Below are 144,179 nucleotides of genomic sequence, written 5' to 3'. Positions count from 1 at the left end.
AGGTCATCAATAGTAAAATGCGGACAACTCCTTTAATAATTGTGCGTCATTGTTCACAGTTTGTTAGTAAATAGTCACTGTCTTTTCATTAGACTTTGCATAAATCAGTAGTAAAGGTGAATATAAGAGTCTGTATTAAGGGAATCATTAGTGTATATACTTTTATATTTTAGTACTTTTATTTTTTGTTAAATAACTTTTACACTTCTGTTCTTTTTGCAGAAAATCTTAACCCATGCATACTCCAGGGTGGTTCTTAAGGTCTTAGAAGAAGCTGCAGCCGCTAATAAACGCTTTAGTGTCTATGTGACAGAATCACAGCCAGACTTAGCCGGGTAAGCATGCCACTTATCCTCTGAATATCATTACAGTCCTCAAGATCTACACAGTGACAATGGTCTGACAATTTCACCCCTTAGTGACCACCAATAGCCTTTTTACGGTGGTCACTAAGAGGTCTTAGGCTTGGACGCCACCTCCCCATGCTGTGGAGAGCGGGGGCTCTGCTCTCACATGAGAGACTCGCTCCTGCTCTAACAGCCTGGACCGGTAGGAGTGCCAATCCAAGCTGTTTAATCCCTTTCATGCTGCAGGAAATGGTGCCCGCTGCATGTAAGCGGTGACAGAGCGAGCGGCATTGGGGTGCCGATGTTTGTATAGGCTGGCTGGGACCTAGTGTAGGCCCCAAGCCTGCCTTGAGTGTTCTCCAGCAGGCTGTGCCTCTAAAGTTTGAAGATGTAGTTTATGATCATTTGAATTCCATTTTGTATCTGTTCATTGAAATTTCACTTTAAGACCTGTGAATGCAGGTGCAGGGGAGTAAGGCTTTGTCTACATATTTTCTCAAGGTCGTTTTGGGATCCTGGTTAATTGCAGACCTGGGAACTGGCTGCTCCAAGGTCTGGGTGAGAGCAGATGAACAACACGTACACAGTGACAATTATGGAGCACATGCGCTGGCTACGTTCCACTAGGGAATTGAGCTTTTTGTTTAATCGGTATAAAGCTGTACCCCTTCAGGAAAGAAGTCAGAAGTTCATCCTTCGGGGGGACGCCTCGCATAGGGGCCTAATCTGTGTTTTCCCGATCGAGACTCTGACTGCTTTTGCTGAAAGGGTTTCCCAGCTGATGTCGCTGTCAGATGATGTGAACTCCATTGGTGATGTATGTACCTTCATTCTGGATGTAGTCAGGACTCCAAATGAAGTGTTGATGTAATTGTGTATTATTTTCTTTATCCTTTGTATATATCGATAAGTGCAAAAGAAGGACATTATATCTCTATATCTATATATTACTTATTATATTTAATAAAATCAGATTATAAACCTTCCTGTGAAGTGGACCTGTAGTTCAGTTAAGAGTCTCTCTTTAAAGATTATCCGAACCTGAAGTCTTGCTCTTATCAGCAAAACAGCCTCTCTGGCGCAGCCTGCTGGTTAATGTAAAGTATAGCACTTACATTAAAATGCAATGCACTATAGGGATAGTGGATTGTATTTTATAAGCAATCAAAAGAATGCCTGCCATATCAGTGCTAAATAGGTCAGGACAGGAGCTCTCGCAGACGCATGCTGTGAGTTTAACACATTGAACTAACTCGTATGAAACCAGCCTTAGTCCTCTTTCACACGGGCGTTGCGGGAAAAGGTGCGGGTGCGTTGCGGGAACATGCACAATTTTTCTGCGGGAGTGCAAAACATTGTAATGCGTTTTGCACTCGCGTGAGAAAAATTGGCATGTTTGGTACCCGAACTTCTTCACAGAAGTTCGGGTTTGGGTTAGGTGTTCTGTAGATTGTATTATTTTCTCTTATAACATGGTTATAAGGGAAAATAATAGCATTCTGAATGCATAGTACAATAGCGCTGGAGGGGTTAAAAAAAAAAATTAAATTAAACTCTCCTTAATCCACTTGCTCGCGCAGCCCGGCTTCTCTTCTGTCTTCTTTTTTGCTCTGTGCAGGAACAGGACCTGTGGTGATAGGATCTCAAAAACGGAAGAAAACGCTTCAGTTTTGTCCCCGTTCATTGTCAATGGGGACAAAACTGAACGAAACGGAATGCACCAAAATGCATTCCGTTCCATTTGGCTGCGTCCCCATCGCGGACAGAATAACGCTGCCTGCAGCGTTTTTTTTCTGTAAGCGAAGGGGTGGGGCGCAAGACAGATCCGTCCTGACACACCATGTAAGTCAATGGGGACGGATTCGTTTTCTCTAACACAATAGAAAACGGATCCGTCCCCCATTGACTTTCAATGGAGTTCATAACGGCCCCGCAAAAATCACTAGTGTCAAAGTAGCCTTGGGGTAGCATCACACAGCTGTCAGTTTCTTGAGGCACAGCCAGAAGTGGATCCAGCAGGAAGGAGAAGTAATAAGTCCTTCCTTTATGTTTTTCATTCGCTTCCAACCTATATCTGGCTTTGGCTAAAAAAAAAAGTCACAAAAAGTTTTCCTGCTTCCCACTAACTGGACCTAATACTATTTTACCACCAAATATGAGGCTCACACAGAGCCATAGTACTTCCTTATGAACACATTCTAACCATTTCAAACCTTTGCATGTAATAGGCTTAGAAATGGTGAAATCTACTCATTTTCCCCCAAAAGCATGTTGGGCTATGTAAAGAGAAAACTCTGGGCCTACTGGATGTGGTGGAGATTGAAAGCCTTTATTCTGTACCGACTACTATTTATTTCTTCCTCATAGGAGGAGTATGGCAGAAGCTCTACAGAAAATTAATATGCCGGTGACGGTGATCCTGGATGCTGCAGTAGGGTGAGTTAGGTGGTGAAGGTACAAAACTGAATGCCTGTGGCTTGTGTAATGTCCATGGTTTCTTTTTGCCAGCTATATCATGGAGAAAGTAGACCTGGTGATTGTAGGAGCTGAAGGAGTAGTGGAGAGCGGAGGAATAATCAATAAGGTAAATTACGGTTTATTTAACTACGTATTAGCTGCAGTCTCCTTCCCGGTCTTAGCCGTCGATATGGAGGGGTGCACGGTTGCTAGAATAGCACATGTGCAGATCAGTCATCTGACCAGGGACGGATCCTCTGTACTAGAAGCCCTAATGGCATAAAAATGGCATGACTTTCCACAGTCAGCCAGGTTTACAGTAGTTGCAAATGCTGTGATAAAAAAAAAACAAAAAAAAAAACTATACCTATATTGTATGTTTTGTTTTCCAGTAAGAGGAACATTTCTGGGAAAAGGTGTGTGTATATAATATATACCCTTTTTGATATTTTTTTTGTTTAGTGACGATTGTCTTATCTGCTATGATACACTGCAAAACTTCTGTATTCCAGAGTATTATACATGTCAGCACCACACTGACAGGCATCCAGTTAGACCCTGTGCTGCCATAGCAACCCACTGACACCCAGCCGGTTTTTTTCCGGGAAGGGGGAGGGGAACAGTACAAGCTTTCAGCATTTAGGTAGCAAAAAACCTGTAATAACAGCATTTTATGGATTTTACTGCAGATTGGCACAAATCAAATGGCCATATGTGCTAAAGCTCAGAATAAACCATTCTATGTGGTGGCAGAAAGTTTTAAGTTTGTGCGTCTCTTCCCACTGAATCAAAGCGATGTGCCAGACAAGTTTAAGGTGAGTAATAAAATAGTTTATGGTCCGTATATGCTTAAAGGCGTTTTCCGAGATATTTTTATTGATGACCTGTAGAGGGAAGTGCCAGGTGTTTGTATGTATGTCCGCTAAAGGAATCTGCACCGTCGCATTTACAATCACAAAATTTGTCACACAGGTATATCAGGTGTCCGACCAGGTTTCAGCTCTCTAGGACGTACCGTTCCGGAGATATTCCCCCAAAATAACCCTAATAGCACTTAGTACCTTATTTCCAGATGTGCCTTTGTCCCATCAATAGATGTTTTTATCCTCTTAAAATCCAGTTTATTTGATATGCAAATGAGCCAGTAAGGTGCCTAGGAAGTCACTCTTGCAGGAAGGAGCCCAGACACGCCCCCCTCAAAAGACAAACTTAAAATCCCGCCTCCAGGTCCCGCTAAGCCACACCCCTGATCATGTTAGGCCACGCCCCCTCCCACTCCTCAGCCGACAGGGATTGAAAAAATAAGTTAAAAATCAACTTCTGTCAGCTGCAGGGGTGGGAGGGACGGTGACTTTCTCCCTGCAGCTCACACTCAGACAGCACAGTGCTGCTGAGAGTGAGCTGTTCAAAAGGACATCCTTCTGTCCGTCCATCCAGGCACTGTGCCAGACGGAGGACAGGAGTCTGAAAGCCGGACCTCTGGCCACCCTGGGGCAGACTGCTATGGAGGTCAATGTTAAGGGGCAGATTGCTGTAAAGGCCACTGTTAAGGGGGAGGGCCCCTGTGGAGGTCACTGTCAAGGGGGTGGTGTGCTGTGAAACTCACTGTTAAAGGGGAAGGCTGCTGTAAAGGTCAAAGTTAAGGGGGTGGACGGCTGTGGAGGTCCAATTTTAAGGGACAGGGCACTGGGGGGCAGTGTTAAGGGGAGGGGGGGCTGTATATTATTCCCCAATGTGTCCAGTATTTGGATGTATAATGGATATGTGGGATCAAAGAGATCCCCTGCCTTTTGTTAAAAGACTTCCGGCAGGGCTGGAGATGTTTTGCATAACAAGGACAGGGGAACAAAGAGCTTGCCTGCCCGTATGCCATGTACCTCTGGCGCAGTCACTTCAAAGACAGGAGGATCAAAGCAATCCTCCACCTGGAAGCGCGGGCCGGTTAGGTCATATCACCATGCCAGCCCATGTGCACCTCCCTGCAGGCATGCTCACATGCCTGCAGTGCGGGCTGCTCGGGAGCGAGCGCCACCGGATTTAAATAGTTCAGCGGTGGAGCGCTCATCAGTTGATCCCAGCAGCCACCACTGAGAAGCAGGCCAAGGAGAATTAACCCCTGAGAAGCAAGCTAAGTGAGAATCAACCCCAAGACGACGAGCATTAACCCCTGGAAACGAGCATCTGGCTGAGTAACCCTTTCCCTACCCCCCTAGACCAACGAGCATTATTAACCCCTGCAGTGCCTACCCCTAATCCCTGCAATATTATTAACCCCTGCATTTTATATAATTTACCCCTACTTTGCCATACTCTATACCACCAACGCATTAACCCCTGCAATACCCGGTCCCTGTATCCCACAGCTAACCCTTCTTACCCTGTAGGGACAGTTTATAGCTAGGTGGGAGGGTGCTGCTGCGGTTACGTATGTGCTGTTATGTGTGTATGTTTAACCCCTTTCAGGACCATGAGATTTTCAATTTTTGCATTTTCGTTTTTCACTCCCCGCCTTCTCATAGTCCTAACTTTTTTATTTTTCCATTCAGATAGCCTTATGAGGGTTTATTTTTTGCGGGACAAGTTGTACTTTCTAATGGCACCATTTACGGTTGCATACCATGTACAGTCAGGTCCATAAATATTGGGACATCAACACAATTGTAAAATGTTTGGCTCTATACACCACCACAATGGATTTGAAATGAAACAAACAAGATGTGCTTTATCTGCAGACTGTCAGCTTTAATTTGAGGGTATTTACATCCAAATCAGGTGAACGGTGTAGGAATTACAACAGTTTGCCTATGTGCCTCCCACTTGTAAAGGGACCAAAAGTAATGGGACAATTGGCTTCTCAGCTGTTCCATGGCCAGGTGTGTGTTATTCCCTCATTATCCCAATTACAATGAGCAGATAAAAGGTCCAGAGTTCATTTCAAGTGTGATATTTGCATTTGGAATCTGTTGCTGTCAACTCTCAAGATGAGATCCAAAGAGCTGTCACTATCAGTGAAGCAAGCCATCATTAGGCTGAAAAAACACAACAAACCCATCAGAGAGATAGCAAAAACATTAAGCGTGGCCAAAACAACTGTTTGGAACATTCTTAAAAAGAAGGAATGCACCGGTGAGCTCAGTAATATGAAAAGACTCTGAAGACCATGGAAAACAACTGTGGTGGATGACCGAAGAATTCTTTCCCTGGTGAAGAAAACACCCTTCACAATAGTTGGCCAGATCAAGAACACTCTCCAGGAGGTAGGTGTATGTGTGTCAGTCAACCATCAAGAGAAGACTTCACCAGAGTGAATACAGAGGGTTCACCACAAGATGTAAACCATTGGTGAGCCTCAAAAACAGGAAGGCCAGATTAGAGTTTGCCAAACGACATCTAAAAAAGCCTTCACAGTTCTGGAACAACATCCTATGGACAGATGAGACCAAGATCAACTTGTACCAGAGTGATGGGAAGAGAAGAGTATGGAGAAGGAAAGGAACTGCTCATGATCCTAAGCATACCCCCTCATCAGTAAAGCATGGTGGTGGCAGTGTCATGGCATGGGCATGTATGGCTGCCAATGGAACTGGTTCTCTTGTATTTATTGATGATGTGACTGCTGACAAAAGCAGCAGGATGAATTCTGAAGTGTTCCAGGCAATATTATCTGCTCATATTCAGCCAAATGCTTCAGAACTCATTGGACGGCGCTTCACAGTGCAGATGGACAATGACCCAAAGCATACTGCAAAAGCAACCAAAGAGTCTTTTAAGGGAAAGAAGCGGAATGTTATGCAATGGCCAAGTCAATCACCTGACCTGAATCCGATTGAGCATGCATTTCACTTGCTGAAGACAAAACTGAAGGGAAAATGCCCCAAGAACAAGCAGGAACTGAAGACAGTTGCAGTAGAAGCCTGGTAGAGCATCACCAGGGATGAAACCCAGCGTCTGGTGATGTCTATGTGTTCCAGACTTCAGGCTGTAATTGAATGCAAAGGATTTGCAACAAAGTATTAAAAAGTGAGTTTGATTTATGATTAATATTCTGTCCCATTACTTTTAGTTCCTTAAAGGGTTTCTATCACTTCGTATGCCATAATTAGCTCTCAGACACTAGCGATCCGCTAGTGTCTGCTCTGGCCAACCATCCTAATATAAGAGCTTTTTGGGCAGCCGTTTTGCTAAAAAAATAACTTTTATAAATATGCTAATGAGCCTCTAGGTGCTATGTGGGCGTCATTAGCACCTAGAGGCTCCGTCTACCTTCATACACAGCCACCGCCCAGCGCGTCCCTCCAGCCCGCCCATCTCCTGATGAATGCGATCCTCCGTGTGACGCAACGGACGAATTCTCGCGCATGCGCCGTGCGCGGCTGTATTCGGCGCATGCGCAGAGAATGTCTGACCGCTTCCCTGCTCAGACATCTCCACTGCGCCTGCGCCGATGATGTCATAGTGCTCCAAGGAACAGGCGCAGTGGAGATGTCTGAGCAGGGAAGCGGTCAGACATTCTCTGCGCATGCGCCGAATACAGCCGCGCACGGCGCATGCGCGAGAATTCGTCCGTTGCGTCACACGGAGGATCGCATTCATCAGGAGATGGGCGGGCTGGAGGGACGCGCTGGGCGGTGGCTGTGTATGAAGGTAGACGGAGCCTCTAGGTGCTAATGACGCCCACATAGCACCTAGAGGCTCATTAGCATATTTATATAAGTTATTTTTTTAGCAAAACGGCTGCCCAAAAAGCTCTTATATTAGGATGGTTGGCCAGAGCAGACACTAGCGGATCGCTAGTGTCTGAGAGCTAATTATGGCATACGAAGTGATAGAAACCCTTTAACAAGTGGGAGGCACATATGCAAATTGTTGTAATTCCTACACTGTTCACCTGATTTGGATGTAAATACCCTCAAATTAAAGCTGACAGTCTGCAGTTAAAGCACATCTTGTTTGTTTCATTTCAAAACCATTGTGGTGGTGCATAGAGCCAAAATGTTACAATTGTGTCGATTTTAAAATATTTATGGACGTGACTGTAGTAGGAAGCGGGGAAAAAATTCCAAATGGGGTAGAATTGAGGAAAAAACGCAATTCTGATAAAGGTTTTTATATATATATATATATATATATATATATATATATATATATTTTTTTTTTTTTTTTTTTTTACACTGTACACTATGCGGTAAAATTGACCTGTTATTTGCATTCTCCAGGTCAGTACGGTTACAACGATACCACACTTGTCTAATTGTATAATTTTTCTGGCGTTTTAATACTGAAAAAAAATTAACCTTTGAGGAACAAAAAAAATTTTTTATAACCATATTCTGACCCCTATAACTTTTTTTGTAGTTATGTGTACGGGGCTGTGTGAGAGCTAATTTTTTTGTGGGACGATCTGTTCTTTTCAGTGATGCCAATTTGAAGTGTGTGCAACTTTTTGATCACTTTTTATAAAAAAAAAAATATTGTTGAAGTGACAAAAAATGGCAAATTGGTGATGACCATGATATTTATTTTCTTATTGGTTTAGTATTTTTATTTTAAGAAAAGGGTTTCTTTATATTTGTAGACTTTTTTTTTTTTTTTTTTTTAATAAGTCACCTTGGCTAACAATAACTGTCAATCATTAGATTGCCCATTGTGTTCATTAATGGCTATATAGCCATCATTGAAGACTTCATTTACAATGTAACAATACAATGCTGCCCCCTAGTGGCCTGTATTGGTATATTCCTGAAATAGGCTCTGAAGCCTGCTTGAAGCTTCGGGCTATTTCAGAGATGTAACAGGTTCCCCGATCTCAGTCGGGGAACGCTGTTTCCGGAGCGGAAGCATGCGACTTCCGCTTACGGATTGATCAAATGCCGTGGTCACATTTGACCACGGCATCTGAAGGGGAAAATGTATGCGATCAGCCTTATGGCTGATCACATACATGTGCCGCGGGTCTCTGCTATTTAAAATATGTTTAGGGTCGGACTTCCGCCGTACATATACGGCGGAGGTCCTTAAGGGGTTAAGTTAGATTTTGGGATGGAATTATAGTTGGGATTGTATAGTGTTAGTGTAATTAGGTTTATTATTGTGCTGCTAGTGTATTACCGTATGCGTGTATACAGTGGAGGAAATAATTATTTGACCCCTCACTGATTTTGTAAGTTTGTCCAATGACAAAGAAATGAAAAGTCTCAGAACAGTATCATTTCAATGGTAGGTTTATTGTAACAGTGGCAGATAGCACATCAAAAGGAAAATCGAAAAAATAACTTTAAATAAAAGATAGCAACTGATTTGCATTTCATTGAGTGAAATAAGTATTTGAACCCTCTAACAAAAAAAGACTTAATACTTGGTGGAAAAACCCTTGTTTGCAAGCACAGAGGTCAAACGTTTCTTGTAATTGATGACCAAGTTTGCGCACATTTTAGGAGGAATGTTGGTCCACTCCTCTTTGCAGATCATCTCTAAATCCCTAAGTTTTCGAGGCTGTCTCTGTGCAACTCTGAGCTTGAGCTCCCTCCATAGGTTTTCGATTGGATTAAGGTCCGGAGACTGACTAGGCCACTCCATGACCTTAATGTGCTTCTTCTTGAGCCACTCCTTTGTTGCCTTTGCTGTATGTTTTGGGTCATTGTCGTGCTGGAACACCCATCAACGACCCATTTTCAGTTTCCTGGCAGAGGGAAGGAGGTTGTCGCTCAGGATTTCACGATACATGGCTCCGTCCATTTTCCCGTTTATGCGAATAAGTTGTCCTGTGCCCTTAGCAGAAAAACACCCCCAAAGCAAAATGTTTCCACCCCCATGCTTGACGGTGGGGACGGTGTTTTGGGGGTCATAGGCAGCATTTTTCTTCCTCCAAACACAGCGAGTTGAGTTAATGCCAAAGAGCTCTATTTTGGTCTCATCAGACCACAGCACCTTCTCCCAGTCACTCTCTGAATCATTCAGGTGTTCATTGGCAAACTTCAGACGGGCCTGCACATGTGCCTTCCTGAGCAGGGGGACCTTGCGAGCCCTGCAGGATTTTAATCCATTGCGGTGTAATGTGTTTCCAATGGTTTTCTTGGTGACTGTGGTCCCTGCTAATTTGAGGTCATTAACTAACTCCTCCCGTGTAGTTCTAGGATGCTTTTTCACCTTTCTCAGAACCATTGACACCCCACGAGGTGAGATCTTGCGTGGAGCCCCAGAGCGAGGTCGATTGATGGTCATTTTGTGCTCCTTCCATTTTCGAACAATCGCACCAACAGTTGTCACCTTCTCTCCCAGCTTCTTGCTAATGGTTTTGTAGCCCATTCCAGCCTTGTGCAGGTCTACAATTTTGTCTCTGACATCCTTGGACAGCTCTTTGGTCTTTCCCATGTTGGAGAGTTTGGAGTCTGCTTGATTGATTGATTCTGTGGACAGGTGTCTTTTATACAGGTGACTAGTTAAGACAGGTGTCCTTAATGAGGGTGACTAATTGAGTAGAAGTGTCTAACCACTCTGTGGGAGCCAGAACTCTTAATGGTTGGTAGGGGTTCAAATACTTATTTCACTCAATGAAATGCAAATCAGTTGCTATCTTTTATTTAAAGTTATTTTTTCGATTTTCCTTTTGATGTGCTATCTGCCACTGTTACAATAAACCTACCATTGAAATGATACTGTTCTGAGACTTTTCATTTCTTTGTCATTGGACAAACTTACAAAATCAGTGAGGGGTCAAATAATTATTTCCTCCACTGTATGTATGTATATATATTTATATAACCATATATCAGAAATAATTGACTGTGGACTTGTAATTGTTTAATAAATACTTTATTGCTCAAGTACAGCATATAGTCTTTTGTCGCAGCCATATTTCAGCGCTCGCAGTTCAGAAAAAGGTAGAGCAACAGGTAGAATAAAGAATAAATAAATAGTCGGAAATCATCTATTATTGACTCTGCCTATTCATATTATTAATATTCATTCAAAATATTAATTATTTCCTTTAACATGGCCTATCCCCAGGATAGGTAATCAGTATCAGATCGGTGGGAGTCCGACACCCGGCTAGTTGAAGAGAAGGCTGTGCCAGCGCAGTCTTCCCTTGTTTGTTTACCTGCTCACCATCCACATCGCGGCGGTGAGCAGGTGTAATTACAAGAAGCTGTCCCATTCACTTCAGTGAGACAGCTCGTTCCTATACCCTTGTATAAGAATATCTTTAAAAATCTTAGAAAAGCCCTTTTAAGTGGTTATTTCCATCAGAAATGTAAGGCATATCCACAGGGTATCTGATAGGTAAGTCACTCTTACCTCTGGGGCTCGCTCCTGTCTCAAGAACATGAACGAACATGTTGTATGCTGCTAGGAATGGAGAAAAAGCCAGGCATGTGTATCGGCTATTTATTTCATTGCCATGGAACCTCTGAAAATAGGTAAATAAGTGCCCTCATCCTGTTTCAAAAATTCCGTTGCACTGAAAGGAAAGCCTCCCTTTTCATTCCCGACAGTGTGCAACAGGGCCTTGTACTTGAGAAAGGGTGGAAGTCCTGCCTATGACCTGCTCCTATTGAACATTTATGGCAGAAGTCCAGCTGGGAGGACGGAGTGGTGGTGCTGGAATGGAGGGGGTTCAGAATGGCAAATATAACTTCTTACATATTTATCTCAGATAACCTCTTTAAAGGGGTTATGCCATGATTAATGTAAAAAAAAAAGATAATCATATATCATGTATTACACGACAATCTCTTACAAAGCTAGAACCAGCCCTGTACCTCACATGGATCCAGAGCTTCTCCTAATCATTGCTCTGCTGGATTATTTTTTTCAAGGTGGCAGCTCAGGGGGTGTGTCCTTGTAACTGCCACAACCTCTAACAGAAAATAAGGCTGGTTGATGATTTTAACTGAGCATGTGCGACCACCAAAGTAAGATGGAAAATAATAAATAGCAGGTGGCACGCTATATATATATTTTATTTATTTATTTTTATTTATTTATTTTTATTTATTGAATAGCTCACTGGCTATACTCAAGTTTGAGGTTTAAGAGAAGGAAAAATATATTTTTCATTAGACCTCCTTATCCAGACATCACATCAGCCCTCAATGTTAGACCCCATCAGACCTCAGATAAACCCACATTGTCAGACCTCAGATCAGCCCTCCCGGCACCTAATTCATACTAGTGAGCGCTTCTATAATGGAAGTGCTCACTAGTATTCGCTTTATAAGACGCATGGCCATTTCCCCCCCACTTTTGTGGAAGAAAGGGCGCTTATAAAGCAAAAAATACGGTACATGTAGTTACAAAAGTATTCAGATCTAGGTGCTGGTTAGTTTTTTACATATGGGGCTTTAGTTGAAAACAATAACATTCACAGAGCAACTGTATTAAAAAAAAAAAAAATTGTCCATAAAACGAACATCTTAAATAACTAATGTATGGCTAATTTATATTCGATTTGGAAATAAGGCACGGTTAACTTAGTATAAAAATGGAACCATTAGCTTTAGGCCTCATGCACACGGCCGTGTTCCGCGGCCGAGAGCGGTTCGTGGTAACACGGCCTGGATTCCTGTTGAGAGCAGGAGCGCACGGCGTCATTGGTTGCTATGACGCCGTGCGCTTCATGCCACCGCTGCACTACAGTAATACACTATAAGAGTGTATTACTGTAGTGCAGCGGCGGCATGAAGTGCACGGCGTCATAGCAACCAATGACGCCGTGCGCTCCTGCTCTCAACAGGAATCCAGGCCGTGTTACCACGGACCGCTCTCGGCCACGGAACACGGCCGTGTGCATGAGGCCTTAGAATGTATATTCATTTTAGACTAGCCATTTGACTGTTGTGCATTTCTTTCAGTATAAGGCAGACACGCAGCAGAAGAAGGACCCCATGAAGGAGCACTCCAGGATTGACTACACATCACCCTCCCTAATCACACTGCTTTTTACAGATTTGGGAGTCTTGACTCCATCTGCTATAAGTGATGAACTAATCAAACTGTACTTATAATATATTAAAGTTAACCCCATGATACAAAAGTGTGTTGTAAATAAGATGTTAAATTAAAACATTTATATAACACATCAGTTCCAGGACTTAGCTATATAACACAACCATGATATATTTTTTTCTTTCATGTTATTTGTTATAAATTGTATATATGGAAATAGCAGTTTCCACTTGACCACAAAATCCTAAGGGCATATTTGCATGGACTTTTTCACATCATATCCAGATCTGTTTTTCATGGCAAAAATGGGAGTAAATTATATCTGGGTATGATCTGGACATTTTTGGGCTCATATTACAAAAAAAAAAAAAACACAAAAAAAATACTTTAGAATTAAAAGGTAAGCAACATGATACATTTTACAGCTTCATTCACACTTAAAATCCAACATAGAAATCAAATATTGTAAACATCTTTCTCGTGCATGGCATTGGGGGACACAGCACCATGGGTATATGCCCAGCTGACATTAGGAGGCTGACACTAGAAACAAAAAAATTGTTGGCTCCACCCAGGTGGGCTATACCCCTCTGCCAGAGCAGAGAGAGATCAGTCTAGTTCTAGTGTCCATAGGAGGCAGACATGACCTGCTATCTTTTTTCGCAGGTCATCCTGCCAATTTTATTTTTTTCTCTGCCCTCCTGCGGGCGCGTACTCGGGTACCTGGCAGCCACCCAGTCCCCACTTGAAACTGCTTCCGCAGTGGAATTCCGGTAGACCCACGGTTCCCGTGTGGAGTCCGCCGAGGGGGTGGCCATTGCTGCGCCTGAAGACGTCGGAAGGTAGGTAGGGATCCGGATCCATTGGGGAACCCTGAGTCCCCCTCCCTCCTCCTCTCCCATGGCCTCTTAGTGCCTGAGGCATTTTTACTATCTCCCCCATCCAGGGGGTAATTTTGGGGCCAGGGTACCTGCAAGGAGGCCCAACTTCTTTTCTGGGTGGGGCCGGCACTTTAAGACAGATCCCCGGAAATCAAGCTTCCCTACCTCATTTATGGGGGTCATTTTGAGAATTCCTTTCGGCGCTGTGTCCCTCCCGCCCCGCGGCTGCTTCCGGACGCCACCGCGATCACGGGCGTCCGTTTCTGGCCGCACGTTCTATTTTAGGCCCCGGCTTTTTCAGCCGACTAGGCCGCAGGTCACGTGGGGCGGAGCTTTCTCTCCGTTCACTCCTGGCTTCCCGGGCTCTCTCATTCACCCTCCCTTCCGTGGGTGGAGCTCGATCTTTCCTCCAACCCTGTCTCTGCGCGGGCTTCTGCCGGTCTCGGGGGGGCGTTCCTTCTCTCCGCAGGCTCCTTCCTCTCCTGCAGTGCCTGCACCCGTTCGCCATCTTGCTGCTCTCTCCTGCGATCGTTTTTTTCCTCCTTCTGGGACACAGCACCATTAGGTCTGGTAGGCAGCCTTTGCGGCTGACTTTTTTCCTTGCAGGCTCCATCCTAAGCCATCATGACTTCTTCTGGTCGGGACCCCACTTCACCTGCTGCGATTTCTACTCATTATGCCTGTTCCCTGTGTAATAAGAAGTTCCCATGCGGCCAGTCTAACCCTCTCTGCGCGCAGTGCCTCAACCCCAGGCCGCCCCTGTGGTCCTCTCCGTGTCGGTCCTTCCGGAATGGGCTGCTACCCTGTCCCAAGCCATAGGGAACCTTGCCAGCCTCTCCCAATCCCTGGCGCAGTCTCTGGACTGTCTGCCTGCCCAGATTGCGGCCGCCTCTAGCAGGGACTCTCTCGCTGGGGACTTCTGTTCTCGTTCTGGCACGCGATCCCGCAAGCGACCTCGTACGGTCTTGGCCGTGTCCCACTCTTCCTCAGATCATTCCCCGGATAAGTCTGAGACGGGCGAGATTTCTTCTTCAGCTGCTTCCGCCGCTCCTGGGGACTCCTCTGCTTCTGAATCGGAGCGGTGCTCGGCGATGTCTGCGGCCATACAGGATCTCATTAAAGCCATCCGGGACGCGCTCCATGTGCAGGATGATCCTTCTTCCTCCTCCCAGGAGTCGGTGTCCTTCCGCCGTTCTAGACGTTCCACTGTGGTTTTCCCGAATCACGAGGATCTTGATGTCACCCTGATCGGCGCCTTCACCTTACCAAGGCCTCGGATGTCCCTTATCCTTTTTCTGAGGAATCTGTCAACCTCTGGACGGTCCCTCCTCAGGTAGACCCTCAGGTGGCTCGCCTGGCGAAGGCCACTACCCTTTCCCTAGCTGACGCGGCTTCCTTATCAGATCCCGCTGACAAACGGGTCGACTCCCTGGCCAAGTCCGTGTTCGTGGCAGCGGGTGCCGCCATCCGTCCTGCGTTTGCCGCTTCCTCGGTGGCCAAGGCCTGCGCTATCTGGGCAAAACAGCTCATCCGAGCCTTACCTCAAGACTCGGTCCAGGGGGAACTGGCAGTGCTTGCCTCTCAGATCTACCAGGCATCCAAGTTTCTTTGCCTCTATGCAATGGGCTCACCGCTCCGACTGGACGGCCGCCTTCCTCTCGGGCGCAGTCCTTTCGCTCCTTTTGGGCCCCTCCTGCCCGATCAGACAAGAAGTCCACCAGGCCTTCCTTTAAGGCCAAGCCCTCCTGGCATGCCAAGCCAAAACCTGCTCGTCCCCAGTCCACTAAGCCACCTTCCGCATGACTCTGCTCCGGTCAAGGTGGGGGGGGCGCCTGCTCGCCTTTCAGAATATCTGGCAAGCAAGTGTGGAAGACGCTTGGGTTCTGGAGGTGGTTTCCTCCGGATACCAAATCGAATTCTCCGGTCTTCCGTCGGGACGGTTCTTCCTGACGTCGCCCCCCCAAGTCCCCTGCCAGGGCAGACGACTTTTTTCGGGCCATTCGTTCCCTTCGCTCTCTAGGGGTCATCGTTCCGGTTACGGAATCAGAACGCTTTCAGGGTTTCTACTCTAACCTGTTTACGGTTCCCAAGAAGGACGGTTCGCTCCGCCCAATCCTGGACCTGAAGGCGCTCAATCACTTCGTCCGTGTTCGTCATTTTCGCATGGAATCCCTCCGGTCGGTGATCGCCTCCTTGGAGGCGGACGAGTTCCTGTCAACCATAGACATTCAGGACGCTTATCTACACGTCCCCATTGCCCTCTCCCATCAAAAGGTCCTTCGCTTCGCGGTAGGTTCTCTTCATTTTCAGTTTGTCGCCCTGCCCTTCGGCCTGGCTTCCGTCCTGAGGGTTTTCACAGAGGTGCTAGCGCTTCTCGTGGCTCTTCTCCGTGCCAGGGGGGTCTCATTGGTGCCTTACCTGGACGACCTTCTGATCCGGGCTCCGTCATTGGAGGACAACCTGTCCAGCCTACGCATTACCCTCTCGACTCTTGCTCAATTCGGGTGGCTCGTCAACCACTCCAAGTCCTCTCTCGTCCCATGCCGGAGGATGCCTTTTCTGGGCATGATCTTCGACACTCGCCTCAGGCGGGTGTTCCTTCCCCCAGAGAAAATTGCCTCTCTTCAGGCGGGGGTGACTCGTCTCCGCGACCCGTCCCCTCTGACCTTCAGGATGTGTATGAGCGTCCTGGGCAGGATGGTGGCCCCCTTCGAGGCCATTCCCAATTCCACTCCCGGGACCTTCAGTTGTTCATCCTATCCAGGTGGGACAAGTCCCCGGCAGGCCTCGTTCGCCGGACCAGTCTCCTTCCCGAGCTTTGCCAGGATCTCTCCTGGTGGCTGAATCCTCGGACGGTGTCCCTGGGCCGGTCCTTCCTTCCCCCCTGTTGGCGGGTAATCACCACGGATGCCAGCCTCTCGGGTTGGGGGGCGGTCTTAGAGTCCCTCACTGTCCAGGGTCTTTGGTCTGTTCAGGAGTCCTCCCTGCAGATCAACGTTCTCGAACTCAGGGCAATTTTCCTGGCACTGTCTTACTGGACTCCCCGTCTCCGCGGTCTCCCGATCCGGGTTCAGACTGACAATTCCACCTCTGTGGCCTATCTGAACCACCAAGGGGGTACCAGGAGTGTGATGGCCCTACAGGAAGCCTCCCGTATCCTGCGGTGGGCAGAGAAGCACGTTCCGGTCCTCTCCGCCGTACACATTCCCGGGGTCGACAATTGGGCTGCGGAGTTCCTCAGTCGTCAGCTCGTCGACCCGGGCGAATGGTCTCTCCACCCAGAAGTGTTCCTCCAACTTTGTCACCGTTGGGGAACTCCGGACGTGGATCTCTTCGCGTCGCGCCTCAACCGCAGGCTCCTGTGCTATGTTGCGTGGTCCAGGGACCCTCAAACTCTCGCGGTTGACGCCCTAGTTCTGCCTTGGTCTCAGTTCGACCTTCTGTATCTTTTTCCCCCCATTCCTCTCCTTCCCCGAGTGCTCAAGCGTCTCAAGACAGCCTGTGTTCCGGCGATCCTGGTGGCTCCGGATTGGCCCCGCAGGGCATGGTACGCAGATCTGTAGTTTCTGCTCGCCGACGTTCCGTGGCGCCTTCCTCTGCGCCACGATCTCCTTTCCCAGGGCCCTCATTTCCACCCGAATTTACCTCAGCTTCGTTTGACGGCGTGGCTGTTGACTCGGTCATCCAGACGATGCTTCACGCTCGCAAGCCCCAGTCGGCCCGCATTTACTATCGGACCTGGAGAGCGTATTTTGCCTGGTGCGAATCCGGGCGTTTTCGCCCTCTCAGTTTCTCCATCCCTAACATTCTGGCCTTCCTTCAGGCCGGTTTTGAGAAGGGTCTTCGCCTGGCTTCTCTCAGGGGGCAGATTTCGTCCCTCTTCCAGCGGCCTGTGGCCTCGCGGGCCCAGGTTAGGACTTTTCTCCAGGGTGTTGCTCGCCGAGCCCCCCCCTTTCGCTTTCCGGTGGAGCCATGGGACCTGAATCTCGTCCTCAACGCCCTTCAGTCATCGCCCTTCGAGCCCTTGGCAGAGATCTCTCTGTCGTTTGTCTCGTTTAAGGTGGCCTTCCTCGTGGCCGTCACCTCCATCCGCCGGGTTTCCGAACTTGCAGCGTTTTCTTGCCGTTCGCCTTTCCTGGTGTCCATCAGGACAAGGTGGTTTTGTGCCCTGTTCCCTCCTTTCTCCAGAAGGTGGTCTCCTCGTTTCATATTAATGAGGAAATCGTCCTTCCTTCCTTCTGCCCTAATCCTTCTCACTCTAGGGAGAAATCCCTCCATTGCCTGCATGTGGTCCGGGCTCTTCGCCTGTATCTTAGCCTCACGGAACCCTTCCGTCGTTCGGACTCTCTTTTTGTAGTCCCGGCGGGCCCTCGTAAGGGTCTGCCTGCCTCCAAGGCCACCATTTCTCGCTGGGTCCGGTCGGCCGTCAAGGAGGCCTATGTCGCGAAGGGCCGGGCTCCCCCTTCCAGGTTGACCGCACATTCGACTAGGGCGGTTGGGGCTTCCTGGGCGGTGGGTCATCAGGCATCAGCTTCCCAGGTCTGCTGGGCCGCCACCTGGGCGTCAGTTCACACTTTTTCTAAGTTCTACCATATTCATTCCTTGGCTTCTGCTGATGCCAGTCTGGGGCGCAAGGTGGCATGGTGCTTTTTTCTTCCCTCCCTCAGGGACTGCTTTTGGACGTCCCATGGTGCTGTGTCCCCCAATGCCATGCACGAGAAAATTGGATTTTTTGTACTCACCGTAAAATCCTTTTCTCGTAGTAGGCACCCTTCTTGAGTTTCTTCTTGTTTGAGGTCCCGGCGTTTGCCTAAGTTGGTTGTCGGGTTTCCCCAGTTGAAGACTTGTTGGCTTTCAGTTTTTCTTTTTTGGTTCAGGTGTGACGTTCCTACTGCTTTTGTACCGACTGATCTCTCTCGGCTCTGGCAGAGGGGTATAGCCCACCTGGGTGGAGCCAACACTTTTTTTGTTTCTAGTGTCAGCCTCCTAGTGGCAGCTGGGGGCATATACCCATGGTGCTGTGTCCCCCAATGCCTACTACGAGAAAAGGATTTTACGGTGAGTACAAAAAAATCCAATTTTCTGCTGCAGGTTTAGTGTGGATGTGCTGTGGGCCTACACTAGATCTGCACAAGGATCAGCCCAATTGTCATTCAGTGGGGCTAAGATCAGCGAATTTAATGCAGGAAACAAGCTGTGTGTGGCTGCGTGACTTCCTTTCCTGAATTCTGCTTCTCTGACAGGACCTCATGGCATTATAATGCTGTGTGTCCCTGCCAGACCTCAGAGCTACTGCATTATTTCCGTGGAATTCAGTAGTACAGGTCTGGCAGGGACACACAGCATTATAAATTATTATAATGCCATGAGGTCCTGCCAGAGGAACATAATTTAGGATGGAAATCATGCTTCCACAAACAGGGTGTTTCCCACAGTGAGCTTGTTCTGGCCTAATCCTTAGGCCCCTTTCACACAAGTGTGATGTGAACGCATAGCACCCGCACTGAATCCTGGACCCATTCATCTCAATGGGTCTGTGTACATGAGCGTTTTTTTCACGCATCAGTTCTGTGTTGCGTGAGAATCGCAGCATGTTCTATATTCTGCGTTTTTCACGCAGCCCTGACCGCCTAGAAGTGAATAGGGCTTCAGTGAAAAACGCATTGCATTCGAAAGCAAGTCTGGATGCGATGCGTTTTTCACTGATGGTTCCTAAGAGATGTTGTTTGCAACCCTTCAGTTTATCACGCGCGTGAAAAACACATCAAAACGCATTGCAGACAAAACTGACTGAACTTGGTTGCAAAATGGTGCGAGTTTCACTGAAACTTGCAGAAAATTCCCACTAAACCTTGTTGTGAAAACTCCATTCACAGGATGCAGATTTTGCTATTGAAACCAGTTTCAATGGATGTGAGTAAATGAGGCCATGCACGTACAATCTTGTTAGACTTTTTCTATAAAAGCTTTGTTCATATATGTAATGTTATTTCTGTTATTCTGCTCTATTATAGTTTGACAACCACAAAAATTTAAGTTAAGCATTGCTCATATTGAGAAGTTTATATAAAGTCACTTTTTTTTTTAATAGCGTTTATTTAACATTTTTCAAGTTAATACAACAATCCCATAGGGAAAAAACAATTCTGCATGACAGTCACACACGTAAGCAAGACCAGACAATTCCATCAATGTCATAACGTACGACAGTAAGAGACATAAATGTATTTAGTTACAGAACATCCTTGTTGTCGCAAAAAAGGAAGGAAATAGAGGTCTGTATACACTTACTCACAGCCGCACACACAAACACACACTTGGGTGACGCAGTCCCAACCAGTAATGGGCCTCAAACTGTACCCTCCGCCTGCACCCATATACCCCAGATTTTGTCAAACCGACCAGGGGTCCCTCTCACTTCATAAGTCAATTTGTACATCTGAAGATCTTTGTTAATAAGTTGCACCCATTGGTTTACCGTGGTACACTTGGGAGGTTTCCAGTTCAAGAGTATGTTCTTCCTACCATAGAACATTAAGAGTCGTAGCAGTATTCTACAATATTTGGATGGAGTCGCATCAGCAACTAGCCCCATAACACAAACAATAGGATCACAGATCCCTGGTAGACCCAGTTTAACATTAATGAAATTGCACACCCCCTTCCAATATATTTGTAAAGACGGACACGACCAAACCATGTGGAAAAAGGATCCGCTATCACTTCCACACCTGTCGCATCCAGGATTTGGTATCTGCCGCATCTGATATAGACGCACCGGGGTCAAATATACCCTATGCATCCATTTGACCTGAATGAGTTGATCTCGAGAGCTCACGACAGACCTCCTCCACCCCAGACGCCATTCCTCCAAATGTGAGTCCTCCAACTCTGGGATATCCGCCGACCATCTAACAAATGATCGCTGGATAGGAGAGTCCTGCATCTTAATGATTTCACCATAAAAGGAAGAAATTGGTTTATATGATTGTTTCCTACTAGCTACCGATTCCAGAGGACCACACTCCAAGCTCAGGGTCAAGGAGTGGAACTGCTTATCACACGCGTGTCTCAGTTGGAGGAACCGGAAAAAACTCGTCCGAGGTAACAGGAAGTCCGACCGCAAACTCTCAAAGGAGTGAAAGACCCCATCCTGGAATAACTGCGTCAAATACTTAAGCCCCTTCCTAGGCCAAAATTCAAAATCTGGCAAGTGTAAAAGCTCAGGGAGATGCTTGTTACGCCATAGTGGGATATACGGAGACCAGATGTCCCCTGCTTGAGTATCCATATGTGTATTCACAAACCTCGCCCAAGCTTCTATGACCGTCACCATAGCTTCTGTGTATCTCCCACTGACCAGAACTCCACCTCCCCTATAAACCAAATTCGTTAGAGCTTCATATGAACCAACTAGCGCAGCCTCCAGCACCACCGCCGGATTATTGGAATCTGCTCTAATCCACCAGGAAGCATACATCAGGCGTGTCGCTATATAATAGAAATATAAGTCAGGAAGTTGCAAACCTCCCTGTAAGTAGGAGGCTTTTAACGTCTTCCTTGCTATCCTAGGGATCCGATGGCACCATAGGAATCGGGACATAACTTTATCTATGACATCAAAATGGGACTTCGGGACCCTCACTGGAGCCGCTCTATATACATATAACAGTTTCGGTAGCAACACCATTTTGAAGATGTTGATCCTGCCTATTAAGGTCAAGGGGAGATTTTCCCAGGCCTCCAACTTGCGTGTGACATATTCCATAGTGGGTCTCAGATTCAGATGGCAGAATTGCCGAGGGTCTCTATGTATGTGAATCCCCAAATAAAGAAAGCTGTCTACCACCTTCAAGGGGGATACCGGAGAGATATCCATCCCTTCCTCCATGTCCACTATACATAGACTTGATTTAGCCCAGTTCACTCGCAATCCTGAATACCTACCATATCCATTCACCACGTCCAGCAAGGTTTCTAAGGAGGGGCCAGGGTCAGCTAAGTACACCAACAGGTCGTCCGCGTACAGCGATACTTTCTCTTGTATCCCAGCTACCGTCCACCCCTCTATCAAGGAGCTATTATTAATCAATTGAGTAAGAGGTTCCATTATCAGAGCGAACAACAACGGGGACAGGGGACAACCCTGCCTTGTACCTCTGTATAACCTAAATGGCCGGGAAAGAGAGCCATTTACTCTGATGCGCGCTGTAGGCGCCTGATACAATAATTGGACCCATTGAATGAAAGAGGGAGGGAAGCCAAGGCGGGACATTGTCTCCCAAATAAAGTGCCACTCTACCGAGTCAAAGGCTTTCTCATTATCGAGAGATGCCAGGACCCTTGAACCCGCATTATCATGCCTGACCTGCAAGTTCGTAAATAATCTCCTAAGGTTGATATCAGTTGTTTTCCCAGGCATAAAGCCAGATTGGTCAGGGTCAATAATGGATAAGACTACCCTACTAAGTCTCTTGGCTAAGATTTTAGCCAAGATCTTGGCGTCAGTATTCAGTAGGGAAATGGGTCTATATGATGCACAGTGGTCCGGAGACTTCCCAGTTTTATGAATTACCACAATGGTAGCCTCTCCAAAGGATAATGGCAACCCACCGGAGTCATATGCATAATTAAAAAGATTCAGTAGACGTGTAGAATGCAACTCAACATCTAATCTGTACCATTCGACTGGGAACCCATCCGGACCAGGTGATTTCCCTACTGCCATATCTCCAATCGCAGCTTTAATTTCTTCCACATCAATAGCTGCCTCTAAAAACTTACTGTCCGCCCTTGCCAATGGTGTGAGGGGGATGTTCTGAAGGAAAGATCGGATCTCATCCGGGGACATCACAATTTTGGAGCTATAAAGGTCCGCATAAAATTGAGCAAATTGCTCACATATGTCCTCCGGTCGATATACCCTTGAGCCATCCCCGCAGGTGATGTGTGGGACCACTGTCTGAGGCGACTCAGTCCTGGCCAGGAACGCCAAAGCACTCCCATTCTTATCCCCATCAGCAAATATTACACGCCTTTGATACAATAACTTCTTCTGGGTATATTCTGTTAGGTGTAAACTAAGTTTCCTCTGAGCCTCATCCCATAATCTACGACCCTCTCCATCTGGATTTGTAATAAAAGCCTGCTCTCTCTCTACCACTTCCCCCTCTAACTTAGTCCTAGTAGCACTCATCTCCTTCCTATACGTAGCTATCGCATGAATCAGAGTACCCCTCATCACAACTTTGAAGGCTTCCCACTCTATCAACGGGTTAGTTGAGCCCTCATTGAAGTCCCAATAGTCCTTCACACCCTGCTGTACAGCCCAAACAACAGGCAGGACCTCTAGCCATTTACTATTGAGTCTCCATATTCTCTCAACCGGTGCCAGGGGTTGTTTCAGAACTACTAACAGAGGGGCATGGTCAGAAATACCTTGTGGCAGGTAGTCAGCCACCACCAGAGAGGGCAATAGATCTGTAACGGTCGCGTACACACACACACACACAGGAAGGGGGGGAAGTGACCACTGCGTTCCACCCTTACCCCTGGCCCTGCCTACTTGCCTCGCGAGTCCTAATGACAGGGGACAACTGGACGGCAATCCCTAACTTGGAGTAAGTGCAGGGATGACAGACAGACAAACAACAGGACGTGAACGGACCGAGTCAATACCAGGAAAGCTGCAAAGTACAAATGGAGCAAGCAGAGAATTGTCAGGAGAAGCCGGGGTCATAAATACCAGGAGAGCAGAGAAGTACAAGCGGAGTCCTAAGAGAGTAGTCAGGTGGGAGCCGAGGTCACAATACCAGGACGGAAGCGCAGTACAGGAGGAGAGGGCAAAAGGATGGTCAGGAACAGGATCAGGTAAGTATTCAGCAGTCCAACAAATAGCCAGGAACCTAGAAATTAACAGGCAACCTGTAGCCAGCAGGCTGCCTGTATTTATAGTGGGGAGTGAGGGTCATGTGACGTGGCCAGCGTCACATGACCGACAGACCAACCAGTCGAGCACCGAGTGATCAGCTCGGCGCTCAAGGCAGACTAGGAGCAGGGAGCCACCCAGCTAGTGAAGCCGCCCTGGGAATGAGGTCAAACACAGAACCTCACTCCAAAAGCTAAGCAACAGTTCTGCGGGCAATGGGGGACCGAGCGCACCTTCAGAACCCCGTGACAGTACCCCCCCTTTTACGAGGGGCCACCGGACCCAAGACTTCAGGCGATGGCTTTTCAGGGTGTTCTAAATGAAATTTACGAACAAGTCTAGGAGCATGAACTTCCCTGGCAGGTACCCAAGATCTCTCTTCAGGTCCATACCCCTTTCAGTGAATCAGGTACTGCAAGGAATTACGCACCTTCCTGACATCCACTATTTTAGACACCACATACTCGACAGCATCATTAACAAGAACCGGCGGAGGCGAGGCTTTTGATGGTACTACCGGTTCAAAATATTTTTTAAGCAGAGATTTATGGAACACATTATGAATGTGGAATGACTCAGGCAGCTCCAACCTTAAAGATACTGGGTTAATCACTTCCGTGATCTTATATGGTCCAATAAAACGAGGAGCAAATTTTTTAGAAGTTACATTGAGAGATAGATTCTTGGAGGACAACCATACTTTATCCCCAACCTGAAAGTTTACCCCCCTTGAACGTCTCCTATCGGCCTTGAGTTTTTGAGAACATTGAGCCTTTTCTAGGTTCGATTGAACCCGGGCCCAAACTGTGCACAGTTCGGAGGAGAGTTTATCCGCTTCAGGGTTAGAGGAGGAGACGGACGACCCAGAATGAAAACGGGGATGAAAACCATGGTTACAAAAGAAAGGGGAGACCCCAGCAGAAGAATTGACACGGTTATTCAAAGCAAATTCGGCCAACGGAAGGAATTTGACCCATAATTGCTGGTCATCAGCAACATACAACCTCAAGAATTGTTCCACAGACTGATTAAGGCGTTCAGTCTGCCCATTACTCTCAGGATGGTAGGCGGAAGAAAAAGACAATGAAATTTTACATCTTTGACAGAAGGCCCTCCAGAATTTGGACACAAACTGCACACCCCTGTCAGAAACAATATTTTCCGGGATGCCATGTAAACAAACAATTTCTCTCACAAAAATAGATGCCAGGGTTTTAGCATTCGGAAGTTTAGACAGGGGAATGAAATGAACCATCTTGCTAAACCTATCGACCACTACCCAAACCACAGTCTTACCCTCCGCCAGCGGTAGGTCAGTTATAAAGTCCATCGAGATATGGGACCAGGGTCTACTGGGAATGGGTAGGGGTCGTAGGTTACCAGCAGGGCGAGTCCTAGGTGTCTTGGACCTGGCACAAACCTCACAGGCTGACACGTAGGACTTGACATCCCTAGTTAGAGTGGGCCACCAATAAGATCTAGAAACCAGATCCTTAGTGCCCTCAACACCCGGATGTCCACAAAAGGCAGAATCGTGACACTCACCCAAAAGCTGGAGACGAAATTGTACAGGAACAAACAACTTATCTGTTGGGGTGGATACCGGTGCCAGATGTTGTTCAGACCTAATGCGAGCCGAGATATCCTGGGTAAGAGCTGCTAAGAAGATTTTTGCTGGTAGGATGGATTCAGGTGGTACCTCAGTGGGTTGAAAAGCCTGGAAGCTCCGAGATAATGCGTCCGCCTTCACATTTTTACTTCCTGGCCTGAACGTGATGGAAAAATCAAAACGAGTAAAAAACAGAGCCCATCTGGCTTGACGGGGATTCAACCTCTTAGCAGACTCGAGAAACATAAGGTTTTTATGGTCAGTGACAACAGTTACACAATGTCTTGCCCCCTCCAGGAAATGCCTCCACTCCTCAAATGCCCATTTAATGGCCAGCAGCTCCCTATTCCCTATGTCGTAGTTTCTCTCCGTGGGAGAGAATTTCCTGGAGAAGAAGGCACATGGTCTCAGATTAGTGAGGCTAGCAGGACCGTCCTCGGACGCATCCACCTCCACAATAAAAGGTTTCTCCTGATCAGGCTGGATCAGAATGGGAGCGCTACTAAATGCCTTTTTTAATTTTTCAAATGAAGAAATGGCCTCAGTAGACCAATTCTCCAAATCCGCCCCTTTCTTAGTAAGGTCGGTCAACGGTTTAGCAATTACGGAAAAATTCATAATAAATTTACGATAGTAATTGGCGAAACCTAAGAACCGTTGTAAGGCCTTTAAGGATGAAGGTCTTACCCATTCCTTAATTGCTAGTACCTTACCAGGATCCATCTTGAAGGCATGAGGAGTCAGAACATGCCCTAGAAACAGAATCTCCTGTACACCAAAGACACATTTCTCTTGTTTAGCAGATAGCTGATTCTCCCTCAACACCTCTAATACTTGTTTAACATGAGACACATGGGATTCGAAGTCAGGAGAGAATATCAAAATGTCGTCAAGATAGACAATAACAAATTTACCTAAGTACTCCCTAAGAATGTCATTCATGAAGTTTTGGAACACAGCTGGGGCATTGCTGAGTCCAAAAGGCATCACTTGATATTCAAAGTGTCCTACCGGAGTATTGAACGCCGTCTTCCATTCGTCTCCCTCCTTGATTCGGATTAGATTGTATGCCCCTTTCAGGTCAATTTTGGAAAACCAGGTTGCCCCCAGAACCTGGTTAAATAAATCCGGAATCAATGGGAGGGAGTATCTATTCTGGACAGTGATTTTATTTAATCTCCGGTAATCGATACATGGCCTAAGACCACCATCTTTTTTCTTAACAAAGAAAAACCCCGCCCCCATAGGAGAGACAGAAGGTCTAATATGTCCTTTACCAAGGCTCTCCTTAATATAATCTTCCATGGCCTTGCGTTCGGGCATAGAAAGATTATAAATTCGTCCTTTAGGAAACTTGGCCCCCTCTACTAACTCTATGGTACAATCATAAGGTCTATGGGGGGGTAGAACCTCCGGGGTTGGTGATGAGAATACATCAGAATATTCTCTAACAACAGAGGGTAAAGTATAAGACTTTACTGAGACCCCAGCCTGTACCACGGACAAGCACGAGTCACACTTAGGCCCCCATCTCACCAACTCCCCATTGGACCAATCTATAGTGGGGTTATGTAGTCGGAGCCAAGGCAACCCTAGTACCACCTCAGCAGGTAGGTTCTCCAGGACTAGAAGCGAACATCTCTCTGAGTGGCACCCACCCACGGTTAGAGAAATCTCCGAGGTACATAAGCTCACCGTACCACCAATAAGAGGAGTAGCATCAATAGCCATGACATGGATAGGAGTTGGTAAGGCAAACATAGGAATACCCAATCTTACAGCATACTCCGAGTCAATAAAGCTAGCCGCTGAGCCAGAATCAATAAAGGCCTTACCCGGCCATTTATCTACTCCCAGAGAAATCGTAATGGGTACCGAAAGCTTACATTTAGAAAATTCAGGGTGTACCTGGTCTTTAGGTTGCCTTGTCTTAGGAGACTTGACAGAGAGGACCTTCTTAGGACACTGGTTGATCCAATGGTCAGGATCTCCACAGTAAAAGCATTCTCCACGTCTGCGGCGAAGATTCCCTCGGGTCATGCCAACCTGCATGGGTTCCTCGGTGGAGACCTCAGCATTGTCTCTGGGATAGGCCTCTGGCTGGACCACCATCTGGGAAGAGAACTGTTGTTCCTGTCGTCTCTCTCTAACCCGTCGGTCAAGTCGGACAACAAGGGTCATCATCTCCTCTAAGGTCTCTGGAAGTTGATAACTGACCAGAAGATCCTTTAATTTATCAGACAGACCTGACCTGAACTGACTCTTCAGGGCTGGTTCGTTCCATCCTGAGGGGACACACCACCTTCTGAATTGGGTGCAATAATCCTCCGCTGGTAAATTGCCCTGAACCAGTGCCTTTAGAGCCGTCTCGGCTACTAGAGCCCTGTCTGGTTCATCATAGAGGGTACCCAAGGCCTGAAAGAACCCCTCCACAGAATATAAACAACTGGTGTCAGCAGGTAAAGAGAACGCCCAGTCCTGGGGATCACCCTGTAATCGGGAAATGATAATGCCCACGCGTTGACTCTCGGGGCCAGAGGACACGGGGCGCAAACGGAAGTAAAGTTTGCAACTCTCCTTAAAAGAGAGAAACTTCCTCCGGTCTCCAGAAAAGGGTTCTGGGAGCTTAATCTGGGGCTCAAAATGCGGACTGGAGGCCTGAGGAGTGGAAGAACCTTGCCCTAACTCAAAAGAACTGAGTTTTTCCCCTAACTCCTGCACCCTCTGCGTCAGATTAGAGACATGGTCAGTCAGGGTCACCAGAGGATTCATAATACAGTGGTTATTGGGCCTGTTAATCTGTAACGGTCGCGTACACACACACACAGGGGGGAGGGAAGTGACCACTGCGTTCCACCCTTACCCCTGGCCCTGCCTACTTGCCTCGCGAGTCCTAATGACAGGGGACAACTGGACGGCAATCCCTAACTTGGAGTAAGTGCAGGGATGACAGACAGACAAACAACAGGATGTGAACGGACCGAGTCAATACCAGGAAAGCTGCAAAGTACAAATGGAGCAAGCAGAGAATTGTCAGGAGAAGCCGGGGTCATAAATACCAGGAGAGCAGAGAAGTACAAGCGGAGTCCTAAGAGAGTAGTCAGGTGGGAGCCGAGGTCACAATACCAGGACGGAAGCGCAGTACAGGAGGAGAGGGCAAAAGGATGGTCAGGAAAAGGATCAGGTAAGTATTCAGCAGTCCAACAAATAGCCAGGAACCTAGAAATTAACAGGCAACCTGTAGCCAGCAGGCTGCCTGTATTTATAGTGGGGAGTGAGGGTCATGTGATGTGGCCAGCGTCACATGACCGACAGACCAACCAGTCGAGCACCGAGTGATCAGCTCGGCGCTCAAGGCAGACTAGGAGCAGGGAGCCACCCAGCTAGTGAAGCCGCCCTGGGAATGAGGTCAAACACAGAACCTCACTCCAAAAGCTAAGCAACAGTTCTGCGGGCAATGGGGGACCGAGCGCACCTTAGGAACCCCGTGACAAGATCTCTACTAAGGAATACTAAATCTATCCGTGAGAGCGTAACATGTGAAGCAGAGTAGCAGGAATATTGGCGCAATCCCGGATGCAAGTACCTCCAACCCTCCGTTAAATCGAATACATCAGCCCAGGAGCTTAACGCCTCATTATGGGTATCACTAGGGCGAAGTCGATCCAACGACTGGTCCAGAGTCGCGTTGTAATCCCCAAATGCAATCAGAGGCACCGGGGGCATAGATGCTACCATTCTCATAACCTCATCCAATATATCTCTCCGAAAAGGGGGGGGGACATAAAGACCCACCACAAGATAATCAATGCCCCTGATTGCAACGTGGAGAATCACAAAACGCCCCATCGTATCCGTATGCACAGAATACACTCGGAAGGGAAGGGACTTCGCTACCAGAACCGACACACCTCTAGCTCTAGAATTATATACAGCATGGTATGCTGAACCCACCCAGGGCCTCTTTAACGCTAAAAGCTTCCGTCCCTGCAAATGTGTCTCCTGCAATATCAGAACGTCAGGATTATGATTTCGTAGAAAATTAAAGACCAGAGATCGTTTAATTTTGTCATTGAGACCCCTGACATTCCAGGAGACAAACAGACAGACCGACATTATGGCGGTTTGTTGAGACAATAATCCCAGAAGTAACTGCACCACCCAAGCCATACACTCACACATTCATACCAACTTCCAAACTTTAGAGCAAGAGCTCCTAAATATGCCCGTAACATCAGGCAATACGCCCAACCCTGCCCAGATGACCCCAACATATCCGAGCCTAAAAACCCTCCCCCCATTTGCCTCTTTAGTAGAAAAAGGGGAACAGAGAACCCGTTCTTAACCCCACTGCTCTAGGTAAACCTAAAACTGAACCTATGCAGCAGGTTACCACAACCATCACTCATTCAGCTCCGTTAATATTACGATCATCTGAAACATATGGTGAGACACCCAAAACATTAGATATGCGTCTCTCAGCCTCTGCGGTCAAGCCAGTCCGATGCCTCTTCAGGGGTGGCAAAGAACTTCACCTGCTCTCCCTCCTGGACTCTGAGCCGTGCCGGATACATCATGGCATAGATAAGTCCCTTCTCTCTTAGCCGGGTTCTCACCGCCGTGAACTGTCTACGTTGCTTCTGCACTTCTGTAGAAAAGTCCGGGTAGAAGGAGATCCGGGTGTTATCAAAATGAATATCCTTTAGTCGGCGAGCTGCTGCCAGAATAGCATCACGGTCTCTGTAATTTAGGACCTTAAAGATGAAAGGACGAGATGGGGCTCCAGGAGGCAGGGGGCGAGTGGGAATCCTGTGAGCACGTTCAACTGCAAAAGTCCCTGATAGATTTATAGGATCAAAGAGTTGTTCTATAAGACGTTCCACAAACTCTTCAGGAGAGGGCCCTTCTGCTCTTTCAGGTAAACCCATAATGCGGATGTTGTTCCGTCTGTTACGGTTCTCGGCATCCTCTACCTTCGCCATCAGAGTCTTGACTTGATTCTGCTGCGCATTTATCGCAGAGTCATCACGCTGAACTCTGTCCTCCACATCACTCACCCTCCTTTCCACCTCAGTTGTTCTCTCTCTAATCTTATCAATATCATGTCTGAGAAGAGTAAGATCAGCCTGGACATGGTCGATTTTGACCGTAAGCGCCGTTTGGCAGTTAGTGATGGCCACCATAACTTTTGCAAGGTCCACTTCTGGGCGCTCAGAGGAGGTCCCAACCTCTCGATCCTCTGTCTGGCTCATATTGTCCAGCATTAGTTTAGGTGGATTAGCTGGCCCTGAGGTGCCCGTTTTCCGGCCCATAAGGTGATCTCCCCTTCACCAGTAATAGGAACACTGGCCCTTTAATCAGCACCCTCACTCAGGGGCAACAGAACAGCAGTGGCACCACTCTCTAGAAAGATTATTTTCCTGGAGTCAGGATGTACTTGCCCTACCACTCAGTTGAGGCGCACTCTCCACCCAGTATAGTTGCCAGATGGATGCAGACAGGAGAGCCCGCGTCAGTCCTGGGGCATGAAGATGACTGTTCACAGCGTCACAGGTAAGATGGCGCCCGCACCGCCAGACACGTGGGGGACTTCAAGCCGGCAGCCCAGCAGGGAGAGAGCCGGGGGGGGGGGCCACACCGATCAGCAGCTCCAGGTCCCACCCGACCACCACCACCGGTGAGTAAGATGTTCGTGCGTCCCCACCTCTCCCGCTCTCACCGAGGGGTCCGCAGTGCTGGACAACGCTCCGCTCACAGGCCTCGCTCAAAAGGATCCAGCAGACAGTGACCGCAGCAGTCACAGAGCAGAAACTCCGGTTACCGGTAAACCGTGAGTTGCGGATCACATAGGGGTGTTTCTATCAGGCCAAACGCTCAGACAATCAGGATACTGCAGGATAATGTCGGAGCTGAAACGACTTGTGTCCTCACACCATGACGGCTAGGCCACGCCCCCAAGTCACTATTCTAGCACACAAAAAAACTTCCTTACAAAATGTTTTATTCTGGGTGGGGAAAAAAGTTATTGATGCAATTGTAATAAATCATAGCATAAAAATGTAAAAAAAAAACTACAATATCCTTTTCGTAACCCATCCCATAAAAATGAAAAAATTTAAATAAATAAAGTGAAACCATGTCTATGTTCCCCATTTCGCACAGTCACATGACTGGCAGCACTGAAAACAATGGCAAGTGGTATAGGTGTATATACAGTGGATATAAAAAAAAGTCTACACGGAGGCGCATGCGCGAGGCTCACGAGGAAGACATGATTCTGTGAGCTCCGCACCGCACGCCGACTTACCCTCACTTTAGCGCCTGAATCAGGCTCCTATACGCCTGCAAGTATATGCATCAGGCCCCTAAGATGCCCCGCTCTAAGGGGAGGTCGAAAATACCCGGTACACCCGCTCCTTCACAGACCTTACCGGAACTTTTCCGGCAGACAAGGCACACTGCCATGGCGGACGCCGCCGCTGACCCACCGAGCCCCGTCTCCTCTTCTGAAGGTGAGCCAACTCCGGACATCAGCGACCATAATGTGGGTCAAGAAGACCTTTACAAGAACATTGCAGCATTGTTCCGGTCTGAATTGTCCCAGGCGGTCACGGAATTTTCCCGCCAGATCCACGATCTAGGGAACAGAGTCTCTGACCTAGAGACACGCACGGATGACATCTCAGACGCCATAGGCCGCAATAGGGATGATGTTAATTCACACGAGGCCCAACTGGCGGATTTGGAGCTAAAAATTGAAGACCTAGAGAATAGGTCCAGGAGAGGAAATCTACGGGTCAGGGGTCTCCCTGAATCTTATCAAGACCTTCAAGCCACCCTCTCCTCCCTGTTTTCAGCGCTCCTACCACAGGAAGAACTCAACTATTTAAAGATGGATCGGGTTCACAGAGCATTAGGGAAACCACGCAGCTCGGACTTACCTCGAGACGTTATTCTTAAATTTCACCATCCTGGGACCCGAGATAAAATATTATCTGCAGCCAGAGGCAACCCGACCCTTCCGGGTCTACCTCCATCTGTCCACCTATATGCAGACCTTGCTCCATCCACGCTCCGACGAAGGCGGGAAATGAGACCGGTCACCCAAGCTCTCCAAAAGGCCCAGATCAGGTATAGATGGGGCTTCCCTTTTAGCCTGACTTTTCAAGTGAACTCTCGCTCACATACGGTGCGTTCACCGTCTGAAGGGCTGGAAGCACTACAGCGGGCCGGAGTGCAGTGTGAGATAGCATCGCCTCCCAGCCCCGCTCCGCTACCGCAGCGACCAGCAAGAGTTTGGACCTTGGTCACTCCAACATCCTCTAGATCGGGCAGACAGAAGACCTCTTGATTTTCATATCTTCTCCTCATACCTAGCACACTGATGAGGACTCTAGATCCACTTGGATCCGTTTTCTTATTTGTCTATCGACATCTGTTAAGTTAATACAGTTTAGGCTAACCTTTTTTCTCATAGGGTATCGGCATGTGGACTTTCATGTTGACCTTAACCATGTGTTTATGTGGAGGGATGAGGCAGACCAAAGTTTGGCTGTTTCCCCTACCGCATCTACCAACCAAACAGGTTGTAAGTTATGGGCCCCAAAGCCCTTTATGTTATTTTTTGTTGTTTTATACCCATTTTTATGTTGTTCACCATTTTGAGGCATTGCATATGTACATGACTATGGCGGATGTTGTTGTTCGGACAGCTGGGGGGGCGGTGTGGCTGGAGGCGGATGAGGTATGGCGCGTTCAGGCTTCTCCTCTAACCTTTCAAGATGTATAAAATATTAACCCATAACGTTAGGGGATTTAATTCTCCTAGGAAGAGGAAAACCGCATTTTCTTCATATCTTAAACACGCGCCGGATGTCATCTGCCTTCAGGAGACCCATTTCTCACACACCTCCCACCCTAAATATCTTCATGCTCAGTACTCAAGATATTACTTGTCCACTTACCTCTCTAAAAGCAGGGGTACGGTAATACTTTTGAGAAATTCCTTCCCCATGACTGTTACCTATACCAATATTGACCTGGAGGGAAGGTTTGTTATCTTAATGGGGATATACAGAGAAGAAACTGTATGTATGGTTAATACTTACGCCCCTAATGTTAGACCCATTTCATTCCTAGAGGAAGTAAGTAAAATAGTTGAATCCCTTTCCTACCATAAAATAATTTGGTGCGGTGATTTTAATATTACCATTCACCCTACTTTAGACCGTTCAGTCCCGCAACCTATTCCACGCTCTAAAACTTTATCCGGCAGAATAAACCAACTCCTGCAATCCCTTTCTTTGGCCGACACATGGAGGGAACATAACGGCTCTCAAAGGAGCTATACATATTACTCCCCTGCTCATCAGGTATACTCCCGTATTGACTTGATCCTTGCCTCTTCATCCAGTCTCCCTAACCTATCTTATTCCAGGCATATTGTATCACCCTGGTCAGACCACGATATGGTCCTTACAGCTTTCTCAGCATCCCACCAAAACTTTACCAGAGCAGTATGGAGACTCAATGAATCCATTTTGACACAACCTACAATTCTTTCCCAATTGCAAGAGGATGTTTCCCACTTCTTTGCGGACAATGCTACCCCTGATATGGACCCCATGAATCTTTGGCTTACACATAAAGCTTTTATGAGGGGTAAGTTGATCAGTATAGCATCCAGACGTAAAAAAGAACGTACACAGACTCAAACTAATCTGGAGTTTAAACTTAATAGACTTGTATGGGCACACCAAAAGAACCCATCTTTATACCTCCTAAAAGCCATTAAAGATGTGAAACAGCAGCTAAATATGATACTTACTAATAATACTGAGAAAGCCCTCCGCTGGACAAGTTCTTTTTATTATAGGTACGCTAACAAGCCTGACAGACTACTTGCCAGTCAACTAAAAGCGAGACAAAAAACTAACCAGGTTTTTCAGATCCGTACTAGGCCTGACCATGTCACTTCCCACCCAGATATTATTTATAAAACTTTCCATAAATATTATGAGCTTCTCTATACTCCACCAGGGGGGGATACTGTTCCTCAGATAGATGAATTTATGTCATCAACTAGACTACCTATTCTATCCCCAGAGGCGCAGTCTGAATTAAGCAAGCCAATTTCGACAGACGAGGTGACATTTGCCATTAAGTCCCTTAAACTTGGAAAAGCCCCAGGCCCCGACGGGTATACTGCTCTTTATTATAAAAAATTGGCTCCACTACTTATCCCTCACATTACTAACATATGCAACCAGCTTATGCAGGGAGCCTCACCCCCGGAAGAGTTTCTTAAAGCGTCCATTACGGTCATCCCCAAGCCTAATAAGGACCCTTTGCTCACAACTAACTTCAGACCAATTTCTCTACTGAATATTGACAACAAGCTCTTTACATCAATATTAGCTAACAGACTTAACAGGTCCATTCCAGACCTCATACATAGAGACCAAGTGGGATTCATCCCTGGAAGGGAAGCCCCTGACAACATAAGAAAAATATTGAACATAATACACTCATCTCAGAAGCAAAAGATCCCGCTTGCGCTCCTGGCACTGGATATTGAAAAGGCCTTTGACACAGTTACCTGGCCATACTTGTATAAGGTCCTTACAGTAATAGGTGTTAGGGGACCCTTTCTTAGGGCTATCCAAGCTCTCTACTCCAACCCTAAAGCCAATCTCAAACTCCCGACCACTCTATCCCAACCCATTCATATAGGGAGGGGAACGCGTCAAGGTTGTCCCCTATCCCCAGCACTTTTTGCCTTGGCCATCGAACCCTTAGCGGCCCGTATCAGAGCACACAAAGACATTACAGGCTTCTCGATTGGGGCCACTGAACACAAGTTGAGTCTGTTCGCTGATGACTTAATGTTATCAATTACTAACCCTATTATTTCCTTCCCTTCACTACTAAAACTGCTTGACTCTTTTTCCAAAGCATCGGGCCTAACAATAAACCACACCAAATCTGAACTAATGCTTTGTAATACACCAGAAACAACAAAAACCTTACTTTTACAAAAATTCCCTTTTCAGTGCAGACCAAGGCACGTCTCCTACCTGGGGGTCTCGATACCGAGCTCACTAGAAGAAACATATAAAATAAATTATCTACCAATGTATCGTAAGATTCGCCAGGATCTAGCGTCATGGCAGAAACTTCCAGTATCATGGGTGGGGAGGATTAACATAATTAGGATGGTTACGCTTCCAAGGTTATTGTACTTATTTAGAGCTCTCCCAGTACCCATCCCACTATCGGACCTGAGATCCCTTCAGGGAGACGTGCTTAGGTTTATATGGGCGAATAAACGTCCTCGAATTGCCAAATCAATTATGTGTAGGCACAAGTCAGTCGGGGGGCTTTCTGTCCCAGATATGTTGAAGTTAAAGCAGCCAGACTAGCACAAATGTTCTTAACCCACCTAGATCCAAAACTACATCCCCTGTGGATTGAAATGGAGGCCTCTAGTCTCTCTCCATATTCCTGGAGAGCTTTGATCTGGAATGTTGGTAGTATCCCGCGTACTATTAAGTCTACTTCACCATTAACATACTACTCATTACTCCTGTGGAGATCGGTTAGATTCAAGAGTAATCTTCAATCCAAACCCACCCCTCTAGCTCACTTACTAGGGAACCCGCAGTTCACCCCGGGTCTCCAACATCGCAACTTTTCATGGTGGATGAGCAATCAATTATGTATACTTCATAAATTCTTATCTAGAGGTAAATTGTTAACAATTGACAGCTTCAAGGAGATGCACTCCCCTCCACCCGAAGAGAATTTGCGTTTGAACCAAGTATTCTCCTTCTTGAAGTCATTGCAAATAGCGGATAGGAATATTTCATTCTCCCCATTTGAAAGATCAGTCACATATTCCCTTTATAGGCAGGGGCTATTATCTCGTATCTATGGCTTACTCTGTCAAAAACCCGATGAGGTTAAATTACCTTACATGAAGGCCTGGGAGGAGGACATGCAACTGGAATCCTCGTTCCCCAAATGGTATCAGAGATCGCAGACCCTTACAAAAGGATCATGGCAGGTTACACTAGCTGAAACCTCAATTAAAATACTCCACAGAACCTATATGGTTCCTACTAGACTCAATCGTATGTACCCAGAGGTTTCCCCAAATTGCTTTAGAGGTTGTGAAGAAGAGGGGTCTATGATCCACATTTGGTGGACTTGCCCAATTGTTAGAAGGCTATGGGCCCAAACAACTGCACTATTGTCTACAGTTTTACAATGTAATTACCCTACATCACTTCCCTTATGCTTATTGGGCGATAAACCACATTGGCTGACATTCGCCAAGTTTAAACTTTCCCAACACATATTGATGGCCACCAGGATCCACATAGCCTTTAAGTGGCGTACTGATGTACTTTGCTTCCAGATGGTCCTTGATAGGATTAACAAAATTCTTCAAGGTGAAAAATTATCTGCCATACGTACTGATACATTCTGTTCATTTGAAAGGGTTTGGGAGCCTTGGCTGTCCTCCTCCTATGCCCCAGATATACGCTATAGTATTTCTTTATAAACCCCCGTGTCAAACATTACTCAATGTATGGACCTTTATCTGTTACATGATGCCCTCAATAGGGCCTGATAGAACTTCATCTGCGATGAATATATCGAATCTTGAACAAACATGTATATGCCTTAAACATTAATTATTGTTTCTGTACTTTATTTAAAAGATTTTGTTTTGTATGTCTTTTTTTTGTTTAAATTTCTCAAAAACCAAATAAATGATTTTTGAAACTAAAAAAAAGTCTACACACCCCTGTTGAAATGTCAGGTTTCTGTGATGTAAAAAAATGAGACAAAGATAAATAATTTCAGAACTTTTTCCACCTTTAATGTGACCTATAAACTGTACCACTCAATTGAAAAACAAACTGAAATCTTTTAGGTAGAGGGAAGAAAAAATATAAAAATAAAATATGCTTGCTTAAGTGTGCACAAATCACTGACAAGCTAATAGTGGTATGCGTTCCACCATCAAAAATTAAATCACTGTAGATAGGAACGCTATGGGGATTAGATAAAACTAATACTTTATTAAATATACAAAAATGTGTGAGGAAAAGTAACCTACTAAATATATAAAATTCCAAGTGACCAAGATCTATCCACGGACCCTGAAACAGACCGAGGTATTACGTGGAGAACCACGGTCTGCGGTACCGCTCAGGTGTGGATACAGTCACTGGGAAATCCACTTAAGGTGCACTACAGAGGTTGCAGAACCACGACAACCAGGCTATAGTTATCTGTTCACAACCAGGTGTGTGCACCGAGGCACGGACAAGGTGCTCAGCTCAATCACCCAGTCTAGATGGCCCTGGACTAAATTAACAGACTAATCCATTGATAAACATCTACTCACTAGGGCAAGCCGCATAAACATAGAACACCTGTTCAGGTGTATGAACCAGATGCCTGATGCTGGCCCTGTGAGCACGAATCAAGGGACACTGACTAACTGGGTGTAAGCGAAAAGCTTGAGTGCACCTGTTCACATACTACAGGGGACTGGATTGACACAGACCATTTCTGTTGTGTGAACGCAAGTCAAGCATAATTTAAATACATTGGTTTGCCCCCACTGATAGCTCGACGCGTTCCGCCATATTTGGCTCGTCAGGAGCAAAAAAAATGTGGGTAGAAGGTCAAACAATCAAACCAGCTGCTAACCTCCGTGACAGAGGCTGCAGCTACCAGCATTGAGTGTGCACACCCTTAAACTAATACTTTGTTGAAGCACCTTTTGATTTTATTACAGCACTCCTTTTGGGTATGAGTCTATCAGCATGGCACATTTTGACTTGGCAAGATTTACCCACTCTTCTTTGCAAAAAAACACTCCAAATCTGTCAGATTGCAAGGACATCTCCTGTGCACAGCCCTCTTCAGATTACCCCACAGATTTTCAAACGGATTCAGGTCTGGGCTCCGGCTGGGCCATTCCAAAACTTTAATCTTCTTCTGGGGAAGCCATTCCTTTGTTGATTTGGATGTATGCTTTGGGTCGTTGTCATGCTGAAAGATGAAGTTCCTCTTCATGTTCAGCTTTCTAGCAGAAGCCTGAAGGTTTTGTGCCAATATTAACTGGTATTTGGAACTGTTCATAATTCCCTCTAGCTTAACTAAGGCCCCAGTTCCAGCTGAAGAAAAACAGCCCCAAAGCATGATGCTGCCACCACAATGCTTCACTGTGGGTATGGTGTTCTTTTGGTGATGTGCAGTGTTGTTTTTGCGCCAAACATATCTTTTGGAATTATGGCCAAAAAGTTCAACCTTGGTTTCATCAGACCATAACACCTTTTCCCACATGCTTTTGGGAGACTTCAGATGTGTTTTTGCAAAATGTAGCCTGGCTTGGATGTTTTTCTTCGTAAGAAAGGGCTTTCGTCTTGCTACTCTACCCCATAGCCTGGACATATGAAGAATACGGGAGATTGTTGTCACATGTACCACACAGCCAGTACCTGCCAGATATTCCTGCAGCTCCTTTAATGTTGCTGTTGGTAGCCTCCCAGACCAGTTTTCTTTTCGTCTTTTCAATTTTGAAGGGACGTCCAGTTCTTGGCAATGTCACTGTTGTGCCATATTTCTCGCCGATATTCATTGTGTTACACAGGAACCGTGGGTATAGCTATGTCCTCTAGGAGGTATTGACACTATTAAAAGCTGTTAGCTCCTCCCCTGGCAGCTATACCCCTCCAGCCTGGAGAGAGAGCTTCAGTTTTTTCTAGTGTCAATAGGAGGCAAGACCTCCCTGCTCTGCAGAGTAGCTCTTGAAGATTTATTTTAGCTTTTTAATTGTCCCCTTTTCCAGGTGGGAAACAGTGGTGGCCTAGCCTCCCTGTTCTCACGGGGGAGCACGCCAGCGTTGGTCTTCCGCGCTGCCTCCTCCCCCACAAGACGACAAGGTGGACCAGGGCAGCCTCGCTCCCCTGCATCCCGCCAGCTGAAGGGTCACCCGTCCAAGTCCCTCTTCCAGCTTCCTGCCACTACGATGCCAGTAGCTGAAGGGGTGACCCTGCTGGAAGAAGAGGAAGGGTGAAGATGGCGGCTGGACAGATAAGTAGATGCCCAACTCCCCGCCCTGGCTGTACTGTTCTCCTCCACCCACAACACAAGCATCACCTGGAAGAGGCACCGTGGCTCATAGCCCAGGACATGAGACTGGAGATAAGCATGAACGACCGGCGGGTTTTTTATCATGAGCGCCTTGTGCTGAGACACAGGCATCGGGTCGGGAGTGGGCGGAGCCTATTGGCGCTCGGACGGCGGGCGCGTTGAAGCGCAACTCCGGATAGTTAGGGCAGGAGGCGATTCTTCTCCCTCTGCATATGAACAGGCGGCAGCCTGTTTTCTGGCGCTGCCCTTACACAAGGGTTATTCCGGCAATGCGGGGGTTAATGGATGGCGCGAGCATCGCATCGGCTCTGAGAGGGGATGCAGGACCTGAGGGGGCGGGGCCTTCTCTTCCTGCCACAGCTCTCAGGCAAATCTCTCCGGACGTTCTCGGACGGCATCTCCTCGTCCTGGTTGGAACTGTTGCTCCTCTCCTCAGGTCACTGTATCCCTCCAGCCTCAGAGTATCTCCTGGATACATCATGTCTGATCCCTCTGGGGTTCTTCCGTGGCCAATAGCTGTCCTTTATGCCTGCGCTATATGTCAGGCAAAATTCCCTTGCGGGCAACAGGATTCTGTCTGCACTGCTGGTCAGATGCCCAAGCATGTCAGCCCATACCGCTGCTCCCCCTCTGGCATCTGAGTTACCCGATTGGGCCAGAACACTCTCTCAGGCGGTGGAAAGCCTTGCTTAAATCTCCCAATCCACCCTATCTATAGTGGGTCGCTTGGTTGAGAATCCACCACCAGCGCAGGCTGCACCTCCCTCAGATGCACTCTCCAGAGCTTCTTGCTCGGGTGACCACCCTAGGTCACTTCCCCCTGGTGATTCAGTCAGCGCACGGCATTCACAAAAGCGTCCCAGGGTAGACCACGTTTCTTCCTCTGATCCATCTCCCTCTCCACCCAGTGTATGGTCTCACTCAGGTTTTTCTTCTCCTGGGGACGTGCTGTCCAAAGGTGAGGTTGAGAATTCGGATTTGGATATGGAGCAGCCTTCTAAGTTGGCCTCCACTGTGGATAGCCTCATTGCTGCCATCCGCGACACCTTCCGGGTGCAGGACAATCTCTCCCCCACTGACCAACAGGAGGCATCCTTCTTCCGTCCAATTCAGGCCTCAAAGGTGTTTCCTCGCCATAATGATTTTTCGGCTGTGGTTTCCAAGGCTTGGGATCACCCAGACATGCGTTTTTCCGCCCCCAAAAAAACTGGACATCCTATATCCCTTTCCAGTGGATTGTGTTTCCACGTGGGCATCCCCTCCTAAGGTGGACCCACCAGTGGCACGGCTCGCCAAAAATACAGCTATTCCTATAGACAATGGATCCTGCCTTCAGTCAGCTGAAGATCGTCGGATGGAATCCTTGACGAAGTCCCTCTTTGCTGCTATAGGGTCAGCCCTTAGGCCCGTGTTCACCTCCGCTTGGGTGGCGAAGGCGATCTCTGAGTGGGCTAGCCAGCTGGACCAGGACTTGGTATCCGAGGTCCCTGGTCAGGATCTCCAATCCTTGGCGCAGCTGATCATCCAGGCGGGGAAGTTCCTCTGCGAGGCGTCCCTGGACACTGGCGCCCTCATTGCGTGCTCTTCGGCGCTTGCAGTCACCTTACGCCGCGAGCTTTGGCTGAAGGTGTGGGCAGCAGACGCAACTTCCAACCGTTCTTTAGTCAGACTTTCCTTTTGCCGCCGCCTGTCTTTTTGGTTCTCTGCTGGACTAAATTATTTCTGAGGCCACGGGTGGCAAGAGCTCCCATCTTCCACAGCCTAGAGGCAAGCGGGCCTCTCACGTTAGGGCCTGCCACATGAGTAACCCCTTTTGTCAATTCGCTAGTTTCCGCCCCACGACAAGCTCTTGTGCTGGGGGAGGCGGGTTTACTTCTCAAGATCGACGCAAGAAACCGTCCTTTCGGGCACAGCTCTCCTGGCGTCCCAGACCTCAGGTGGCTCGACCTCCTGCGGCTAAGCAGTCCTCAGCCTGAAGGTGCGCCCCCGCCCATTGTATCCTCGGGATACGTGATAGAGTTCCTGCCTCTTCCCCATGACAGGTTTTTTCAATCCAGTCTTCCTTGGGACCCCAAGTGGGCGGCCGCCTTCTCCCAGGCCATTCAGTCCCTTCTGGATCGGGGAGTCATCGCTCCTGTTTCCCCAGCAGAAAGGCTCAAGGGGTTCTAGTCGAACCTTTTTGTGGTCCCCAAAAAGGAGGGCTCGGTGCGCCCAATCCTGGACCTCAAACTACTAAACCAGTTCCTCCGTCTTAAGCGGTTTCGGATGGAATCCCTTCGTTCCGTAATTGCTTCTCTGGAGCAAGGGGAATTCCTTTCGGCCGTAGATATCCAGGACGCATACCTCCACGTTCCCATCGTGTGGAGTCACCAGCGCTTCCTGAGGTTTGAGACTATCATTACCAGTTTGTCGCCCTCCCGTTCGGCCTGGCAACTGCACCTCGGGTCTTCACAAAAATCCTGGCCCCTCTTCTTGCCCTGCTCCATTCCAGAGGCATCTTCCTTATGCCTTATCTGGATGACATCCTCATCAAGGCCCCCTCCTTTGCTCAGGCGTCGAGCAGTGTACGGATCACACTGGTAGACCTTGCTCGCTTCGGGTGGTTGGTCAACCAGCAGAAGTCATCTCTGACCCCTCGAGACAATTGGTCTTTCTGGGTATGCTTCTGGACACGGATGCGGCACAGATTCGCCTTCCTCCGGACAAGCGACTGGCCTTGCACCGCTCCGTGAGGGTTCTTCTCGACTGCAGACTTCTGTCCATTCGACTCTGCATGGTCGCCTGTTTAGAGGCGATTCCCTTTGCCCAGTTCCACTCTCACACGTTCCAGAGAGCGATCCTGTCCTGAGACAAATCTTCAGAGAGCTTGGACTATCCCATCCGCCTCTTTCCTCAGGTGAGGTCGTCCCTTTGTTGGTGGCTGTCGGTTTCAGTTCTGGGAAGGTCTTTCCTTCCGATCTCCTGGACTGTTGTTACCACCGATACCAGTCTGCTGGGTTGGGGAGGAGTGCTCTCTCCCAGGACAGTCCAAGGCACATGGTCTCGGTCGGAGTCAAAGCTCCCGATCAATGTCCTGGAGCTCAGGGTGATTCTTCTATCCCTCCGGCACTGGACCCATCTCCCGAGGGGTCGCCCCGTCAGAGTCCAGTCGGACAACCCTACTGCGATCTACATCCCGGGTGTGGAGAACTGGACTGTGGACTTCCTCAGCAGGACCACGATAGATCCGGGCGAGTGGTCCCTCCACCCGGAGGTATTTGAGGCGATCTGTCTACGTTGGGGTCGCCCAGACGTGGACTTGATGGCCTCAAGGCTCAATCGGAAACTTCCCACCTTCCTCTCCCGCGCAAGGGATCCGGAAGCTTGCGGCGTCAACGCCCTGATCTCCCCCTGGCAGGGGTTCTGCCTCCTTTACGTGTTTCCCCCCTTCCCCCTCCTGCCCAGGGTTCTACGGAAAATCAGGATAAAGGGCATTCAGACGATCCTCGTCGCCCCAGATTGGCCCCGTCGCACGTGGTACGCCGACCTTGTTCAACTTCTGGGAGACGTTCCTTGGTCACTGCCACTCAAAGACGACCTGCTTTCGCAGGGACCTGTCTTCTATCAGCATTTAAGGTCTCTTCGTTTGACGGCGTGGCCTTTGAAACCGCCATTCTAAAGCTAAGAGGTTTTTTGGCGGATGTTATACGCACTATGATTAAGGCTAGGAAGCCTGCTTCATCCAGGATCTATTACAGGACCTGGAGGTCCTTCCTGGGTTTCTGTGAAAGTCGAAACATTCCTCCTTTTCATTTTTCTCTTACCACGGTCCTGTCCTTTCTTCAATCAGGGTTGGACCTTGGTCTGGCCCTTAGCTCTTTGAAGGGTCAGGTCATGGCGCTTTCCATCTTTTTCCAGTGCCCCGTGGCACATGCAGTTCCTCGGTACCGTCCTCCTTTACCGCCTTGGGACCTGAATTTAGTCCTCTTAGCGCTCCAGGCTTCCTCCTTTGAGCCCCTGCGGGAGATTTCTCTCAGACTCCTCTCCTGGAAGGTAGTTTTCCTTGTAGCCATCACTTCCATCAGACGGGTGTCTGAGTTGGCGGTGCTCTCTTGTCGAGAACCCTTCTTGGTTCTTCATAAGGATAAAGCGGTTCTCTGGCCTGTTCCTTCCTTTCTTCCGAAGGTGGTCACCGACTTTTATATCAACAAGGAAATTGTCCTTCCCTCACTGTGTCCCTCTCCTTCATACACTAAGGAAAAGGAGTTGCACCATTTGGATGTTGTCAGAGCTCTGAAGATCTATTTAGCAGCCTCTGCTCCCTTCCGCCATACGGACTCCCTTTTTGTCCTTCGGGAAGGTCCTCGGAAGGGATTGGCGGCCTCCAATGTGGCAATCGCACGTTGGATTCGGGCTGCAATTGGGGCGGCTTACTGCGCCCGGGTAAGGGTTCCGCCCTTAGGTGTCACAGCTCACTCCACCAGAGCGGTGGGTGCATCTTGGGCATTGAGGAATCGCGCTTCGGCTGCTCAGTTGTGTAACGCGGCTACTTGGTCCTCCTTACATACATTCACAAAATTTTACCAGGTGCATACTTATGCATCGGCAGACGCTGCCTTAGGCCACTTGGTCTTGCAGGCGGCAGTTTCTTAGATGCCTGCAGGGACGCTTGCTTCCATGGGTGTGGTTTTTTCCCCTCCCTGTGGACTGCTTTTGGATGTCCCACGGTTCCTGTGTCCCCCAATGAATATGGGTAAGAAAAGGAGATTTTTGTATAACATACCAGTAAAATCTCTTTCTCGTTCTTCATTGGGGGACACAGCACCCACCCAGTATTGTTGTTCAACCACAGTTGTGGCTCTTGCTGGTTAGAACCTTGTTGGGTTTTTGGCATGGTTGGTGTTCCACGTTTTTTCTCGATTGGCTTGCTTCTCCTACTGCTTGTACACAAACTGAAGCTCTCTCTCTAGGCTAGAGGGGGTATAGCTGCCAGGGGAGGAGCTAACAGCTTTATCTAGTGGACATGGCTATACCCACGGTTCCTGTGTCCTGCAATGAAGAGCGAGAAAGAGATTTTACTGGTAAGTTATACAAAAATCTCCTTTTTCTCCACTTGATGACTGTCTTCATTGTGTTCCATGGTATATCTAATGCCTTAGAAATTCTTTTGTACCATTCTCTTGACGGATACCTTTTCACAATGAGATCCCTCTGATGCTTTGGGAGCTCTCTGTGGACCATGGCTTTTGCTGTGGGATGCGACTAAGAAAATTTCAGGAAAGACCAACTAGAGCAGCTGAACTTTATTTGGGGTTAATCAGAGGCACTTTAAATGATGGCAGGTGTATGCTGACTCCTATTTAACATGATTTTGAATGTGACTGCTTAATTCTGAACACAACTACATCCCCTAGTTATAAGAGGGTGTGCACACTTATGCAACCACATTATTTTAGTTTTTTTTTGTTCCGTCCACCTAAAAGATTTCAGTTTGTTTTTCAATTGAGTGGTACTGTTTATAGGTCACATTAAGGCTACTTTCACACCTGCGTTAGGTGCGGATCCGTCTGGTATCTGCACAGACGGATCCGCACCTATAATGCAAACGCTTAGATCCGTTCAGAACGGATCCGTTTGCATTACCATGAACAAAAAAAAAATAAAAAATTTTTTTTTATTTTTTTTGTTCATGATAATGCAAACGGATCCGTTTTGACTTTACATTGAAAGTCAATGGGGGACGGATCCGTTTGAAAATTGAGCCATACTGTGTCAACTTCAAACGGATCCGTCCCCATTGACTTACATTGTAAGTCTGGACGGATCAGTTTGCCTCCGTACGGCCAGGCGGACACCCGAACGCTGCAAGCTGCGTTCAGGTGTCCGCCTGCTGAGCGGAGCGGAGGACAAACGGTGCCAGACTGATGCATTCTGAGCGGATCCGCATCCACTCAGAATGCATTAGGGCTGGACGGATCCGTTCGGGCCGCTTGTGAGAGCCTTCAAACGGAACTCACAAGCGGAGCCCCGAACGCTAGTGTGAAAGTAGCCTAAAAGTAGAAAAAGTTCTGAAATGATTTATCTTTGTCTCTTTTTTTACATCATAGAAATCTGACACTTTAACAGGGGTGTGTAGACTTTTTATATTCACTGTATAGGAATATTAGGACTAGTTAACATCCGCATTGAGCATTCCACTGTTCTGATCTTTCAGAAGAACACAAAAATATGGATCCATTAAACAACAAATACAGATACAATATATATATATCCCTCATTAACTTTCATGTAAAAAACAAAAACTGAATGCTCCATTTTACCAAAACTAGCAGCAAATGACAGTGCAGACAGGACCAATTCCAACAAAACAGACATTCTGATTAGGGATCGACCAATATTGATAACGATATTCTGTGAACTTTCAGGCCGATAACTTATACCAATATTCTGTGCACTTTCATTTTAGAAAACAAAAAAAACCTAAAAACTAACCTTATAGAAGCAGTACAGATTAAGGAACAGCACGCAATAAATATGTGCAATCGAGGGGGGAGTAAAATAAATATATATAACAATAAAAGCTTGTGAGTTATATAAGGAGTGTATGATGTAGTATATGAGCTGAGATATAATATATAACACACTGTATATGTATAATATTATGAGGTATATAAATATATACCTCACATATACAGTGTTTTAAACCTTATACTACATCATACACACCTCATAATTAGTGTTGAGCGAACTTGTGTTTTAAGTTCGGCGTCTAAAGTTCGGGTTATCGAAGTATCCCGTTATGGATTCTAAATTCCGTTATGGATACTTCGATAACCCGAACTTTAGACGCCGAACTTAAAACACAAGTTCGCTCAATACTACTCATAATATTACACATATACAGTGTATTTTTTAAAGAAATTCTTTTATTTTTCGAAGACAAATCACAGTACATAAATAGAAGATACGTACATTATAAAACAGAAAAAACATAATTAGTCTTACCGGTAATTCAGTTTCCTTGAATCCACCATGACGGCCACAATGAGAGATTGACCTTTGACCTCTGTAGGGGCAGGAACACACAGAGAGAGTTTAAATTCCCCACACCCCCTCAGTGTTTAAAAAATTACCAAGGTAGGTGAACAGAAAAAATAGGATATTACTTCATACCCCAGAATAAAAGGGTTCTTCCCTTACCCTCTTAATCTCTTTTCCCTTTTTTTTTTTGAATCAAATCATTTTTTATTAAACAATTATAATAATCATTTCTGAAAGTACATTGTCTCTTTCAATAATCAGACTTAATACAGTAAATTGAACTGTCAGACGTCAACATCAACCAATGACAGAGCGATCCATCAAAATACCAGTGTACACTGTCAAGAGCAATCAATAAATGGTGCAGACATAAGACAATTTACCCTGCTCACTTAGGGACACTTTAGGAACCGCCTCTAATATATCATCCCACTGATCTCTGGAAATGATGCCTAAATCGCCTTCCCATTTCATCATCTGCGTCAGCGGGAACCCAGCTAAAAACTTGTCCAGCAAAAGAGTATAAACCTGAGATATCAATCCTCTCTTTCCCCCTTTCGGCAGAATGAGCTTATATATCACATCCATCTCTACTATAACACATCCTTTCCTCACCGTGACATCATAGGCGTGCCTTAGTTGAAGATATTGATAGAACCAAATCTTGGGAACATTGAATTCTTGCTGCAGCCCCTGAAACGATTTAAACACGTTGCCATCCAGCAATTGACCTATCCTCCGCACCCCAAGAGATTCCCAATTCCGAAGTCCTGACAAAGACATAAACTCCAGCAGTAAACTGTTGTTCCATATTGGGGAAAGCTCTCCAATTCCTCCCACACCTCTAAGCTGTTTAACTTTCGCCCATACCTTCTTCATAAACTCAATAAGCAGGGCCTTCTCCCTCCCCACATGCATGCCCGCCCCCTCCAGTATACACATAAGGTCCTGACTGCCCAACCAGTGCTGCAGCATCCTACCCGTCATATCCACAATCCATCCAGCCCTTAAAGTGCTGACACTGAGAGGCCAGAAAATAAATCCATGCATTGGGAACAGCCAAGCCTCCTTCCGTCTTAGGGTACTGCAACGTTTCCAACTTAATCCTTGCTCGACCACATTTCCAAATAAGGTCCCTGAACATAGAATGTATCCTCCTAAACCTATCCAAGGGTATCCATACTGGGGCGTTGTTGAGTACATAAAGTAGCTGAGGCATCATTACCATCTTCAAGAGATTCACTCTACCCACTACAGACAGAAAGAGCCTACACCAAGTCGTCACCTTAAGTCTTAAGGAGGCTAGCAATGGAGTTAAATTCAACTCTTCAAAATCCGACAGTCTAGGTGTTATATAAAGCCCCAAATATTTGAATTTATCCACCCAGGGTACAATACTGCCCACCGGCTCAGCCGACAGAGCCTGGCCATCCACCGGCATCAGAGCAGACTTTTGCCAATTAATAGTAAGGCCAGAGTATCCCCCAAACCGATCAATTAGAGACATGGTCGCAGCCAGGGATGTCCCAGTATCGCCCAGGAACAGCAAAGTGTCATCAGTATACATGGCCACTTTGTTCTGCACCATGCCGTATCTGAACCCCACTATATGAGGCGACAGGCGTACTAAAGCCGCTAATGGCTCAATAGCTAAGGCAAATAGCAAGGGCGACAGAGTAAAACTATCCGGCCCCCAGTTAGCTCTAATGCGTGCCTTAGGGTTCGAGTACAACACCTGTACCCATTGGATAAACCGTGGGCCGAAGCCCATGGCCCTCAGAATCCCCCACAGATAACTCCACTCTACACTATCAAACGCCTTAGTGGCGTCAAGCGTTAGCAAGGCCCTGTCTCCACAATTATCTGCTGGAAGATTCAAACTGGCGTACAATCTGCGGATGTTTATAGCAGTTTACTTCCCAGGCATGAAGCCAGTCTGATCCGGGTGCACAATGGTCAGAATCACACTAGACAACCTGCTCGCCAACACCTTTGCTAGGAGCTTTACATCTGCTGTTAAAAGCGAGATCGGTCTATAGGAGTCTGGCAATTTGGGATCTTTCCCAGACTTTTAAGACCAAGAAAAATCCAGCTTCCAAGATGCAAAAGGTGGAATCTTTTTTGTGCGTTTAAAATCCAAATGCAAGACATCACAGGTTACAGTAACGCGTTTCAGACCGCAAGTAAATCAGGGTCCTTCATCATGACAATAAACTTGTGTACAAAACTCAGTTTAAAAAGGCTAATCCACACCTGCCACCCCAATCATTGAGTCACATGACCTGATTAGACTAACTCAGAGCATGTGTCAATCATGAAGGGAGGGGAGGGAGGAAAAGACACTTGGAATACACATGAAAAGATACACATGAAATATATAGAAAAACATAATAACAATGTTTAAAATTGGCAATGTGTAAAAAACATCAATGGCAGGCAAACATGAAATTAATATTGTAATATGAGATCATGTCTCTTGTTCAGACCTTCAGGATAGCGCGTGGCGAGTAAAAACATCCAATAAGCCTCTCTATTAAGCAGCTTTCTCCTCAGGTCGCCACCTCTGGCTGGAATAAAGACCCTTTCAATACCTTGGGCTCTCAGATGGGTCACATCACCACCATGTATAACTGCAAAATGTTCACTAACTGCAGATACGTTGCTATTTCTGTAATGGGGAATATCCGATATATGCTTACGGATTCGCGATTTTATTTGGTTGGAAGTGCAACCTACATACTGCAACTTGCACATTTGGCAGGTCACTAAGTAGATGGCATTTTTTGTGTTGCAATTCAAGTAGCTATTAGAATAAAAAAACCGGCTTACTTGAAAATAATCACAACAAATGCACCTACTGTGCCCGCACATATAGCTGCCCTTCGTTGAAAGCCAGGTCGGTGTCACATTGCTTTTCTCTTCATATAAACTGGGACTGATGAGACTGCCCAATGTGGGAGCTTTTTTCGCAGCACATCTAATGCCTCCCGCTATTATTTCTGACCACTTTTCATCAAAGCTGAGGACTGGTAGATGCTTTTTAATAATTTTGCATATTTCCCTGCATTCGCCACTGTACTGGGTGACAAACGTAATGGGAGTGTGGCTATTCACTTTGCTGTTGCCCGCTGTATCCGTGGGGTTTGTATCAGGAAAGATCAAAGATTTGCGGTCCAAACTCTGAACCGTTTTTTTGCTATTTAGCATATGATTCCGTGAATAGGCTCTAAGAGCCAATCTATTCACAATCTTATTACTTTCCTGTTCAAAGGACGAAATGTCCGAACAGTTACGCCTGGTACGGATCAGCTCGCCTCTTGAAATATTGTATATTACATGCGGCGGGTGGCATGATGATGCATGCAAAATAGTGTTACCAGCTAGCTCTTTCCTAAAAGTGGAGGTGTTCACACTAGAACTAGCAGAATCACCGCTCAATTTTAAATCCAAAAAGGAAACCGACCTGGTATCAAAATGCAACGTGAAAGAAATGGAGGGCACACATGAATCCATGTATTCGCCAAACAGTGGTATGGACGCCACATCCCCAGACCATACAATCAGCAAGTCATCGATGAAGCGCCCATACCACTGCAGGCGATCGCAGAAAGGGTGGGCGTCGATGAGGAGGAAGCTCCTCTCCCACCATGCCATAAATATATTAGCAATGGAGGGAGAGAACTTAGCCCCCATCGACACCCCAGATACCTGCAAATAATAACATCCGTTGAACATAAAAAAGTTATGTTTCAAGAGAAAGCTGACCGACATCTCCAAAAATTCTTGCAATTCACAGGTATAGTTGCTATAGGTATTAAGGAACCAACACAGAGATCGCAGCGCCAATTCATGTGGTATATTCGTATAAAGTGATACCACATCTGCAGTAATCCAAACATAATCCTCTCTCCATTGGAAAGACGACATGGCCTGCAACACAGAACCAGTGTCTTTTATGAAACCAGGGATGAGAGGAATGAGAGGTTGCAATAGCGAATCTACCCATTCAGACAACCGTTCTGAAAAGCTACCTATACCCGCCACAATGGGCCGCATTGGTGGAGGAAACACATCTTTGTGAATTTTCGGCAGAGCATGAAAAATAGGGATGACCGGGCAAGTAACATAACAGACTTTGGTATGACTACAATTATAGCCTCCTGCATAGAGTGTGGTAGCGAACCCGTCTCTAGTGACTGCTCAAGCACCTTAAGCAATTCAGGAAGTAATACCCCCTGCAACTTTTTATTTACTTCCACCGGCAGACCACCAGCTCCCGGAGCCTTACCATTCGCCATGTCCAAGCGCTGCCTCCAATTCCTCAAGTGAGATCGGCTCTTCCAACCTCTCCATATCCGCATCCGACAACACCGACAACTGCGCCTCCGCCAGAAAGGCAGTCAAAGCGTCCTCAGAGCTGGAGACAGTGCATGCGTACAAGGCCACATAAAAATCTTTAAGTATATCTAATATTCCCTTGGTGTCCTGCCTAATAGTCCCATTCTCATCTCTCAGTTCCTGTATACAGGAAGATCCCCGTTGAGCCTGAGAAACAACCGACCGTAGATGGCCTACCTTTTCACCCTCCTCGAAAGACCGTTGTTTATAGAAACTACGGTACACTTTCTCTCTACAGCTTGCATCAGATGACACCTCAACTGCTCCTGAGCTACCGCCAGAGCTTCACTGCTAACTATAGAAGGGGATCTACCAAAAGCCCGTTCAGCTTCCACCACCTGTATGTGCGCTTTCACATCCGCCTCTCTAGACTTGGATTTATGCTTACTAATCTCTTTTATCAATAAGCCCCTTAAGAACGCTTTCATAGCATCCCAGATTCCATGTATTGAAGCCGTCCCCTCATTAATAGCAAAGTATTCCCTAACCTCCAGAGAAACCTCCGACAGGTCACCCAATATATTTAACCAATGCGGGTTACATTTCCACAACCTCGGTCCCTGCCCGAGCGCCCCAAGACTCAAGTCCACCTGCAACAAGGAATGGTCAGACAGCGATCGAGGGTGGTAGGCAACATCCTGAATCAATGGCAGCATAACGTCATTGACAAGAGCCAGATCTATGCGTGATAATGAATGGTGCGTAGCAGATCTGCATGAATATTCACGCCTATCAGGGTTGCGTACTCTCCACACGTCAAGCATACCAGTTTCAGTCATAATATTCTTTAGAGATACACTCCCCGGTGATCCACCTGTCCCCACCACCCGGCATCTATCCAGGGAATCGTCTGGTGTGCAGTTAAAGTCCCCTACTAGTAGCCATGGTAATCCAGGGAAGTCCGCCACAAAGGTCATAATTGACCGCACCAAAGGAGAAGCGAACAGTGGAGGCACATACACCGTCACCAACACCACTTGAATCCCATCAATCTTACACACAATACATACAAATCTGCCCTCAGCAACCACACACTGCTGGACATGTTCATACCTAATACTCTTATGCACTAACACACATACTCCCCTGGAATGTGAGGAATAGTCAGCGTGTACCGCATGGCCCACCCAAGTTTTGCTTAGCCACTGTACAGTATCACTAGTCAAATGAGTTTCCTGCAGGCAACAAATGGCGGGCTGAAAACGCCTCAAATAGTGAAAAATACAATGTCGTTTCCGTGCATCAGCCATACCTCTCACATTCCAGCTCAGAACTTTAATACCTGTGTCATGGTAAAACACTGTTACATAACCGCATCGCACACCCCAATCAATCCACAACCATCCAGAGTTCGCGCCTACCAACCTGCACTCAATTATACCCCTGCAAACCCCACCCACCCCCACCCCCTCTTAGCCAGATTACAAAAAAGTAAACACACAATCCCTACATCCCATACTGTGAACCCATAAACGGGGCAACCCCATAACAACTTCCCCACCAATAAGTAGTAAACATTACTGAACATAAAAACACACTCCCTTCAAAAGAGATTCCTCTCCACTACAGGGAAACACATTGTAACCCCCGAACCACCCACTCCCACCTCAGAATCTACCATGTGGTAGCGTTATAAAATACACATCTTAACTGGTGTAACATGAAATGGCATTCAAGTGCCAACAAAGGTATAGACTAAACCAAATTGCAGATCTGCCACCTTCAAGTGTCCAGGGCCCCATCTCTCAGTTGCCGTTCGTGGACGTCTAGCCACAGCATGGCATATGGAACCTGTAGCCCTCTGAGCCTCCTCTTAACATCCATAAAACGACTCCTCCTCCGTTGCACCTCGTTCGAGTAATCCGGAAAGATGGAAACTTTAACCCCATTCAGGACCATCTCTTCGTTATCTCTGGACTGACGGAGAATAGTGTCCCGATCTTTAAAGTGTAAAATCTTCGCAAGTATAGGGTGAGGAGGTCTGCCTGGTGGAAGCGGCCGCATGGGCACTCTGTGCGCCCGCTCCACCACATATAAGGAAGACAAGCCTTTATCATGAAATATCCAGTGAAGACACCCTTTTTTCAAGTTCAGAGGTGCGCTCCGAAATTTTATGCAGATCATGCCTAATAATGGAAATATCAGATCGCAAACTGCCGACCTGTACTGTGAGAACCTTGAGGGTGCTGTTACAGCTCGCCACAGCCGCCATATCTTTTAAAGTGGGCTCCTCTGTAGGCGTGGCCCGAAGGGCCTGCAGGAGCAAACATAGGCTGACTAGCCGTCACCATCTATGGAACCATCCTCCTGGTCAGAGGACGTAAGTATATCAGTCCCTTTGTCTTTAGACCAGTCGCCCACTCCACTTTCCACACGAGCATTTTCTTTTGAAGCAAATAGATCTATTTCTGGGCGGCCCCATCTGGAGACTATTTCCCAGAAGATGACCCTGTTCAGAGACCACTCTACTGCCTCTCCTGCTGAGGTAGTCTGGTTCTATGTTTTCGGAACCCTTCAAGTGGATTGCAGATAACGATAGGGAATTTTCTTCTGCCCAAATGAAAATTCTCCTTGCTACTTCTCCTAGAGGGTTGTATCTTGTTCCCCATTGGCGTTTTAGATAAGCTACTGTTGTTATGTTGTCGGACAAAACTTTCAAAAATACTGACCTTTTAAAAGCCAATCTCCTTTTCTTAGAGACATGAGGACCGCGTATAAAACTCTGAAGTTGGAAGAACTTCTTTGTTTTCTGGCCAAGTACCTTGAAATTTTTTTTATCCCACTTCACCCACTGAGGTATCTGGATCTTTCTGTCCAAATCAGTCTGGTTTCTGTTCCATTCTTTTAGGATCCAACTCTGAGTTATTCTTTTTTTTTTTTTAATTCTTCATTTCTTATTTTGCAAAAGTAACAAAATTATTGCATGTTGAAACACATACATTAGAAAATAATAGTCGGATCCATGCCGACTGACATCCTGAAGTATAATCCAACAATGTACAAACAATTACAACATGTAAGTCTGTGTTTGATATTCAGCCTATGGTGAGAATAAAGCACCTTGATTCATCTAACGAGAACCATACACAAATCAAAGGGCCAATGAAGAATGGGCCACAGCATGAAAATAAAAGAAAATTCGACAAACAATAACAAGAATGGGGGGGGGGGGAGAGGGACACAAGACAAGGAAACGAAAGGAAGAGATAAGGGGCAAAGGGTTCAAGGAAATAGGGGAGGGGGGGGGGGGTAAATGAATTGTACAAGAGTGTCCAGACAAGACTCTCAAGCCAATAAATTCCGATACTCCGGGGTATCTTGAAAGGTAAACCAGGGGGACCACATAGCAACAAATGCTCTGTTACCACCTTTCAAAGATGCTGTGAGTTCCTCCATTCTCCGTATCTCTTCAACCTTCTGAATCCACATTCCCACGGAGGGAGGAGAACCAGACTTCCACCTCGCAGGGATACAAGCTCTAGCTGCTATAACCAGGTGACGTAGACAGGATCATCGAAATAAGATCAACGGTAAGTCCGAAAGAAAGAGTAAGAAAAACTCTGGTGTGTTAGGAATCGAAAAGGGAAAAATGGAAGCCAGGGTCTCATGAACAGATTCCCAGAAAGGTTTGATTTTGTCACATTGCCAGAAAATATGTAGGAGGGAACCTTGGTGGGAGTCGCATCGCCAGCATAGAGGAGATGCCGACGGGAACATTTTCTGGAGACGGGTAGGGACATAATACCATCTCGACAGTAATTTGTAACTGGCCTCCTGATATTTACTTGCAATGGATGATTTATGGGTAAACTGGAGAATTCTAAGCCACTGGTCGGAGGAGATATCCTTCTGCAAGTCCTGAGCCCATTTAGCTGAGTAAGAGGGGAGATAGTCCGAACCCGGCGTTACCAATGCCTTGTATAAGGCCGGAGCCAATACATGACTTTTCAAAAGGAGTGAGCGCCCTATCAGACCCCTGAGAGGAAGGGATAGAAGAAAGGAAGTGGTGAAGCTGTCTTGATCTCCAAGGACCCAGAGGGCAGGGGTCTGTCAGACCTAATAGTTCCGAGTAAGTAAGCCACCTACCAGAAGTTCTAAAGAATGGTGCCCTACACCTACCACTCGATCTCCACTGTGCAAACGGACCCCCCGAGCAACCCGCCGGGAAGTCTGGATGTCCCAAGACAGGGAACATCGGGGAGGGCGCTGGGGAGATTGTAGAGATCTGTTGGTACTTACGGAATTGAGCCAGGGTAGGGCCTATGAGAGGATGAGAGGAAAGGTCACTAGGAACCTTCCTATCCGTCCATGGCAGAAGGGCCAAAGGAGTCCGGGATGTGAATTGCTCAATTGAGATCCATTGTTTGAACTGGGTATGCCGAGACCAATCTACCACACATTGAAACATAGAGGCTGCATAATACTTCCTTAGGTCAGGAATCCCTAGGCCCCCCTTTCCTTTGGCACATGCAATAAGGATCTAGACAGTCTTGAACTCTTCCCCGCCCACAGAAATTTAAAGAGGTCCCGATGTACAACAGAGAAGAAACTGGCCGCAATGTGGATAGGGAGGGTCTGGAACAAATACAATAAGCGTGGGAGGACGTTCATCTTAAAAATGGCACACCTGCCAAACCACGTATATAGGCCTTTGGACCACCTCTTGAGGTCTTCTCTGATCCGACTCAGAAGAGGGGTAAAATTCCTTGAGAATAGCTCTCGCAGATCCCTGGGAATCATTGTGCCCAAATATTTAATGGCACCTGACGTCCAACGGAAAGGCAAGGAACCCGCCATTTCGGCTTCTAGAGCCGATGGAATGGAGACATTAAGCGCTTCAGATTTCTGTAAGTTAATTTTCAGATTGGACAAGTTATGGAATACTTTGAATTCCTCAATTAGGTTAGGGAAGGTAACTCGAGGTTTGGTAATCATAAACATCAGGTCGTCTGCATAGGCTATCTTAAACTCCTTTTCTCTCACCATAAGACCAGAGATGTCAGGGTTTTTCCTTATAGTCCTCAAGAGTGGTTCTAGAGTGAGGATAAAAATTAAAGGAGATAAAGGGCAACCCTGACGCGTACCATTCCTAATCTCAAAGGGAGGCGAGAGGACACCATTAACCTTTGTGGCTGCCGAGGGAGAAGAATATAGGGAACGGATCCATGTCAATAAGGAACCCTCCACACCCACATGGTTTAATACAGCAAATAAGGGGGGCGTGGCTTGCCAGGCATGTGAGCGGACGTGATCTCCGGAGCTCCTGCACTACCCCGAACGTTTATCCGCTTAATATACCAGTTTACCGCTACTATTTCGGGAAGCCAGCGATCAGAACGACGGCAGTACTCTTGGAAGTGATTCCGATACCCTTAGCAACTTTCCAGCGGCTATTATGTCCAGACGAGGGGCCGGGAAAGGAGCCAGCAAGGCCTCACAAGATGGCGCCGGGAGCGCCACACCGCGACGCAAAGACCGAGTGGTGGATATGCAGCAGGAGGTGGCTGAAAGGCTGAGCCAATTTGCACACACACCGGAGCTTCTCAGGGAGAGTGACATCTCCGACACCGGGCGCAGAAAGGCCTCCTTGGCTGGAACAGGACGAGATTCTGAGGGGGAAGGGCCGGAAGAAGTGATGGGCCTGAAACAACACCCTAATAGATTTGCCGCTATCCAGGATCAAGATGGAGCTGAAGATTCTGATGCAAGGTACTCAGATGGGGAAGAGCCCACTATAAAGGACGTTCTTCAGGCCATTTCTAAGTGGGGCAAATCACTTACCATCCTGACCATGCAAGTGGGGGCTATCAAGGAGGACATCTCCATTGTCAGACATGATATTAGGAAGCTGGCTGACCGCACGACGTCCCTGGAGGACCGGGTGGGAGATATGGAAGATGAGGTGCACCCGCTAAAAAGAGAAACAGCGGAGCATTCTCGTAGGCTTGATATTATCTCTGCCAAACAAGACGACATGGAAAACCGCCTGAGGCGTAATAATGTGCGCTTGGTGGGTGTGCCTGAAAAGGTGGAGGGCCCAAATCCCACCGAGTTTTTTGAAAAATGGCTCAAAGATCAGTTTGGAGAGGGCGTACTATCTCCTCTATTTGCTATAGAACGGGCACACAGAGTACCGTCGCGGCCATTGCCACCAGGGGCGCCACCAAGACCCGTCCTGATGAAAATGCTACACTACAGGGATAGGGATTCTATTCTACGCAAGGCCAGGGATCTGCCTGATATCTCCATAGATGGTCACAGGATCTCGTTTTTCCCTGATTTCTCGATGGAAGTCCAGAAAAAGCGTGCTCGTTTCCTGGATGTAAAGCGACGACTGCGAGTACTTGGAGCATCGTACTCAATGCTGTATCCGGCGAAGCTTAGAATAGTGGCTCTTGGAACCACAAGCTTCTTTGAAGACCCAAAAGAGGCATCCAGATGGCTAGATCGGCATGAGCGACAGATCCGGGAGGAAGGAAATCAAGGCGACTGAGCGGTCCTCTTGGAAGAAGGGACATTGTGCCCTCTGGAGGGTGAATATGTTCTGTGTAGTAATGCAGAGCTAAATCTTGCTAAGTTTTGTTATCCGTTTTACTTGTTGTATATGGCTTAGTAAGAGTAATAAGCTGAAAAGTGATGATACCAAAGTCTATTTTTTCAACTATAATTGGGGTTAGTGCAGGAAAATTACCCAGTTTTATACGTTCTAATTACCTGACAGGTTGTGAGTGTACCTGGCGTAATACAGAAGCTTCTGATTCCGCCAGACATCACGGGTTTGGGAGGCCAGCTCTGCTGATAGATATTAGGATTACCCACGGGCCTTAATATTAAGGTGTATTAGTGGGGTCTGTCAGGAGGCGAGACTTCCAAGGTTAGTTAGGTAATGAGGGAGGAGTTTTTCAGGGATGGGGTGGGAACAGGGAAGTTAGGGAGGGGGGTTCTAGGTTCATAGGCGCGGTCCAAGGAAGACAGATAATGAAGAAATGTCATTTACAGTATCCGGTACATGTATGGGATCTCAGGTTTGAACATGGCTAATCCAGTAAATTTCCTGAGCTGGAACGTTAGAGGGGTTAAAGATGCTAACAAAAGGAAGGCAGTAATGGAAATGGTAAAGTCATATCATCCTGTAATCTGCTGTCTACAGGAGACGCATCTCCTTCCGGATCAATCCCACTTGTTATCTCCTAGATGGGCGTCTCAATGTTATCATTCTACTTACTCCTCATATGCAAGAGGGGTAAGTGTTTTGATTCATAGGCAGCTGAGTTTTAGCTGCATAGATAAGAGGATTGATCCGAATGGAGGATATGTCTTCTTATATGGTACACTCTTCAATGTTCAATGTATTATCTGTGGGGTATATATACCACCGCCATATTTCCCAACTGCCCTTAAAAAACGGAACCTTTTTGTCAGACTATCCCGATATACCTGCACTGATTTTGGGAGACTTTAATAATGTGATATGTACGGAATGGGATAGGATGTCGATCTCTGCTGTTCAATTAAGAGGGCAACCTACACCATTTGGGAGACTTCTGGAGGAAGCATCACTGTTAGATTTCTGGAGGCTGCGCAATCCTTCTGTGCGGCAGTATTCCTGTTGTTCTAGTACCTATCAGACACTGTCTAGAATAGATCTGGCACTGGGGAATGAAGCGATGGGGTGCCGTATCTGCAATATTGAGTATTTACCCAGGAAAATTTCGGACCACTCCCCCATTTTGGTATCTGCTAATTTCCTCACCCATCTAAACAGTGGGAGACCATTGTGGAAGTTTAATCCGTTTTGGCTGTCAGTGTTACCTACGGTTTCAAACATTGGGACAGCGTTAACGGAATTTTTTACCATTAACCTTCCGGGAACTTCTCCACTGATAGTGTGGGATGCCATGAAGGCATTTTTGCGAGGAATACTGATTGCGGAGGTCAATAAAAAAACGAAATGAGTCTCGAATAACGATAAGGAATTTAGAGCGATTATTGGTGGATGCGGAAATCCAATATGTTAGGCAGCCCACGGAATTACACAGAGAACAGTGGCAGGAAGCGCAACACAAACTAAATGACAAGATTCTCCTCAGGGCAAAGAACAAACGTTTCTTCCAGAAACAATCATTTTATGAAGAAGGGGAAAGAACAGGTAGATTGCTATCACTACTCTCGAGAGCACAGTAGCCTTCTGCATATATCGCTGCTCTTTGCGATGATGGGGGGACTGTTTGTGCTGCTCGAGATAGGGTGGTGGAAATTATGCATACATTCTATGCGTCCCTTTAGGAGTCCAAAACTAATGCAGGTGAGACAGAAATTGCAGGTTTCTTGGATGGGATACAGCTTCCCACGTTAGGGGCTGATCAAGTGATAGCCTTGGACGGACCTATTACAACTACAGAGCTAGAAAGGGCCCTGAGTGAGATGGCAAATACCAAGGCCCCAGGGAGTGATGGATTACCTGCGGAAATATTTAAAACATTTGCCCCTATTCTGCTCCCCCAGCTGTTGAAAGTGTTCCAGGAAGCGCAGAGTCAGGGTGGTTTGCCGCTCAGCATGAATGAGGCGATCATAGTCGTCATCCCTAAGCAGGGCAAGGACCCTTTGTTAGCTGAATCATATCGGCCTATTTCACTATTGCAGGTGGACGTGAAGTTATTAGCTAAAGTGTTAGTGAACAGGCTTAATACTGTGATCACGTCACTAATACATACGGATCAGGCTGGATTCATGCCAAATATGGCGACGGCTGTTAATATCAGACGCCTTTTCTTGAATATACAGGCGGGCCATGGGTTGAATGCGGCGGTCGCGTCTCTAGATGCGGCCAAGGCATTTGACAGTGTGGAGTGGGTTTACTTATGGGCCGTACTCAGGAGGATGGGCTTTGGGTCTGTCTTTATCCAATGGATCAAGCTCTTATATAAAATCCCTACTGCTAGAATCAGGGTTAATGGAGCTCTTTCTCACTCCTTTCCATTGTATAGGGGAACAAGGCAGGGGTGCCCTCTATCACCCTTACTTTTTGCAATAGCGATTGAGCCGCTGGCAGCTGCACTGAGAGAGGCACGTGAGGTTCAAGGTTTTAGATATGGGGGGGGTAACTGAAAAAGTGGCCCTCTATGCAGACGATATGCTTCTATTCCTTGATGACTGGAGCTCCTCTCTTCCGGCAGCCATGAACATTATAAATGGGTTTGGTAGGTTATCGGGACTGTGTATTAACTGGTCCAAGTCTGCACTTATGACACTTTCGGCTGATGGAGGGCAAGACCAGTGTTCTGCAGAGGGCTTGCAACTAGTCAGATCCTTTAAATACCTGGGAGTTCAGGTCACCATTGATGTAGCGGACTATGAAAAATTGAATTTGACTCCGTTGTTGCAGAGATTTAGGCAGAAGGTGCAGGCTTGGACCAAGTTACCACTTTCAGTTATAGGGAGAGTTAACCTTATAAAAATGATTTTAATGCCACAGCTCCTATATTTGCTACATAACGTGCCTATATGGGTGCCTGCCCGATTTTTTGCCACAGTCAATGCTATATTTCGGGACCTGATATGGAAGAGAGGAGTTCCACGTATTAAGCTAGCCACGCTGCGTAGACCAAAGACGGATGGGGGACTGGGGGTTCCAGATCCGTGGATTTATTATTTAGCTGCCCAACTTCAACAATTGCGGGGATGGGGGATGGAGGATGGAATTAATACAGCTGGAAGAATAGTGCGTCACTATGTTAAGGGCAAGAATCTAATGACGGCATTAGAAGATGGATCACTGGATAGACTGGGCAGTAATATTCCGATACTTCGGGTGATTCATAAGGTCTGGTGGAAAGGCAAGACAATAGCTGGGGTGCAGGGTTATACCAGGTTTACCGCAATTTGGCCTAATCTTATGTATACAGAACTACACAAAGTGTCTGATGTTCAGGTCTGGGGTAGATTCGGTCTCATATACATGCATCAGCTATATGAGGGGAATACTTTGAAAGAATATGCTCACCTACAAAGGGAATTTCAGCTCCCACATTCCCAATTTTACTTATACTTGCAGATACGGCACGCTATACGCGCCCAGGATGCGGCTGGGGGGGTTGCGCCGGCCTCCAGAAATCCGATGATTGATTTAGCAAGCTCAGGGGGATCCACCAGTGGGGTCATATCACTGCATTATAGCAGTCTTATGGAAATGCAGATTAAAAAGCAACCTCTTCGGTTGTACGAAAAATGGCGGGGGGATATCGAAGACTTATCAGAGGAACAATGGCATACAGTTCTGGAGGGGTTCACAGATGTTGCGGTTGGTGAATCGCACAGAATGTCACAATTACTGCTGTTACATAGAGTTTATCGGACGCCTGTCCTTTTGAGGAAAATGGGGTACAGGTCAGATGACATGTGTCCCAGATGTGGTACACCCAATGCTACGCTGATACACCTTATGTGGAACTGCCCCAGGCTGAGGAGATATTGGGAGGACATAATAGATCTAATACGGAAAGTGTTTGAGACAAGAGTAGAGGCAGATGCCAGATTATGTGTATTAGGCTGTACTGAGTATGTACAATTAGCCGCTGAGCAGAAATTAGCGATTACCCGCATAATATATCAAGCAAGAAAGGTGATTGCGTACCATTGGGTGGATCATGATCCTCCAGAGGTGGGAGAACTTGTTCGTAAGGTTCACACACTGTTGCAAATGGAAAAATTTGTATACCAGAAGAGGAATAACAGTAAAAAATATGAGAAGATCTGGGGACGGTGGAGGCAATACCACAATATGGTAGATTAATGGTGTTTAAGTAGATAATGGAATTCGCATCGCCCCGGCTTTACTTATGTTTTTTATTCATGTTCTTAAAGACCGCACAAGGGATGTATGGGTGTTATTGTTCACCGGGGGGGCATGAGGGATGGATGCTGTAAGAAGGAGTGAGGTGTAGTCTATTGAGCGGAGGGGTGGTATATATGCTTTGTTATGCTGCCATGGAATGTACTGATGTATTCGAAATACTGACATATGATTTGTGCTTAAGGAATAGATATCGGATGTCCAGCTGTACTGTATAATTATTGCATTTCAATACCGAACTCTTTTTGGAGAGGAATTTTGGAAATGTTTTCCTTGGATCTAGGTCGCTTGGGTATGGGGAGGGGGAGAGGGGGGGGGATGCTCTGTTTGTTTTATAAAATGTTTTGAAAAACTCAATAAAAACAATCTGATTTAAAAAATACAGCAAATAACCATGGCCATCCAACCCTGTCAAAGGCCTTTTCGGCATCTGTGGATAGGAGACACAGGTTGGAACGTTGAATCTTGGCAAGATGGACCAAGTTCAAGACTTTTGTGGTGTTATCTCTCGCCTCCCTTGAGGGAATGAAGCCCACCTGATCTAAGTGTATAAGGTCTGCCAGGAATGGAGTCAGGCGGGTGGCCAAGACTTTTGCGAAAAGCTTAATGTCTACATTGAGTAGAGATATGGGCCGGTAACTGGCACAAGCGGTCGGGTCCTTACCTTCCATATGGACAACAGTAATGTGTGCATGAGACATGTCTTTAGGGAGAGGAACGCCAGAGCTTAATTTATTCAAGGCATTGGTAAGGGGAGCACGCAGGAGGGGGAGGAATCTCTTATAATAGGAGGCCGATAGGCCATCTGGGCCTGGAGCCTTACTAGGTTGCATTGATTTCAGAGCCTCCCCAATCTCATCAGCGGTAAACGGACTGTTCAAACTCTCAAGGGCCTCACTCGGTAATTTCGGTAAACCTGACTTAACTAAATAGGAGCTCATGGCCGAATCCAAGGCCTGACTAGTTTGACTGGACTGAGGAAGATTGTACAGGTTCTGATAAAATTGGGAAAAAGCTTCTGTGATCCAGTCAGGATTGTGTAATACCGGTCCCCGTGGTGGAGTAATGCGTGGGATATAGTTCCTTGCCCTTTGTTCACGTAAGGATCTGGCCACACTTATTGCCATATTCACGTAAGAGTCTACCACACTTATTGCCTTTGTTCACGTAAGAGTCTACCACACTTATTGCCATATTCAAAAAAGTGTCTCCTGCCCTGCGAAAGGAAAAATTTTGCACGGGTATCTAATTTATCTTTAAGCTTGCACCTTGCCTGTGTGAGCTCAGCTCTAACAGATTGTGCATGGGAGCGTTTATGGATCTGTTCCAGATTGGAAATGTCCTTCAAAATCTGGGAAATTTCCAAAGCCCTCTCCCGTTTACGCCGTGCTCCATGTTTGATGAACTCCCCTCTAATCACGCACTTATGCGCAGCCCACATCATGAGGGGGGAGGCATCGTCTACTAGGTTTTCCTCAAAGAAGTGTGAAAGGGCCGAGTCAATACCCTGCGCCACTTCCATATCCTGAAGTAAGGACTCATTAAGACGCCATCTCCAGGACCGGGGCGAGGGCAGAGGGGATTTCAAAGAGACATGCAGCATGGCGTGATCCGAAAAAGTAATTGGGTCAATAGTGGAAGAGGCAATGAGAGGTACTGCCGAGTGTCTAAGCAAAAAATAGTCCAATCTGGAGTATACATCCCTAGGGGTGGAATAGAATGTGAAGTCATTAACCTCAGGGTTAATCACTCGCCACACATCCACCAACTGATGAGAATGAAGGAGGCTCCTGAAACGGCGAATGTAAGAGTAAGTCAGGTGAGAGGAGCCCTTGGAGACATCCATCAATGGGTCCAGGGCTACATTAAGATCCCCCCCGACCAGAAGCGTGCCCTCAGCAAAGCTATCCAATTTAGACAGGATTACCGTAAGGGCTCTCAACTGCTTCGTGTTGGGCAAATACACATTGGCCAAGGTATACAACTGGCCCCCTATTCTTCCCTTAACGAACAAATATCTGCCATTATTGTCAGTGCTAGAGTCTAGGAACTCCCAGGGGGCGGATCTAGCAATGAGGATACTCACACCTCTCGATTTAGAATCACTATAGCAGCTGTGATAAGCGTCAGGATAGCGGGAGGAGCTAAATTTCGGCATAGTATCCCTACGGAAGGGAGCCTCCTGAATGAAGGCGATCTGTACCTTTTTACTCCATAGGAGCCGGAGAATGGAGGAATGTTTCTCAGGGGTATTCAGCCCGTTGGCGTTAATGGATGAAAAGGTGATCTCCGACATGGTCCGGACCTGTAAAAAAAACAGAAAGCAGGGGTGGGGGGATATATGAGGGGGGGGGGGGAGAGAGGAGGGGACAAACACAAGGATGGGTGAACACTACTATAGGGTAGACAAACAAATACAAACACGCCTGTAAGGCGAAGTATCAGAACCAGCTAATCCGGTTCAGATGAGATTTTAAACTAAACAAATTAACCAGTGGAGAAAGCAATCCACTATGCGACTCTCAGGTAGCCCAGAAAAAGGAGCCAACCAAGATTCACGGACCAATTGGGGGGTGAAGAAGAGCACTCAGTGGGGCTGATGGACGAGCTTGACGGAGACCATCGGACAGACGTGGGGGAGGCCCCCCCATTGGGGTTGAGAAAATTGGCCAATCTGGTAGGGAGATGAGAGGGCAGTCCAGGAATCGACTAAGCTCACCCGCCTGGTCTGGGGAGTGTAGAGCAAACCATTCTTGCGGATGATTAGGTGAAAAGGGTGGCCCCAGCGGTACGTGGCCCTGGCATTTATGACAATCTGTAGAAGAGGTTTGAGCGTGCGCCTCATGAACAGAGTTCTCCTTGACACATCAGGTAGAAGTTGGATCTGGCATCCCCTGAAAGGGATAGGACCCTGTCTCCAGGCTCTTTGCAGAAGGTCCTCTTTTTCCCTAAAAATGTGAACTCTGCATAGGACGTCACGAGGCGAGGAGTTTTCTGAACGTCTAGGGCCTAGGACCCTATGAACCCTGTCAAGTTCAATAACAGATTCCTCCGGTCTGTCAAGAAGCGAGTTAAATACCGCAGACACCACCTTCCTCAAATCGGCAGACGGGACCTCCTCCGGGATCCCACGGATTTTGATATTGTTACGCCTGCCTCTGTTTTCTTGGTCATCCATCTGTAGCAATAGGTGTCTGTTTAAGGCTACTTTCACACTAGCGTTCGGAGCGGATCCGTCTGATGTTTCATCAGACGGATCCGCTCCTTTAATGCAGACGTTCGCATCCGTTCAGAACGGATCCGTCTGCATTAAAACTTAGAAAATTTTCTAAGTATGAAAGTAGCCTGAGCGGATCCGTTCAGACTTTACATTGTAAGTCAATGGGGAACGGATCCGCTTGAAGATTGAGCCATATGGTGTCATCTTCAAGCGGATCCGTCCCCATTGACTTACATTGTAAGTCTGGACGGATCCGCTCGCCTCCGCACGGCCAGGCGGACACCCGAACGCTGCAAGCAGCGTTCAGGTGTCCGCTCACTGAGCGGAGCGGAGGCTGAGCGCTGGCAGGCGGATGCATTCTCAGTGGATCCGCCTCTATTGAGAATGCATTGCGGCCAGACGGCTGCGTTCAGGACCGCTCGTGAGCTCCTTCAAACGGAGCTCACGAGCGGACACCTGAACGCAGGTGTGAAAGGAGCCTAAAGCCTGTTGTGATGAGACCATCTTTTCCACATTAGATAGGCGGGTATGTAGATCCGACGATATTTGGGCCTGTGAGGTCACTTTTGTAGAGATGGATGCTAAGTCCGCCTTGACCTCAGCAATAGCCTGATCATGTTTGGCCTTGACCCTCTGTATGATCACCTCAAGGTCTGCCTTAGTTGGGAGTGCACTCAGCAATGACCAAACGTCCTTCAGTTTGGGACGTTTAGCAGGTTTGCCCTGAGAAGATGAGGTAGATGACGATTCCCCCGATGAATCAGAGGCAGCTGACGGATGGAATATAGCTGGGGTAGAGGGGATGTCAGGCGAATGGGCCTGGGTAGGCCGGCCACCTCTAAACACTGCCTACGCACCACTCGGGGCCTGCAAATCAGGAGCGTGTATCACGGGCCTGTGTGTGGTAACGGGTTCCCCCGGTAATGGGACAGGAGTCTCCGGGTGATCGAGAGGGTGCTTTGGAGATGGTAGGGCCTTTGCTGGTAGCCTAGGTGGGGATTCAAAGCATATCGCACTCACCGGAGCCAGAACGGATGTCCCGCCAGAGTCCTTAAGTCTGGGAGCAGACGCAGGAGGTGGTATGCGGGGATCCTCTCCAGACGCATCGAGGGGTAAGTGAACCCTCTGCTGTGGGGCTTGTGGGATTGGTCCCGATGGGCCCACCGGCATTACAGGCGCCTCCACTTCTCTTGAATCCTCCGCCGCCATCTTAGGCCATGAGGCTGCTTGTACATATGATTTCTTGCCCGGCCCGTATGTATGGCTCACGGGCGTGGAAGATATAGCTGGCCAGTCTGAGGATGGTGAGAGCGGGGGCGGGGGGTCCGCTTGTGTCAGCAAGGAACCGCCATCTCCCGGCAGCGAGGGAGCAGTCTGCAGCGCGGCTCCTTCCTCCATCGGCGCCATCTTGGTGGGGTCTGGCGCGGGATTCGGCGTAGCCGTAAAATACCTCGATATATTAGGATCCGAGGACATGAAAGTAGACCCACGGCGGCCCGAACGTCTGACCATGGTTTTTGGGTCAGTAGCATCAAAATCGTTGCTAAATAACACTGTTATAAGGGCCAAGGGTCCGGGAGCTCTGTAATGTGCGTGTTCACTGCTGCATGCTCAGGCCCCAACTCCGAGTTATTCTTGAGTGTGCCTGGCTCCAAGGAACAGAAATTAAACAAGCCGTTCAATTCCCTAGCAGACTCATCGCTTCTCGTATGGAACATTTGTGAGCTCTTTGAAATCTCGAAATCTTTTGGATAAGACTTTCTGCTTTGTCCTGTGGTAGGAAGGTCCTTTGAGAGTCCGAATTTAATTCTACTCCTAGGAATCTTACCCTTTTTGATGGAGTGAGGGAAGACTTCTTTATGTTTATAATGCAGCCTAACTCTGAAAGGATGTTTAAGAATCTTTGGGTTGCTGCAATATTTTCTCCCTTTGACCGGGTGATAATCAGGAAGTCGTCAAGGTATGGAATAATGATTAAACCTTCCTTGCGAAGGTAAGCGACCATTTCTACCACTAGTTTTGTAAATACTCTGGGAGCGGAAGAGATGCCGAATGGAAGTGCCACATACTGGAAGTACCTCTTGGATCTTTTATTGTAAAGCGTAGAAATTTCCGTGAGAGATGATGGATGGGAATGTAATAATAGGAATCTTTGAGGTCTATTGAGGACATGAATGCCCCTTTCGGGATGAGCGGGATGGTGGATCTGATGGATTCCATCTTGAATCTTCTGTACAGAATGGATCTGTTTAGCGGTTTTAGATTTATAAAAGGTACAATAGGACTGGTCTGGCTTTTTTACTCGGAAAAGGTTTGAATAGAAACCGTCCCCTTTTTCTGGATCTGGAACTCTTTAAATTACGCCTGAGCTTAAAAGCTCCTGAACCCCTTTCCATAAAGCCTCATGCACACGACACTTGTTTTTTGCGTCCGCCCAAAAAAAACGGATGCGGCATCAGTTTTTTTTTTGGAGGCTCCGTTTTTTTCCCACAGATCCCTTGTAATAAAAGCCTATCCTTGTCCGCAAATGTGAAAAAAGTAGGACATGCACTATTTTTTTTGCTGAAGGGAAACACTGACAACGGACGCGGAACACAAACGGATAAACTATCAGCATTTTTTTGCTGACCCATTGAAATGAATGGGTCACCATCCTATCCGCAAAAAAAAACGGAACGGAGGCCGAGAAAAACAACTGTCGTGTGCATAAGGCCTAACTCGGGTAAATCTGACCTGCCCTGAGACTAGGTTAGGAATCTTCTGGGGGGAACTGAAGAGAATTCTATCTTGTATCCCTGTGCAATAATGTTTAATGCCCAGGGATTTGTTGTGATCTGCTTCCATGAAGATAGAAAACCCAACAGTCTGTCCCCCACCTTGGCGTCATTGTTTACTAGACTGTCTGTTTTAAGGGTTAAAAATGAAACCTCTACCTCTTCCCCCTTTGGGGTAACTCCAACTGCCCCCTTTACCTTTTCCACTATATGACCTCTGATGGGGTTGAAATTGAGAAAATGGCTTCTTGTTTTGATCTCCATCTTCCGGAAAACCTTTTTTCTTATCCGCCGCCTTCTCCAATATTTTGTCTAATGTAGGGCCAAAAACAAACTCTCCTGAGAAGGGGATAGAACACAACTTAGCCTTTAAAGCCTTGTCGCCGGACCAGGCTTTCATCCATAATGCCCTACGGGCGGCATTTGATAGTGCCCCCTCTTTAGCGGAGAAACGAATGGTTTCCGCAGAGGCGTCAGCTAAGAAGGGTGTAGCGGATCTAAGTAAAGGGATAGAATCTCTGATCTCTTCACTTGGGGTTTTGTTTTTAAGATGGTCATCCAGTTCCCCTAAACAGATGTACATGGCCCTAGCTACAGATGTAGCAGCTATGTTAGCCTTTACGCTAAACATAGATAATTCCCAGGCCTTTTTTAATAACCAGTCAGCTTTACGGTCCATGAGATCAACTAGTTGGAAGGAGTCCTCAAAAGGAAGCTCTGTTCTTTTAACTACTTTCGCCACCTGAATATCTACCTTAGGAGTCTCATTAAAGATCTTACACTCAGACTGGTCAAAACAAAGTCTGTTTCCTTAGAGACACCCAGTCTCCTCTCTGGGTCTAGCCACTCGTCCATGATCATCTCTCTTCTGTTTTCATTTATCGGGAAAACAATAGATTTTTTTTTAATCTAAGTCCCCCGAACATTTCATCCTGGACAGTGCGTGGTTTAGGTGTGTCCTTGATTCCCATAGTGGATCTGACGGATCTTAATAGTTCCTCCATTTGATCGGATGAGAAAAAATACTTCTTATCCTCCTCTATGATTTCTCCCTCGGATAAAGGAACCTCCTGCATAATCTGTTTAGGGGAGAAATCTCCTCCGCCTCGTCTGCGTCAGAGGAGGACTGGACAGAAAGTTTACGTTTTTTTTTGTGGATGAAGGGGACCACTGGGAGCGGATATAGAAGCTAAGAAGGACTTTATTTCATCCTGAATAAAGCATTTCATCTCAGAAAAAATATTTGGTTGTTCCTCCTTCCATATCTCAGAAAGACAAGACTTGCACAGTCTTTTCTTGTAATTTTCAGGGAGCTTCTTAGAGCAGGCATTACATTTTAGTATCTTAGACTTTGATCTAGAGTCCTTTGTGCCCTGGAAACAAGGAACAACCAAGTATACACCAGTTAATAGAGCTAGAACGCTTGTCTACAGAAAAGTGGAGTCTAGCATTTAAAAACCCTGCAGGGGACTTACAGTACTGGCGCTTGCAGAGGGGTCCGGGACCTCCTGCTGGGGAGTAGGTGTCTCAGACATCGCGGGTGATCTGCAGGCAAGTGCCGAGAGGAGTTCCACGTTTTTTTTTTCAAATTCCAGCGTCTTACGTCCACAGACTGCGCCTCGGCTGCCGGCTCGTTCATGCCCCGCATCGTCCTCCAGCCTCAGCGCTTCATGCGCCACACCTGCTCCCCCCCGCTGGTCACCTGTTAGAACAAGAGGACGCGGCACTCGCTCGCGCGCCTATCAGCGAGTCCGGCGCAGCCGACTGCTTCCTCCAGAGGAAGGAGGTCTGCTGAATGGGAATGACCGCAGGCCCCAGCATAAGCCGGAATGAGGGTCCTCGATGCTCCTGCTGCCCAGCCTAAGCCCCTGCTGAGGGAGGACAGCCAGAGATCCGGTAAAGAATGGGATCTTTTTTTTCTTCCCTCCACCAGGAGGGCTCTCTCCATGTGTTAACCCCCGTAGGGGCAGGAAAACATTGAGGGGGTGGGGGGAATTCAAACTCTCTCTGTGTGTTCCTGTCCCTACAGAGGTCAAGGGTTAATCTCTCATTGTGGCAGTCATGGTGGATGAGGTGGAAACATGTCCTGCAAAAGAACATCATAAGTTCTTTAATCACCTTTGTCTCTTCATATTAGTTAATTAATTATCTCGGGGGTCTTCCACAATTTCTGATGGTTACTATCATATTAATGGCACATTATTGGTGTCATTTTGCCTCTGCTGCAGTCCACCCAAAGTACCTTTTAATTGTTCTTTCTGTCAAGTACCATTGAGTAAGGCTATTTTCACATTGGCATTTTGGCTTTCTGTTTTGTGATCCGTTCAGGACTCTCACAAGCGGTCCAAACGGATCAGTTTTGCCCTAATGCATTCTGAATGGAAAAGGATCCGCTCAGAATGCATCAGTTTGCCTCCATTCGACTTTGGAGGCGGACACCAAAACGTTACAGCATTTTGGTGTCCGTCCTGACACAATGTAAGTCAATAGGGATGGATCCGTTTTCTATGACACAATAGAAAACGGATCCGTCCTCCATTGACTTTCAATAGTGTTCAAGACGGATCCGTCTTGGCTATGTATAAGATAATACAAACGGATCCGTTCTGAACGGATCCGTCTGTGCAGATCCATGACAGATCCGCACCAAATGCAAGTGTGAAAGTAGCCTAAACTGGAAGGGTTTTATTAGATTTGTAACCTCTGAGTCAGAGAGAAACCTCACTATATAACACTTCCATTTCCTAAAGAAATTTCCCACCTTACTCTCCTTGAATCTCTCTGTTTCTCTTCGTTCTAGTGTCATACAGTGTGTTATATATTATATACCTCGCTCATACTACATCATACATTCCTTAGAGTCCTTATATACCTTATAATAGTATACATAACATACACTGTGTGTTATATATACACCTCATACTATTATACAGTGTTATATGTATTATATACCTCATTCATACTACATCATACACACATAGTATGTAATTGTAATGTGTGTATGATGTAGTATGAGATATATAATACATATAACACACTGTATATGTATAATAGTATGAGGTATATATTATATACCTGATAATAGTATACATAACATATACTGTGTGTTATATATACACCTCATCACAACATTATATACCTCAGCTCATACTACATCATACACACATTACAATTACATACTATATAATGTGTGTATGATGTAGTACAAGGTATATATAATACATAACACACTGTATATGTATAATAGTATATGAGGTATATAAGATGTGTAATATGATGTCGTAGGTAAACTGTATATCTACTATGACGCACGTATTTATTATTACCATAGCACAAGTGTATAGTGACTGTAATCTCATCAGGCACTCTATATTTCTCCACTCTGCCCTACACTGACACATTTCCTGCCTCCAATGACGTCAGTCGCGTCACCCACGGAGTCCCGTTCGGGAACGTTCCAGGCAGGCACGCCCACACGCGTAGTCTCTCTTGTACTGCATTGGCAGCCGAAAGACATGGCGGACTCAGACGGCGGGCGCGCGCGGTGTAAAAACTTATTCTGATGGATCTAAATAATGAAAAGCTCAATGCAGATGTTAAAATTTAAATTTGCACTGTTTATAGTATTAAAACCTGAATAATCATATATGATAAAAACATATGTGCACCGAGCATCAAATCCATACAGCCTGGTTTATATACAATAAATAATGAATTGAGGGGGGGAGGAATCACAAAGTCTTTAGTGTTCAGTCTGATGCATCTGATTCACCCCTAGATCTTCCAGCAGCCGTCAGCTGCTTCTCAAATTCTTCCTCTGTGATTTTACCCTTTTTCAGTTTTTTCAACAGCCTGGTATCACGTAGCAGCTCACTCACATCTTCATCATCTATGTCAGAGCCCTAAAGGATACATCAGCAAAGTTACTACATACACCAAACCATGACGATAACTAGCTAGAAGTCTGCACCTAGTGGAAATGCTGCAAATTTTCAGGCAAATTTGTTGGTAGAAAATGTGCAGTAGAAGACATCTATAGTGCAAAGTGGATGGGATTTTAACATATTTCATCCACATATTGAGAAATAAAATCCAATGCGAAAATTTACCTGCAGTGCAGATTTTACATCTACATGTCAATTCTTTCTGTAAATGTTCACTGCTGAATCACCCCTTTCAACGTAGCAGAGTGAAACCGCAGCAAAACTCAGGCTACTTTCACACCTGCGCTAGGTGCGGATCCGTCTGGTATCTGCACAGACAGATCCGCACCTATAAATGCAAACGATGGTATCCGTTCAGTGCGGATCCATCTGCATAACAGCTTTTTCAGATCTGAGTTTTCCACTGCCACCAATGCTTTTAATACTGGGGAGGGAGCCGCATTGGCCACCAATGCTTTTAATACTGGGGAAGGAGGGGGGTCTGGCCTCTGTGTTAGAATATACTGTCGGATCTCAGTTTTCACGATCTAACTCAAATCCGATGGTATATTCTAACATAGAGGCGTTCCCATGGTGATGGGGACGCTTCAAGTTAAAATATACCATCGGATTGGAGAAAACTCAGATCCGATGGTATATTAATAGGGACTCCTGACTTTACATTGAAAGTCAATGGGGGATGGATCAGTTTACAATTGCACCATATTGTGTCAATGTAAACGGATCCGTCCCCATTGACTTACATTGTAAGTCAGGACGGATACATTCGGCTCCGCACCGCCAGGCGGACACCAAAACGCTGCAAGCAGTGTTTTGGTGTCCGCCTCCAGAGCGGAATGGAGGCGGAACGGAGCCAAACTGATGCATTCTGAATGGATCCGCATCCATTCAGAATGCATTGGGGCTAAACTGATCCGTTTGGGGCCGCTTGTGAGAGCCCTGAAACAGATCTCACAGGCGGACCCAGAAACGGCAGTGTGAAAGTAGCCTCACTTGTAAAATATTTTCTGGTATGTGTGGACATATTTTAAATATTAAGAAAGTTTGACAAATATATGGCGTAGGGCTCATGCACACAAACTTATTTTTTTTATTTTTTGCAGCCCGTATGCAGACTCATTCATGTCAATGGGGCTGAGAAAAAAAAAATGGAAATGACTGTGCGCATTCCATGGACGCATGGCTGTTCCGCAAAAAAGTAGAACATGTCCTATTATTGTCCGCATTACAGACAAGTATAGTACTGTTCTATTAGGGGACAGCCCTTCTGTTCTGCAAAATGCGGAATGCACATGGCTGGTAACTCTTAAGGGGTTTTCAAGTTTTTCCTCAGGATAGGTCATTAATATCTGATTGGTTGGGGGTCCAACATCCCCAAGATCAGCTGTTTGAGGAGACCGAGGCCCTCCAGAGAGCGCCGCTGCCTCCTCTCAGCTTACCATGTATAGTGCCATCCATAGTATAGTGGCTGTGCTTGGTATTGCAGCTCAACCCCATTCATTTGAATGTGGCCGAGCTGCACCTAGGCCCCGTGACCAATAAACGTGACGTCACATGGCCTAGGTTAAGCTGCTAGAAGACTTTTTCAAACATCTGATCGGCAGCGGTCCTGGGTGTCGTACCCTCACAGATCACATACTGATGACCTATCCTAAAGATTGGAAAACCCCTTTAAAATGTTTGTGAAATCACTGTACAATGTGCATATAACTGAAACATACTGGGGGTCATTTACAAAAACCAGCGTTTTACACAGTCTTTGATTCTCCCCACTGAGTGGAGTAGCTGTTCGCCAAAATGTACACCTGTTTCTAGTGGTGAAAGTTAGTACATTTGCTGGATCCATATTGCATATTTGCCAATTGAATGGGGTTTTCTGGGCCCTCAAACGGCCTTAATGAAGGCCGCTGCAGTGGCAAAAACAGACTGCCAGGCGACTGGGCAGGCAAGGAAGGCCTTATTCACACAGTCAGTGTTCGGTCAGTGATTTCCATCAGTGATTGAGCCAAAACCAGGTCCGGCTCTAAACACAGAACAGGTGCAGATCTTTCCCTTATATCTTATCTGTGTGTAAGTGCCACTCTTTGGTTTGGCTCACAATCAGTGATATAAATCACTAAAGTGTGAAAGAGGTCTAAAGGTGAATTTAGACGGGGTGAGAAGCAGATTGTCGGGAAGGAAGCGTTCCTTCCCGACAGTCGGCTGCTCGTTCAGTGGAGGTGAAGTGCTGTATTTACATGCCATGATCTCCACAGTATGGGGAGGCGCAATGGCTGCTGCAATCTCTTGTTCCCATACAAAATCATTGATTATGGGCAGTAGAGAGTACTGTTAGATAGCGCAATCTGCTGCCCGGGAACAATGATTGAGGTGTGAATCATTTTACCTGATAAACATTTATACATGATATTTATACATAGTAATTAGATTTCCCCTCAGTCGTCTTTTTTCTAACGTGAATAACCCTAATTTTGATAATCTTTCAGGGTACTGTAGTTGCCCCTAAAGTAATAACTGGAATGGGGCAACTACAGTACCCTGAAAGATTATCAAAATTAGGGTTATTCACGTTAGAAAAAAGACGACTGAGGGGAGATCTAATAACTATGTATAAATATATGAGGGGTCAGTACAGAGATCTCTCCCATCATCTATTTATCCCCAGGACTGTGACTATGACAAGGGGACATCCTCTGTGTCTGGAGGAAAGAAGGTTTGTACACAAACATAGAAAAGGATTCTTTACGGTAAGAGCAGTGAGACTATGGACCTCTCTGCCTGAGGAGGTGGTGATGGTGAGTACAATAAAGGAATTCAAGAGGGGCCTGGATGTATTTCTGGAGTGTAATAATATTACAGGCTATAGCTACTAGAGAGGGGTCATTGATCCAGGGAGTTATTCTGATTGCCTGATTGGAGTCGGGAAGGAATTTTTTATTCCCCTAAAGTGAGGAAAATTGGCTTTTACCTCACAGGGTTTTTTTGCCTTCCTCTGGATCAACTTGCAGGATAACAGGCCGAACTGGATGGACAGATGTCTTTTTTCGGCCTTATGTACTATGTTACTAAACAAGTGTTTCGCTCGGTCATCAGGTGATCTGCTGCACGTTTAGATGGGCAGATTATTGGGAACAAGCGTTTGTAGGAGCTTCTTTCCCCAATTATCGGCCTAAGGCTTTGTTTTTTTAGAACATTCTCAGCCTCTCTTTCATTTATGGAACGGTTTATTATTAGCAGTTAGTATAGTTTTACCTCTTCATGCTTTCTCTTAAGAGCCATCTTTTTCTTCTTTTCCCTTTTGACTTTCTGCTTTGACCAGGCCTTATTTTTTGCAAAGTTTTTTCTACGTTCTCCCTCCTGTTTCTCTTTTTTCTCCTGCAACATCTTCCGTCTTTGCTTTTCTCTGTTTTTGTCTTTGTATGCAATAGAGTCTGTATCGATGTTAGCGGAAACAAAGTCTGAAAAGTCCTTTCCTCTCAATTCAGGCATTCGGGGCATTTTCAGCAGTGCAAAACCACGAGCAAGAGTGGAGAAGTCCAAATCTATAGAAGTAAAACAACTAAGGCTCACAAGGGCAAAACAAAGATCACTAGGACATTTTAAGCATAAGGGGAAATAAAAACTCCTTGCGATAACCCTACTACCAAGTGAAGATATTTAACCACATACAGTGCTGCCCATAATTATTCATACCCCTATCAAATTTTGACTTAAAGTTACTTTTATTCAACCAGCAAGTAATTTTTTGACGGGAAATTACATAGGTGTCTCCCAAAAGATAATAATACGATGTACAATAGGCATTATTGTGGAAAAAAAAACATTTCTCAGCTTTTATTGACAATTGAGCAAAAAATACAAGATGTTCCGCACTGTGGAAAATCTCAGAGGACGTGGTCGGAAGCCAAAAGTGACACCTGTGCTGGCCAGGAGGATAGTTAGAGAGTTGAAAAAGAATCCAAGGATCACCATCAAGGCCATTCTGGTGAATCCGGGCTCTGCTGGTGGCAATGTCTCAAGGCAGACAATCCAACGGACACTGCACAATGCAGACCAAGAAGGACGCCACTTCTCCAGATGAGGCACACACAAGCTCGCTTGGCCTTTGCAAAAGCTCACCTGGACAAAGAAGACTACTTCTAGTCTTCTGTGTTATGGTCAGATGAAACAAAAATTTTATTGTTTGGTCACAATGAGGTTTCCTTCATTTGGCGAGAAAAAGGAGAAGCCTTCAACCCAAACACCACCATCCCCACTGTCAAACATGGTGGTGGGAACCTAATGCTTTGGGGGTATTTTTCAGCCAATGGACCAGGGAACCTAAATCACAGTAAACGGCACCATGAAAAACTAGCAATAGACGAAGATTCTCAACGACAACATCAGGCAGTCTGCAGAGAAACTTGGCTTTGGGCACCAGTGGACATTTCAGCATGACAATGACCCAAAACACACAGCAAAAGTGGTGAAGAAATGGTTAGCAGACAACAACATTAACGTTTTGGAGTGGCCCAGCTAGAGTCCAGACTTGAATCCAATTGAGAATCTGTGGAGGGAGCTAAAGATCAGGGTGATGGCAAGAAGACCCTCCAACCTGAAAGATTTGGAGCTCATTGCTAAAGATGAATGGGCAAAAATACTTGTGGAGACCTGCAAAAAGCTGGTCTGCAATTATAGGAAGCGTCTGATTGCTGTAATAGCCAATAAAGGCTTTTCTATTGATGATTGAGAAGGGTATGAATAATTTTGGACTGGACACTTTTTGCTCAAATGTAAATAAAAGCTGAGAAAATTACTTGCTGGTTGAATAAAAGTAACTTAGTCAAAATTTGACAGGGGTATGAATAATTATGGGCAGCACTGTAAGTATACAGAAAGATTTTATATAGACCGAGATATAGTATGTAAGTGCACAGTTATATCCTGAATATATAGTATACACACCTTTGACTCTGAAAATTAGGTTGCATTCATGTTTGGCGTAAGCCTGTACAAAAGACACAAAAGCTTTCATGCCTTTCTCAAACATTGCGCGATCACTTTCCGCTATGGATCGCAATTTTGGAAGATGATCCACAGTACATTTGAAGTCAGCCATCTCTTGTAAAGGGCACTGTTGATCAAAAGATTACAAAAATTAGCTAATCAATGGTAAAAGCATAGGACTGAGAACATACAGCCGCAAGATAATGAAATATATACATCACAAACTAAGGGCTGTATTACACCAACCGATTATCAGACCAGTTTCTCTCCAATCAGACCAATAGTTGGTGTGTATAACAAAAGATGTGTGTGTGTAAACGGCCATCTGATCAAGGATTGGTCAGATAATCTGTTGGTGTAATACAGCCTCAAGTCAACGTTTTCTGTCTATAAGGCGGAATTCGCATTTCAGTTATTTCCATCAGTTATTGTGAGCCAAAACCAGGTGTGGGTCAAAAACACAGCGTAGGCTTCACTACTGGTTTTGGCTCACAATAACTGATGGAAATAACTGATCAAATAACGGAAGTGTGAACTCAGCCTTGGGGTCCATTCACACGTTTGAAAGTGCCTATTCTTGTTCGCTGTTGCAGACAAGAATAAGACTTGTTCTATTTTTTGTGTGGATGCGGACAGCACACTATGTGCTGTCCGCATCTTTGCGGCCCCATTGAAAATGAATGGGTCCGGATCCATTCCACAAAGTTGCAGAATTGCCCTGGATCCATTTTGCGGACGTGTGAATGGACACTTAGGCCCCTTTCACACGGGCGAGTTTTCCGCGCGGGTGCAATCAGGGCCGGATTAAGAGCATCATGGGCCTGGTGCAGAAGATTTTAATGGGCCTTTTTATAGAAAATGAAAACGCAACGCAGAGCAACTTTTTATAGCACAAATAAAGTGTGAATTTACGCAAAATTACGAATGTGAAAATACGCATGCATAAAGTTTGAAGTGTGAACGGGTCTGCGTAATCCCATTCAAGTCTATTGGACTAAAGTTCATGCGGAATTTTGAAGCAGATTTACGCACGGGTTTGCGTGTGAAAAATCTGCTGTGTGAACTTAGCCTAAGTGTACATCTCTGGCCACAGTTTAAATATACAGCCATCTATATAGATGGCTGTATTATGTATCGCCACCCCCCAAGGAGTTAACTAGTGCTGCTGGATATGTCATTCAGGAGCATGAAAAAGCTATTCACGTCTAAGCTTTTCCAAGCTCCTGAATGGCATATGTGTTTATAAAAGCTAATCTATTATAAGCAGATCTGCCATTGAGGAGCTTGGAAAAGATAGGTAGGCAAGAAATAGTCACCTAGCTTTTCCATACTCCTGAATGGCAGATCTGCTTATATGCATACATGTTTATAATAGCCAAGCTATTATATGCAGATCTGCCATTCAGGAGCATGGAAAAGCTAGGTGAGAAACAGTCACCTAGCTTTTCCATGCTCCTGAATGGCAGATCTGCCTTTAGGTATATCTGTTTGTAATACCTGATCTATTATAAGCAGATATACCACTCATTGAAGAGCTAGGTGACTATTTCTCACTTAGCTTTTCCATGCTCCTGAATGGCATATCTGTTTATAATAGATCAGGCTCAGCTATTATAAAGATATATATGATATAAGCAGATATGCAATTCAGGAGCATGGAAAAGCTAGGTGAAAAAAATCATCACCCAGCTTTTCCATGCTCCTGAATGACATGTATAAAGTATACAGTATAATAGGTGAGGTGAGCCAATGCTGATTTACTTACCGCCTATGAGTTGTTTTCTGGGCAGTACACTGAAGGCTGCTGAACGCGACTCACCGCTGGCAGCACCCCTGACTCCATGCAGGAAGAATTTTGAACTTCCCGCGCGCAGCAGCCGTCACGGTCTTTCACTTTACGGCATGGCCTAGGCCCCAGGGGAGGAGTCTGACGTAACGACGCAGCGCGGCGTGCACAGCTGACCTGTCACCTGACCTGATCTGTCAGCTGTCATCGTCCTGGTGAGTTCTGTAAAGGGCTGGCCTGGGAGATTTCTCCTTGCGCGCTGGCCCTGTCATCATCTGACAGTCAGCACGGTTCGGTCCTACTAAAGGGTTGCGGGGCGGCCGCCAGGCAACCTCAGCGAGGCGGCCTATGCGGGCAGGGCCGGACTGGGGATAAAAACCAGCCCTGGAAAAAGTTGCACACCAGCCCCACAGCATTGTGTCCTTATTTACTTGTTTATAATAGGAGAAAGCATTCATTTTAAAACACGAATATGAATTTTGCCCCACAATAGCTCTTTTGTAGAACCCCCATGGGGGGGGGGGGGGAGCATGTAGCAGAGCTAGTATAGCATGTAGCAGAGCTGTGTGTGTACAGGGTGCATGCAGCAGTGTAGCAGAGCAGGAAGCCTGGTAGGGACTCAGTGACACCATTCTTTTAACTAATAAACTCTCAGACAATTATCTGAGTCCCTGCAATAACTATAGCCACTACATCACAGTCTGCTCCACTGCATTCACTGCAGGAGAGCTGTGTTTGCCAGGAGCCAGTCCCTCCTGACCTTCGGTTCACTTGAGAGCCAACTCAGGCTACTTTCACACCTGCGTTCAGGTGTCCGCTCGTGAGCTCCGTTTGAAGGGGCTCACGAGCGGCCCCGAACGCATCCGTCTGGCCCCAATGCATTCTCAGTGGAGGCGGATCCGCTCAGAATGCATCCGTCTGGCGGCGTTCAGCCTCCGCTCTGCTCAGTGAGCGGACACCTGAACGCTGCTTGCAGCGTTCGGGTGTCCGCCTGGCCGTGCGGAGGCGAGCGGATCCGTCCAGACTTACAATGTAAGTCAATGGGGACGGATCCGCTTGAAGATGACACCATATGGCTCAATCTTCAAGCGGATCCGTTCCCCATTGACTTTCAATGTAAAGTCTGGACGGATCCGTTCAGGCTACTTTCAGACTTAGAAATTTTTCTAAGTTATAATGCAGACGGATCCGTTCTGAACGGATGCGAACGTCTGCATTATAGGAGCGGATCCGTCTGATGAAACATCAGACGGACCCGCTCCGAACGCTAGTGTGAAAGTAGCCTCAGCAAGTGAACCGAAGATCCGATTCATGAAAAAGATCCGAACTTCCCATCTCTAAGAGCAGTGACGCAGCCGCGGTGACAGAGTGGGAAGGGGGGGCGTGGTGTAGTGACAGCGTGGGGAAGAAGAAATCACAGAGCTGGAGGGGTGGAGCAAAGAAAGGTTCTGGGGGAGGAGCAGTGACAGCTGTTACAGAGCCAGGGGCATTGATAGAACTTTCACCTCTGCCAGCACCCCTCAGAGGACCCCCTTTCTGCATGTGTTGTCAAACTGGGAAGGTGAGGGGGGTCCTTTCCATGCCACATCAGCAGCTAGTTTGCCTAAACCACCTAGAGGTACGGGTAGTAATGTGCTAAGATTAGCAAGAGTGATCACATTAAGGCCTCGTTCACACCAGGCAGTGTGTTCCGGCCTGATTCTGTCCAGAATGCCCTGCACCGCATTGCGGCTGGCTAACTATATTGTGAGGCAGGAAGGGGTGTAGTGGTCTGTTGAAGTGATTGGCACCATAACCATGCCCAACGGCTGCAATGCGATTGGCTGCACAGGATCGCAAGGCACATTATGCCTGCGGTCCAGTCCAAACAAAATGCTGCAAGCAGCCTTGTGACCGGACCTCAGGCATAATTGTGCCTTGCGATCCCGTGCATCCGATCGCCTGCGCCTGTGGCTAAGGTGCCATTCACTTCAATGGATTGTCACGCCCCCTCCTGCCCCACAACATAGTGAGCCGGCCACGATGTAGGCATTCTGGACAGAATCATCTGGTGTGAACGAGGCCTAAACTTAGTCATTTCACACCACAAAGGCTGGAACGCAAGCCAGCCACCCATCCCTGCATAAGAAAGCGTGGCGGTGCATTGAAATAAGGTTTTGATTTAAAATTATTTTTTGTATCAGGACAAGTAGGTTGTCATAAGGGACAAGTAGATCGAGCCCCCGCTTTAGTCCTTCGACAAGTAGTTTTTTTTTAAATTTCCACACCCCTGCACTGTTATGGGGGATCTGCGGATGGCACTGTTATGAAGGATCTGTGGATGGCACTGTTATACAGGATCTGCGGATGGCACTGTTATGAAGGATCTGTGGATGGCACTGTTATACAGGATCTGTGGATGGCACTGTTATACAGGATCTGTGGTTGGCACTGTTATGGGGGATCTGTGGATCACGCTGTTATGGAGGGGATCTATGGATGACACTGTTATGGGGATCTGTGGATGGCACTGTTATTGGGATCTGTGGATGGCACTGTTATGAAGGATCTGTGGTTGGCACTGTTATGGGGGATCTGTGGATCACGCTGTTATGGAGGGGATCTGTGGATGGCACTGTTATGGAGGATCTGTGGATGGCACTGTTATTGGGATCTGTGGATGGCACTGTTATGAAGGATCTGTGGTTGGCACTGTTATGGGGGATCTGTGGATCACGCTGTTATGGAGGGGATCTGTGGATGGCACTGTTATGGGGGATCTGTGGATGGCACTGTTATGGAGGATCTGTGGATGGCACTGTTATTGGGATCTGTGGATGACACTGTTATGGGGATCTGTGGATGGCACTGTTATTGGGATCTGTGGATGGCACTGTTATGAAGGATCTGTGGTTGGCACTGTTATGGGGGATCTGTGGATCACGCTGTTATGGAGGGGATCTGTGGATGGCACAGTTATGGGGATCTGTGGATGGCACTGTTATGAAGGATCTGTGGATGGCACTGTTATACAGGATCTGTGGATGGCACTGTTATACAGGATCTGTGGATGGCACTGTTATGAAGGATCTGTGGTTGGCACTGTTATGGGGGATCTGTGGATCACGCTGTTATGGAGGGGATCTATGGATGACACTGTTATGGGGATCTGTGGATGGCACTGTTATTGGGATCTGTGGATGGCACTGTTATGGGGATCTGTGGATGGCACTGTTATTGGGATCTGTGGATGGCACTGTTATGAAGGATCTGTGGTTGGCACTGTTATGGGGGATCTGTGGATCACGCTGTTATGGAGGATCTGTGGATGGCACTGTTATGGGGATCTGTGGATGGCACTGTTATGGAGGATCTGTGGATGGCACTGTCATGGGGATCTGTGGATGGTGCTGTTATGGAGGATCTGTGGCTGGCACTGTTATGGGGATCTGTGGATGGCATTGTTATGGGGATCTGTGGTTGGCACTGTTATGGGGGACCTATGGATGATGCACTGTTATAGGGGATGTGTGCTATGACTATACTCTGTACTCAGCCTCCGAGTCCTACCTGATACACAGCCCTGAACAGCCGGATGACAGCTCTGCACAAGCAGCAGCTAGCAGGCTGAAGGACCTTCCGTGATGTCATGATCATGTGATCAGTCACATGTGTGGGAGGAGTCAGGCTCCGGGCAATGTCCGTGCTGGAGCCTGCTGTTGGGGGCGGGGCCGGGGGATGGGCTCCTCTCTCTGTCAGTCCCTCTGTGTAATACTGCACCAGTCAAGGAGCCTCCTCACTGTCGGCACGGCCGGCCATGCAGCAGTCAAGGCTACCGGCCTAACGGGCCGTGCCAGTGCGGCCCTGTATGCGGGCTGCTGGGCCTATTTTCATGCAGGGGCCTGGAGCTGCAGCTCCATCCGCCCCTACGTTAATCCGGCCCTGGGTGCAATGCGTGATGTGAACGCATTGCATCCGCACTGAATCCTGACCCATTCATTTCAATGGGGCTGTGTACATGAGCGGCGATTTTCACGCATCACTTGTGCGGTGCGTGAAAATCGCAGCATGTTCTATATTCACAAGAACAGGCCCCATAGTAGTGAAAAGGGCTGCGTGAAAATCGAATTGCATCTGCAAGCAAGTGCGGATGCAATGCAATTTTCACGGATGGTTGCGAAGGAGATAATAATAAATAGGGATGAGGTCCATTCACTTTATTATTTTCCATTATAACATGGTTATAATGGAAAATAACAGCATTCTTTAATACAGAATGCTAAGTAAAATGTCCCTTGAGGGTTAAAAAAATAATAAAAAAAATTCAAGTGGATGAGGAGAGTACATTTTTTATCATTTTTAACCCTCAAGGGACATTTTACTTAGCATTCTGGAAAATAATAAAATCTACAGAAAACCTAACCCAAACTTTAGTGAAGAAATCCGGGTTCGGGTACCAGATTAATTTTTTTTATCACGCGCATGCAAAACACATTGCACTCACGCGGAAAAAAATGAACACAATCGCAGACAAAACTGACTGAAATTGCGTACGTACTCGCGCGGGTTTTCCGCAACGCATCCGGACCTCTTCCGCAACGCCCATGTGAAAGGGGCCTTAGGGACCAATCACACTACCGTATATTTCTGTCTGCATTAATTTCAATGGATGCGGACTGCACATGGTACTTCAGTTCCGTGGCCTCGCAAAAAAGATAGAACATGTCCCATTCTTGTTCGTAATTGTGGACAAGAATAGGCATGTCTACACATAGAAACATAGAATGTGTCGGCAGATAAGAACCATTTGGCCCATCTAGTCTGTCCAATATACTGAATACTATGAATAGCCCTTGGCCCTATCTTATATGAAGGATGGCCTTATGCCTATCCCATGCATGCTTAAACTCCTTCACTGTAGAAAAACAGGAGAAAAACGATCCGATCCACAAAATGAGGAACGCATACGGTCAGTATCTGTGTTTTGCAGACAGCAAAAACGTATACAGTTGTGTGAATGAGTCCTTACTGGACATAAAAAGCTGGGGTGTGCATATCATATTGATGAAAAGGTAATGCTGTGCTTTCAGTTTTAAGGAAATGTCTATAAAATAACAAATACAAACACTAAAGTCAAGTTTCTGCTGACCTATTGGCGGCTTTCTGAGCAATGAACTAGCTGTACACAGCACACATGCAAAAAATGTTTTAATTTTTTTTGGGAGGCTAGAATGCTAGATTTCCTACTTACGGGGCCACAATAAAATGTGAATGTAATGCATAATCCCAATTGACTTACATTGTGTACCAGGACGGATCCGTTTGGCTCAGTTTCATCAGACGGACATGAGACTGAACTGATGCATTCTGAGCGGATCCTTTTCCATTCAGAATGCATTAGAATGCAAACTGATCCGTTTTGGACCGCTTGTGAGAGCGCTGAACGGATCTCACAAACGGAAAGCCAAAACGCCAGTGTGAAAGTAGCCTTAGATTCAACTGGGTGTTACTATTTGGGGGGCGTGTCCCTACACAGTCTGCCACTGGTAGCACCGAGTGCCAGACTGTGGAGGGACACCCCCCAACTGGTAACATCCATCTGAACATAAAACAGACATGTCAAGAGATGCGAAAATATGGGTGGACAGCACTCCTAAGTAATAATGTTTCGGGTGCTCGTCTCCAGGAGGGGTGGTAAAAAGCCCCTAGTAAAGCAACTTGTAGGTATCCAGAAAAATAAAAAATGGAGACCGCACGTCCAAAAGGTGCAGAAAGTGGAATTTATTCCAGAAGGCTTCCAACATATTCTGTAGCATGTTACAAGTGCAGAAGCAAAAGGCAGACAAAAAGGAGAATTATGGAAATCTGCACAATTTTTTAACCCTTCAGGACCAGGCCAATTTTGGAAACTTTATATTTTTTTTCCCCACATTCCATGGGCAATAACTTTATTATTTAAGCTTTTTACCAAAATGTAAAAAAATTAAAATTGGGCTAAAAATTTTTTTTTAAATAAGCAATTACCGTACTTTTTTACAATCAATTTTTACAGTGTATACGATTTGAACATTTGGTAAAAAAAAAAAAAATTACATGAAAGACATTCTGCGGGTCAGTATGAATATGACTCACATTTTTTTGTTTTTCTCATGTTCAATTACTTCAATAACTTAAAAAGTTAAAAACCTCTTCAAAAAAGTAAAAAATTGTGTTCCGTCACCATGAGACCCATAACTTTTGGACCCCTGCTGATCTAATATTGATTGCCGATTTGGAAGATAGGCCATCACTTGTAAGGCCTCCTACACACGAACGTGTGCGCCCCGTGGTCGTGCTGCGGCCCGCAATGCACGAACACCGTCCGTGAAGCAGCTGCAGCAGATCGCGGACCCATTCACTTTAATGGGTCCGCGATCCGGCCATTTCCGCAAAAAGATAGGACATGTCCTATCTTTAACGGAACGGAATTACGGGACGAAACCCGACGGAAGCACTCCGTAGTGCTTCCGTTCCACACCATTCTGCATCTCCGGATTTGAGGACCCATTGAAGTGAATGGGTCCGCATCCGTGGTGCGGAATGCCCACGAAACGGAACCAGTGTATTGCGGATCCGCAAATGCAGTCTGCAATATGGCAACGGGGTGCACACGTTCGTGTGCAGGAGGCCTAAAGGAAAGGACAACCCCCTGCTCCAGAAGTTACAAGCTCCATCCACTACACAATGAACAGAGCTACAAGGTAAGGGCTCATGCACACGACCGTTTGTATTTTGCGGTCCGCAAAAAATACAGATTATGTCCGTGTTTGTTCCATATTTTGCGAAATGGAACAGCTGGCCCCTAATAGAACAGTAATGCGGACAAAAATACGACATGTTCTATTTTTTTGCGGAACGGAAATATGGAAACGGAATGCACATGGAGTAACTTCAGGTTTTTTTTTGCGGACCCATTGAAATGAATGGTTTTGCATACTTTCTGCAAAAAAACGGAATGGACACGGAAAGAAAATACGTTTGTGTGCATAAGCCCTAAGAGCTGACTGGCGGAGCTGCTGCGTGTCGGCCCCCCGTCGTTCTGATACTGAAGGCCTACTCTGAGGATAGCCCATCAATATTAAAATTCGGAAAAACCCTTTAATATAATTTAATTGCATAATAAATTACTTTGATGAATAGCAGAACATTCATTAAAGCTACTAGATATGTAAAGACAGCATTGCCATGAAAGAGATTATAAAGAGTATATTCACCTTTTGGTTTATTGATAGAAAATTGACATATGACTCTTCCATAGGGAGCAAAAATACAAGTGCATTGCCATGATTACCAATTCTTGCAGTACGTCCACACCGATGAACAAAAGCACTGGAAGGAAAATTAACATTGTTGAGAAGCTAAATATCAAGACCTGTGTATAGAAGGACAATCTAAAAGACGGTAATGCACTAAAACATGTAGAATAATAGTGCATTTCTGTGTCCTATGTTATGAGCATTTTTAGTTTTTTTTATAAGCAGCCTGCAAGGAAACAATATTGAGAAACTGGGCGACAACTGATAAGGGCACCATTATAGCGCCAACGCAGGCAGTCACCCAGAATATACAGCCCAAAAGAAATCTAGCTGTGCACTAATCCCCTGCTTTCACATCGCTGCACAAGTTAACAGATTTGCTAGGAAAGCTGGGTGGCAAACGGGGGTTTAACCAGTGATGCATTAAACAAAAAGTCTCAGTAGTTAAAGGGGTTATCCAACACTAAGGCCTCTTTCACACGAGCGTGACGGATTGATTCCTGAAGGGTTACAAACAACATCTCTAAGGGCTCTTTCACACTTGCGCTTTTGTTTTCCGGCATAGAGTTCCGTCGTCGGGGCTCTATGCTGGAAGAATCCTGATCAGGATTATCCCCATGCATTCTGAATGGAGAGAAATCCGTTCAGGATGCATCAGGATGTCTTCAGTTCAGGACCGGAACGTTTTTTTGGCCGGAGAAAATACAGCAGCATGTTGTGCTTTTTGCTCCGGTCAAAAATCCTGAACACTTGCCACATCGACGGATCCGGAATAATAGCCCATTGAAATGTATTATTCCGGATCCGTCCTAACATCTTCAGTTGTTACGACGCAACGACGGATCCGGAAGTTGCGTCTGCGCCAGGAAGTAGGAAGGACTTGGCTGGTGCGAAAAGAGACTGATCCGGAAATCCTGAAGCCAACATCAATGTTTTTTTTCCGGATCCGTCGTACGGATCTGGCCCCATACCGGATCCGTGCGACTGATCCGGAAAAAAAACGTTGATGTTTGATCCGGAAATCCTGAAGCCGTCTCTTACCAAAAAAGCCGGAAAGACGCATCCGGAAAGAAAAAATTATGCGTTCTTACGCGTTTTTCCGGATCCGGCGTGTAATTCCGGCAAATCGAGTACACAACGGATCCGGACAACACAAGTGTGAAAGAGCCCTCAGCAACCATCAGTGAAAAATGCATTGCATCAACACTTGCTTGCGGATGCAATGCGTTTTTCACTGAAGCCCCATTCACTTCCATGGGGCCAGGGCTGCGTGAAAAACGCAAAATATAGAACATGCTGCTTTTTTTCACGCAACGCAGAACTGATGCAGGGAAAAAAAAACGCTCATGTACACAGACCCATTGAAATGACTGGGTCAGGATTCAGTGCGGGTGCAATGCGTTCACGTCACACATTGCACCTGCGCGAAAAACTCACTTGTGTGAAAGGGGCCTAACAGATACTCCCCCGTATGCAGGGCCCCTCACACTGATTCTACTTACCTGGCTTCCTGCACTGCCGCTTCAACATCCAGTGTTGGGGGGGAAGGGGGGGCAGCAGCCAATGGCAGGCGGTGATGGAGACAAGCCTTCCTAGTATCACGGGTGACACTAGGGAGGCTCATCCCCGTCACCGCCTGCCATTGGCTGCTCCCCCCTGACACCGGATGTTTTTATCCGCGCACGGGGAGAAGCAGCAGCAGCAGGGCATCGCTAATGCCATCGCTTGTCCACATACAGAATCATTGTTTGCTGGCAGCAGGTTGTGGTTAAACAGCACGATCTGCCGCCGGCAATCGATAATTTTTAAACTTGCTGAAAGATTCTGATTGCCCGATGAACGAGCAGCAGTATTATACAGGCAGATCATCGCTAACGAGAGTTCCCATAAACGCTCATTAGTGATGATCGGCTCAACAATCATCTGGTGTAATACAGGCTTAAGGTCTTAATTAGGCTTAAAGGAGTTGGCCACCATAAGTATAAAAACAAATAAAGTGCCCCAGACAATAACTAAAGCCAAGAGGAATTTGTATCATGACAGATATACTGTATATATATATAATTTTTCTACTGCATTTAGCATAGCATGCTCCCATTAATGAGAGGCTGTGTGGATGGAGCAGCTGCAAAGTGAAAGTAAAAATCCCAGCATGCATCACAGCAAAGCGTCTCCAGGGGAGCAGTCACATGACATCTCTGCCTACTTGTGATGCCATAGTGACAACAGCACCTTAGGTGTCATTTCATCAGTGCTTTATCATAACTCCCAACTTTAGAATAGAATTGACTATAATGGGGACGGGGGCGGAGCTCCGGCGCAGCACGGCGAAAGGCCGCCGGACTAAAGGTCCTGCATGTCCGGCGGCTCTCGCCGTGCACTGCCGTTCGGCGCCGGAGCTCCGCCCCCATTATAGTCAATGGGAACGGAGCGGCGGTCCGGCGACATAGCGGAAGGACGGATTCGACATGGTGAACAGCCTGTCGGATCCGTCCTGCCGCAAGTGTGAAAGTACCCTAAGGCTACTTTCACACTTGTGTTTTTTTGCGTATCCGTCATGGATATATAACCACATGCATCCGTCATGAACGGATCCGTTTGTATTATGTCTTCTATAACCATGAAGGAAAGTCAATGGGGGACGGATCCGTTTTTTATTGTGCCAGAGAAAACGGATCCGTCCCTATTGAATTACATTGTGTGTGAGGACGGATCCGTTTGGCTCAGTTTCATCAGGCGGACACCAAAACACCTGCAAGCAGCATTTTGGTGTCCGCCTCCAAAGCAGAATGGTGAATGATCGTAGGCAAACTGATGCATTCTGAGGGGATCCTTTTCCATTCAGAATGCATTAGGGCAAAACTTATCTGTTTTGGACATACCTCCCCTGTACCAGGACCGCCACTGAAATCCGGGACTGTCCTGCCGGATACTGGAAGGAGGTATGGCTTTAGGCCTCATGCACATGACCATAGCCTGCCTGTGTCTGTATTGTGGCCCACGAACAGGGGGTCCACAATATACAGGCACCAGCCGTGTGAGCACCGTATGAAGTGAATGGGTCTGAAATACGAAAGATACGGTGTGGTGCGGAATGGAAGCAGATCGGAAACCTATGGAGTGCATCCACGGGTTTTCTGTCCATGCCTCCGCACCGTGAAAAAGTACAGTCGGATGCAGATTGCAGACCCCATTTAAGTGAATGGGTTCACGTCTGCAGACAGTGGACACACTGTCGGTGCCCATGCATTGCAATGTATATGCACACGTGTGTGTAAATACATATATAAATATGTATATTTACACATGTGTATGTATATTCATGTACAGTCAGGTCCATAAATATTGGGACATAGCCACAATTCTAACATTTTTGGCTCTATACACCACCACAATGGATTTGAAATGAAAGAACAAGATGTGCTTTAACTGCAGACTGTCAGCTTTAATTTGAGGGTATTTACATCCAAATCAGGTGAACGGTGTAGGAATTACAACAGTTTGCATATGTGCCTCCCACCTGTTAAGGGGTCAAAAGTAATGGGACAGAATAATAATCATAAATCAAACTTTCACTTTTTAATACTTGGTTGCAAATCCTTTGCAGTCAATTACAGCCTGAAGTCTGGAACGCATAGACATCACCAGATGCTGGGTTTCATCCCTGGTGATGCTCTGCCAGGCCTCTACTGCAACTGTCTTCAGTTCCTGCTTGTTCTTGGGGCATTTTCCCTTCAGTTTTGTCTTCAGCAAGTGAAATGCATGCTCAATCGGATTCAGGTCAGGTGATTGACTTGGCCACTGCATAACATTCCACTTCTTTCCCTTAAAAAACTCTTTGGTTGCTTTTGCAGTATGCTTTGGGTCATTGTCCATCTGCACTGTGAAGCGCCGTCCAATGAGTTCTGCAGCATTTGGCTGAATATGAGCAGATAATATTGCCCGAAACACTTCAGAATTCATCCTGCTGCTTTTTTTTTTTAAACTCGTTTTATTGAATAAGAGTAACAAGGCATATACATGGTACAGTCTTATGGACAAAATACAAAGACATATTACAGGTCAGATCACGCTGAGTGGCGGTGATACATACATAAACAATTCGATGGAGAGAAGACACGGCATTTAATACAACAAACTGGGTCGTACAAAATGAAGTGCAGGACTCGGCACGTGTTAGTCCTGTCACGGACCTAAAGAAACCGCTGATCTCTCTGAAGTCGTCAGATGCGACTCACACCATAGACCCCACACCTTCTGGAATTTATCAGGGCATTTTCTATTGACATATAACACCTTCTCATAAGGAATCACTTGATTAACTAGTCTCTTCCACATCCCCAGAGTCGGTAAATCATCTGCCATCCATTTGAGAGCAATAACTTTGCGGGCTAAAAATAATGTTTCGCTTAAAAATATCTTATCATAGTGGGTCCAGCTATCATCATCCAGGATCCCTAGGAGACATACCTTGGGGCAAAGTGGAATAGGACCTAAGCCCAGTGACGAGAGTACCCCCAATACCGCTTGCCAATATGATTTGATGTACTCGCACTCCCACATCATATGCCAGAAGTCTGCATTATTATGTGCACATCTTAAGCAATTGGATTGGGGGATCCTTCCCATCCTGTGTAACCTAGTAGGGGTTAAATAGCTGCGATGTAGCATAAATAACTGGATCAATCTATTGTTAATCGAAGGAGATACCCTAGTGACTGCTTCTAAGGCCTCTGACCAATCCTCCGCTGAGAGATGTGAAATGTTCCCTCTCCATCTGGCCTCAGCTAATATGGGTTGCGCTGACATGTGGTTCTCCAAAAGGTGAGTATATAGTACAGACACCATACCTCTGGGTCCCTGTGATTTAATAACTCCGATAAGGGGATAAGAAGAAATGGCCCTATTACCATCCCCAAACTGTTCCCGAAAGGCTTGTCTAATCTGCAGGTATTTGAAAAATTGGGTACGTACTATTCCAAAACGTTCCTGAATTTGAGAGAAGGAGCGTAGGGTACCTTCACTATACAGATCTCGCAAGAGTACGATCCCGGACGCTGCCCATATATGTGTTCCTTCTATCCCTTGCAAGTGGGGGAGCAAAGGGTTATCCCATAAAGGCATGGTGTCGGCCCAATCCTGAAATTGTCTCAATTTAGCGTCCCTCCAAACCTGCTGTGCCAACTTATGAACTGGCAGCAGGTGCCTCGACAAGGAGCCCAATCTCTCTAGTACAGGCCATAAACTAGACAAGCCCAGGTGCTGCTGCAAATAATATTCCATATTCTGCAGGGACTCACCATTAACCCAACCAGCCAAGAATCTCATTTGTCCTGCCAAGAAGTACAAGTGGAAATTTGGTAGCGATGCCCCCCCCTGCCCTCTGGCTCTCTGTAGTGTATTCATAGCAAGTTTGTGTCTGGCCCTACCCCATATGAATTGAATCATTAAGGAGTGTAGGCGGTCCAAGAGATTTCGTGATATTGGGGTGCAAGCATGTTCCAGTATGTAAAGACCCTTAGGCAATAGGATCATTTTGATTAGATTGATCCTACCCATGACAGACAGAGGGAGGGTCTTCCACACCCTGAACTTCTCAATGAATATAGCTTCTAGAGGGGCAACATTTCTGGAGTAGGAGTCTCCCGGCACTCTGGTGATGACTATCCCCAAGTATTTAAAGTGGTCCACTACTCTGAGGTTGTGGTAGACTTCGGGCCAATCAGATCGCCACAGCGGCATCAAGGCAGACTTAGCCCAGTTAATATGCAATCCAGAAAAGTGACTAAATTGCTCTATAATCGTGATCGCTTGTGGTAAGGAAGTGTCCATATCACTCATGTATAATATGAGGTCGTCCGCATAAAGGCCTACTCTGTCCTCTCTCCCCCCCAGCCCAACTCCTCTGAATATCGAATCATGGCGGATGCGCAGAGCTAAGTGCTCTATGGCAATTGCGAACAAAAGGGGGGAGAGAGGGCAACCCTGCCTCGTACCCCTCTGCAGATTGAAGTAGGAGGAGGTCGTACCATTAATCGAGATACTAGCCTTCGGATTTTTGTATAGTACCCGGACCCACTGTAGGAATCTAGGGCCAAAGCCAAATCTCCCCAACACTCTCAGCAGGTATGGCCACTCCAGAGAATCGAAGGCCTTGGCCGTATCTAATGAAGCCATCGCCCACTGCCTTCCTTGACAAGTCCCAATTTGGGCTATAATTTGTGCCCTACGGATATTACTAGAAGTTGATCTTCCCGGTATGAACCCAGTCTGATCGCAATGGATTATGCTAGGCACTATTTTGTTTAACCTATTGGCCAAGACCTTCGTGAGGATTTTGTAATCCAGGTTTAGCAAAGATATTGGCCTATAGGAGGAACAATCCAACGGGTCCTTGTCAGGTTTAAGAATCACTACTATGGATGCTTCATACATAGAGTCCGGGAGCCTACCAATACGCCACGCCTCCTTGAATAACTCTCTCAATTGGGGCCCAAGGACGTCAACATACTTGGAGTATACCTCCAGTGGCAACCCATCTGGGCCCGGGGACTTCCCATTCGACAGACCAGCAATTGCATTTTGTATCTCTTCCAGAGTAATATCTTCCTCCATTAGGTTGCTGTCCTCTAATGAGAGTGATGGGCAAGATACTCCATCTAAGTAGTTCTCAAGTTCAATCTCTGAGTATGACACTCGTGTCTGATATAACTCTCGATAGAAGTCAGCAAAACATGCTACCATATCCGGGACAGATTCTTTGACCTCCCCGTCCATGGCCTGAATACGCAGGACTGGCGGGGCAGAGGCATTTTTATGTACTATTTGAGCCAATAGTCTCCCTGCCTTATCACCCATCTCAAAGGCCTGCTGTTTATAAAAGAATAGCTTACGGTCACTTTTTTCATGCAGATGGACTAAGTACATCCTACCTTTCAACAACCAGTCCTGCCTATGTGTCTCCGATGGGTCTGCCAGGTACCTAGCTTCAGCCTCCCTAACACTAGAGTTAAGGGAGTCCTCCTTTCTCCTGGTGTCCCTCTTAATATAAGAGATCGATGATTTAAGACATCCCCTTAGGTATGCCTTTAGTGTTTCCCAGAGGAGGAGGGCACTCGTATCCACGTCATGCACTTCAAGGAAGACCTGTAATTGATCTGGGATCCTATCCTGCTCTTTCAGCAAAGTAAGCCAAAATGGATGAATTCTTGTTTTCAAACAAGGGCTCAACCCCTGAGTAACATTAAATTGTGCAATCAAAGGCGCATGATCAGAGACACCCTGGGGGCCATAGATAACAGTGGACAAATCTAAGTAAGCATCAGGGGATCCAAATATATAGTCTATCCTGGACAGCGCTCCATGGGAAGGAGTAAAGCAAGAGTACTCTATTGCATCTGGATGTTTCTCCCTCCAAAAATCTATCCATCCCACTTCACCAGCCCAAGCCCTCAACAATGAAGGGTGGCTTCGAGCCGACGAGGCAGGATGAGCACAGAAGCGGTCCCTCTGCGAGTCCATGACCATGTTAATGTCCCCCACACATAAGAGTCTCGCATGTGGGTATTGGGCTGCAAATATGGTTGCAGTTTGTAGTATGGTTAAATCAGCAGGTGGGGGACAGTAAACGCCCAGGATCACATACGGGGTGCCGTTCACGTGTGCATAGACAAAAACATATCTACCCTCCGGGTCGCTCTCAGTCGCATGCAACTCCCACCTGACAGAGCGGTTAACTAGCAGAGATACACCCCTGGAGTGGGAGGTACCATACGAGTGGTACGCATGTTGAACCCATGACTTCTTAAGTCTACCAGCAGTTTCAGGTGTCAAATGGGTCTCCTGCAGGCTGAGTATATGAGGAGTATATCTGCGGACATGGGTAAAAACAGACAGACATTCTTTTACTCGCATCTCCAAGTCCCCTCACATTCCAGGACATTAAAATTAAGGTGGCCATAGCATTCGTATCTCACATATCCATATAAGTCTACACTTCTGCTGCAATGCCGAATAGACTCCTCCCATCACATCATTCCACATATTCACCCAGCTACCTGTATCAAGTGGTGTACCACATAATGCCCAAACAGAGTATGTAAACTTAAGGCAAAACAAAACATGCCATAAACAAATGATGTAATATCGAGCATTTTGCCCAGAGTGAAAAAATAATTTCCCTGTGGCTGCGGTTTCAGGGACCTGCATGTTGCAAGGTGGTGTCTCAACTATGCAGGTAACTGAGCAGCTCCCATGATATTGTATAGCATACTGACATATAAACAAATGATATATCAACTTATCAGCAAAACCTTTTCGGAAACGGGAGGCCGCGAGTACTACAAAGTCCAGAACTGAACATGTCCAGATAATGTAGATGGCCATTCTCCTCCCTCAAGTAGCAGTGAGTCCCGCTGATAGAGTCCCCGATCAAGGAGAAAGAAAAGAGGCAGGGGACGAAAAGAGGTATCAACGCCATACCATATCTCAAGATGGCGCCATCCTGCGTGATTTCCTTGCGACCCAATCATCCGCTTCCTTGGGGTCAGTAAAAAAATGTGATTTTTCTCCATCCACCACCCTTAGCCTAGCTGGGTAAGCCATAGAATAAGGTAGATTCATGTCCCGTAGCCTTCTTTTGACCGAGACAAAGGTCGCCCTCTTTTTCTGGAGCTCAGCAGAGAAATCAGGAAATAGGGACACTTTTGCATTCTCATACATAATGGTTTGCTTCCTCCTTGCTTGTGTAAGGATAAGATCTCGGTCCTTCCAATTCAGCATGCGTGCTAGCAGCGGCCTAGGTGGAGCTCCAGGTGGCGGTGGGCGAGCTGGGACCCTATGGGCCCTCTCCACTGCGTACGCCATGGAAAAAGCTGCCTCCGGGAAGGTAGATCTGAACCAGGCTTCCAGGAAAGAGGCAGGATCCGGTCCCTCCGAGCGCTCCGGTAGGCCCAGAATACGCACATTATTTCTCCTGGCCCTGTTTTCCAAGTCGTCACATTTTTGCCTCCACAGGGAGACCGAACCCTCCAGGGCATGAATCTTGGCCGGCATGGGGCGAGTAAGATCTTCCAGGTCTGAGATCCTTTCCTCAGCTCCCTTCACCCGCTCCCTAAGCTGTTGAACGTCCTGTCTTAATAGGCCCACATCCACACGTACCTCATCAATCTTGGTCGTGAGGGAAGTTTGACAGGCCAGGATTGCTGTCAGGAGTTGTTCATGTGCCTCTTTCGCTGAGAGCTCTGGCTCATCTTGTGTATCGTTGTTCGCCTGCTGGGCCGCCTGACCACGAGTATGTTGGGTGCGGGGCGTGCTGGTCGCTGCGGCGCCATGTTGGGTGTCCTGGCGCACATATTCCTTCAGGCGGTCAGCCGCCGCCTGACCTTTGCTGGGACCCATGGAGAGGTTCTGTGAGGTTTCGTGATGTCGCTTGTCTATTCTGATGGTGGGTAGACCGTGTCAGTGCTCAGGATTGCTCAGGATTCTGTGTGGGAGCCGGAGCTCAGCTCAGATGCGGCCGCTCATGTCGGCAGTTAGCCACGCCCCCCCATCCTGCTGCTTTTGTCAGCAGTCACATCATCAATAAATACAAGAGAACCAGTTCCACTGGCAGAGATACATGCCCACGCCATGACACTACCACCACCATGCTTCACTGATGAGGTGGTATGCTTAGGATCATGAGCAGTTCCTTTCCTTCTCCATACTCTTCTCTTCCCATCACTCTGGTACAAGTTGATCTTGGTCTCATCTGTCCATATGATGTTGCTCCAGAACTGTGAAGGCTTTTTTAGATGTCGTTTGGCAAACTCTAATCCGGCCTTCCTGTTTTTGAGGCTCACCAATGGTTTACATCTTGTGAACCCTCTGTATTCACTCTGGTGAAGTCTTCTCTTGATTGTTGACTTTGACACACATACACCTACCTCCTGGAGAGTGTTCTTGATCTGGCCAACTGTTGTGAAGGGTGTTTTCTTCACCAGGGAAAGAATTCTTCGGCCATCTACCACAGTTGTTTTCCATGGTCTTCCGGGTCTTTTGGTGTTGCTGAGCTCACCGGTGCGTTCCTTCTGTTTAAGAATGTTCCAAACAGTTGTTTTGGCCACGCCTAATGTTTTTGCTATCTCTCTGATGGGTTTGTTGTTTTTTCAGCCTAATGATGGCTTGCTTCACTGATAGTGACAGCTCTTTGGATCTCATCTTGAGAGTTGACAGCAACAGGTTCCAAATGCAAATAGCACACTTGAAATTAACTCTGGACCTTTTATCTGCTCATTGTAATTGGGATAATGAGGGAATAACACACACCTGGCCATGGAACAGCTGAGAATCTAATTGTCCCATTACTTTTGACCCCTTAACAAGTGGGAGGCACATATGCAAACTGTTGTAATTCCTGCACCGTTCACCTGATTTGGATGTAAATACCCTCAAATTAAAGCTGACAGTCTGCAGTTAAAGCACATCTTGTTCGTTTCATTTCAAATCCATTGTGGTGATGTATAGAGCCAAAAATGTTAGAATTGTGTCGATGTACCAATATTTATGGGTGTGTGTGTGTGTGTGTGTGTGTGTGTGTGTGTGTGTGTGTGTGTGTGTGTGTGTGTGTGTGTGTGTGTGTGTGTGTGTGTGTGTATATATATATATATACACACACACACACACACACACATATATATAGATACATACACACATATACATATACAATATACACACATACGGTCAGTGCCCATGCATTGCGGACCGCAATGTATATACACATAAATATATTAAACACGTGTGTATATATTTTGTATTTAAATATGTATGCATATATACATACACACACGTTGCAGGGGGCGTGGCCTAATGAAGCCGGTGGGCGTGGCTTAGCGGGTCCGCTGTGTGGTGGTAGTGCGGGGGGGGGGAGGAATTGACTAAGTAGCTTCTGCAGTAGGGGCTCTGAAGGTTTTTATCACAGCCAGCTTCTGACAGGAATCAGCTGTTTGTAGAGAGGGAACAAGCAGCTGATTCCTGTCACAGTTGGAGCGGGCAGCAGGGAGCCGACCACTGACAGGAGCAGACTGCACATGCGCCTGGACGAGCTTCCTCTCAAGCTCCTCCAGGTCGCGTGCAGCCATGGACGAACTCAGCTGCAAGGTAGAGCAGGACTAAGGGGGAGTGGCTTATAACTGAAAGAAAAGCAGGCAGATGTGTTTAATGAAGTATATTAGGAACTTTATTTTTTCCCTGCCTGCCACACAGTAGTGGAAAGTACGGTATTTAAAGAGTGGCCAACCCCTTTAAGCGAATCACGCTTCGGATCATAGAGCCCAAGTCGATTCACTCAAAAACTTTGGGGGTCATTTTTTATAATGAAATACGCCTATTTCACGTTCAGATGGTGGCGCAACGGTTAGTTGAGCCACTATGTGCGACTTTTCCCCGCTCACACCAAGTCTAAAATTGTCGGCATGGGAGCGGAAGGGGACGGGCCAGTAGGTCCATCTCATTTAACATTTTCTACGCCTCTTTTAGGCAAAGAAAATGGTCTAAATGTAAGACTGCTCAGAAGCGGTCATACATTTAAAAATGGCGCTGGATGCACCGAAGTTATATAGAGGCTTGCGCCTCATCATAACTTCGGGGGATCCGCCGCCAGCTTAGGGCTTTATTAAGACCGGTGTCTAAAATGCCAGTCTTAATAAATGTGCCGCTTTGTTTTTAATGCTGTTACTGTACAGCATTAAAATGTATTGGCCCCCGTGGAGCCAAATTTCATATTGATTGAAGTTGTGCGAGACTTCAGTATTCCTATCTGCATCTTTAAAAACATTTTACTATATTTATATAAATATATTGAGGGAAAATTGAAGGTGCGGATCCCTTTCTCCGTGGAATGCTGGGTACTGGGTGAGTTGGCCAAGGTGAGCTGTCAGCAACATAAAAAAAATCTTTTAATTTAAGATAATGTTTTTGGAACGACTATTGATAGCACGCGCCTGGTTTTCACCTAACAGTCCCACTATGAATACATGGCTAAATCTGGTGAATACTACTAGGAGATATGAATATATTTTGTATAAGCAGAGAAATTCGGAGAAAAAAAATGGATTGGAATCTGGGGAGACTGGAACTCATAGAGCTTCCTCGCACTTCACCCGTCACCACTACTCCTCGGTCTTAGGACGGAGGAGTGGTGGCAAAGGAAGACGCATCGCAAGGGGGGGGGGGGGGGAGTTTTTGTGGGGTTAAAGGAAAATATGTTGATATATGTTAATAACGACATGTTTTATGTAATGGTTGTTGTTGGATAATTAATAAAGTGTTTAAAAAAAAAAAAAAAAAAAACATTATAGGAATCCGAAGTAGGCTTTGAGACAGAAGTACCAGTCAGTACCAAAGCCCACTTCGGATTCCTATTTTAAAATGTTTTTAAAGACGCAAATAAGAATACCGTAGTAATTCACAAAAGGCTCAAGAAACTTCGGGCAATATGAAGTTTTGCTCCACCGAGCCAATACAGTTTAATGTTGTATGGAAACAGCATTAAAAATGACGTTTTTTGAACGAATCGACTTCGGATCTATGATTCAAAGCTCGATTAGCTCTAGCCTAGTCTCAATCACACAATCAGTGTTTGGTCAGAGGGTGCCATCAGTGATTGCGAGTCAAAATGGAGGCTACACAGAGATAAGTTATAATGGAAAGACTTACACCTGTTCTGTGTTGTAGACCCGGCACCTGGTTTCGGCTCGCAACTGACCAAATACTGACTATGCAAATAAGGTCTTAAAGTTGCCACAAGTTTAGGCTTTTTGAAGATAAAATTAGGTGTAGATCATAACAGAAGAGAAAGTATTAAGGACAGATACAACTGCTCTTCTTTTTTTAGTCCACTCCTGGTTTTGGTTTAAAAAGGGCATAAAAACTGAACATTTGGCAGCACCCTAAAGGCTCATGCACACGTACGGATTTTCTTTCTGCTTCAGTTCCGTTTTTTTTTTTGCGGACCGTGTGCAGAACTATTCACTGCACACGGTCCGCAAAAACAACAGAAGGTACTCTGTGTGCATTCCGTTTCCGTATTTCCGTTCCGCAAAAAAGTAGTGCATGTCTTATTATTGTCTGCAAATCACGGTCCGAGGCCCCATTCAAGTCAATGGGTCTGCAAAAAATACGGAACGCACACGGAACACATCTGTATGTCATCTGTATTTCATGAATCCATACTGTAGAAATGCTATGCCCAGCCCATATTGCTCATGTGTTTGGTGATTAATAAGTTACTGTTTCTGATCCGCAAAAAACGGATCGCATACGGATATGTTTTGTGGAAAAACGGAACGGAAGAGGACTTAAATCAGAGAAAAAAAAAAAACAAGATACGAAACAACGGATCCATAAAAAACGGACCGCAAAACAACAACGGTCGCCAGAGACAGTAAGAAGGTCCCTGAAAAGGTTTTGTCATTTTAACTGATGTAATGGGACAGAGTTGTGGCTAATGCAGCACAAGAGATTTGAGCGAGTGGTGTAATAGACAGCTTGAGAAAAGCTTGCGTGGCAAAACATGGGTGTTTTTGCCTTATGTGCTCAAAATAAAGCAGCTTATACTACATTGGTTGTTGCCTTGAAACCTCTTTTTCCAAGCTGGATTTCCTTGGTGGATTTAGGTGGAACCCCCAAGATTGCAAGGTTAATTTGTGTTGGGCTTACGCATTTGACGTCACCTACCTACAAATTGCTGGATGTAAACGCAATCAAAGGTAGTTTATCCATCTTATGTTTGGTTTTGGAGAAATTTACATATAAAATATACAACTAAATAAATGAGCTAACAGATGGAAATATCAACATCATCATTCCACAAGTCATCAGTATCTTTTACAGACCCTGTTGCCACCACAGCATCAAGCGTCTGATTAGTCGTGTACTGTAGTGAGGAAAGCTTGGATTGCGCATCCAATGCGTGCCTCAGCTGCAAGTATTTATAGAAATGCGTGGAGGGGAGGCCAAACTCAGGACACAGCTGCTGAAACTGCTTTAGAAGTCCCTGGGAGTATAACTGGCCAATATTCCAAATCCCATTCCTCCCCTATTAGGAGAACCCCGTTAATTGGGATAATTCAGGTAAAAAGGGGATTATTCCAGATGGGAGCAATATTTAACAGTCCTGAGATAACCAAGATCTCTCTAGCCTTAGTCCACACCCTCCTCATAAGCCCCAGAATTGGAGCAGATTTAAACCTAGGGGCTACATCCCCCTCCAGGACTGCAAGTGGCGAACAACAACCAGACACCCATGCAACTAGCCTACCTCCTCTCCCCACTCCCCGCGCCATATTCCATCCCTTAAAGTGTTGCAGCTGAGCTGAAAGGAAGTATAGTAAGGGGTTAGGCAGCGCCAAACCACCCGCATCCTTGGCCCTCTGTAGAGTTTAATATTTAATTCTACTTCTCTTATCCTTCCACAACAGGAACCAAAATATTTGCTGTATTTTGTAAAAATAATGCGTAGGGATCCATACTGGAGAGTTATGGAGCACATATAAAAGAGTTACGGCATCAGCACCATTTTAATCAGGTTACCCGTACCCACTAGGGATATGGGCAGTTTATGCCACAAGGCAGCCTTAGTTTTAAACTTAGTTAGTAGAGGCAGTATATTATCTGGCATGTATCTATGGGGATTGATGGAGATGTCAACTCCCAGATACTTAAAAGGGGTTCTGCAGTTTGTTTAAACTGATGATCTATCCTCCGGATAGATCATCAGCATCTGATTGGCGGGGGTCCGACACCCCTGCCGATCAGCTGTTTGAGAAGGCAGCGGCGCTCCAGGAGTGCCGTGGCCTTCTCCCTGTTTACCGCAGGCCCAGTGACATCACAACTAGTATCACTAGCCTGGGCGGGGCTAAGCTCCATTCAAGTGAACAGAGCTTAGCCGGGCCCAGGCAAGTTGATACTAGTCGTGACGTCACTGGGCCTGCGGTAAACAGTGAGAAGGCCGCTGCCTTCTCAAACAGCTGATCGGCGGGGGTCCCGGGTGTTGAACCCCCGCCGATCAGATGCTGATGATCTATCCAGAGGATAGATCATCAGTTTAAACAAACTGCAGAAGCCCTTTAAATGAGGATACTACCCTAAGTTTAGTATGATCAAGACAGAAATTTTCTGGGACCGGGGACAATGGGAGTATCACAGACTTATTTCAGTTGATAAGCAGTCCAGACTGCCTGCCAAATTCAGAGATAAGTGAGATAATAGGGTCTATGGAAGAGATCAGGTCACCTACATATAGCAGCATATCATCTGAATATAGCGGTACATGCTCCTCCAAGTCCCCCCTTTTAAGGCCCTGGAAAATCGGTGTGGCTGTTAGGAGGCAAGCCACCAGTTCTATCCCTATAGCAAATAAGAGAGGCGACAGTGGGAAGCCCTGCCTTATCCCCCTTTCTAGTGCCAGCGCTGGAGAAATCCCTCCATTTACTCTAATCCTAGCTCTAGGTTGGTTATAGAGCAGCTGCACCCATTTTATGAAAATCGCGCCAAATCCCATTTTGGACAAAACTGCCCAAAGGTAATCACACTCGACGCCATCAAAAGCTTTGGCAGCATCGAGTGAGATCACAGCCCCACAGTTCCCTCCTTCCTCCTCATCCAACTGGAGATTCAGGAACAGGCGTCTAAGATTTAGGCTACGTCTACACGACAACATTTGTCGCGCGACTTATTGTCAGATAGGGCACAACTACACTGCAACATTTGTAGCGCAACATTTTGTTGCACTAATGTCGCGCGACAATTTTTATAATGGCAGTCTATGGTGTCGCACTGCAACATGCAACATGCTGCGACTGCGACGCAACAGTCGCAGAAAAATCCATCTCGAATGGATTTTCTGCGACTGTTGCGTTGCAGTGCAACACCATAGACTGCCATTATAAAAATTGTCGCGCGATATTAGTGCAACAAAATGTTGCGCGACAAATGTTGTCGTATAGACGTAGCCTTAAGGATGTAGATTTTCCAGGCATGAAGCCAGGTTGGTCTTCATGAATAATAGTACTAATAACATTTAATAGTCTATTAGCTAGAACCTTCGCCAATATTTTTACGTCTACCGTTAACAGTGAAATAGGACGATAAGAATCTACCTGTGTAGGATCCTTGCCTGGTTTTGGAAGCACTACCACAATCGCCTCCCTCCTCGAACTGGGTAAAGTACCTGCCAGATATGAGTCCATAAAAACATTAAGTAGGTGTGGGAGAAGAAACTCCTGGTGCTTCTTATAAAATTCCACCGGCAAGCCATCCCCCCCAGGTGCCTTTTCATTAGGAAAAGATCTCAACGTCAGCTCAAGGTCCTCCAGACAGATATCTCCATTCAACAGCTCCCTATGCTCCACAGTTAAAATGGGCAAGGAAATGTCCATCAAATTCTTCCCTCTATCTGTCGGGCTGACTGTCAGTCTAGACCAGGGGTGCACAACCTGCGGCCCGCATGCGGCCCCCAGAGCCATGGTTTGCGGCCCCCGTCCTAATGGGGATTAACACAGCTGATCCTGTAATCAGCTGTGTTTCTGCACAGAGCGCCGCACAGCAGATGGATCACAGGTTTTGCTCCTGCACTGTAGCAGGAGCGGAAAGGGTCCCCGGCTATTAGTGAGAGCGGGGAAGCCGAGGAGAAGACAGAAGTGCTTTATTAGCGCTTCTGCCTTCTCTTCTATGAGCGCTCTGCAGTGTGGACTCGGCAATCACGTGATTGCTAGGTGTCTCGGGAACAGAGGAGCGCTCTGCCCTGGTACAAAGCCTCCGCAGCAGGCTGGTTTTCCTGTAACTGGGGCTCCTTTGGATGCTCCAGTTACAGTGAAAATAGTACAAAAAAAAAGAGTCACTTATTGTCTCCCAAAGGTCTTTCAGTGACCTCTTGGAGACAAATTATGTGGTAAAAATATATAATAAAAAAAAAAAAGTTAAAAAATGATTAACATTTTTTTGAAAACTAAATAAATTTTTTATAAAATATAAATAAAAGAAAAGAGAAATAAAATATTATGTGGCACAAAAAAATAGAAAATTATTTTAAAAAATTAAATACAATAAAAAGGAAAAAGTGCTTAATAAAAGAGTGTTCACTGTCCCACAGCAGTCTTTTTATGACCCCTTGGGGGATATATTATGTGGCAAAAATACAGTACAGACCAAAAGTTTGGACACACCTTCTCATTCAAAGAGTTTTCTTTATTTTCATGACTATGAAAATTGTAGATGCCCAATGAAGGCATCAAAACTATGAATTAACACATGTGGAATTATATACATAACAAACAAGTGTGAAACAACTGAAAATATGTCATATTCTAGGTTCTTCAAAGTAGCCACCTTTTGCTTTGATTACTGCTTTGCACACTCTTGGCATTCTCTTGATAAACTTCAAGAGGTAGTCCCCTGAAATGGTTTTCACTTCACAGGTGTGCCCTGTCAGGTTTAAGAAGTGGGATTTCTTGCCATATAAATGGGGTTGGGACCATCAGTTGCGTTGAGGAGAAGTCAGGTGGATACACAGCTCATAGTCCTACTGAATAGACTGTTAGAATTTGTATTATGGCAAGAAAAAAGCAGCTAAGTAAAAAAAAAAAAGAGTGGCCATCATTACTTTAAGAAATGTAGGTCAGTCAGTCAGCCGAAAAATTGGGAAAACTTTGAAAGTAAGGGCTATTTGACCATGAAGGAGAGTGATGGGGTGCTGCGCCAGATGACCTGGCCTCCACAGTCACCGGACCTGAACCCAATCGAGATGGTTTGGGGTGAGCTGGACCGCAGAGTGAAGGCAAAAGGGCCAACAAGTGCTAAGCATCTCTGGGAACTCCTTCAAGACTGTTGGAAGACCATTTCAGGGGACTACCTCTTGAATCTCATCAAGAGAATGCCAAGAGTGTGCAAAGCAGTAATCAAAGCAAAAGGTGGCTACTTTGAAGAACCTAGAATATGACATATTTTCAGTTGTTTCACACTTGTTTGTTATGTATATAATTCCACATGTGTTAATTCATAGTTTTGATGCCTTCATAGTCATGAAAATAAAGAAAACTCTTTGAATGAGGTGTGTACAAACTTGGTCTGTACTGTATATTTTAAAAAATTATAGAAAATTCTAAAAAAATAAAATAAAAAAATAAAATTATAAAAAAATAATACAATAAAATATTAATAAAATTCAAATAGAAGTAAAAAATAAAAAGGAAAAAGTGCAAAATTTAAAAAAAGTGACAGTGTCCCCCAAGGTCTTTTTATGACCTCTTGGGGGACATTTGTAGCAGAAATATATTAAGTTAGAAAAAAAATATTACATAAAAGAAAAAACATAGAAACAGAATGTGTCGGCAGATAAGAACCATTTGGCCCATCTAGTCTGTCCAAAATACTGAATACTATGAATAGCCGCTGGCCCTATCTTATATGAAGGATGGCCTTATGCCTATCCCATGCATGCTCAAACTCCTTCACTGTATTTGCAGCTACCACTTCTGCAGGAAGGCTATTCCATGCATCCACTACTCTCTAAGTAAAGTAATACTTCCTGATATTACTTTTAAACCTTTGCCCCTCTAATTTTAAACTATGTCCTCTTGTAGCAGTTTTTCTTCTTGTAAATATTCTCTCCTCTTTTACCTTGTTGATTTCCTATCATATCCCCTCTGTCTCGTCTTTCTTCCAAGCTATACATGTTAAGGTCCTTTAACCTTTCCTGGTAAGTTTTATCCTGCAATCCATGTACCAATTTAGTAGCTCTTCTCTGAACTCTCTCCAAAGTATCAATATCCTTCTGGAGATATGGTCTCCAGTACTGCGCACAATACTCCAAATGAGGTCTCACTAGTGCTCTGTAGAGCGACATGAGCACCTCCCTCTTTCTACTGGTAATGCCTCTTCCTATACACCCAAGCATTCTGCTAGCATTTCCTGCTGCTCTATGACATTGTCTGCCTACCTTTAAGTCTTCTGAAATAATGACCCCTAAATCCCTTTCCTCAGATACTGAGGTTAGGACTGTATCACTGATTTTATATTCTGCAACCAACCATAACCGTCACCATTACCGCCCCATTCACGTGAAACTTTTCATATTATATAACAAAACGGCCTACACAAAATAGGGTACTAATTATAATAATTTATTTTGGTGTCAGTTTGCATATTTAAAGAATAAGGTGCTATAGTTTGAAAAAAATATAATTTTTAAAAATGTTTTGTACAGTTTCCCCCAAATGAAAAGTGGCCATGGTCACTTGCACGGCTCCAGTCAATGACTGGCTTCAGAAGTGACATGCTGCTTGTGGCCACATCACCGCCTAAGCCAGTCATTGGCTGGAGAGGTGTATGACCATGTCCATGCACTGCCAGCGGGGTAGTGCGAAGGACCAGAGCGGTGGGGAGCAGGTAAGTATAACTCTTCGGTTTCAGAGGCTAATCTGCAGCACAATATTTGATAGGAGCGCTCATATCTTTTATCTGGATGGTATAATCGTGCAGCTGATCAGTCAATAAACAAGGAATTGCTCATTTGTCGGCTGATTTGCATATTTTATAAGGATCAAAAGATGTCCGATTATCGGCAGCACATCTCCCTGTGTAATCTAAATGAAGGCGGAATGACTCACTCCTCCCCAGTCACTTTGCACTGACTTGTGTAATAGGCAGATGAGCGCCGATCAACATTTTTAAAATTTATTTGCGGCCCCTTGAAATGGAGCGATGTGACAATGCGGCCCCCAGACTAAAAAAGGTTGTGCACCCCTGCTCTAGACCGATAGACGTCATTAAAGTGAGCATGGAATACCCCCAGAATATCCTTATCCCCAGTAATTAGTTCCCCATGTACATACTTAATAGAAGTTACACAGGAGGGGCCAGATTGTGCTTTAAAGGGATTCTGTCACCAGATTGAACCCTATTAAGCTAGCCGACATTAGCGATGTGCTAATGTCAGCTAAACCTAACTAGCCTATTCCTACTTTTATTTTAATGCCCCCGTTAAGCCAGAAATCTAACCGCAGACGCGGTGAGGAAGCTGGCAGCCTGCGAGCGTCTTTCCCTCATCGCGCCTGCGCCGAATGCTGAACGGCGCGAGATTTCACTAGAGCACATGGCTGGCAGACAGATGCAAGCGCTGCCTGGCCCTGTCAATCAGGACTGGGAGGAAGGTGAAAACGGTGGGCGAACGGAGCCTCTAGGAACAGGAGGGCATAACGGGGGCATAGATAAAAGTAGGAATAGGCTAGTTAGGTTTAGCTGACTTTAGCACATCACTAATGTCAGCTAGCTTAATAGGGTTAATTCTGGTGACAGAATCCCTTTAATAACAGTGGCTAATAAATGACCATCACTCTCACCTTCCATAAAATACCTCTGGGTCCTAAAAAACAGTTTATCCCCGGCTTTTTCCATTAGATGTTCCTTTAACAGCCCTTGCGCCTCTTTCCAATTAGCTGCATTTTCTACAGATAGAGCCCTACTTTTGGTCTTGTGGACACTAATACTCTTAATATAGACACCTCTTATATATGCCTTTATTGTATCCCATATTATCGGTATAGTGGCAGTTCCAATACTGGAAGTAAAAAATTCCACCAGTGCATTATAGATGGTACCGCCAGTATCCACGAGCTAAAGCCAGAATGGATTCAAATGCCAAATAAGTCTTCAATTTTGCCCCAGGTTTCCTAACTTCAATTGTGCCAGGATGGGAGAGTGGTCAGATACACTCCGGGGGAGGTAATCTCTCCCAATTTTGTCAGCATTTTTCAAAGAACGACACAGCATTCGTTACTTCTGTATGTTCGGGCACACCAATTATTCGGACATTATTGCGCCGCAACCTGTTTTCAAGGTCATTCGATTTAGAAATGAGCAGTGTGACATTATGTATTACACGCTGTAAATCCCTTTTTACTGGTGGCATTTGATCCTCCATAGCACTGACACGGCCCTCAATTTCACCAACACACTACTTTACTTGCCTCATATCTTGTCGTTTGAGCAGAATGTCTTCTTTGAGGCCCCCCATGTGAGAGATTAATGTGGTGAGCGCCATGCTACACTGCATATACATCTTTGATGGTGGGCTCTGCCTCCAGAATTGACCCTCCGTCCTGTGCTGCACTAACCTCCTTCTCCACTTCTGACACCAGATCAGGAGTATTATTTTCCACCTCTAACATCCTGCGGACCCAGAGCGTACAGTAGTGGAATTGACGAGCAGGTGAATTTCTCCAGCCGCGCCGCCACATCGCAGAGTTTTGCAGCGTGCGCGTCGCCTTCTCCTTGGCCCTCTGGCGTGTCATATCGCCGTGAAATACCGGTTGTCCGCTACTGCAGCGGGTAATCAGGATATTTGTAGGAGATTCGGCCGGGAGCTCTGAGCCGCACGTCCGCTCACATACCCGGTCAGGCCACGCCACCAGAAGTCATCAATATCTGATTGATCGGGGTCTTACACCCGACAATCAGCTGTCTGAACAGACCTGCACTGCGACCTCTTCATAGGATATCAAGCACAGAACTGTACATTGTATGTCGACCATGCTTGGTGTTGCAGCTCAATACTATTCACATGAATGGGGTAGGCAGTTGTAATTATACTGCACCACCTCAGCAAAGTGCTGCAACCCCTCCAAACGGAGGATAGGTAAATAATATTATTTCACTGCACAACCCTTTTAATTTTTGGGTAATGCACTAAATGTGCCTCCATGTTAGGTTCACTCTTTTAGGACATAATCACTCCGATTTCTGGGTCTCTAGAAACTGAGTAAAGTTTACAATTTGACAATGTAGGCAACTATGTCTTTAGTTAAGTTTTTAAGTGTATATTCACAGGTGGCAGATCCATTACAGAAATTTCTGCAACTGTCTGCTTCTCTGAATTGGGCTTTTAGAAATCCATATTTTTCGCCACATAAGACGCAACCCCCCCCCCCCACCCCAAAGTGGGGCGGAAATCTGTGACTTATGGGGTGAATACTAATAAGCGCTTCCATTATGGAAGCGCTCATTAGTACCAGAGGACTGGGAAGCGGTAAAGTCTCTGTACTCACCGCTTCCTGGTCCTCGGCTGTCGGTTGTGGCTGCGCAGAGCATGAGGGCGCTCTGTGACCTCACGCTGTGCGCCTCGGGTCACAGCACAGCCATGGCAGGAAGAAAAGTGAGCGCTGGAGGTGAGGAGCGGCAGCGTCCGGAGCAGGAGAGGTAAGTGCTTTTTTTATTTTATGTGCTCTGTGGCATAGGGGCTGATATGAGGCAATGGCTCATCTGAGGTCTGAATGGGAGGTCTTATTTGTATTGGGGCTCTTATCTGAGGTCTGATTGGGGGCGCGGTGAAACAGGTCGGGTGGAGGAGTGTTAGACGCAGCATTTTAGCCAGGAATGAAGGTTGAATGTGACCCGTGTATGTGTGTGACCATCATGGTTTCTACAGGGGTAGATATCTTAGGCCTGTGATACACAATACAGAGATATAGCTTTTAGGGACAGGAATTAAGTTTTGTGTGTTGGTACTGAGCCACAGTACCTATACAACAGAACTGATTAGTACCCTTGGTCTGAATGCTAATTGATCAAATGTGAGTTGCACGAATTAAACAATTCCAATACCATTGGCAATTAATTGCTACGAGATTCTGGGAGACTAAGATCACATTCAATGGTAGCAACCTAGATTGCACCTAATTGTTTATTAATGAACTCTCAGTCTCGCACGGCAGTACCACACATGTAAACTACACCTGATCCTTAATGTAGTCTAGCTATCCTCAGTTCTGTGACAGGCTCTGCGCCCATAAAAGAACCAAATGGTCCATTAAGTGTGAGGTGGCACCAATTGCAAGTGAGGAACCGTCACCCCCCTCTCATTCCTGATAGTTTTAACCTATCCCTGTAGGTCTTTAGATTTTAGATATGTTACAATAAAGTTATTTAGTTTAGGACCCCTACAGGGATTTTTTGTCGGTCCACTGACCGAATTGAATACTTGTGATTGGGGTTTATTCACATTGGTGTCTGAGCTGAAGTCTGACTGTGCTCTTATTAACATTGTGGGTCTGATCTGAGGTCTAATGAAAAATATTCTCTCTTATTGTCCTCCTCTAAAACCTAGGTGCGTCTTATGGGCCAGTGCGTCTTGTAGGGCGAAAAATACGGTAGATGGAGTAGATTTTCAGATGAGTTTTACATCTTCGTGCAATGTGTTCATCTGTTACAATGGCCGTAAAACATTACTTTATGGAGAAGAATTATTATGCTGGCTGATCAGAACCTTGTACATTAGTGACCATTAACCATGTAGCAGCAGGCTTTTTTATTTTTTTATTTTGAGTTCAGCAATAGTGCAGAAAACAAATACAAAAGAAACTAGAAATATTAGTGAAATTTCTACAAATTTAAAAAATGCTCACAAACTGAAAGACTACTTACCTTGCACTGCTGGGAGGGTCATACTGCAAAACCCAGTTTACTTCTGGTATGTCGATACCTCTTGCCATGACATCGGTACACACCAAAATGCCACTGTAGCAAAAGGGATAACAACTGATTAACATCCAACACACTAAAACAAAATCTCGAATGCCATTTCATATGCACACTCCTGATATAATGTACAGCGCTTTAGCAGCTTCCTCCATTCATGAATACTCAATGAGCCAACAAGATGCTGCCTGCTTATCTGCAGCAGACCAGTCCAACCGGCTCACCTTTCCAGCTTTCTAAATTCGGTGAAAATCCTGTTACGCTTGTGTTTCATTTTCCCGTGAATGCTCATGACGTTCACATTCTTCACAAAAGCTTCTAGTGCTTTCCCGTAGTACTCCACACAGGCACAGGTGCTGCAGAGGCAAGCAGACAATGGCATTGTAATAACAGATCAATCAGGAACCTGGTCAGGACTTTACCCACAACTAGGCATTACCTGAAAAACACAAGATGTTTCTCTTGCTTCCTTTGGCGCAGGAAACTCACAAGGTAGTTGAACTTTTCATCAGCTTTGCACATCTGTTAAAAGCAAACATTTGGAGAAAAATGTCCATATTTATCTAAGGCTACTTTCACACTAGCGTTGTTTGAATCCGGCGTTCAATTCCGTCAACAGAACTGCCCGCCGGATCCGGAAAAACGTGTGAAAACTGATTACATTTGAATCCTGATCAGGATTTTGATCACAATGAAAACATGCATTGGAAAAAAACGGATCTGCCATTTATGGACTTTAACTTTTTTTTCACATTTTTCGGGTTTAACATGCAATAGCCGGGTCCGTTTTGACGAAACACACGGCGCCGGATCCGGAGTTAATGCAAGTCAATGGGAAAAAGGCCGGATCCGGCGTTCAGTCAAAGTGTTCCGGATTTTTGGCCGGAGGTAAAAATACAACATGCTACGGTTTTCTGAAAAGCCTGATCAGTCAAAAAGACTGAACTGAAGACATCCTGATGCATCCTGAACGGATTACTCTCCATTCAGAATGCATTAGGATAAAACTGATCAGTTCTTTTCTGGATTTGAGCCCCTAGGACGGAACTCAGCGCCGGAAAAGAAAAATGCTAGTGTGAAAGTACCCTAAGGCCTCACGGAGAACAAAGGATAAGAGGGTATTCCCATTATAAAAGGTTTATGGCATACCCACAGTATATGCCATAAATGTCTGATTTGCCCAGCAACAGAAAGGAAACTGCCAATCAGTGGCTGGAAGGTGGGGGATTAAAGGGGAGTGTCCGGCCCTTTAAATTAATTTTAAAAGTGCTCAGAATGGTGTAAAAGAGTACTGGTAATGCTCACCTTACCAATCATCTGCTGCTCCCATTTTTCCACTTCCCGATTCCCCACCATGCATGGTTTTACTAACACACTGACAGCAATGACCCTATAATAATAATAATTACACAATGCTGGACCACCAGTGACTGCTACATTACTGAGCCACAGCACAGATGCGAGAACGAAGATAATTCAGCAGAAGATCACTCTAGAGAGAAAGACAGGTATCACAGGGCTTGACAAATTTCCTTGGAATCTAGGAGCCAGCTAAAAAAGTTAGGAGCCAGGCGGAGCCGCGTCATAAAATCTATATTGCGATATAATTTTAAGCATGTATATCGCAATATATTGTTTTCTATATTTGGGGGGGGGGGGGGGTGTTTAAACTTTTTTTTTATTTTTTTACTTTATTTAATAACTATTAGCCTCCTTAAGGGCTAGAACCCTTGTCATATTCACACACATAGATCTCTATTAGCGTGAATAGGACTTTACACTCTCCCTGCTGCCCTGTGCACACAACGGCAGCAGGAGATGACCATGGCAGCCAGCCTCTGATCAGCCCCCCCCCCCCCCAGCCTCTGATCAGCCCCCCCCCCCAGCCTCTGATCAGCCCCCCCCCCAGCCTCTGATCAGCCCCCCCCCCAGCCTCTGATCAGCCCCCCCCCCCCCAGCCTCTGATCAGCCCCCCCCCCAGCCTCTGATCAGCCCCCCCCCCAGCCTCTGATCAGCCCCCCCCCCAGCCTCTGATCAGCCCCCCCCCCAGCCTCTGATCAGCCCCCCCCCCAGCCTCTGATCAGCCCCCCCCCAGCCTCTGATCAGCCCACCCCCCCAGCCTCTGATCAGCCCACCCCCCCAGCCTCTGATCAGCCCCCCCCCCAGCCTCTGATCAGCCCCCCCCCCAGCCTCTGATCAGCCCCCCCCCCCCCCCAGCCTCTGATCAGCCCCTCCAGCCTCTGATCAGCCCCTCCAGTAACAAACCCACCCCCCCTCCCTCCCCAGTATTAATCATTGGTGGCAGTGGCCACAGGGTCCCCCTCCTCCTCCTCCCCCCATCATTGGTGGCAGTGGGCAGTTCCGATCGGAGTCCCAGCTGCGATGGCATGTTAGTAAGCAGCATTATACTCACGTGCACCGTGATCGCCGGGAACTCGTTCTTCTCATAGGTCTGTGCGGCGCATTGCTAAGGCTATAAGCCTTAGCAATGAGCCGCACAGACAGAAGAAGGAGCGCCCGGCGGCCACGGCGCACGTGAGTATAATGCTGCTCACTAACATACCATCGCAGCCAGGACTTCAGTAGCGTCCTGGCTGCCATGGTAACCGATCGGAGCCCCAGCATTACACTGCTGGGACTCCGATCGGAACTGCCCACTGCCACCAATGCAGAGAGTCGAGATTGAAGAACATTCCCAGCACCCGACCTCTGACAGGACGCTGTGATCCGCGCGAATAACCCCTCAACTGAGGGGTTAATCTTGCGGATCACAGCGTGCAGTCATAGGGGCTGGGATATGGCCGGCACATTCATTGGTGGCGCAGTGGCCACAGTCCCTCCCCTCCTCCTCCTACTCTGTTCTTAGTGGCCAGCGGCAGCCGCGCACAGTGGGGAGGGAGGGACTCCTCTCCTTCTCCACTGTGCCGGCTCAGGAAACCATAGTGCGCGCCGAGAGCGCATCTTTGAAAACGGGCTGACAAATACCCAAGCGCCAGGACCAAATTCCTGGTCGACCTGGCGCCCGGGATTTGTCGAGCCCTGAGGTATCAATTTATTCAGCATGATCAACCCTAACAAGCAATTTGCCTGGAATAAAGGGTTTCTGTCACTAGAATTTTCACTATTAAACTGGCTGACATTAGCAATGTGCTATTCTTTTGATTATTCATGCCCCCGTTACTGCAGAATTATTACTTTTATAATATGCAAATTAGCCTCTAGGAGCAAGGGGGGGGGGGCGTTGCTCCTGCTCCTAGAGGCTCCGTTCTCCACCTCATTACAAGCCCTACAAGTCTTGACTGACAGGGCCAGGCAGCATTCGAAATCCTCCTGCCGCCCCTGTGCACTGGGGAAATCTCGCGCTCATCAGTATCTGGCGCAGGCGCGGTGAGGGAAGGACGCTCGCCGGCTTTTTCCCAGAACCTCTGCTGCAGATGAGAACCTAATCTAAAAAGATTCAGTATAACTTATAAATTATAATCTCTGCTATTTCTATGCCTAGGAGTCCAGTGGGTGGTCCTACTCAAAATTTGGCAGCCTTCCCTGTATGAGCATAATAGAGATAGGTATCCAGTGGGTAATGGGATACAGGTAGGATAGTTAGGTACTAAGGACATACGCTGGAAACCATTCACAATGGTCCACCAGGTTATATGGATGGAATTACAATTATTATAGGGGAAGGATGAGATATATATATATATATATATATATATATATATATATATATTTATTAATATATATTAATATATTACTTGGACATTCCCAGAGATAAATCGGTAAATTGTCCACACTCCTCTTCACCTCTAAATAGCCAGACTAATGTTCCCCTTAGATTGATGGGGATATATGTCACATATAAGTGTCACATATATGTGAACATCATGGCTAAACTTCAGGTTTATAGGCTCTCGGTTATAACCTCCTAAATAAAACATGCATAGGAGAGGTTGTCATTTATTCCCAGTGGCCTCGCAGTTTGCATTCTAAAAATCCACTGGGTTTCTTTATGTAACAAAACAACATCCACGTCACCACCACGTATAGGTCACGTGACGTGTTCGATCCCCTGAAATTTCACCCCCTCTTTTCCAGTATGGCATTCATTCACGTGCCATGCTACTGGTGTTTCTGCCTCATTGCGGATGTCCGATAGATGTTCCCCTATCCTTTTTGTAAATTCTCGCTTTGTTTTACCGATGTTTTACTGCTTGCCGCAGCCGCATGTGAGGAGATAAATCACTCCAACCGTTTTGCAATTCACAAAGGACCTCAGTCCATATGTCATCCCCGTGGTTGTGCTGTTGAAGTATTTGCCTTTCTGAATATATTTACAGAAGGAACATGTGCTGCATGGGAATGTACCCTTGGCATCATTTCTTAGCCAAGATTTCGTTGGTGGTTTCGGGGCCTGGTACAAACTGTGAACTAGATGGTCTCTTAAGTTGCGAATACGCCGGTAAGCGATTGAGGGATGTTCCGTCAACAAATGCCCAATATCAGGGTCAGATTTTTTAAATCCCCCAATAGGACAAAATGATTTCCCCAATCTCCCGATGGGATTCATCATAGGTGCCAATAATTCTACACGTCACATCGTCCTCATTTCTCACTTTAGGGCATAAGAGTTCTTGCTGATTGCTACTCAAAGCATGCTGATACACATTTTTCATAGTTTCCTGTGGGTAGCCTCGGTTCCTGAACCGAATTTGAGGACCCGGGGCTGCCACCTTGAAATCTGCCAGCTCAGAGCGGTTCCTCTGGGCTCTCAGGTACTGCCCTTTTGGAATACCCTTCTTAAGGGCTATTGGATGGCCACTGACGTGTAGAATTATTGGCACCTATGATAAATCCCATCGGGAGATTAGGGAAATCATTTCGTCCTAATTACCGCGACTGGCAATAATGCTGATCGTTGTCATTAAAGCATTTAGATCTCAAGTGAGATCACGGCATCTAAAGGGTGAAAACTAGCATCCTCTGCAGCCAATTGGTTTCAATACGCTGGATCTCACTGAAGAGAGCCAGGGAATTAAAAGGGGTTGTCTCACTTCAGCAAATGGCATTTATCATGTAGAGAAGGTTAATACCAGGCACTTACTAATGTACTGTGATTGTCCATATTGCTTCCTTTGCTGGCTGGATTAATTTTTCCATCACATGATACGCTGCTGGTTTCCATGGTTACAACCACCCTACAATCCAGCAGCAGTGGTCCTGCTTGCACACTATAGGAAAAAGTACTGGCCACTCTGGTGGCCAGGACTATGGGAGTCAATATACACTGGCACTTTTTCCTATAGTGTGCAAGCACGGCCACAGCTGATGGATTGTAGGGTGGTCATAACCAGGTAAACGATCAGTCTGTAATGCGATTTAAAAATGAATCCAGCCAGCAAAGGAGGCAATATGGATAATCACAATACATTAGCAAATGGCTTGTACTAGCTTTCTCTACATAATAAATGCTATTTGCTGAAATGAGACTACCCCTTTAAAGCTGCAATTCTTATTTTGGCCAGCAGCAGGCCAACATAAAAAATTAGCAATTCTAAACAATTAATAGATATAAAAAAAAATTGATTTTGTAGCCTCAAATATAAGCTTTAAAATCATTTAAAAAAGTTAATTTTTTTTAAAAAAATATATAAAAAATTAAAATATATATATATATATATATATATATATATATATAAAAAAAAATATCCAATTTGCCATTTTTCATCTCTTCTCTTACCCAAAAATATGTAATAAAATGTTATCAAAAAGTAACTCTCTCCAAAATGGTATCAATAAAAACTACAGATTGTCCCGCAAAAAATGAGCCCCCACACAGCTCAGTAGATAGAACTATAAAAAAAAGTTATGAGGGTCAGAATATGGTGATATAAATAAGACACATTTGGAATTTTTCCCCCCCGCTTCCCACTACACTGTATGCCATATTAAATGGTGGCATTAGAATATACAACTTTTCCCGCCAAAAATAAGCTCTCATACAGCTGAGTGAACAGAAAAATAAAAAAAAGTTATGGCTCAAGGAAGATAGGTCAGAAAAATGAAAATGCAAAAACGAAAATAAAAAAAATAAAAACAGGTATCTTAAGGGTTAAGGTTATCAGTTATGTTAGTCGGGAATGACAACTGTTATTCACAAGCTTACCATATAATAATTCTGAAGTCGTGTTGGCGTTTTCTGGGTGCTGGTGGCCGCCACTCCTTTCTCCTTTACTGCGATACGTACTGGATTCCTAAGCCCAGCCCGGACCAGATTCTCTACTTCCTGAGTTTGGGTGGCAGAGAACAGACCGGTCCTTCGTTGCTTGGGCAGAAAGCCCAATATTGTGTTTATGCTAAGGGCGAGACAGTAGATGGAGCATTTGTCAATATTTCTCTGAGCAGCAATATCAATATGGAAGACAGTCAAATATTTAATATCAACATTTTATGGTTTATCATCAACACCTTCATTAACACTTGTAAAGGGCCCGTTTTTTAAACATTCAAGCGATTTCCTCCAAGCTCAGTGCATATTCCACCTGCAGGCCCAGATGGAAAGGCACATACAATCACAGAATAGCATGAACATATATGGGATCACACGACAGGTATAAAACCTACACAGATAATAAAAGTTCTGAGAATTGTTGTCCATTTCTCACACTGGGTGTCACACAGTTGTGGGCCTCCTTGCCTTATGTCAGATTGGGTGGGTGAATTACACTAGAGGAACAGTATCTAAATTCTTAGGAGCAGCAATTAGATAAATCGTAAGATTATAGGGCAAGTGCGAGAAAAAAAAAAAGCAGAAATCCAACACTTCTGAAGCCTAGTTAAATGGCTGCCATTTTATGAACTGTCACTACCAACAAAGGCTCACAGCATTTCCACTCATAAGAAATCTCCATAAAAAAAAAAATACATTTCATTTTGCGCATGTACAATGCAGTCGTACACTGTCATTATATTAGACTGTAGCGTCTTATTCCAAGAAACAGATCAGAATCTATAAATATAAAGATCCAGCACCTTGCTTCAAACCCCATATCCAGAAGTCTGTCTGCTTCATCCAAAATCAGAACGTCCAGGGTCTTCACAGCAGTGACCAAATCCAGCCCATCTGCCTGTCTCCGAAACATATCTTCCAACCTCCCTGGAGTAGCCACAATAATGTTTCCACTATTGAGAACAAGGATAATTGTAATGAATAGGAGTACTGTACAGGTAAAGAAAGTTCAGGCAAATTCAAAGGCTCACTCCCAAAGAGCCGTGTGCCTGAGGATAGATCATCAATATAAAAAGGCGGACATCCCCTTTAAAGGGATTCTGTCACCTCCCCTAACCGAAAATCCGATTTTATTTCAAGACACGGAGGCTCTTATTGCATCATCTTTCTTTACTGAAAGCCACAGCAGCAAAGAAAAACTGAAAACAAATTTACATATTGCCATAGCAACCGTCCCTCCCACCTTAGTCCTGTATATAATGTCCACAAGCCCCTAACACTTCCTCTTTCTTTGCTGCTGCCACAGAGCTAAGTACCTGTTTTGTCTAGCAGCATATTTCTGAGTTATTGTATGGTATATGTATATATATATTGTTGATCTTATTCGTTTTGGGTGCCCACCCTTTCTTATTGGGGCACTTAGATTTATTTGTCTACAGGCATTTCAGTATCTTTCCCCTATTTTAGGTGCCGTTATTCTGTCTCCCTTTCCCTCCCTGGGAATGGGGGAGGGAAATATTTTGCTGTCCTGCCGCACTATCCGGGATCTGAGGGGGCTTATTGATTGTTCTTTCTGGGACACACACTCTCTTTTCCTCTCTCCCCTTCACTTACCCAGTGGGGGGGGGGGAATCCGAGCTCTCTCTCTGCTTTGTCATCCTCTTGCCTCCACTTGCTAGCTTAGTCCCGTAGTATCGCGGGATCTCGGCCGGCCACGAGATTTTGGCGGCCATTTTGTAGTAGCCTATCTCTTGTTTTTCTATCCATCTGCCTATTACCTTTTCCCTCTGGTTTTTCTTCTTGTTCCGATTTTAGCCACGCCCCCCTGCTTCTCAGTCTGGTTTCTTCCTGCTCTCTCCCTGCTCCTTCTCACTGCTGGGTGACTACCCACTGAGTTTTTCTCTCCTTCCCTCAGGTTAGGTGTGTTATCCCCTGGGATTTACTGCCCCTCATTGTATTATAGGCCTGATAGTGAATCATTAACACTGCAATGATGTCTCATCCCTCTGGCCATACCCCTTCACAGAGCTTGGCAGCAGGAAGAGACTCCGTCTCCTCACCTAATCCTGCACCTGGTGGCTCCGCTTTTTCTGCGGATGCTTTCCAGCGTTCTGTCTCTGAGGCCATCATGGCCGCTATGGGCTCCGTTACCACGTCCCTTACCAAATCCATCTCGGATGCCCTCTATGCTCGCCCTACTGTCTTCAGTGACACGGCGCAGCCCGATTTACCTGTACCTCACGCCTCCAGAACAAACTTGATTGGTGAGTCCAATGCCACCGCTGAGAGCGCGACCTCGCGCAAGAGAGCCTCATCCCGCCAGGCAGAACGGGCGAGGAATTGGAAGTGCGCCAGAGCACAAACTGAGTTAGAGATCGACTCTGTCGACTCTGAGGAGGAGGTTAGATGTGAGGATATGGATTACCCTGATGGAGAACTGTCTGATTATGCCCCGGCCGATCCTATTTCGGCTCCCATCCCGACGCCTCCTGGCGTTTCATCTGCGGATGTTTTTCAAGGACCATCTGGTGTGTTAATCGACCCTCTAGGGGATCCCCTTTTTGACCCTGACAGTCTCCACCACCCCAGATCCGCCGAATGGCTCCCGCTTGATCACGTAGCCCAATACCTGGAGGCACGTGTACGTTGCCCTCTGTCTAAGGAGGTGCGTAACAAGCTGAAGGCCGAGTGCCCTAGACCCATTATTGCAAACAAGGTCTGCGAGACCCCATCTGTGGACCCCAAAATGGTCCAGTTTTTAGCAAAATCTGGGTGGAACCCTAGAAGGGGTTTGGAATCGGCCCTTAAAGCGTGCCAGGACAAGCTCCTGGACGTCTTTGGTCCGTTGACAAAAATTTTTGAGATGGCGGAAATCGCCAGAGAGGCTAATACGCCCATAGATCCGGAAGAACTCCGGGGATGGGCCCAGCGAGCCATATGTATTGCGGGCAATGCCAATAGTTCCCTGTCGATAGAACGGCGTAAAGCTATTCTGTTCAAAATTGAACCAAAACTAGTCAATCTTGCCCTCACTGAGGCCGCAGGTGAAGCACAGGGTCTTTTGTTTGGAGAGCCCTTCATTAAGGACATGGGCAGATTCGTGGGTGCCTTTACTGCTCTGGACAAGGCACAGTCGTCCATGAGGAGAGTGTTCCAGAGCAGTTTTTCCTTAAGGGCCGGCAGTTACAGGGGCCGTTCGGCCAGCCGCTCTTCATTCCACGCCCGTGGTTCGGGTAGAGGCTCTTACGGTCAAAGACCTTTCTCTCAGCGACCCTCCTTCCAGAACTCCAGGCAGTCGCAAAGTTTCTTCCCCTCCCGAGGTGCACCTAGCCGCAGGCCTTTCAGAGGAGGTTCCGGATTCCGTCGTCCCCTTGGTAAGTCTCCCTCTTCTTCCTTTTTCTCCAGTTTGTGTAGGGGGCAGACTCCAACTTTTTCTCATGCCTGGGAGTCGATCACATCAGACGGTTGGGTTCTATCCACAATACGGGGATTCCAGATAGAACTGGTCCAGGTCCCACATCATATCCCGTTTCCCCCTCCTATCCCATCCTCCGGGGCCACGTCTCAGGCCATAGACAAGGAACTAACAGAGCTCTTTCACAAGAACGCCATCGAGCAGGTCCCGTTCTCTTCAGTGGGCCTGCTCAGCAGTATCTTCCTCGTACGGAAGAAAGGGGGACAGATGCGCCCCGTCATAAATCTCAAACCCTTGAACAGATTTGTGCGCTACAGGCACTTCAAGATGGAGGGTATTCACCTCCTCAGGGATCTGCTCCTCAAGGGAGATTGGATGGTGAAATTAGATCTGAAGGACGCCTATCTCACCGTACTGGTCGCTGTTCCCTCCAGGGACCTTCTCTGTTTCCGTTGGAAAGGGCAGATATGGCGTTTCTCTTGCCTCCCCTTCGGCCTGTCGTCGGCCCCTTGGTGCTTCACCAAGCTTATGCGTCCGGTAGTCGCTTGGCTCCGCAGTCGTGGAATCAGGTTGATCATCTACCTGGACGATATACTTCTAATGGATCAGGATCCTTCTGTTCTTCTTTCTCAGTTGCAGGTGACGATGGATCTTCTATCTCGATTGGGTTTCCTCATCAACCACGAGAAGTCTTTATTGACTCCCTCCAGAGTTATGGAATTCCTCGGTTTCTCAGTGGATTCCATCTCGGAGACTCTCAGCCTTCCCCAGTCAAAACTCCAGTCCATCCGCAAAGAACTACGCAAGACGTTGGTTACCCCCCGTATTACACTTCGCCATCTGGCTCGGATCATAGGACTCCTCTCCTCTTCAATTCAGGCGGTGTTTCCGGCCCCCCTCCACTACCGGGCTCTTCAGCGCCTGAAACACACACACCTTCAATCCGGTGCCTCATACGCGGACACGATCTCGCTGGATTCGGAAACTCGGGACGAGCTGCATTGGTGGATTTCGAATCTTCAGGCTTGGAATGGGAAGGCGATTTGCGGTCCGCGCCCGGACTTCACGATAGACTCAGACGCCAGTCTGCTCGGGTGGGGGGCCCATTGCGACGGAGTCTCCACCGGAGGACGTTGGTCTCAGGAGGAAGCCTCACTCCATATCAACGCCCTGGAGCTGTTAGCCGGATCTTTCGCCATCCGCAGTTTTGCCAAGGACATCGCCAGTGCCTGCATTCGCCTTCGTATGGACAATGTGTCTGCTGTCCGGTATGTCAACTTCATGGGAGGTACCCACTCCAGCATGTTGTCTCATTTGGCCAAGGAGTTCTGGTCTTTCTGTCTCAACCAGGAAATTTCGGTAGTGGCGGAGTATCTGCCTGGTCTGCAGAATGTCCAAGCGGACTGGAACTCTCGTTACCTCAGGGATGGCAGCGATTGGAAGTTAGATGGGCTGGTGTTCTCATAAATCTCATCCATCTGGGGTCCATTCTATATCGACCTATTTGCCTCTCGAATGAACGCTCAGCTACCGCGCTTCTTCAGTTGGCGACCGGATGCAGAGGCAGTGGACGCATTCCTGCAGGATTGGCGCGGACCTCTCCTCTACGCTTTTCCACCGTTCGCGATGCTTCCCCGGGTCTTGACTCAGGTGCGGTATCAACAAGCGGAGTTGGTGCTGATTGTGCCGTTTTGGACTTCCCAGTTGTGGTTTCCTCACCTACTGGACCTACTCATCCTACCACCGATTCTTCTTCCAGACTACCCAGATCTTCTCCTAGACTCCGGAGGCGCGCGACATCCACTACTGTTAGAAGGATCTCTCCGCCTGCTGGCATGCAGAATATCGGGCGCCTCAGCCAAAGCGAGGATCTTTCGGATGCAGCTCATAGACTCTTGGAACAGTCGTGGGCTCCGGGCACCAGGAGGGCCTATAGAGCGGCCTGGGGATCATGGTCTGGTTGGTGCGTGGCACGAGGTGTGGATCCCCTTTCAGCTCCTGTATCACACGTCCTAGAGTTTTTGACATCATTATTTGAGGAAGGTAAGGCGTATCGTACGATAAATCTCTTCCGGTCTGCGATTTCTTCCTTCCACCAGGGATTCGAAGGACGTCCTGCGGGTCAACATCCCCTGGTATGCCGTCTCCTCAAGGGATCTCGTATGTCTCGGCCTCCTCGGCCTCGTTTTTCTTCTACCTGGGATGTTTCCTTGGTTTTAGATCTTTTCTCTACTTGGCCATCTAATTCTCAACTTTCCCTTCGCCAGCTCTCGGCCAAACTGGTTACCCTCTTTTGCCTTATCTCTTGCAAGAGAGTCTCAGATGTCAGGGCTTTAGATTTTGACGCCAGGTCTTTTTCACCGGAGGGAGTCACTTTCAATATTTCCCGTCGGACCAAGAAACATATCCGTTCAGTTTCTTATCCCAGTTTTCCGGCTTTTCCGAACCTTTGCCCGGTCGATTGTCTCCGGGAGTATGAGGCTAGGACCTCCTTGCATAGATCTGCGGGGATCCCTCAGTTGTTTCTCTCATATCGACGTCCGTTTGCCCCGGTTTCTACTCCTACGCTGGCGCGTTGGGTTAAATGGACTATGTCCCTAGCAGGTGTGGATACCTCTGTCTTCACAGCCCATTCTACTAGGAGTGCTGCTTCCACCTCTATGTTGGTGTCTGGGGCTCGTCTAGAGGACATCATGAAGATCGCCGACTGGTCTCGGGCTTCTACTGTTAAGGAATTCTATTTTCGCCCGTCTCTACATGCTTTTTCTTCGGTTATTTTACAGCTTTAAACTTGCAATAAGAGCCTCCGTGTCTTGAAATAAAATTATGGGATTTTACTAGTTTATGACGTAAAGTCATGATTTTATGAAAGACACGGAGGCGAGTATTGCCCTACCTTTTAGGTATTTTCCCCCCCTTGGGTTATTGTTTATTATGATGTACAGTTTCTTTTGTGATATTCTGTATTATTGTGTTTTTTCTTGCTGATTTGTCGTGCTTGCACGTGTCGTCCAGATGGAGCATTCTCTTTCACATATTTTCTTTTCTTTGTAGGATGAATCCGCTGATGGATTATTCCCGCTCGTTTCTGTTATGTAGCTTCGGCCTGTTCCAGTTCTAAGGTTGCGGGATCAGAGGTCTACCTTTTTTCCAGAGGTTCCGGAAGAAGACTGCTGTTGTCTCTTCTGAGATGTTTCAAGTTCGTATGGTTCCGGTTTCATGCGGTTCAGTTTGGAGTATACAGTGTCCGGTCCGGTTGGAGTGGCATCCGCCAAGAAAGAGGAAGTGTTAGGGGCTTGTGGACATTATATACAGGACTAAGGTGGGAGGGACGGTTGCTATGGCAATATGTAAATTTGTTTTCAGTTTTTCTTTGCTGCTGTGGCTTTCAGTAAAGATGATGCAATACTCGCCTCCGTGTCTTTCATAAAATCATGACTTTACGTCATAAACTAGTAAAATCCCATAATTTTAAAGCATTCATGTAGCACAGCTTACCTTGAATCGGCTGTGCTATTTTATCTTGTAATCCCTCCAGTAGTTTATGATAAAAACGACTTTTATGTTTATGTAAATTAGCCCTGAAGGTGCCCAGAGGGGCGTTATGTTCCCCTTAGTGTGCCCAGTAACGCCCCTCTTACGGTGCCCAAAACGCCTTCCTTCCGACTGCCTAACCGCCCACAGCCTCTCATCCCTCTCCTCCCCCTCCCTCACGGCCGAACTAACTCTCGCGCAGGCGCAGTACCGACTGAGGGCTGCGCCAGTGCGATCTGCAGGAGACTGAGGGCAGGAGCTTCATCTTTGTCACTGGGCATGCGCGCCCAGTGACGTCAGATGCTCGCTCTTCCCTCAGTCAGCCTGGTGAGGAAGCGCAGAGGATTGCCGATCGGCTGCTGCACCCTGCGTATAATAATACCTATTTTCTCCAAAAAAATAAGGATTTCTTTCCAGGAGGGAGGGTGGGGAAAGAAATCGCTGGCTGGCTTCACTCTGGCAGGCAGACAGGCTGGAGAAAACGCAGGGTGCAGCAGCCGATCGGCAATCCTCTGCGCTTCCTCACCAGGCTGACTGAGGGAAGAGCGAGCATCTGACGTCACTGGGCTCGGCGCATGCCCAGTGACAAAGATGAAGCTCCTGCCCTCAGTCTCCTGCAGATCACACTGGCGCAGCCCTCAGTGGGTACTGCGCCTGCGCGAGAGTTAGTTCGGCCGTGAGGGAGGGGGATGAGAGGGATGAGAGGCTGTGGACGGTTAGGCCGTCGGAAGGAAGGCGTTTTGGGCACCGTAAGAGGGGCGTTACTGGGCACACTAAAGCTAACAAAACGCCCCTCTGGGCACCTTCAGGGCTAATTTACATAAACATAAAAGTCGTTTTTATCATAAACTACTGGACGGATTACAAGATAAATGAGCACAGCCAATTCAAGGTAAGCTGTGCTACATGACTGCTTTAAAATCGGATTTTCGGTTAGGGGAGGTGACAGAATCCCTTTAACTGCTTGGCATATGAATTAAAAGTACTTTTCTCTCCAGAATGAAGCAATGGGATCGCTAAGTGAAGGGTATCATTACATTGGGCTGAGCTAGGCCTATAAGTCCAGCACATCTTTAGAATACAAAACACGTCTACTTACCCTTGTTCCTTAAATTTCTTCACATCTTCAACAGGATTACTTCCACCAATAAGGAGGATCTGACTGAAAGAGCAAAACCCTGAACTTAAACTCTACATTACTTACTGCTATTTTATTTATTTTTATAAATCATATACAATGGATTATAAACAGTACGATGAAATACAAAGTCACTGCATTCGTGTATATATATATATATATATATATATATATATATATATATATATATATATATATATATATATATATATAAACACTAGCAGAAGGACCCGGCTTCGCACGGGTATATTTCATCTATTTCATTTAATGTTTGTGTGTGTGTCGTTAAAAGATATCAACAGTATCCCCCATAACAGTGACCTCTACAGTACCCCGCCCCTTTAACAGTGAACTCCACAGTTCCCCCACCCTTTAATACTGCCCCCCCCACAGTGCCGCGCCACTTTAAAATGGGACCTCCACAGCAGCCCATCCCCTTAACTTTGACCTTCACAGTAGCCCGCCCCTTTAACGGTGAGCGAGAATAATTTTTCTGCGACTATTGCGTCACAGTATGTCACATGTCGCAGTGCAACACCATAGACTATCATTAGAAAAACGTGTGACACATGTAGCAGTGTAGTTGTGCCCTATGTGTCGTGTGACTTATTATCGTCGTGTAGCCCTAGCCTAAAGCTGACCTACAGCAGTGAAGAAAAATGGCTGGGTTGTTATGGAAACCTGGAGTAAAACTGTGTGTATGTGGAGACTAAGGACCTGCGAGCTTCTATTGGATGATAAGGGACATGTGACCGGACTTGCAGGCTTGTATTGGCTAATGTAGGTAATTTTTTGGGAATATCTCAGAAACGGTACGTCCTAGAGAGCTGTGATAATTTTGCATATAGGTAAAAAAAGATTCATATCTAAAAAATAAAATCAACATGTTTTGGTTCAAAATAAGACACAAAAGACTTACTAATACTGACTAAAAGTAATTGTGACCATGTAAACGTAGGTATTCCAGTAATTTGAAGTTACTCCTTATACACAGGAAAAGGGGCAAATATTAGATTGGTAGGCGCCAATCTACTGGGATGCCCACTGATCAGGACAATGGGGGAACCCATAACCCCAAAGTGAACAGAGAGACATGCTGAGCATGCGTAGCGCTACTCCATTCATCTCTGTGAGACTCCCGGAGATGGCGCTTGGCTATTTCCATCAGGTCCCACAGAGATGAATGGAAATAGGGCTGGTCACAGGGGGGCAGCCCTGCAGAATGGCCCGACAGAGCTAAAAACCGTTTTATGGTATGTAACAGACACAGACATTGGCCATGGAAGCCACATAATTGAGTTGGACCCATTTAAACGATATTGCCTGGAGGCAGGCGATTAAAAAGTGAATCGAATGGGGGCGTGGCCTGAGAGCGTATGGAGTAGGACGCAACGCTCACAGCTCCTGCAGGTATCCTGATTTATATGTGGTAGCAGCGTCTATTTCAAGCAATTTTGCTTACCTGGTGGGTGAGTGAAGACCGGAGAGTGCGGGGGTGAATTTGAGGATCCCGGCATGCCGCGAAAATCAAGCAAAGGGCCGCGATACGATAGGCCGGAGGAGAGCCAGCATGGCGCCGAGGAGGAAGAGGGGCCGGCCTCCCAGTTCAAACTGAGCCAGAGTGCGGCCGCAAAGTTAAGCAAGTTCGCCCGCGCTGATAGCGGGGCGGGAGACTGGGCAGAGGAGAAGGAGCCAGAGATGCAGAATTCCTCTGAACATGAGGACGGATCCCTGGAGGGGGAGACCCTGGATGCGGCGGAGTGGCCGCCATTAACCCCTACACGTCCAGCCACAAGCACGGCAGGCCCCAAAGATGCGGCTAATGAAGAGCCCACATTAAAAGATATTATGGCTGCTGTCGCTAGCTGCAACAGTACCCTGAAGGTGCTCTCTGTACAAGTTGGTAGCCTGAGGTCAGATGTGTCTATAATCAGACACGACCTACATAAGATATCTGAACGCACCTCTGAACTAGAGAAAAGGGTGTCTAATATAGAAGATGATGTTCGGCCTCTGCAAATGGCGGCAAAAACAACCGCTAAAGACATAGCTGCTTTATACGCTAAAACTGACGATCTGGAGAACAGGTCCAGAAGGAACAACCTGCGGATTGTTGGAATGCCAGAAAATGGAATGCCAGACGGAGGGAGATAACGCTACAGAATTTGTGGAGAAATGGTTGCATCAGTTATTTAAGGAGAAAGGTCTATCTTCCCTGTATGCGGTGGAGCGGGCGCACAGAGTCCCCATGCGGCCGCTCCCGCCAGGCAGACCACCTCGTCCTATGCTGGCGAAGATCCTGCACTTTAAAGACCGGGACACTATCCTGCGGCAATCAAGGGACAATGAGGAGATGGTCCTGAACGGGGTGAAAGTGTCCATATTTCCGGATTATTCCAATGAAGTACAGCGGAGGAGAAGCAGATTTATGGATATAAAGAAAAGGCTGAGAAGTCTACAAGTACAGTATGCTATGTTGTTTCCTGCTAAACTGCGTGTGGTGGCATTGGGATCCACCAGATTCTTTGAAGATCCGGAGGAGGCAACGCAGTGGCTGGACGTCCACGAGCAGCAATTGAGAAGCGGGGCCCCGAACACTTGAAGGAGGCTAAGATATAGTTTCTTATGTTCAATGTTTATTTGCATTTGCACTCTAAGGTTGCTATAAAGGTTGCGCCAGTTAAGAAGTGTATTATGTAATGCTACCACAAGGTAGATCCTGTGGAGGGAGTTGGCTGTTGAGAGTAAAATGGACTTCTCAGATGTGGAGAGGATTCTCTACCTGAGAGATGTTGTTATAATCTGTTATGATTATTATATGTTGGGGGGTAAGTTGCTTTCATATGGCCCAGTTTTAATATGTAAGGTTGATACCATAGGGAAAATGTTCCCCAGTTATAGTAATCTGATTGGGAAAGGGGGGGAGGGGGGCGGTAGGTTGGGTAGGGAGTTGGGGGGAAGAGATATGGTCTTGAAGTATGAGCTGAGGAAGTGGGAATGGGATGTGAGATCCAAGTATGGTCTGAAGTTCTATCATGTCACAGGTGATTAGAGTTTTAAGCTGGAATGTGAGAGGAATGGCAGATGCACGAAAGAGACAGTGTGTTTTTCAATACTTGGGGCGGTTTCAGCCGGCTATATGTTGTCTTCAGGAAACGCATTTGATTGGTGAAAATTTACACTGGATAAGTAAAAATTGGGTGACATATGCGTTACATTCAACCCATTCTTCTCACTCTAGAGGGGTAAGGGCTTATTCAGATGGCCGTATGCTGTCCGCAAAAATACTGAATGCTATCCGTTTTTTTGCGGATCCGCAAAAAAACGGATCTGCAAAAAAACGGATAGCATTCAGTATTTTTGCGGACAGCATACGGCCGTCTGAATGAGCCCTTAGTATGATTGTGCATAGTAGCATTAGGTATGAACATATGCAGGAATGTGTGGATGCGGATGGTAGATATGTGTGTGTGGTCTGTAAGGTGGATGGGATACAGGTGGTGCTTGTGTCGGTGTATGTGCCTCCACCGTTTGCTTCCCCATTGATAAGAGAGATTATGGATTTTGTGGCGGACTTCCCTGGGCTGCCGTGGCTACTGGTTGGGGACTTTAATTGCACGCTAAAGGACTCCCTAGATAGATGCCGGGTGCAAGGAGCAGGGGGTTTACCGGGGAGTGTGGCTCTTAGAAATATTATGGGTGAAATAGGTGTGCATGATGTATGGAGACTGCGTAACCCTGATAAGCGTGAATTCTCGTGCAGATCTGCCACGCATCATTCGCTATCGCGTATTGATTTGGCCCTTGTCAATGATATAATGCTGCCACTGGTCAAGGATGTTGTTTATCATCCTCGGTCGTTGTCTGACCATTCTCTGGTGCAGATTGACTTGTGCCTGGGGGTGCTCAGACAGGGACCGAGGCTGTGGAAGTGTAACGCACATTGGCTAAGTGTGCTGGGAGGTCTGTCCAGGATATCTCTTGAAATTAAGGAGTTTTTTGCTATTAATACAGGGACAGCCACGGTACCGGGTGTCTGGGACGCCATGAAAGCATTCCTAAGGGGAGTCTTAATAAAAGAAATTAATAAGCATAAATCTAGGTCTAGGGAGGCTGACGTTAAGGCGCATGTACTGGCGGCTGAGGCGGAGAGAGAGTTTGGTAGATCCCCCACCCTGATTAACAGTGAGGCGCTGGCGGTTGCTCAGGAGCAGCTGAGGTGTCATTTTGTGCAGGCGGCTGAGAGAAAGAGAAGTTTCTACCGCCAGAGATCCTTTGAAGAAGGTGAAAAGGTAGGTCATCTGTTGTCGGTCGTATCACAGGCTCAGAGAGGCTCCTCTTGCATTCAGGAACTGAGAGATGGCAGAGGGAACAATAGCCAGGATACGAAAGGAATATTAGATATTCTAAAAAGCTTTTATTTATCTTTGTATGCTTCTACTGGCTCTAGTTCTGAGGTGGCTCTGAATGAATTTCTAGGGGAGGCACAGTTATCGAGGCTGTCAGAAGAGGATAGAGTAAGGCTGGAAGAGCCGATTTCACTGGAGGAACTGGAAGCTGCGCTTGGGGGTATGGCGAATGGTAAGGCGCCTGGAGCAGACGGACTCCCAGTGGAGGTGTATAAAAAGCTGCAAGGGATATTACTCCCGGAATTACTTAAGGTGCTTGAGCACTCATTGGAGGCAGGTTCGCTACCACATTCGATGCAGGAAGCTATAATTGTGGTTATACCTAAACCTGGGAAGGATCCTAAAATACCGGATTCATACAGACCAATTTCGCTTCTCACAGCGGATGTTAAGCTCCTGGCGAAGGTGTTGGCGAACAGGCTGTCCAAAGTAATTCTGACTATAGTGCACCCGGACCAGACGGGTTTTATGCCTGGGAAATCGACGGCTATTAATCTCCGTAGGCTGTATGCTAGCTTGAATATTCCGGCGGATAACTGTGGTGACAGAGCCTTGCTTGCCCTTGACGCTGCTAAGGCGTTCGATAGTGTGGAGTGGAGCTACTTGTGGGGGGTCTTGGAAAATATGGGTTTTGGAGCACGATTCAGTCAGTGGGTAAAAGTCTTATACTCTGGTCCTAAGGCGAGAATTAGGGCTAATGGAGGGTTGTCAGATTGTTTCGCCCTGGCCAGGGGCACCAGACAGGGATGCCCATTGTCGCCCTTATTGTTTGCTCTTGCAATAGAACCGCTTGCGGCGCATATTCGCTTATCAACGAATATAGTGGGGTTTAGATATGGTGGGTTGCACAATAAAGTGGCTATGTACGCAGATGATACTCTGCTTTTTATGGGCGATACTGGTGCGTCCCTGGATGCGGCCATGGCATTGATTGACAGATTTGGTAGATTCTCTGGACTTCAGATAAATTGGCAAAAATCCTCTTTGATGCCAATAGATGGGCAGGCTTTGTCAGGTAGACAAGCAAATAGCCTGGTGCCATGGGTGGATAAATTTAAATATCTGGGACTATATATAACACCGAGACTATCGGATTTTGAAGACCTTAATCTATCCCCATTGCTAGCTACTTTCAGGCTTAAAGTGAGGTCATGGTGTAGACTTTCTTTCGGTTGTAGGTAGAGTTAACCTTTTAAAAATGGTTATGATGCCCCAGTTGCTTTATGTACTGAATAATGCTCCCGTTTGGATACCCCAGGATAGATTTAAGAAAATTCATTCTATATTTAGGGATCTTACTTGGAAATATGGGCAGGCTAGGATTAAACTGGAGACATTGCAATATCCTAAGTCGGAAGGGGGCCTGGCTGTCCCTAATGCATGGATTTACTTTCTGGCTTCCCAATGTCAACACTTTAAGGGATGGATTGATCTACAAGCTCCAGATATGACAGGGCAGATATTGCAACACTGGTTGGGCAGTCGTGACCTCATGGGCATTCTGGAAGGCTCAGGAATGCATGCTGGGAGAGAAAAGCTCCCTCTTATTGAACTTATGAAAAAAGTTTGGGCAAAGGTGAAGCAGATAAGAGGTGTAGGTGGAATTAGTGAACTTTCCCCTATTGGAAAGAATCATCTGTTGCCCGAATTTTTTGCCATACCAGGACTTAGGAATCTTATGGGGTGACGAGAATAGGCCAATTAATCAAGGATAAGGTATGCAAGACATTTCAAAACCTGCAGCAGGAATTTAATGTTCCTAAGGGATGGTTTTATCAATATCTCCAAATGAGGCATGCCCTTGGGGTCACACTGCGGAAAGGATGTGCAATTGCTCAAATGGAGGTGGTTCATAAGCTTGTTCTCCCGTCAGGAGGAGGGAAAAGAGGGCTGATATCACAGATGTATGCTCTTTTATTGGGAAAATTCCTGGAGGGGTTTCCGCTCACAAGAATGAAAAAATGGGAGGCTGACGTGGGGGTTATGTCTAAAGACAAGTGGGAAGATATATTGGAAGGAGTCCCCAAGGTGTCCTTGAGCGAACAGGGCAAATTATCCCAGCTGTTTATTATACATAGAGTGTACAAAACACCGGTGTTTTTAAAAAAGGTTGGAGTAAGAATTGATGACAGGTGTCCAAAATGTATGGAAGAGGGAGCGGATCTGTTGCATATGCTGTGGTCGTGCCCAGTAATTGGTAATTATTGGGAGGAGGTAAGAAATATGATTAATAGTAGAATGACATTGAGAATCCAAATGGACCCAAAGGTGTGTGTACTAGGATATGTGTCAGAGATTGGAGGAAATGAGTCGGTCAAGGTAGCTGTGGGGAGGTTGCTATATGTGGCCAGGAAACTGATTGCCATGAGGTGGATCCAGGGAAGTCCGCCTACACTGAGTGAGTTTGAACGGAAGGTGAATGACATGATGATATTTGAGAAAGGGGTGTATGTGAAGAGAGGATGTCCGCAAAAGTTTGAAAAATTGTGGAGTGATTGGTTATCTCACACTCATGTGGTTATATAGGCTCGTCAAAATCAAGACTAGTTATAAGGGAAGGGAGAGTTAGGCAAGGAGGGGGGGGGAAGGGATTAGGGGGGGATTTGATATGTATGATCCTTTGTTTCAAATCTATGTTTTAGCATGTATACACATTTGTACTGATATTGGATAAACTGTGTGTCATTATTGGTACGGTTACTGTTGTACTCTGATTTCACATGGTGGATAATGCAAGAAAGAAAAAAAAAACAACGAAGTGGTTGGTGTAATATGCTGTATTTATTGTTTCAATAAAAACGAATTGATTTAAAAAAAAAAGTGAATCAAATGCCTTCACGGCCCCAAAGAAGCCAGTGCCCAAGGAATGCTGTTCTCTTACCCATTTGAAGCCGTTTTTAAACCCAGACTTGCTCGGCATAAAGTCAGCTTTGGTTGGGGTTAATAAGAGATATAATCACTTCATTCAACTTTCTGTTAATGCTAATGATATGATGTATATCATATAAGACCCTAACTCATACACTCAATTTCCCCAAAATTGGTACAATAATAAAATAAAAAATAATGTTTCTCAGCAGTACCGAGCCTTACTTCTGCAAAAAAAATATTAAAAGGAGTTATCTTAAGAAGACAGACCTCCTCCTGCTGTCCCAGCAATCATCATCAGCTACATATACCCTGGCTGCTGCCTCAGAGCGGGATGTAGTACTGTTTAGTGTCTACGCAAATTAAATATGTAATACATGGTCAAGATAATAACAAATGCTTGAAAGAATACTAGAACCAGAAGAAAGAGGTCTATTAACCCCTTTTTCCACTGCATGGAACCAGCTCTGCTGTACTCCACTTTGCCCAGTTTTTCCACTAGGCCAAAATTGCAGATAATACTTGTTTGGTACGGCACACCCAAGGAGGTTCCAAGCAAGCCAAGCCGGTGGCATGAAAGTCACGTGACCACATTGCTGACCACCAAATGGTCTGAGAAAATCGACAGGACACTGCAACCAGCTATATTGGGGGGATATTATATCCACAGTGGAAAACAAACTACCAGCTACCAAAATGGAGTAGTGGCAAAAAGAGTAGGATGGAGCCAGTGCCATGAGGTGGAAAAGTGCCTCTAGTCAAGAGAAAAACCCCTGAAGAATTAGGACTTACCAGAACTGGGGGAAATGTTTGGTGAAGTAAGAGAGCACTTCGTTAATCTGCATTGCAAGTTCCCGGGTCGGAGTGATAATTATTGCACCAACCTACGTGATAGTAAAAAGAAAAGGTATTACACCTTATACAGCATAATAAGAAGCTCTGGTTGGATCCACATTAAGGGTACGATGCAGGTTACATGCGTTTTTTTCATTGCAGAAAAACCAGAGCGTAATGCAGTACCAGCAAAGTGAATGAGATTTGCCAAATCTTATGTACACTCTGCATATTGTTTAAATGCGGAAATCTGCAGCATAGCAATGGTTTGTGCTATTCGACACCTTTTATATAGTGGTTGTCCCCATAGACTTCAATGAGGTTATTAACATAAACAGAAAATACTCACCAAAAACCACATAAAGACCGCACCAAAAAAAACAAACAAAAAAAAAAAAAGCACAAAACCGCGATAAATAGTGCTAATTTGTGTGCAGATTTTCTGCGTGCAGGCAGCCTAAAGGGAACCTGTCAGCTCCTAAGGCCACCTGCACATGAATTCGGTTGCACGCACATAAGATCCGCACTAATTTCCATGTGGATTTTTGTGCGTTTCAGCAGCATATCCGCACCAAAATCCACAATGTCTAATTGCGGATTTGATGCAGTTTTCCATTGAAAAGGGCGAAGTCCGCAGCTAAAACCACAAACGTAATTGACATAATTGCTATTTAATTTGAAAAAATCCGCTAAGTGTACATGACATTAGTGTAATCTCTTTGCTGGTACTGTAATTCACTACATGGAAAAACTGCACATAATCCACAACGTGTGCATGTGGCCTAAGGGACTCCTAAGTGCTTCAGCACACAGACCCTTGAGGGACTGAATGCGAGTAGAAAGACAGTGAATACCGAGATAATAAGGACTTATTCAGAGGAATTGCTCCTGGCTGGGGTTGGGTGCTGAAGAGTAGTGGGACAGAATATGCAGGCCCGCAGTAGGAGGGGATTTTATTAAGAAATTGTCATTTTGGTACAGTACTGTTATGCAAAGAAGTATCTCCTAAGAAAAGAGTACCATCTCAGTAGCGCCACCTTGTGGAAGTAGCTACCTATGATTTAAAATCTGGCTTTTTAACAAACCTTGGGATATGACAAGGAAAAATGCCAAGCCAAATATCCATCTGCAGACAGCTAATTTGGGTTGCCTGTCTCTCATTAGTACAGAGTAGGATTCTGGCTGGATGAGTGCACTGCCTTGGATGCAGACTTACAGCACATCCGCGTGCATGAGCCCTGTTTTGCGGTCTGCAAATTGCGGATCCACAAAACACGGATGCCATCCATGTGCGTTCTGCAATTTGGAGAACGGAACGGGCTACCCATTATAGAAATGCCTATTCTTGTCCGCAAAAGGGAGAAGGATAGGACATGTTCTATCTTTTTTTCACTGGGCCACAAAACAGAGCAACGGATGTGGATAGCACACAGAGTGCTGTCCGCATCTTTTGTGTCCCCTACTAAAGTGAATGGGCTCGGACGCGGACCCAAACCACGTTCGTGTGCATGAGCCCTTTAGCAGAGCACTGTCTCTTTAACCAGACCAAGGGGCACATTTATTAAGACCAGCGTTTTAGACACTGGTCTTAAAGGGCTTCTGTCACCCCACTAAACAGTTTTTTTTTTTTTGTGTACTTATAATCCCTATACTGCGATTTATCCATACATGCTGTAATTAATCATTTTGGTTCAGCAGATTATGTTAAAAACGTACTTTTATAATATGTAAATTACCTGTCTACAAGCAAGTAGGGCGGCTACTTGCTGGTAGCAGCCGCATCCTCCTATCCTAAAGACGCCCCCTCCGCATGTTGATTGACAGGGCCAGCAGAGAAATATCCCGTCTGCTGGCCCTGTTTGCATTCAAAATCTGGCGCCTGAGCCGTACCTGTCTTCAGTCGGTGCAGGCACACTGAGAGGTGGACGCTCGCTCGGCCGCTCCTTCCTCAATGCGCCTGCGCCGGGTGTAGATGTGACGTCAGGATAGGAGGATGCGGCTGCTACCAGCAAGTAGCCGCCCTACTTGCTGGTAGACAGGTAATTTACATATTATAAAAGTACGTTTTTAACATAATCTGCTGAACCAAAATGATTAATTACAGTATGTATGGATAAATCGCAGTATAGGGATTATAAGTAACCAAAAAAAAAAAAAAACTGTTTAGTGGGGTGACAGAAGCCCTTTAAAGGAATTCTGTCACCTGGATTTTGCCTATAGAGCTACGGACATGCGCTGCTAGATCGCCGCTAGCACATCCGCAATATACAGTCCCCATAACTGTGTGCTTTTATTTAGGCAAAAAATAAAAAATAATATTATATATATATATATATATATATATATATATATATATATATATATAAGGCAAGTAAGGAGCCCAAGGGGCTGTTACTAACATTTCTGGAGCCCAGCCACCCTCACTTTGAAGGAGTCCAGCACCGCCTGCATCCTCCGAATCTCCTCCTTGCTCCCGAGGTCACCAAGTTAGAGCGCCACAATCTCGCAACTAGCGCATGCGCAGTTCGTTCCCTGAGGCTGATGCCAGCACAGGGAAGGAACACTATGCCGGCACTGACATGCCGCGAGATTACGGCGCTCTAACATGGTGACCTTATATTAGGATTCTATTAACAGCTTCAGGTCAGGAATGAAGACGGCAGAGTGAAGGATGTCATAGATGGCCAGGTAGGTAGTACTCACATGTTAGGCTACTTTCTCATTAGGGTTTTCAATTCAGCTATTGAGATCCATCATAGGACATAGACATAATACAACCGGATCTGTTCATGACGGATGCATGCGGTTGTATTATTGTAACAGAAGCATTTTTGCAGATCCATGACGGATCCGCAACAAACACTAATGTGAAAGTAGCCTTAGACACACAATTCCTGCACTAAGCAAGATCCATGAACTGACAATGATATTACCTGATGCTTCTTTAGTTTTCCTTCTCTTCTCAAAAGTATTTCTAACAATGGGATCACAAAGGCCAGAGTCTTCCCACTTCCAGTAATCTGGGACCAAAATACGATTTAGAACAAACACTTATCAAACAGAACTGACAACTGTAAGGCTCTGTTCACACTTCGGCCAAATGCATCAGTACGGTCCCATGCATCCAGCATAAGCCAAAAGAGCTTCCTTTTAGGATAGGCTGGGACTATTTTTTTTACTGTATAGGAAAGTGCAGAGTAGACTGCCGTACTTTCCTATAAGGCCTCTTGCACACGACCGTATGGCTTTTGCGGTCCGTTTTTCACGGATCCGTTAAGTTTTTTGTTTCTGTTCCGTATTTCCACAAAAAAATCTCCAATTTTTAATCATTAATGTAATGTACAGTAATGTGTTTTAACAGTATACACATGGGCAAAGTGGGCATGGATCCGCAAAAAACGGATGACATACGCATGTGTTCCGTATACATTTCGTATTTTTTGCGGACCCATTGACTTAAATGGAGCAACAGATTGTTATTTGTAGGCAATATTAGGACAAGTTCTATCTTTCAGCGGAATGGATGTAAGGAAATACAATACATATGGAGTAAATTCCGTTTTATTCTTTTTGTGGAACCATTGAAATGAATGGTTCCGCAAACGGAATGCGCAAAAACGGAAAACATTTTTTTCGTGTGCAAGAGGCCCAAAGATGGTTACAGTAAAAGAAAGAAGAAAAGTCAGTCTACGTTTTTTCCATATGCCAACTTAAGCCTATGCACTGGGATCCATCAGAGGTTTCAGTTTCAATTAGGTGTAAATCAGAGAACATTTCTTACATAGACATTCTCGCTAACAAGAAACAAAGTGTGAACAGGGTCCATGGTGTAAGGAAGGTTGCGATACTCACAGCTTCTGCGGCGATATCTTTGTTGCTCATAAATAGCGGGATGGTTGCGGCCTGCATGACAGGTACATAATAGGATCAGGGTACAGTCTGGGAATGCCATTTTACAAGTTAGAATTCAGATTTGCTTTTTACATTATTTCTAAATACAGACTATGCAGGCGCTGATTATGTGGAGGGCACTCGGCTGCCAGAGGTGTTGCTGGCACTATCATTTATAGATGGGTCTGGTGGCACTGCCTACTGGAGGTAGATCCCGTACTTGAAGGTAGGGTTATGCAGCAGCCCAGGAGGAGTGGGTGGAGGATAGGAGTAGTAGTTTCGGCTCCTGAGGGCCATGCTGTGGCTGGAGTTTGCACCCTTTCTTCCCTCTGGGTACACCCTGATACTGTGGCTCCTGCCTGGTGTTGGTTGGGGGGGCTTTGATGTTAGATGACTTGCTGGGTGCAAGACAGGACCAATGGATAGTGGAGACAATGATCAGGCTTATTAGTTGCTATAAATAAAGTCTAAGTGGATGATAGCGGTACGGGTAGCAGTACAAATAGCAGCAAAGCACAATTCCACAGTAGGATTCACAGTGCAATATTCTCTCAACAGCAGCATAGGGACAGCAACAATGATGGTGGTTATACACTGCTCAAAAAAATAAAGGGAACACAAAAATAACACATCCTAGATCTGAGTTAATTAAATATTCTTCTGAAATACTTTGTTCTTTACATAGTTGAATGTGCTGACAACAAAATCACACAAAAATTAAAAAATGGAAATCAAATTTTTCAACCCATGGAGGTCTGGATTTGGAGTCACACTCAAAATTAAAGTGGAAAAACACACTACAGGCTGATCCAACTTTGATGTAATGTCCTTAAAACAAGTCAAAATGAGGCTCAGTAGTGTGTGTGTGTGTGTGTGTGTGTGTGTGTGTGTGTGTGTGTGTGTGTGTGTGTGTGTGTGGCCTCCATCCAACTTTGATGTAATGTCCTTAAAACAAGTCAAAATGAGGCTCAGTAGTGTGAGTGTGTGTGTGTGTGTGTGTGTGTGTGTGTGTGTGTGTGTGGCCTCCACGTGCCTGTATGACCTCCCTACAACACCTGTGCATGCTCCTGATGAGGTGGCGGACGGTCTCCTGAGGGATCTCCTCCCAGACCTGGACTAAAGCATCTGCCAACTCCTGGACAGTCTGTGGTGCAACGTGACTTTGGTGGATAGAGCGAGACTTGATGTCCCAGATGTGCTCAATTGGATTCAGGTCTGGGGAACGGGCGGGCCAGTCCATAGCATCAATGCCTTCGTCTTGCAGGAACTGCTGACACACTCCAGCCACATGAGGTCTAGCATTGTCTTGCATTAGGAGGAACCCAGGGCCAACCGCACCAGCATATGGTCTCACAAGGGGTCTGAGGATCTCATCTCGGTACCTAATGGCAGTCAGGCTACCTCTGGCGAGCACATGGAGGGCTGTGCGGCCCTCCAAAGAAATGCCACCCCACACCATTACTGACCCAATGCCAAACCGGTCATGCTGGAGGATGTTGCAGGCAGCAGAACGTTCTCCACGGCGTCTCCAGACTCTGTCACGTCTCTCACATGTGCTCAGTGTGAACCTGCTTTCATCTGTGAAGAGCACAGGGCGCCAGTAGCGAATTTGCCAATCTTGGTGTTCGCTGGCAAATGCCAAACGTCCTGCACGGTGTTGGTCTGTAAGCACAACCCTCACCTGTGGACGTCGGGCCCTCATATCACCCTCATGGAGTCTGTTTCTGACCGTTTGAGTAGACACATGCACATTTGTGGCCTGCTGGAGGTCATTTTGCAGGGCTCTGGCAGTGCTCCTCCTGTTCCTCCTTGCACAAAGGCGGAGGTAGCGGTCCTGCTGCTGGGTTGTTGCCCTCCTACGGCCTCCTCCATGTCTCCTGATGTACTGGCCTGTCTCCTGGTAGCGCCTCCATGCTCTGGACACTACGCTGACAGACACAGCAAACCTTCTTGCCACAGCTCGCATTGATGTGCCATCCTGGATAAGCTGCACTACCTGAGCCACTTGTGTGGGTTGTAGACTCCGTCTCATGCTACCACTAGAGTGAAAGCACCGCCAGCATTCAAAAGTGACCAAAACACCAGCCAGGAAGCATAGGAACTGAGAAGTGGTCTGTTGTCACCACCTGCAGAACCACTCCTTTATTGGGGGTGTCTTGCTAATTGCCTATAATTTCCACCTGTTGTCTATCCCATTTGCACAACAGCATGTGAAATTGATTGTCACTCAGTGTTGCTTCCTAAGTGGACAGTTTGATTTCACAGAAGTGTGATTGACTTGGAGTTACATTGTGTTGTTTAAGTGTTCCCTTTATTTTTTTGAGCAGTGTAGTACTCCCCTTTCTCTACAAAAAACAAACACTTTGCAGTCTCTCAGCAGCAGAATCACAGGCTTGCAAGAAGGTTCCGACTGAGGTCCTCATGCAACGACTATTTTTTGTCCACATTTAATCCACATTTTTTGCAATCGGATGTGGACCCATTCATTTCAAAGCGGCTGTCCATTCTGCAGCCCCGCAAAAAAAAGATAGAACATGTCCTATTCTAAAATAGCAGCATGCACACGGGCCAGGATCCACGATTTTGTGGACCGCAAAACGTATACGGTCATGTGCATGAGGCATAAGTCTTTCGCAGTTCCTGAACTGAGGGGTGCGGAAATTTAGAAACAGGAGGCCAATCCTTCTTAAAGTATGGAGGCTGCCTGGTCACCAATTGTCATCCTCAGGATAGGTCATCAGTAGTGTTGAGCGAACTTGTGTTTTAAGTTCGGCGTCTAAAGTTCGGGTTATCTAAGTATCCCGTTATGGATTCTAAATTCCGTTATGGTCTGTGGTAGCGGAATCCATAACGGGACACTTCGATAACATAAACCCGAACTTCAGACGCCGAACTTAAAACACAAAGTTCGCTCAACACTAGTCATCAGTATCTGATCGGTGGAGATCCGGCACACAGGTCCCACGCCGATCAGCTGTTTAAGGAGGTCACAGTGCTCCGAAGAGCGCCACGGCCTTCTCGCAGCTTACCCTAGGCCAGTGACGTCACGTTCACCGGTCACAAGGCCTAGGCGCAGCTCAGCTCCATAGAAGTGAACGGCGTTGAGCTGCGATACGAAGCACAGCCACTAAACAATGTGGTAAGCTGTGAGGGGGAGTGCCGAAGCCTTCACAAACAGCTGATGCGTGGGGGACATGAGTGTCAGCCCCCCCACCGATCAGATACGGATGATCTATCCTGAGGCTAGGTCATCAGTATAAGAAAAAAGTCAGAAAACCCCTTGTGCATGTACAAAGCAAATTGCAGCATTTAACTCAATAACCGTTGCATTAACTTTGTCAATGGTAATTAAAGGGATATTCCAGTTAGAGAAAATTATCCCCTGTCCACAGGATAGGGGATAACTATTAGATAAGATTTCAGTCCTACCGCTGGGACCCCCACCGATCAAGAGAACAGACCCCATGGAGACCCCTGAAATGGACCGAGTGACTGGTCCGAAATGCGCACCGCCACTCTATTCATTTTGAGGGAAACGCCTGAGATAGCTATGAGTACTTTCACACCTGCAGTTCAGTATGCATCAGGATGTCTTTAGTTCAGTCACTTTTAGGCTGGGTTCACGCGAGCGTGTCCGGATTAGGTCCGGATGCGTCCCGGTGCATTGCGGCAAACCCGCCCGAGTAGGAATGCAATTGCAGTCAGTTTTGACTGCGATTGCTTTCCGATGTTCAGTTTTTATCGCGCGGGTGCAATGTGTTTTGCACGCGCGTGATAAAAAACCGACTGTGGTACCCAGACCCGAACTTCTTCACAGAAGTTCAGGTTTGGGTTCGGTGTTGTGTAGATGTTATTATTTTCCCTTATAACATGGTTATAAGGGAAAATAATAGCATTCTGAAAACAGAATGCTTAGTAGGTGATCAATTGAGGGTTAAAAAAATTTTTAAAAATTAACTCACCTTCTCCTCTTGTTCGCGTAGTTCCCGGTACCGTGGTGATTGACCATGTGATTGGAGCATGTGATCTGACGTCACCACAGGTCCTTTAGCCCATAGCTCATCTTTAAAGAAGTAAAGAAGAGACCGGGAACTACGCGAACAAGAGGAGAAGGCGAGTTAATTTTTATTTTTTTAACCCTCAATTGATCACCTACTAAGCATTCTGTTTACAGAATGCTATTATTTTCCCTTATAACCATGTTATAAGGGAAAATAATACAGTGCATAGACTGTCACCTAGCAACCATGCGTGATAATCGCACCGCATCCGCACTTGCTTGCGGATGCTTGCGATTTTCACGCAACCCCATTCACTTCTATGGGGCCTGCGTTGCGTGAAAAACGCAGAATATAGAGCATGCTGCGATTTTCATGCAACGCACAAGTGATGCGTGAAAATCACCGCTCATCTGAACAGCCCCATTGAAATGAATGGGTCAGGATTCAGTGCGGGTGCAATACGTTCACCTACCGCATTGCACCCGCGCGGAATACTCGCCCGTGTGAACGCAGCCTTACGGTATTTGGACGGAGAAAATACCGCAGCATGTTGAGGTATTTTCTCCGGCCAAAACTCCGGAACACTTGCCTGAATGCCGGATCCGGCATTAATTTCTATTGAAATGTAAATTAATGCCGGTTCCGATACCAAGTGTTCCGGAAAACCGGATCCCGTTTCCCGGTCTGCGAATGCGCAGACCTTTAACCTCTTAAGGACGGGGTTCATTTTCACCTTAAGGACCAGGCCATTTATTGCTAATCTGACCAGTGTCACTTTATGTGGTGATAACTTTAAAACGCTTTGACTTATCCAAGCCATTCTGAGATTGTTTTTTCGTCACATATTGTACTTCATGACACTGGTAAAATGGAGTAAAATAAAAAAATCTTTTTTATTTATAGAAAAAAATACAAAATTTACCAAAAATTCGGGTTTGGGGTGCATATGACTTTTTGATCGCTTGCTATTACACTTTTGGTGATGTAAGGTAGCAAAAAAATAGCTTTTATGACAGTTTTTTTTTTACAGTGTTCACCTGAGGGGTTAGGTCATGTGGTATTTTTATAGAGCAGGTTCTTACGGACGTGGCAATACCTAATATGTATACCTTTTTTTATTTATTTAGGTTTTACACAATAATATCATTTAAAAAAAAAATTAAAAAAATCATGTTTTGGTCTGAGAGCCATAGTTTTTTAATTTTTGGGGCGATTGTCTTAGGTAGGGTATCATTTTTTGGGATGAGATGACAAATAGATTGGCACTATTTTGGGGGGCATACGACTTTTTGATCGCTTGCTATTACACTTTTTGTGATGTAAGGTGGCAAAAAAATGGCTTTTTTGACACCGTTTTTATTTTACTTTTTTTTACGGTGTTCACCTCAGGGTTTAGGTCATGTGGTATTTTTATAGAGCAGGTTCTTACGGACGCGGCGATACCTAATATGTCAACTTTTTTTTTTTTTACGTTTAACAAAAAAAGCATTTTTGAAACAAAAAAATCATGTTTTAGTCTGAGAGACAGTTTTTTTCAACATAGTTTTTATTTTTTATGTCGTTCACCGTGCAGGGAAAGTAACATGACCGTTTTATAGATCAGGTCGTTACAGACGCGGTGATATCAAACATGTGTAGGGAATTATTATTTTTTTTAATCAGTGATAAGTGTTTTTTTATTTTTACATTTTTTTCACTTTTTTTTAAACATTTTTTTGACCCAGACCCACTTGGTTCTTGAAGATCCAGTGGGTCTGATGTCTGTATAATACAATACAGTACACTATATAGTGTACTGTACTGTATTTTCACTTTACTTAGTCTCATCAGACTTCTGCCTTTAGCAGAAGTCTGATCAGCACCATGGACAGCCGGAAGCCTGTGAAGGCGTCTGGTTGCCATGGTAACCATCACTCGCTGCCACAACAGAGCAGCAGGTGATGGGGGGGGGGGGCCTCCTCCCTCTGTGATCCCGTCAAGAATCGGGGGCTGAAAAGGCACAGCAGCCCCTGATGGGAGAGGGAGGGAGCTCCCTCCCTGTTAACCTCTTCCATACAGCGGTCCCTACGGACTGTATTAAGAATGCTATTATTTTCCCTTATAGCCATGTGCAATGTGCTGACACTCTGCTTTACAAGCTTGGACATCCTGAGAGAGGGGGGGGGGGTTTAAACATAAAAAAAAAAAAAAAAAAAAGCATTTTGAAGTTACTGACCGCGGGGGATCAGAAACTTCTAAAAGTGCTGCAAATCGCAGGTCTGAATTGACCTGCGGTTTGCAGCGATCGCCGATACGGGGGGGGGGGGGGTCACAGGACCCCCCTCGGCATTGACCCAGTGTGCCTGCTGATTGATTTCAGCAGGCACCCAGTTCCGATCACCGCCCGGCGGTAAACGGAACTACACAGGGCGTACAGTACCAGGAAATCAGGGCGTACCTGTATGCCCTGTGTCCGTAAGAGGTTAAAAAATGTAAAATAAATAAATAGCGGATCCATTTTTCCGGATGACACTGGAGAGACGGATCCGGTGTTTCAATGCATTTGTCAGACGGATCCGCATCCGGATCCAGAAACAAATGCTATCCGTTTGCACACAGATTTCCGGATCCTGCAGGCAGTTCCGGCAATGTAACTGCCTGCCAGTGTTTTAACAAAAAACCTTACCTCTCGTCACTTCCGGTGACGCGGACGCACCGGACATGACGAAGGTCAGCTGGAGGAGGGGGTGTGCGCCTCAGCGCAAGCGCACTACCACGGGTAAGGTAAAATTACAGGGAGCGATGTGGGAGAAGCGGCCACCAAATGTGCATGTGCAGGGAGAAACCGACCTGATCGAAGCCAGTCAGCAATGCATCTGAAGCGCTGTGTCCACGCGTGGACACAGCGCTTCAGATGCATTGCTGGCTGACTTCGATCAGGTCGGTCTCTCCCTGCGCATGCGCATTTGGTGGCCGCTTCTCCCGCATCGCTCTCTGTAATTTTACCTTACCTTACCCGTGGTAGTGCGCTTGTGCTGATGCGCACACCCCCTCCTCCAGCTGACCTTCGTAATGTCCGATGCGGCCACGTCACCGGAAGTGACGAGGGGTAAGGGATTTTCACAGGGTAAGGTTTTTTGTTAGAACACCGGTATCCAACGACGCAGTGTGAAAGTATTAGTACAGCGCTCCACTATCTCCGGAACTCCCATAGAAATGAATGAAGCAGCAGACATTTCTGACCAGGAGCTCCATCCACTTCCGGGGGCTCCACTAGGTACGGGGCCCTGTTCTCACGATCAGTGGGGGTCCTAGCCCTTTAACACTTTGCAGTTGTCCTTCCGGGGTACTGCAGTTACATTAAAAAAATTACTTAAAAAAATAAATAAAAAGTCGCCACATGTCCCATGTGCAGCCTCCAGTGTCATCTGTGAGGAGCATATCAGCGCACAATGCCCGATCACAGAGAAGACAAGATGGAGGGCGGGCAGCAGCAATACCTGCACCGGCGTCATGTGGGTGAAGCGCAGCTCCCTCAGAGTCTGGCGGATCTGGTCATTCAGCTTCTCCGGCAAAGAGTCCCAAGTCCCTTCTGTAACGTTCTCCATCTTCCTGCAGCCACAGCCTCGCACGTGAAGCCAGTGTGCACCCGGTTAAAAAGTCCCCTTGGAAAACTGAGAGCAAGAAACAGGTTCCGGATATATTAAAAATAAAGAGTAAAACCGCAGCGGAAATAAATGGAAAGCGGGAATGTGGCATTGTTATTAATCCTAAACTAGATTTATAAAGCAATTAAAATATTCTGTGCTGTTCCACTGTAATTGCCCCTTAGGTATTACACGTTTACAGAATACAGTTAAGTGCCTGCAGGGGGCGCCATGTTCATAATGCTGCCAGTTAGCTGTAATTCGCAGTAGTTCTGTAGTAGAGAGAAATGTAATAACTATGTCATTATATACAAACCTCCCAACCTTTGCAAATCCAAAGGAGGAACAATATCAGTGGCGCACATAGCAGCTAATGATTGTAGTACACTAAACCAGACATGCTCAACCTGCGTCCCTCCAGCTGTTGTAAAACTACAACTCCCATCATGCCCTGCTGTAGGCTGTCCGGGCATGCTGGCAGTTGTAGTTTTGCAACAGTTGGAGGGCCACAGGTTGGGCATCCCTGCACTAAACCATACCTCCCAACTTTTTGGACGGTCAAAGACGGTCACTTAGACTAGGGCTACAGGGCGACACTGCCAGGATCGCTGAGTAGCGGCGCTCCCAAATGAACAGTCGCAAGAAATCCAGGTTGCCGAGTAGCCCTAGCTTTATAATTCATTGTGTAAGAGTCCATTTTCCTGTATATTTATACACTTTAATAGTGCAAAAATGATCTGAACATAGAAATTTCTAAAATCCAAATTGCATTAAATTATGAAATAATATACAAGGTGGGGTCAAATATACAGATAGGAACCAGGCAAACACTTTCTTGATCATTATTGTAAATGTAATAATGCTAATCTATACTTCAGATCAAATAGAGGGACAGAGGGATTTGCTTCCAAAAGAGGGACACTTGGGAGGTCTGCTAAACCACGCCTCCAACTCCGCCTACTGACTATCTATACTTGCCCAATCGCGCCCAGTCCACTTAATGCCCCTACACAACAGTTATGTCCCTGTAGTGTCCCCTCACAATAGTGCTTCCCCCTAGGGCTCTTTTACAAAAGTGTTGCCCCCTTAGGCCCCTTTCACACGAGCAAGAATTCCACGAGGGTGCAATG

The 144,179-nt window shown here is 46.2% G+C and overlaps 2 protein-coding genes across 2 annotated transcripts in view; one reads left to right on the top strand and one right to left on the bottom strand.

Moving 5' to 3' along the window:
* Positions 1 to 13,040, top strand: part of EIF2B1 (eukaryotic translation initiation factor 2B subunit alpha) — a 20,916-nt gene extending 7,876 nt beyond the window's left edge. Inside the window, exons 5-9 of the mRNA XM_040416211.1 lie at positions 223 to 335; positions 2,715 to 2,783; positions 2,856 to 2,931; positions 3,494 to 3,619; positions 12,656 to 13,040. Of these exons, the coding sequence (XP_040272145.1) occupies positions 223 to 335; positions 2,715 to 2,783; positions 2,856 to 2,931; positions 3,494 to 3,619; positions 12,656 to 12,808 (537 nt within the window). The 3' untranslated portion in view covers positions 12,809 to 13,040. The remainder of the gene's footprint in view (positions 1 to 222; positions 336 to 2,714; positions 2,784 to 2,855; positions 2,932 to 3,493; positions 3,620 to 12,655) is intronic.
* Positions 13,041 to 71,203: 58,163 nt separating this feature from the next.
* Positions 71,204 to 143,040, bottom strand: DDX55 (DEAD-box helicase 55). Its single transcript, XM_040416210.1, has 14 exons — positions 142,903 to 143,040; positions 135,384 to 135,434; positions 134,465 to 134,551; positions 131,490 to 131,581; positions 123,382 to 123,444; positions 116,137 to 116,286; positions 115,271 to 115,460; positions 109,547 to 109,629; positions 109,332 to 109,463; positions 109,054 to 109,146; positions 85,555 to 85,669; positions 76,495 to 76,663; positions 74,803 to 75,092; positions 71,204 to 71,508 (listed from the first exon to the last, which is right to left on the bottom strand). The coding sequence occupies exons 1-14, from the start codon at positions 143,008 to 143,010 to the stop codon at positions 71,356 to 71,358; spliced, it is 1,776 nt and encodes a 591-aa protein (XP_040272144.1). The 5' UTR covers positions 143,011 to 143,040; the 3' UTR covers positions 71,204 to 71,355.
* Positions 143,041 to 144,179: the final 1,139 nt, after the last annotated feature.

Source organism: Bufo bufo, chromosome 2 (assembly GCF_905171765.1).
Source record: "Bufo bufo chromosome 2, aBufBuf1.1, whole genome shotgun sequence".
Classification (NCBI taxonomy): domain Eukaryota; kingdom Metazoa; phylum Chordata; class Amphibia; order Anura; family Bufonidae; genus Bufo; species Bufo bufo.
This window is presented reverse-complemented; position numbering and strand designations above follow the sequence as displayed.

Excerpts from the sequence above, each read along its gene's own strand:
- DDX55 (XM_040416210.1), bottom strand. The coding sequence starts at position 143,010 with ATGGAGAACGTTACAGAAGGGACTTGGGACTCTTTGCCGGAGAAGCTG. Across the intron at positions 134,552-135,383 it reads AAGATATCGCCGCAGAAGCT|ATTACTGGAAGTGGGAAGAC; the intron begins GTGAGTATCGCA and ends TTTTGGTCCCAG. Across the intron at positions 109,630-115,270 it reads GACTTCAGAATTATTATATG|ATGTGCAAAGCTGATGAAAA; the intron begins GTAAGCTTGTGA and ends TGCTTTTAACAG.